Source organism: Rhinoderma darwinii, chromosome 10, assembly GCF_050947455.1.
Source record: "Rhinoderma darwinii isolate aRhiDar2 chromosome 10, aRhiDar2.hap1, whole genome shotgun sequence".
Lineage (NCBI taxonomy): Eukaryota > Metazoa > Chordata > Amphibia > Anura > Rhinodermatidae > Rhinoderma > Rhinoderma darwinii.
Window position 1 is genome coordinate 79,361,078 of NC_134696.1, and position 144,179 is coordinate 79,505,256.

Genomic DNA, 144,179 nt, shown 5'->3' on the forward strand with positions numbered 1-144,179 from the left:
CACTTCACCTCCCAAAAAATGGAATAAAAAGAGATCAAAAAGTCGCATGTCCCTAAAAATGGTACTGTTCGAAACTACAGTTCGTTACGCAAAAAATAAGTCCTCGCACGGCTTTATTGATGGAAAAATAAAACCGTTCTGGCTCTTAGAATAAGGTAACACAAAAAGTGAATGATTGTTTACAAAACTTATTTTATTGTGTAAACGCCATAAGACATAAAAAAACTATAAACATCTGGTATCGCCGTAATCGTATCGCCCCGCAGAATAAAGTGAATATGTCATTTATAGCGCACGGTGAACGCTGTAAAAAAAATAGATTAAAAAAACAATAGTAGGATTGCTGTTTTTTAGTCACCACGCCACCTAAAAATAGAATAAAAACTGATCAAAAAGCCGCATGCACCCCAAGAAAACTACAATGAATTCCTCAAGGTCTCTAGTTTCCAAAATGGGGTCACTTTTGGGGGGTTTCCACTGTTTTGGCACCACAAGACCTCTTCAAACCGGACATGGTGCCTAATAAAAAGGATGCCTCAAAATCCACTAGGCGCTCCTTTGCTTCGGAGGCCGGCGCTTCAGTCCATTACTGCACTAGGGCCACATGTGGGATATTTCTCAAAACTGCAGAATCTGGGCGATACGTATTAAGTTGCGTTTCTCTGGTAAAACCTTTTGTGTTATAAAAAAAAATGGTATAAAGAGGATTTTCTGACAAAAATTTTTTTTTTATTTCACCTCTACTTTGCTCTAAATTCCTGTGAAACACCTAAAGGGTTCATAAACTTTCTAAATGCTGTTGTGAATACTTTGAGGGGTCTAGTTTCTAAAATGGGGTGTTTGATAGGGGTTTCTAATATATAGGTCCATCAAAGCAACTTCAAAACTGAACTGTAACCTAAAAAAAAATAAAAAAATCAGGCAATACTTGGCTTCTTACATCATACTGATAATGAGCCGTGCCCACCCCGAGATGACCCCAGTTTTGACCGTTTGTATAAACGGAGACCCCTATTAGACCGTTTCAGTGCCCGGTTTTCCCAAGCATACACCCCCAAGAAGTGTATTTCTATTGAGGAGTCCTTGGTGGATTTTAAAGGGAGGGTTCAATTCCGCGAGTACCTGCCGGGTAAGAGGGCAAGGTATGGCGTGAAGATGTATGAGCTGTGCGAGAGTGCATCAGGGTATACATACAGGTTTAGGATATATGAAGGGAAGGACACCAGTGCTCAGCCCCCAGAATGCCCCCGCTTACTGGGAGTTAATGCAAAAATTGTGTGGGATTTGGTACACCCACTGCTGGACCAGGGTTACCACCTCTACCTGGATAATTTTTATACCGGCGTCCCACTCTTCAACTGCCTCGCTTCCAGTCCAGTGGCATGCGGCACTGCTAGAAGAAATCTGAGAGGCCTCCCTAAGACTCTGCAGGGCAAACAAGAAGGGGTGAGCGCAGGGCACATTCTAGCAGCAACATATTGTGTGTCAAGTACAAGGACAAGAGAGATGTCACAACAGTACCCATGTACCTGTACGAGGTACCAGTACAGCGACCCCTAAACCAGACTGCATCCTGTACTACAATAGGTACATGGGAGGGGTGGACTTGTCAGATCAAGTCCCGAAGCCCTACAGCGCCATGCGCTGTGGTATAAGAAGCTGGCCGGGCACATCATACAGATGGCATTGTACAATGTGTACGTGCTACGTCGATGTACAGGCCAGAGGGGAACTTTCCTGGAATTTCAAGAGGTGATTATCAAGAACCTAATCTTTAGGGACCAGGAACGGGGGGGGGGGGGCACCCAGTACTTCTGGAAGCGAGGCCACACGCATCGTACCAGGGCAACACTTTCCAGGAGAAGTTCCCCAAACTGGCAAGAAGGGAAAAAGTCAAAAGAGGTGCAAAGTCTGCTATAAGAGGGGTATAAGGGAGGACACAATATATCAATGTAACGCGTGTCCCGAAAAACCAGAGCTCTCTATGAAAAAGTGTTTTAACATTTATCATACATCCCTTGTTTTATAATTTACCCCAATTCTACTTACCCTGATGCACTCCGCACAGCTTATCCCCCCTTATCTTTCCCTTCTGAGCCCTGCTGTGTGCCCAAGCAGCTGATAACAACCACATTGAGGGTATTGCCATACCCGGGAGAACCCACATTACAGTTTATGGGGTGTATCTCTCCGGTCAAAATGCTCACTACACCTCTAGATGAATGCCTTAAGGGTGTAGTTTTTAAAACGGGGTGACTTCTTGCGGGTTTAAACTGTACTGGGGCTTCTGCACACATGACTTTGCACGAGAAAATCCCCAGTAGGCCAAATGGTGGTCCTTTCGTTCTGAGCCCTCCCATGGGCCCAAACGGCAGTTTATCACCACAAATGGGGTATTGCTGCACTCAGGACAAATTGCGCAACAGAATGGGGTATTTTATTTCTTGTGAAAATAAGAAATTTTCAGCCAAAACTACATATTATTGGAAAAAATTAATTTTGTTTTAATTCCAAGCCCAATTCAAATAAGTTCTGTGAAAAAACTATGGGGTCAAAATGGTCACAACACCCATAAATGAATTCCTTGAGGGGTGTAGTTTCCAAAATGGGGTCACTTCTGGTGGGTTTCCATTGCTTTGATACCTATGGGGCTCTGCAAATGCGACATGGCACCTGAAAACCAAACCAGCAAAATCTGTACTCCAACAAACACATAGCGCTCCTTTCCTTCTGAGCCCTCCCATGGGCCCAAACAGCAGTTTATCGTCACAAATGGGGTATTGCCGCACTCAGGACAAATTGGGCAACAAAATGTAGTATTTTATTTATGGAGACAATAAGAATTTTTGAGCTAAAACGACATATTATTGGAAAAAATATTATTTTTTTTAATTCCCAGCCCAATTCAAATAAGTTCTGTGAAGAAACTATGGGGTCTAAATGGTCACAACACCCATAAATGAATTCCTTGAGGGGTGTAGTTTCCAAAATGGGGTCAGTTATAGTGGGTTTCCATTGCTTTGATACCTCTGGGGCTCTGCAAATGCGAGATGGCACCCGAAAACCAAACCAGCAAAATCTGCACTCCAAAGAACACACAGCGCTACTTCACTTCTGAGGCCTCCCATGGGCCCAAACTGCAGTTTATCGCCACAAATGGGGTATTGCTGGACTCAGGAGAAATTGGGCAACAAAATGGGGTATTTTGTTCCCTGTGAAAATAATAAATTTTGATAAAAAATGACATCTTATTGGAAAAAATTTAATTTTTTTCATTTCACAGCCCAATTCAAATAGGTGCTGTGAAAAAATTGTGCGGACAAAATTGTAACAACAACCATATTTGAATTCCTTGAGGGGTGTAGTTTCCAAAATGGGGTCACTTCTGTGGGTTTCCATTGCTTTGATACCTCTGGGGCTCTGCAAATGCAACATGGCACCCGAAAACCAATCCAGCAAAATCTGGACTCCAACAAACACATAGCGCTCCTTTCATTCTGAGCCCTCCCATGGGCCCAAACGGCAGTTTATCACCACAAATGGGGTATTGCCGCACTAAGGACAAATTGGGCAACAAAATGGGGTATTTTGTTCCCTGTGAAAATAATAAATTTTGATCACAAATGACATCTTATTGGAAAAAATTTAATTTTTTTAATTTCACAGCCCAATTCAAATAGGTGCTGTGAAAAAACTGTGCGGTCAAAATGGTAACAACAACCATAAATTAATTCCTTGAGGGGTGTAGTTTCCAAAATGGGGTCACTATTCAGAGATTCCTACTGTTTTGGCACCTCAACACCTCTTCAAACCTGGCATGCTGCCTAAAATATATTCTAATAAAAAAGAGGACTCAAAATGCACTAGGTGCTTCTTTGCTTCTAGGGCTTGTGTTTTAGTCCACGAGCGCAGTAGAGCCACATGTGGGACATTTCTAAAAACTGCAGAATCTGGACAATAAATATTTAGTAGTGTTTCTCTGGTAAAACCTTCTGTGTTACAGAAAAAAAATGAATAAAATTGAAATTCAGCAAGAAAAATGAAATTTGCAAATTTCACCTCCACTTTGCTTTAATTCCTGTGAAATGCCTGAATGGTTAAAAAACTTTCTAAATGCTGTTTTGAATACTTTAAGGGGTCTAGTTTTTAAAATGGGGTGTTTTATCAGGGTTTCTAATACATAGGCCCCTCAAAGCCTCTTCAGAACTCAAGTGGTACCTTAAAAAAAAGGATTTTAAAATTTTCTTAAAAATATGAGAAATTGCGGTTTAGGTTCTAAGCCTTGTAACGTCCAAGAAAAATAAAAGAATGTTCAAAAAACGATGCCAATCTAAAGTAGACATATGGGAAGTGTGAAATAGTAACTATTTTGGGTGGTATAACCGTCTGTTTTACAAGCAGATGCATTAAAATTCTGAAAAATGCTATTTTTTCCAAATTTTCACTAAATTTTGCAATTTTTCACCAATAAACACTGAATATATCGACCAAATTTTACCACGAACATGAAGCCCAATGTGTCACGAGAAAACAATCTCAGAATCGCTTGGATAGGTTTAAGCATTCCGACGTTATTACCACATAAAGTGAAATATGTCAGATTTGAAAAATGGGCTCTGAGCCTTAAGGCCAAAACTAGGCTGCGTCCTTAAGGGGTTAAGACATGGCAGAATTGCTGTTGAATTCTGCTGCGGACAGTCCGCAGTGGAAATCTGCAGCAGCCGTTTTTTTATTTTTTTTGTTGACATTTTTAGGAAACTTAGGTCAGACATTGTGGAAAATAACAGTGCAGAATTTAGGCTGCTGTGCGGAATTTTCACTCCGCAGAATGCACATTCTGTTGCAGAGAAGCGGCGGAACTTCACTGTGAATTTCAGCCAAATTTGCAGCAAGTCTACTGGGATATCCGCAACATTTGAATTACCTGTCAAATATGAAAATTTCGCTGCAGATTCGTTGCGAGTTTGCAGCGGAAAAATTCCACCCCGTCCTTGCAAATGCATTATGTAGTTCTGATTGTTACTACACTTTGATATGGATTTTCTTTATCAACATTAAGGTTATCAATTCTGTATTGCACAAATGTGTTGTGAACTACCATTGGGCAAATTTACCTTAACTGCGATCTTGTGTTTTCTGCTCACTGTGTCGCTTTGTGATTGGTGCGTGGTGACCGGCCTCCGTTTCGTCGCTCATGATGTTTCGGACTCTGGACTCACGTGACCGTGTCTGTTGACGTGTATCCGGCTCCGACCACTCGTGACCGACGCTTCCGGTGGTGCGGCAATATTACTCTCAAGGACGAAGCAACTGGTAACTATACAGTGAGGTAAACATATTAAGAATGGAGTATTTTTCACCTGACGCATGTTCTTGTAATTGGCCAGTTCCCATTTAAATATGGTGAGTTTATAGTTCAACGCCACCCCCAGACTAAGGCATTAGTGCCCAAACGCGTGTTGGGGCAGATGTTCGCTGTGTTTCTTCCTGCATCCATCATGGGTATGATATATCCCTTTGATATGCCTCAGTATTTTTGTTTATAATTGCTTTCCTCCACGTTCATATAGACTTATTTCACTACTATTTGTATTCTTTGTGCTTATGTAGCACATTGTTATATGTATATATCGTCTCTTCATTTCAGTCTATATCAAAACTTATTGGAAGGCGTGTCATTGGTAAAATTTTGTACTCTTTGTTTAGTTGTTAGACACACCACAGCCCAGTGGCATAACTACCGCCGTAGCAGCAGTAGCGGCTGCTACGGGGCCCGCTGCATGAGGGGGCCCGTGTCGCCAGCCGGCACGGGCCCCCACCATGGCCGGAGGCTCCGCTAGCAGCCGCTATGGCTGCTACAGCGGGACGCCACTGAACACTACGGCAGAGCAGGGAGGTATCTCCCCGCTCTGCCATTAACTGGTTCCCGACCGCTGGCTGTATTTTTACGGCCAGCGGTCAGGGACGGGTCCTTAAAACCCGAGCCATAGACTTTCTACATCTCGGGTTTTAACTTGCTGCCCGCGCGATCGGGCAGCTGAATGTCGGGTCTCCGGCTGTCAGTGACTGCCGGGGACCCTGAGGAGAAGATAGAAGCAGCTTTCGCTGCTTCTGTCTTCTCTGATCACTTGTACACAGCGCTGAATTCGCGCTGTGTACAGGAATAGAGACAGCAGCAGCGGCGCTGTCTCTATTCCTCCCGGTGATCATGTGGCTGGTCACATGATTGCCGGGTGCCGTTAGTGGCAGGCTACTGCTGGGTCTTACTAGACCCAGCACAACCCTATTAGTGACAATCGTCACTATGAGAGGGCTGATTTCCCCTGTAACTGGGGCTGCTGTGCAGCTCCAGTTACAGTGGAAAAACATGGTGACTGGCCTCATGCACACGACCGTATTTTTTCCCACCTGTAAATACTGGCGTAAATACGGGTCCGGTGTCACACGTATTCGACCCGTTTTGCACCAGTATTTACGAACCCGTGCCCGTAAATATGGGTCCGGTGTCACCCGTATTCCACCCGTATTTACGGGCACGTTTTTGGCGGCAAAATAGCACTGCACTAATCGGCAGCCCCTTCTCTCTATCAGTGCAGGATAGAGAGAAGGGACAGCCCTTTCTGTAATAAAAGTTAAAGAAATTCATACTTACCCGTCCGTTGTCTTGGTGACGCGTCCCTCTCTTCACATCCAGCCCGACATCCCTGGATGACGCGGCAGTCCATGTGACCGCTGCAGCCTGTGATTGACCTGTGATTGGCTGCAGCGGTCACATGGCCTGAAACGTCATCCAGGACGTCGGGACGGATGTCGAGAGGGACACGTCACCAAGGCAACGGGCGGGAGACCGGACTGGAGGAAGCAGGAAGTTCTCGGTAAGTATGAACGTCTTTTATTTTTTACAGGTTTATACTGATCGGTAGTCACTGTCCAGGGTGCTGAAAGAGTTACTGCCGATCAGTTAACTCTTTCAGTTCCCTGGACAGTGACTATTTACTGACGTCGCTTAGCAACGCTGCCGTAATGACGGGTGCACACATGTAGCCATTACGGGAGCTCCATAGACTTCTATGGACTGTCCGTGCCGTTATTACGGCCTGAAATAGGACATGTTCTATCTTTTTCAACGGCACGGGCACCTTCCCATGAGAAAACGGGAAGGCACCCGTCGCCAATAGAAGTCTATGAGCCCGTTATTACGGGTCGTAATTACGACCCGTAATAACGGGAGTTTTTACGGTCGTGTGCATGAGGCCTAAAAGAAAGAAAAAATATATATAAAGTTCCCCAAAGGTCTTCTTTGACCATTGGGGGACAGACCATAGTAATAAAAAAAGAATAAAGTAAAGTGCAAAAAAATTTTAAATAATAAATACACATAAAATACCCACCCCCCAAAAAAAAACGTTCCCCCCCGCCAATCATTGTTGTAACGCTAGCGCTGACCCAATTACCCTAATATAGACATGTAATATATTCAAATTTACGGTAGACAATGACGATCACAAATAAAAGGTCTATTTTAGGGTAAAACTATGTTATTACCAAAAAAAAAAATAGCTGAAATGTAAAAAAGCTTATTTTTTTACTATTATTTTCAAACTTTATGAATAAAAATTCTAAAATAGCAAAAAAGGTGTGTATAAAAACTATAAAAAATGAAACCTGCATGGTCTACGGAAAAAAACGTCGCTAAATCACGTCGTTAGCCCAACAAATAAAAAAGTTATAGCCATTTAAATAACACGTGCTAAAAATGGCTAAACAGTTTCTGGTCCTGAAGGCGCAAAATAGAGCAAAAGACATGTATCCCCCCCCCTCTCCACAGGATCTCCACAGGACAGGGGATACATGTGTGATCGCTGGCATTGATAGGGAGAACGGGGGTGTAATGGCAGGGGGTAGGGAAACGGACAAGTGTGCCCTAATCTACCCGCCACTCTGACCCTGCCTACTTGCAACGACCCGCCCTAGGCGACGGGGTACAACTGGGCGGCGGTCCCTGCGCTCAGTAAGTGCACGACAAACATACAAAGGAACACAAGCAAGGAAAAGGGGCCGTTGCCCACGGCAACACCGTGAGCAACCAGAGTGGTGAACGAGCCGAGTCAAGCCAGGAGTGTGCGAGGTACAAAACGAAAAGCAGAAGAGTAGTCGGCAAGCCAGGGTCTGTACGGAGCAGGATCAAAAATAGCAGGAGCTGTAGCTGGGCCAGGAAGCCACAAGGAGGGAAACACAAGCAATAACAAGCACCGAGGGACAGGAAGTGCAGGCTTAAATAGACCGAGGGCGGGAGCTAGCTGAGTCTGGCCAGGTTACGATAGGCTCTCCCACTCCTAAGCCTGCCAGCCTGAATGGTGGAAGCAGGAGTCAGTCTCAGGGATGTATTCTCAGGTGCTGACTGATTAGTTCTGGGAGTTAACCCCGAAGCTGTGCCTGGCAGATCCTTTACAGTACCCCCCTTTTATGAGGGGCCACCGGACCCTTTCTAAGTGGACCTGGCTTACTGGGGAAACGCAGGTGGAACCTCCTGACCAATACCCCAGCGTGAACATCCCGGGCGGGTACCCAAGTCCTCTCCTCGGGCCCGTATCCTCTCCAATGGACCAGGTACTGGAGGGAGCCTTGGACCATCTTGCTGTCCACAATCCTGGCCACCTCGAATTCCACCCCCTCCGGGGTGAGGATGGGAACAGGAGGTCTCCTCGAGGGAGCCAAGGACGGGGAGCAGCGTTTAAGGAGGGAGGCATGAAACACGTCGTGTATCCGAAAAGACGGGGGTAACTCCAGCCGGAAGGAGACAGGATTGAGGACCTCAATGACCTTATACGGCCCAATAAACCGGGGAGCAAACTTCTTGGACGGAACCTTGAGAAGCAAGTTCCTAGACGACAACCACACCAGATCCCCGACCATAATCAGGGGTTAGCAGAACGTTTTTTATCAGCCTGAGTTTTTAGTACGCTCTGGGACACCTCTAGGTTTTTCTGAACCTGGGCCCAGACTGTGCACAGTTCCCGATGAACGACCTCTACCTCGGGATTGTTGGAACTACCAGGTGAAACGGAGGAGAACCGTGGATTAAACCCAAAATTACAAAAAAAAGGAGAGACCCCTGACGAGTTACTGACCCGGTTATTAAGGGAAAATTCGGCGAGGGGAATGAAAGAGACCCAATCAAATTGACAGTCAGAGACAAAACACCTTAAGTATTGTTCTAGAGATTGATTAGTCCTCTCCGTTTGGCCATTGGTTTCAGGATGGAAGGCAGAGGAGAAGGACAGATCAATCCCCAACTTCATACAGAAGGCTCTCCAAAACAATGAAACAAATTGTACCCCTCTGTCCGAAACAATATTGACAGGGACCCCATGGAGACGCAGGATGTGTTTGACAAACAAGGTAGCCAACGTTTTGGCGTTGGGTAGTTTCTTGAGGGGCACAAAGTGGCACATCTTACTGAAGCGGTCTACTACAACCCACACCACCGACTTGCCTTGAGATGGAGGCAAATCGGTGATAAAATCCATGGAGATATGTGTCCAAGGTCTCTGGGGAATGGGCAACGAACGCAGTAAGCCCGCTGGTCGGGACCTGGGAGTCTTGGACCTAGCACAAATCTCACAAGCAGCGACGTAGGCCTTAACGTCTTTAGGCAACCCAGGCCACCAATAATTTCTGGTAATGAGGTGTTTGGTACCCAGGGTGCCTGGATGGCCAGATAGTGCGGAGTCATGATTTTCCCTAAGTACCCTTAGCCGGAATTGCAGGGGAACAAACAGCTTGTTCTCAGGAAGGTTCCCGGGAGCTGCACCTTGATCAGCAGCAATATCAGAGACTAAATCAGAATCAATCGAGGAAATGATTATACCTGGAGGCAAAATACAAACAGGATCTTCCTCCGAAGGAGGGCTGGCCATGAAGCTACGCGACAGTGCATCAGCCTTAATATTTTTAGACCCAGCCCTATAGGTAACCAAAAAATTGAATCTGGTAAAAAATAACGCCCATCGAGCTTGTCTCGGGTTTAGCCTCCGGGCAGATTCTAGGAAAACCAGATTCTTGTGGTCGGTAAGGACCGTTACCTGGTGCCTAGCCCCCTCCAGGAAGTGGCGCCACTCTTCAAATGCCCATTTAATGGCTAAGAATTTGCGGTTGCCAATATCATAGTTACTTTCAGTTGGCGAAAACTTCCTTGTAGAAGTAGGCACAGGGGCAGAGATGGGTGAGGGACCTAGTACCCTGGGACAAGACAGCCCCCACTCCCACCTCAGATGCGTCAACTTCCACAATAAATGGCTCCATTTGGTTGGGCTGAACCAGCACCGGGGCCGAGACAAAGCACTTCTTAAGGACCTCAAAAGCCTGGACAGCCTCAGGAGGCCAGTGGAGGAGATCAGCACCTTTGCGAGTGAGGTCCGTAAGGGGCTTAGCGATGACCGAGAAGTTAGCAATAAATCTCCTGTAATAATTAGCGAACCCCAAAAAACACTGTAACGCCTTCAGGGAGGCAGGTTGGACCCATTCCGCCACAGCCTGAACCTTGGCGGGGTCCATGCGAAATTCATGAGGAGTGAGGATTTGACCCAAAAATGGAATCTCCTGTACCCCAAACACACATTTTTCGGTTTTGGCAAACAGTTTATTTTCCCGAAGGACCTGGAGCACCTTCCTGACATGCTCAATGTGGGAGGACCAGTCCTTGGAAAACACCAGTATGTCATCAAGGTACACTACCAGAAAAATCCCCAGGTAATTTCTCAAAATCTCATTTATGAAATTCTGGAAGACCGCAGGGGCATTACACAACCCAAAGGGCATGACGAGGTATTCGAAATGGCCTTCGGGCGTGTTAAACGCAGTCTTCCACTCATCCCCCTCTTTGATGCGAATAAGGTTATACGCCCCCCGTAGATCCAATTTAGAAAACCATTGGGCCCCCTGAACCTGATTAAAGAGATCAGGAATCAAAGGAAGGGGATACTGGTTCCTTACCGTGACCTTATTCAGGCTACGGTAGTCAATGCATGGCCTAAGACCACCATCCTTCTTCCCCACGAAGAAGAAGCCAGCACCTACCGGAGAAGAAGAGGGACGAATGTAACCCTTGGCCAGGGATTCCTGGATATACACTCTCGTGGCTTCACGTTCGGGACAAGAAAGATTAAATATCCTACCCTTAGGAAGCTTAGCTCCTGGTACCAATTCGATAGCGCAATCATATTCTCTATGAGGAGGTAACACTTCGGAGGCCTCCCTAGAGAAAAAATCAGCGAAGTCCTGAACAAACTCGGGTAGCGTATTCGCCTCCTTAGGGGGAGAAATAGAATTAACAGAAAAACATGACGTCAAACATTCATTACCCCATTTGGTAAGCTCCCCAGTATTCCAGTCAAACGTAGGATTATGCAACTGCAACCAGGGAAGACCTAGAACCAAATCGTACGATAATCCCTGCATCAACGGTACAGGGCATTGCTCCAAATGCATGGAGCCAACAAGGAGTTCAAAAACAGGGGTATGCTGTGTAAAATAACCATTAGCAAGAGGAGTGGAGTCGATACCCACTACCGGGACAGGTTTAGGCAAATCAATCAGAGGCATAGCAAGGGACATAGCAAATTCCACAGACATGATATTAGTAGAGGACCCTGAATCCACGAAGGCACTGCCGGTAGCAGACCTACCACCAAAAGAGACCTGAAAGGGAAGCAAGATCTTAGTACGTTTCATATTTACGGGAAATACCTGTGCGCCCAAGTGACCTCCCCGATGATCACTTAGACGCGGAAGTTCTCTGGCTGCAATCTTACGCTTAGGACAGTTGTTCACTTGATGCTTGTCGTCCCCACAGTAGAAGCAGAGACCATTCTTCCTGCGGAATTCTCTACGTTGTTGGGGGGATACGGAGGCCCCGAGTTGCATAGGTATCTCTGAATCTTTCGGGGAGGAATGAAGCAACGTAGCTTCGGGAGGCATCATGGGGGAGTCGGAGGAGAAAACACATAAACGTTCACGTTGTCGTTCCCTGAGACGTCGGTCAAGTCGTATCGCTAAAGCCATAACCTGGTCTAGGGAGTCAGAAGAGGGATAGCTAACTAGCAGGTCTTTCAGGGCATTCGACAGACCCAACCTAAACTGGCAACTTAAGGCAGGGTCATTCCACCGAGAAGCTACGCACCACTTCCGAAAGTCAGAGCAATACTCCTCAACAGGTCTCTTACCCTGACTCAAGGTCACCAGCTGACTCTCGGCAAAGGCAGTCCTGTCAGTCTCGTCATAAATAAGTTCGAGAGCAGAAAATAAACAATCAACGGAGGAAAGTTCAGGGGCGTCAGGAGCCAAGGAGAAGGCCCACTCTTGGGGCCCTTCCTGGAGCCGGGACATAATTATACCCACCCGCTGGCTCTCAGAACCTGAGGAATGAGGCTTTAAACGAAAGTAAAGCCTACAACTCTCCCGAAAGGAGAGAAAAGCCCTCCGGTCCCCTGAGAGCCGGGCAACTTGAGGTGGGGTTCAAGAGGTGCGGTGAGGTGAACTACCAGGGTAGCATCAGGCTGGTTGACCCTCTGAGCCAGGGCTTGGACCTGTAGGGAGAGACCCTGCATTTGCTGAGCCAGGGTCTCACGGGGATCCATAGTGGTGTCAGGGACCAGGGGTAGACTAGGTATGGGCTTGTTATTATGTAATGGCAGGGGGTAGGGAAACGGACAAGTGAGCCCTAATCTACCCGCCACTCTGACCCTGCCTACTTGCAACGACCTTCCCCTATCCTGTGGAGATCCTGTGGAGAGGGGATACATGTATTTTGTAGGACACACTGTAGGTCGCATTTTTTTGGGAGGGGGGACGCTGTATGGCGTTCCCTACAGGGGAGGGTGGCTCTATGGCGTTCCCTACAGGGGGGGGAGCTGTATGGCGTTCCCTACAGGGGGGAGCTGTATGGCGTTCCCTACAGGGGGGAGCTGTATGGCGTTCCTTACAGGGGGGGAGCTGTATGGCTTTCCCTACAGGGGGGGTCTGTATGGCGTTCTCTACAGGGGGGCTGTATGGCGTTCTCTACAGGGGGGCTGTATGGCGTTCTCTACAGGGGGGCTGTATGGCGTTCTCTACAGGGGGGGCTGTATGGCGTTCTCTACAGGGGGGGCTGTATGGTGTTCTCTACAGGGGGGGGGCTGTATGGCGTTCTCTACAGGGGGGGCTGTATGGCGTTCTCTACAGGGGGGGCTGTATGGCGTTCTCTACAGGGGGCTGTATGGCGTTCTCTACAGGGGGATTTATGGCGCTATCTACAGAGGGGGGGCTGTATGGCGTTATCTACCGGGGGGGCTGTAAAAAAGGCACTATCTACAAGGGGGGGGTTATGTGACACCCAGGAGAGGGGGGGCCCCAGTCAAAAGTTTGCTATGGGGCCCAGTCTTTCCTAGTTACGCCCCTTCCACAGCCTATTGTCCTTTTTATATGCTGGTTTATGGATTCCTCATTTTATCTATTGTCTTTTATCATGTAACTCAATAAAATTGCTTATTTTCTGTTTCACTCACTACAGAGTTCCAAACTGCCTATAGAAGTGACATCAGCACGAGCCGAAGCATTATGTCTAAAAACAATTGTCGACTGGAGTAGTGTAAAGCGAGCCACTATACAACTCTGGAGCAGTACAAACGTGTTCTCTGCAGTGAGGAATCACATTTAACTACAGTATCTGAAAGTCTGTGGACAAATCTAGTTTGGCCGATGCCAGGAGAACAATGCCTACTGGAATGCATAGTGCCCGTTATACAATTTGGTGGAGGAGGAATAATGGTCTGGGGCTGTTTTTTCACAGTTTTGGTTTGGCCCCTTATATCCAGTAAAGGGTAATGTTAATACTACAGCATACAAAGACATGTTAGATAATTCTATGCTTTCAACTCTGTGGCAACAGTTTGGAGAAGGTCCTTTTCTGTTTCTGTATGACCGTGCCCCAGTGCAGAAAGTGAAGTCCATAAAGGCATGGTATAATGATGTGTGGAACAGCTTGAGTGGCTGCACAGAGCCCTGACCTCAACCCCATCGAACACCTTCGGGATGAATTAGAATGTCAATTCCCAGAAGAGACTAGGCTGTTATAGCCACAAAAGAGGGACCAACTTTATATTAATGCCCATGGTTTTGGAAGGGGATGCCCAACAAACCTATATAGGTTTGATGTCAGGAGTCCACATACTTTTGGCCATATAGTACATGTAGTGAGTTCTGAAAATCTTACTTTTCATATAATATAAAGTCAACAATCTATATTAGGCCGCATCAACTGACATCAAACCTATTCCCGAACATATAAGAATAAAATGTCACAATCAATCATTGCAGTCAAATCCTGCAGACACAGGAATTCCTTACATGTGAACAAAGAAAACAATACATACAGTTTGAGTATATACTAGTGTATATATATATACTCAAATATTCTCATTCATCCCAATCTCCCCTACAGAGGGAAAAATATATTCTTAATGACCACATTCCTTGGTTGACTGGCAGATATTGGTATGTAACAGAGTATAGCATTAGGTAAATGTTTTTACATTGTATTGTTGGTCGCAATACAGTATACGCCTAAATGGCTTTGGAGAAAAAAAGGCTTTTGATATACATAGTAGAAAAGTATTTCAATGGAATGTTATGGAGATGCTCATGAATAAAATTCTATCCGTGTGTTGGTATATAATAGGCTTTGCAAAGAAATATTCATGTGGCAATACAGATTGGTCCTCTGCCTTTTAAAACATATTCTCTTTAATGCTGTCCAAACATATTTTACTACAGTGATGTGTAAAGTACAACTTCCACTCCATTGAAATGTTCCCTGTCATTGCATATTTGTCACACTGAATGGTTTCTGATCTGCAAGTAAAATTTAATATAAGAAAAGGGAACCTGAGTAGATACATAGAATAGTTTTTAATTATTACTGCATTTAAGGAACACAAAAAACATATACCGTATTTTTTGGACCATAGGGCGCTGAAACGCGGCGGCGTGTCTCGCTCCTGCTGGCGGTCCCTGCCGCCAGGTCTCTTACCTGCCTCACCGGCGGCCTGTTCCTTCTCCCCTCTGTGGCCGCCAGCATCTTCAGCCTGCCTCTCACTCTGCTCATGGTTGGTCTCTCCTTAGGGCGCGTGAGCTATAGACACCTCTTAAACGGCTAGTGCGCAGGATTAAAAATTCCCCTAGCCAATCCCTGATTGCTCCTTGACCTTGTAAGGCACATTCTCAGTTCACCTGGTGACTTTTGTGTAACCTAATTGTATCCTGCAAAGCTTCCCGTTTGCATCCTAATTCTAGTCCGCACCTGCTATCTGTTATCAGTCTGTATTAAAATATGCTCTACAAGGCTGTATCCAGCTATCGGCTACCAGCCTGTATACAGCTATCCACTACCAGTCTGTTTACAGCTATCGGCTAACAGTATGTATCCAGCTATCCGCTACCAGCCTGCATCCAGCAAACCACTGCCAGTCTGCATCTTGCTACCTGCTAACAGTTTGTATCCTTTTATCTGCCATCAGTCTGCATCCCACTGCATACTGCCAATCTGTATCCAATTATCTGTGACGAGCCTGAGGCTTCCTGCCTAATACAAACTGTGTCTTCTGATCCTCACCCATCTGCCAAGGTATCATCTGTCAGTGCTTTTACCCTCGGTGTGTTACACTGTTGTATCCTGGTCCACTGGGATAGCCGCTACTGAAACCGGGACCACTTCAAGAGGTATCGAGCTGGTAGTCTCCTCGCAGCGAAGTCCAGATCCCCATACGTCAGTTAAGTGGGGAAGCTACTTAGGTAACGCCCTCAGAGGTGGCCCTCAGTCAAACTGGTGGAGGAGCACAGTGGCTTCACAATCCATTGGTCATAACGGACGCTCTGGACCATAAGACCATAGATTGAAGCAAAAAAGGAGAAAAAGGTTTTTTTTTTTACTGTTTATTTATTTATGGGTAATATTCAGGTGATATGGTACAGATACAGTACCACAGTGCCCAACCACAGTGACCCACCACAATGCCAGCCACAAAGCCCCAAAACAATGCCAGCCATAGTGCCCCACCACAATGCCAGACACCGTGCCCCAAAATTGCATAATGCCAGAAGTACAACACATGGCCGCTGACCCCCACTTAGTCCTCTGATTGGCTGAAGTGGTCTCATGCTACATGCATGTAAATAATCACTGGGAAATCCCCGGAGCATCACCACTGGATCGCCGTGGAAAGGATAGGTAACAACTGCTTCTTTTGGTAATTTATCTAATTTGCAACAATTACCAACCTGAATAATCACTCTAAGGCTGGATTCACACGAGCGTGGCGTTTTTGTGCACGCAAAAACGCTGAGTTTTGCCTGCGCAAAAGCCACTTAACAGCTCCGTGTGGCAGCAGCATATGATGCACGGCTGCGTGCTTTTCGTGCAGCCACCATCATTATGACACTCCATTTGGATGTTTGTAAACAGAAAAGCACCTGGTGCTTTTCTGTTTTCATTCATCCTTTTGACAGCTGTTGTGCGAATCACGCAGTTCGCACGGAAGTGCTTCCGTGCGGCATGCGTGGTTTTCACACACCCATTGACTTCAATGGGTGCGTGATGCGCGCAAAACGCCCAAAGAACGGACATGTCGTGACTTTTTTTCAGCGGACTCACGCACATGTCCACACGGCCCCATAGACTAATATAGGTCCGTGCGACGCGCGTGAAAATCACGCGCGTTGCACGGACGTAATTCCCATTTGTCTGAATAAAGCCTAATGGTGATGAACCTGCTCAGGTCACTGCATGAGAGCTGCTGCTCCATTTATAGTGGGGAGACATGGCTAGAAGGCTCTTGCAGATCAGTACTTGCAAATATTTACTGTGCTGTGTGTACAAATGTCTGTGTTGTTTGCTCACTCAGTCAGATTTTACAGATGTCTGTGTGTAAAATGTGACTGTTCAGTGAGCAGATAACACAGAGGTTGATGCTGCTTCCATAACACTGCACTGCAGGGACCTTCGATTCACGGAGTCTCCTGTTTCTTCTTACACTGCCTGCATTCGGACTATTAGGCCACGTACACACGTGTCAAAATTTTCCACTGCAAATGTTGGTGCATATTCGGGGGAATTACACAACGAATCTGCACCAGCATTTGCATATTTGACAGGAAATTCAGATGTTGCAGATATCACAGTGGACTTGCCACAGATTTTTGAATTACAAAGGCTGAAATCCGCAGTGAAATTCCGCTTCTTTTCCGCAACATCATGTGCATGCTGCGGAGGGGAAATTCTGCACCAGCCTAAATTCCGCAGTTATTTTCCGCAACGTCTGAACTAAGTTTCCTAAAAATGTATAGAAACAAAATTTAAAAAATATCTGCTGCAGAATTCCACTGTGGACTGTCCGCAGCGGAATTCAACAGCAATTCCACTATGTCTGAATGTGGCCTTATAAGTACCAGAAGATTACAGCACAAGTTTTTAGGACAAAAAGCTGTGAAAAAGTAAAGCCAGAATTGCCATTTTTTTTAGCACCTTCTCCACCCAATTTTTTTTTCATAAAAAGTGATAAACAATTCTTATATAATACAAAATGGTAGCAATAGAAACAACAGTTTTCCCCGCAACTAACAAGCACTCACCTAGTTCCATCACAAAAAAAAAAGTTAATGGTCTCAGAATAATTTTTTGAATAAATAATAATAATAATAATAATATTCACCCACATAATGTTAACATGTCATTGTTACCGCTCGGAGATCACCATAAAACTAATCTGAAAAAACAAGAGTATTTGCTGATTTTTTTAAATTCCATCCCACAAAATAATTTGTAAAAGTTTCCCACTACATTATATGGTACATTAAATAGTGCCCCAAAAAACGAAAACTCATCCCTCAAAAAAAGCCACATACAGCTATGAGGACGGAAAAATAAAAAAGTTATGGCTTTTGGAATGCGGGAAAAAAAAGAAAATGAAAACACAAAATATGTCTACGACGGGAAGTAATTAAACTTATTTATTCCTGATTTTGGGTAAACAAAACTGAATGAAAAACTGAACCAAAAACTACATGTGTGATTTCAGCCTAAATCACTGATTGCAGACCATGCTGTAAATTATAGAAATGATCAAAAGCTTAGATAGAGTGACAAACAGTTCAGTATGAAAGAAGAGACGCTATTATATCTATTTGCTGCCTCACTTGGATTTGTAGAGCTAATCGAATTTCATTTAGATTGTTGATCGGAAAAAAATCCTTGCTGTTGTCTCAGAAAAAATAAAATACCCAATCCTACATACAGCAGCTTAAGCTGCATTAAAAAGAGTCTTCAGTTAAGCAAGATTATTAAAAAAATAACTAGTGATCCATAAAATGAGCTGAGAATGAATCTTTCTATTGTCAGTAGGCGCACACCTGTTATTTTTTTCTTTTTTCTTTTTTTTTTTTACAATATCCATTTTGGACAGAATTAAAATAAAATGAATGCATTTATTATTGTATAATTGAAATGCTCATTTTATTTACTCTGCAGATATTTCCACCAATTTGATATCAAATAGGCACAGCCCATGGCTAAAAGCGCTAAAATGTTATGTATTATTAAGTTGAAGAAACATTTAATAAAAATTGTTTCAATTACCCACATGCAGTATTTAGAACACACATTCTGTTATGGATATCATCTTTCCAAGTCCTACAGTAAGTATTATTTTCCTTTGCGGAACAGCTTGATACTTTTTATTTTTAAGTGGTTTAAAGGAATAGATTGATTTGCTAATAGAAGAACAAAATGTCTGTGTGAAATAATAAAATGAGGCATCTACATCAGAGTTGAAAAATATCATTTTAGTGTAACTATACTGTGTAGTGCTGTTTTATTAATGTGCAAATATTCCATTAAAGTACTTGTCTCATAAAGAGACCAGAACCTGGCTCATCGGTCAGATAATAATAATAATAATAATAATAATAATAATAATAATAATCTTTATTTATATAGCGCCAACATATTACGCAGCACTTTACAATTTAGAGGGAACATGAAACAAACAATATCAGACATTACATAGTGACAAAGTTAATTTACAATTCAAATCTGGGGAGTGAGGACCCTGCTCGCAAGAGCTTACAATCTATGAGGAAATAAGGGAGACACAAAGTGTAACAGTGTTTGTTCTGCACAATAGTCCGGCCATTTTTATACACATGCGGTGGTAACATAAAGCTGCATGAGCCGGTCATCAGCCAGTATCCGTGTATGACGAACATGAAGATCAGTTGATTGCTGGGCGTCCAGATTTAGAAACCTGTGGTCAGCCATACATTTCTTCCGCATCTGGGGACCCCCTCCGTGATGTCTATATATCCTAGTAAGGCACATGGAAAGTGACCATTGAAAATGTTGCTGTTGAGTTAGGATGCACTATGACTAATAGCTATAGGGCCAGTCACAAGTGGAAGCCTGGAAACTTGCTGTATTGAAAGCTGGTTTTCCATCTGCAAAGCACATGTGGTGTAATATGTACTGTGAAGGGATTCAAGCCCTGGGGCTGCAGATGGGCTGCAGATGGGTTGCAGTTAGTTGTGGACTGAGGTTGTCAACTAAGGGAAGATGTCATCTCATTTTAGTCATAGATTTTGTAGGATTATAGTCAGGTGTATGATTAAGCAATTATACCAAACAGGTGATAATGATCATCATCTTCATATGCAGCTGTGTAGGAGGCTTACAACTGGATGAGGAACAGCCAAACTCTGCTACAAAGATGAGGTTGTGGAAGACCGTTTCATGTTACAGGTCAACCATGGCAAGACTGAGCTCAGTAACAAGACAAAAAGTAGTTATACTGCACCAGCACGGTCTCCCCCAGGAAAATATTTCAAAACAATTAATACCTATACCTAATTAGGCCCAAATCTTATAAACATTTATACACATCAATGCATAAATATACAACCTATCAACATGTGTATAAACATGTGCCTCTACTAAACATAATCCAAATTTTTTACATTTTATTAGGACACAATAAAACTCAATTGGCCATCAAGACCTAAAAGTAGATATACACATAAAAACATGTGGTGGTGGTCTGGGACCTACAATATACACAAAAGCAGTCTTATGTCATTGAGCCCCACATACACAAATGGCCACCACCACAGAACCCTGACGTATGTTTCACCGTCAGCTTTTTTAAGGGGTACTGGGTGGTAGGATGAATGAATCATTTATGAGTGTGTTTAGAGGTGGAACCTTTTATTGGTCCAATCATAGGTGACCATACCAATAAGCGTCAACAGATACCGGAGATAGATCATTAACATGATTTATTATTCTAATATGGTCTCTGCTCCCACCTGAATAGATAAGAAGGCGCCATTCACTATATGGCACGTGTATCCAGCCACCATTTAACCATGCACTGGCCAGTCCCAGCAGCCCAGAATCCGGAAGACACAGACAGTGCATGTCAATGCGCGCCTGCGTCATTACGTATTGCTGGCTGGGGGGCCGAAACTGCGCATGCGTCAGACACAAGCGCTCCTCGGCAGCCATATTAGTTTTGGGCAAATGTAAGGGCAAATTTCTCCAAACAGAGAAAAATGCATTGGCATTACTAAAAATCCAATTCAAATGCATATTATCTGCATAAACCTGTAAATAGAGGACAATCAGGATTATGTGCAGACTAATACATATAAGAATAGAGGAAAAGGGAAGAGAAAAAGGGAGGCAAGCGAGGGAAAGGGGATGGGGGGAAAAAAGGGGATGTTTGGGAAACCAAAAGATCTGCATTATCTTAGGCCAAAAAGATACGTATACATCCATATGAATAATTCAACTGGACTGATCACCTATAAATCGCATTTACAATAAGTAGAATAGAATATATATATATATACATACACACAGTATCAGGGGTGAACCTAGCCCCTCTGCTGCCTGAGGCGAACTATAAAAAGGTGCCCACCCCCCAAATCTATCGGAGTTTTCACATTACTAGCTTTACACAAACACGCAATATATAAATTTTTTAAATAGGAAAACATTTGATGTTTATTTGTTAGGCCCTGTTCACATGGAGTATTTTGACAAGTTTTTTGGTGCGGAAACCGCTTCGCAAAACTCGTCAAAAACCAGCCGAAAATGCCTCCCGAGAAAGAAGGGACATGCCCTATCTTCACACGTTTACGCCTCTGACTTCCCATTGACATCAATGGGAGGCAGAGAAAGCGTATTTCGCTGAGTTTTTTGCCCGTAGCACTCAATGGGCCCAAGCGAAAAACGCGGAAAAAAAACGCGGCAAACGACGTGCAGGAAGGGACAAAATCTGCCTCAAAATCTCAAACTGAATTTTGAGGCAGAATTTTCCTCCTGCAAAAAACTCAGTGTGAACACAGCCTTAAAGTGCTGTTTGAAGTATGGAAAATATTTAAAGAATTATTCTTACTGCCAATCAGTGCAGTGCAAATAGTACAGTCTGCCCTGCACTGCCCCATATCTCTCCGTGGCAGCCGGTCTCATTTGCGGCGTCACTCTCTGCAATTACATTCAGGCCAGCCCAGGACGGATCGCACTTAGCACTGTTTTGAAGCGGCACGTCCTGGGCTGGTTTCTTTGCTCTACCTGCTGTATTGTAGTCTGCCTGTGCTGGCTCGATGCCAGTGGTGGATTAATATGATCTTAGGCCCTGGGCTGTGCACAAGTTATGGGCCCACATACCACACGTAAGTCTCACCTACATGTCAAAGTACATCACATGCCACTCTGCAGACTGTCTCTTAGCCTGATCATCTGCTGCCACTCACACTTCCCCACAGCCCCCACCACAGTAATGTACATAGATTGTAAGACCAACATTAACAATAATACCGCCATACTGCTACTGAATAATACCCCATACTGTTACTGAATAATACCCCCATACTGTTACTGAATAATACCCCCATACTGTTACTGAATAATACCCCCATACTGTTACTGAATAATACCACCACACCATAACCATATAGTGACTGAATAATACCCCCATACTGTTACTGAATAATACCCCCATACTGTTACTGAATAATACCCCCATACTGTTACTGAATAATACCTTCCTACTGTTACTGAATAATACCTCCATACTGTTACTGAATAATACCCCCATACTGTTACTGAATAATACCTCCATACTGTTACTGAATAATACCTCCATACTGTTACTGAATAATACCTCCATACTGTTACTGAATAATACCTCCATACTGTTACTGAATAATACCCCCATACTGTTACTGAATAATACCCCCATACTGTTACTGAATAATACCCCCATACTGTTACTGAATAATACCTCCATACTGTTACTGCATAATACCCCCATACTGTTACTGAATAATACCTCCATACTGTTACTGAATAATACCCCATACTGTTACTGAATAATACCACCACACCATAACCATATAGTGACTGAATAATACCTCCATACTGTTACTGAATAATACCACCACACCATAACCATATAGTGACTGAATAATACCCCCATACTGTTACTGAATAATACCCCCATACTGTTACTGAATAATACCCCCATACTGTTACTGAATAATACCCCATACTGTTACTGAATAATACCTCCATACTGTTACTGAATAATACCACCACACCATAACCATATAGTGACTGAATAATACCCCCATACTGTTACTGAATAATACCTTCCTACTGTTACTGAATAATACCTCCATACTGTTACTGAATAATACCCCCATACTGTTACTGAATAATACCTCCATACTGTTACTGAATAATACCTCCATACTGTTACTGAATAATACCTCCATACTGTTACTGAATAATACCCCCATACTGTTACTGAATAATACCCCCATACTGTTACTGAATAATACCCCCATACTGTTACTGAATAATACCCCCATACTGTTACTGAATAATACCTCCATACTGTTACTGCATAATACCCCCATACTGTTACTGAATAATACCCCCATACTGTTACTGAATAATACCTCCATACTGTTACTGAATAATACCCCATACTGTTACTGAATAATACCACCACACCATAACCATATAGTGACTGAATAATACCTCCATACTGTTACTGAATAATACCACCACACCATAACCATATAGTGACTGAATAATACCCCCATACTGTTACTGAATAATACCCCCATACTGTTACTGAATAATACCCCCATACTGTTACTGAATAATACCCCATACTGTTACTGAATAATACCTCCATACTGTTACTGAATAATACCTCCATACTGTTACTGAATAATACCTCCATACTGTTACTGAATAATACCTCCATATTGTTACTGAATAATACCTCCATACTGTTACTGAATAATACCACCACACCATAACCTTATAGTGACTGAATAATACCTCCATACTGTTACTGAATAATACCACCACACCATAACCATATAGTGACTGAATAATACCCCCATACTGTTACTGAATAATACCCCCATACGGTTACTGAATAATACCCCCATACTGTTACTGAATAATACCCCATACTGTTACTGAATAATACCTCCATACTGTTACTGAATAATACCTCCATATTGTTACTGAATAATACCTCCATACTGTTACTGAATAATACCTCCATACTGTTACTGAATAATACCTCCATATTGTTACTGAATAATACCTCCATACTGTTACTGAATAATACCTCCATACTATTACTGAATAATACCTCCATATTGTTACTGAATAATACCTCCATACTGTTACTGAATAATACCTCCATACTGTTACTGAATAATACCACCACACCATAACCATATAGTGACTGAATAATACCATCATACTGTTTCTGAATAATATCACCACACCATAACCACATAGTGACTGAATAATACCCCCATACTGTTACTGAATAATACCCCCATACTGTTACTGAATAATACCCCCATACTGTTACTGAATAATACCTCCATACTGTTACTGCATAATACCCCCATACTGTTACTGAATAATACCTCCATACTGTTACTGAATAATACCCCATACTGTTACTGAATAATACCACCACACCATAACCATATAGTGACTGAATAATACCTCCATACTGTTACTGAATAATACCACCACACCATAACCATATAGTGACTGAATAATACCCCCATACTGTTACTGAATAATACCCCCATACTGTTACTGAATAATACCCCCATACTGTTACTGAATAATACCCCATACTGTTACTGAATAATACCTCCATACTGTTACTGAATAATACCACCACACCATAACCATATAGTGACTGAATAATACCCCCATACTGTTACTGAATAATACCCCCATACTGTTACTGAATAATACCTTCCTACTGTTACTGAATAATACCTCCATACTGTTACTGAATAATACCCCCATACTGTTACTGAATAATACCTCCATACTGTTACTGAATAATACCTCCATACGGTTACTGAATAATACCTCCATACTGTTACTGAATAATACCCCCATACTGTTACTGAATAATACCCCCATACTGTTACTGAATAATACCCCCATACTGTTACTGAATAATACCCCCATACTGTTACTGAATAATACCTCCATACTGTTACTGCATAATACCCCCATACTGTTACTGAATAATACCCCCATACTGTTACTGAATAATACCTCCATACTGTTACTGAATAATACCCCATACTGTTACTGAATAATACCACCACACCATAACCATATAGTGACTGAATAATACCTCCATACTGTTACTGAATAATACCACCACACCATAACCATATAGTGACTGAATAATACCCCCATACTGTTACTGAATAATACCCCCATACTGTTACTGAATAATACCCCCATACTGTTACTGAATAATACCCCATACTGTTACTGAATAATACCTCCATACTGTTACTGAATAATACCTCCATACTGTTACTGAATAATACCTCCATACTGTTACTGAATAATACCTCCATATTGTTACTGAATAATACCTCCATACTGTTACTGAATAATACCTCCATATTGTTACTGAATAATACCTCCATACTGTTACTGAATAATACCACCACACCATAACCTTATAGTGACTGAATAATACCTCCATACTGTTACTGAATAATACCACCACACCATAACCATATAGTGACTGAATAATACCCCCATACTGTTACTGAATAATACCCCCATACGGTTACTGAATAATACCCCCATACTGTTACTGAATAATACCCCATACTGTTACTGAATAATACCTCCATACTGTTACTGAATAATACCTCCATATTGTTACTGAATAATACCTCCATACTGTTACTGAATAATACCTCCATACTGTTACTGAATAATACCTCCATATTGTTACTGAATAATACCTCCATACTGTTACTGAATAATACCTCCATACTATTACTGAATAATACCTCCATACTGTTACTGAATAATACCTCCATACTGTTACTGAATAATACCACCACACCATAACCATATAGTGACTGAATAATACCATCATACTGTTTCTGAATAATATCACCACACCATAACCACATAGTGACTGAATAATACCCCCATACTGTTACTGAATAATACCCCCATACTGTTACTGAATAATACCGCCATACTGATACTGAATAATACCTCCATATTGTTACTGAATAATACCTCCATACTGTTACTGAATACCCCCATACTGTTACTGAATAATACCCCCATACTGTTACTGAATAATATCCCCATACTGTTACTGAATAATACCTCCATACTGTTACTGAATAATACCCCCATACTGTTACTGAATAATACCGCCACACCATAACCACATAGTGACTGAATAATACCCCCATGTACTATATATATATATAATGCTGTCATATATTGTACATGTAGAGTCCAACATATGCTGTAAGAATAATTAATCAAATCACTTTATACTCTGTGCATTATATAGCAGTGTTATAGGTGTGTACACATATAATACCACTACATATTGTTTGTATAAAAAATACTGCTATAACTGTAGACATATAGTACCATTATATTCACTGCACACCTATTATACTGCTATATACTACACTCACATATAATACCGCTATATACTGCATACACCTATAATCAGGGGCATAGGTAAAGGCTCATGGGCCCCGATGCAAAAGTTCTTATTGGGTCCCCCCCACCCACAAACTTCTCGTGACCGACAGTCTGCAGCTTTCAGTTTCATCGCTGGGTCTCCTAAGTGACCCAACAATCCAGCACTAGCAGCCGGGGGCGTCACTAAGGACTTAAAATGTCAGGGGAAATAGCTCCAATACATATGTGTCTGCCCAAAAAATGTGTGTGTGTATAGCACTACGACCCTATAAACTATGGATAGGATACATTGGCTCAGCAGACAGTATCACACATGATAGTATTAGATACAGAGGCCCAGCAGACAGTATCACACATGATAGGATTAGATAGAGTGGCTCAGCAGACAGTATCACACATAATGGGATTAGATACAGAGGCCCAGCAGACAGTATCACACATGATAGGATTAGATAGAGTGGCTCAGCAGACAGTATCACACATAATGGGATTAGATACAGAGGCCCAGCAGACAGTATCACACATGATAGGATTAGATACAATGGCTCAGCAGACAGTATCACACATGATAGGATTAGATATAAGGCCCAGCAGAGTTTCACACATGATGGGATTAGATACACAGCTCAGCAGACAGTATTACACATGATAGGATTAGAGATAGGGCTCAGCAGACAGTGTCACACATGATAGGATTAGATAGAGTGGCTCAGCAGACAGTATCACACATAATGGGATTAGATACAGAGGCCCAGCAGACAGTATCACACATGATAGGATTAGATACAGTGGTTCAGCAGACAGTATCACACAATAGGATTAGATACAGTGGCTCAGCAGACAGTATCACACATGATAGGATTAGATACACAGCTCAGCAGACAGTATCACACATTATAGGATTAGATACACAGCTCAGCAGACAGTATCACACATGATAGGATTAGATACACAGCTTAGCAGACAGTATCACACATTATAGGATTAGATACACAGCTCAGCAGACTGTATCACACATGATAGGATTAGATACAGGACTCAGCTCGCTGACATTGCGGCTCCAGAGCTGGACCCAGGAAAGGTAAGAATAATCATTGTTCTGCTTTTTTATGTGTTTCTAATTATTTTTGTGTGTTTGTGTTTTTTTACAGGTTCGGTTGTTGGACTTCGGATTCGAGGACAATATCAATGACAGCGTTTTTTTGTTCTCAATAAAATGGTTAATGGGGGTTGTGTTTTTTTATTTCAAGAAAATATTTTTTCTATGTGCTTGTACTTTTTTAAACTTTATTATTACCGCCTTAGTAATGGCCGCTGGCTGATTGACAACCTCCATTACTAAGGCGGGGCTAAAAGAGGCTCTGTCACCAGATTCTCAATGGGCGTTTTTTTTTTCGTTATGTCCAACTGGGCTTGTATTGTGTTTTTAACTGGGCGTGTTTATGTGTATGACGCTGACCAATCAGTGACCAGTCAGCGTCATACACTCCTCAACATCTGCACGCTCCTCTCCTGAAATATTCTGTGCTGCTGTGAACTCTGCTCTTACCATTACGTAGCTCTCAGTCTGTTACCTCTCCTCCACTCCTGTCCTCAATAACACCTTGACATGATTGGCAAGTCACCACCCTGTACAAGACCTGCACGCTCATCTCCTGAAATACTCTGTGCTGCCTTAAACTCTGTGGACAGGTCAGGATCCTGTTTTTTTTTAAATGATGCTGGGGAACCCACTCGATCCACTATATAAGGCTGCGTCTCCATCCTCTTCTGCCCCAGTCACTTATTCCCAAGCACTGTAAACTTTCAGGTTGGTTGCGCTGTGAATATTAGGAGAACGTGATTGGTTTATGTGCAGGGTAATGAACATACAGACAAGCAGTAGAAGACTGACTAAGGGCTGAGCATTTCATTGAATTCAGTCTTTTACTGCTTGTCTGTATGTTCATTACCCTGCACATAAACCAATCACGTTCTCTGAATATTCACAACGCAACCAATCTGAAAGTTTACAGTGCTTGGGAATAAGTGACTGGGGCAGAAGAGGATGGAGGCGCAGCCTTATATAGTGGATCGAGCGGGTTCCCCAGCAGCATTTAAAAAAAACAGGTATTTTAGGAGATGAGCGTGCAGATGTTGAGGAGTGTATGACGCTGACTGGTCACTGAGTGGTCAGCGTCATACACATAAACACGCCCAGTTAAAAAACACAATACACGCCCAGTTGGACATAACGGAAAAAAAAACGCCCAGTTGTCCATTTCAAAGCTCATTTGCATAAATATAAAATTGCTCATAACTTGGCCAAAAATGAAGGTTTTTAAAAAAAAAACGTTGCTGTTATCTACATTGCAGCGCCGATCACATGCAATAGGAGATAGGGGTTTGAGAATCTGGTGACAGAGCCTCTTTAATGTTAGCAGGTGCAGAGGCTAACACTAACCCCCATTATTACCCCGGTATCCACCGCCACCAGGGGTACTGGGAAGAGCCGGGTACGAACCAGTACCCGACCATCTGCAGTGACGGCCAGACACCGGGGCGGCCGCAAGCTGGTAGTATTAGGCTGGGGAAGGCCAAAAACAGTGGCCCCTACCACCCTGGTAATGCTGCCTGCTGCTGCTGTGTTGTATCTGGCTGGTTATGAAAATTAGGGGGGACCCCACATCGTTCTTTCCAATTATTTTGTATTTTATTTTTTTTAAATGACGTGGGGTCCCCCACATTTTTCATAACCAGCCAGATACAATAAAGCAGCAGCAGCATAGCATTACCAGGGTGGGAAGGGCCACTGTATAAAGCCTTCCACAGCCTGCGGCCGCCCCATTGCCCGACCATCACTACAGATGGTCAAGTACTGGATGGTACCCGGCTCTTCCCAGCACCCCTGGTGGCGGTGGGTAACAGGGTAATAATGGGGGTTAGTGTTAGCCTCCGCACCGGCTAACACTAAGCCCCGCCTTAGCAATGGACGCTGTCAATAAGCCGGCGGCCATTACTAAGGCGGTAGTAATAAAGTTTAAAAAAAAACACAAAGACATAGAAAAAATATTTTATTGAAATAAAATAAATCACACAACCCTCATTAACCATTTTATTGATAATAAAAAAAGCCGTCATCGAAGTAGTCCTGGAATCTAAAATCTTGTGTAAGAAAACACACAAAAAACGATTAGTAACACGTGTTAGGCTTAGATACAGGGCCCATGTGTGATACTGTCTGTGGGACCCTGTATGTAAGCCTACCACAAGGTAGGCTTAGATACAGGGTCAGGCAGACAGTAATCTTATACAGTAATACAGGGCCCATCAGACAGGATCACACATGGGCCATGTATCTAAGCCTACCATGTGATTGGCTTAGATACAGGGCCCAGCAGACAGCATCACACAATCTGTGATCCTGTCTCATGGGCCCTCTAAACCTGCTACATCGTAGGCTTAAAGGACTTGTCCAGTCCCTAAAGATTGATGGCCTATCCTCAGGATAGGCCATCAATAGCTGATGTGTTGGGGTCCGTCTCCCGGGACCCTCCAATCAGCTGTTTTGAAGTGGCCGCAGCACTCGTACGAGAGCTGCTTCCCCTTCATTTCCCTTACTCGCTCACACTGTGACCGGAATAAAGGGGAAGCAGTTCTCGTACGAACACTGCGGCCCCTTCAAAACAGCTGATTGGCGGGTCCCGGGAGTCGGACCCCGCCAATCAGCTTCAGCAGATGGATATTAATCTTACTCTCCTCTTCAGCCTCTGTCCTAACTCTATCCAGGATCACGATGTTGTGCGCGGCGCATAGCGGTGTGACGTCATGTGCTGCGCACAGCGCTTGACGTCAGGATCTCAACTGCGCTCCGGAACCAGGAGGGTAAGTACTGTCAGTTACTATAGTAACAGGGGCCCGCGGCCCGAGTTACTATAGTAACTTTTTATTGATGTGGTGCGGGGGGCTGCGGGCCCCCCTGGCTTCGGGGCCCTGTCGCAATTGCGACCCCTACAGCTACGCCACTGCCTATTATATTGCAACATACACTACACACAATACTGCTACACTGTCTACACACACAATACCAGTATATACACTATATACTCTACACATCAGTTTTCCCACTATTTACACAAAAGCACAGCAAAAACAGTTTCTAAATTATTGCTGCAAAACTACAATGTGTGAATGTCCTTACAGTATCATATGTACACGAGAATCATATTTCCACATACACACAGATTATATATACATATATATACACACACATATATATATATATATATATATATAACACACACATTTACACACCCATACACACACTTACCTTCTATGTAGGATCTCTAATGCAGACAGTCTCATATATAGACGAGAATCACATATATATATATATATATATATATATGCACACGCACACACAAACATTTACACACTCATACACACACTTACCTTCTATGTAGGATCTCTCATGCAGTCTCTTGAAGCAGCAGGGGCATCCCAGGACAGCAGATATAACCAGCTGCAGAAGTAGCTGGTCTGTTAGACAAATAGGGGGACACAGCACACGAGAGGAGGGGGGGCAGAGGAGAGGGAAGCAAAGGGACACAGGAGAGGAGGGGGATACAGGGGACACAGGAGAGGAGGGGGATACAGGGGACACAGGAGAGGACTAGACACAGAGCTTCCTCTCTGCAGACGCTGAGGCTGTGAACTCTCCCCTCCCCCTCTTCTCTGCACCGACTGCTTCAGACGAAAGGGAGAGAGAGGGAGAGGACGTAGCTTGTATTCAAAGCAGTCCACCGCTCACCTCATTCGTCTGGTCACAGACCTGCTCCTCTCTGGTGGCGCGTGCTTCATACAGCGTCAGAGAGGAGCAGGAGTGTTCTCACAGACGGGCACGTCTGCTAAGCAAAATAATCCCCCTCCCCCGGTCCAGTCCGTCTCCGGCTCAAAATGCCGCCCCCCACTTTCTTGCAACTAAATACATTTAAACTAAAAAATAAACTAAAAAATGGGGTCTGAAAAATAAGATGTGACATTTGTGAATAAATAGAAGATATATATGAAAGGAATCGCATGAGCAACACATAAATGACTTCTCAAACAAATATGCCAGAAAAAAAGATCCAAAATAAATGTTTTAAATATGTGCTGTATAGTGACAACCCCTGTATATGGGGTGTCACAGTACACACCCATACTACATTGAGTGTATTAAATAAAATTAAAAAATAAATAATTTGATTGGATACTCCAGTTATCAAAATCCATGTACAATTGTCTTGATTACACAGCAAACCGTGTACACATAAGTGCTCAAAAATAGACAAAAAAGGGCCAAAAAATAAATGTATAGTGAACTCATGACCCCAATAAAAAAAACTAAAGTAGAATTAAATACTTGTGGCCCCTTATCAATTGATAGGCTGTAAATACCAATACAGATAGCAAGAAAACAATTCTTCCACAACAACCTTATGTAACACTATAGATGAATAGAGTACAATACTGCACTAGTCCCCTCAAAGCTCAACATTTTTTTTTCCATAAGAAATATGATGGAATGCTGAATACTTGTCACATCTCACGGTCTGTTCCAGAACAATACTAACAGTCGAGCCAAACCCATATAGAGCCCCAACGATAAGACAACAACGTTACTCCTAAAACTGGACAGAAAAAAATTATATAAATTAGTACAAAAAGGTTGTTTCCAGCCTCCATGGCTATTACTCACAATAAGTCCTTGTCCCTAAGGTGCCCCACTCAATCATCCTAACCACCCTTCTACTATTGTAAAAATATCAATGATGCCACAGGAACCCACCATTATAGGAACGAAAAAAAGACAAATTATTCTTTTAGACTAAGAGGAAAGCAAGTTCTCACTATCCATTTGCATTCTATTCACTCCAATTTCTGAAGCGTGTCATCTCCACGGGAACCAGTGATGATTTTATCAATACCACAGACTCTCAGATCCTGCCACTTGTTGGTATGATGTTCACAGAAATTTATGGGAATGGACTTTAGTTTGTTAATTTTCTCCCAGTTTTCACATTTAATATTTGCTGCCGCTTTCATGTCCCTTTATATGTTCCTCTATTCTAGCTATCATTTACCTAGAAGTTATTCCTACATAGGATAAACCACACGAGCAAGAGGCCATGTACACCACTCCAGAGGTACTGCAATTGATAAAGTGTACAATTTAAAAAAAAATTGATTCACTGAATCATAAAATGTGTCTGTTTTTGTCACCAAACTGCATATGGAGCAGTGACCACATGGGAATGAACCCCAATATGGTAAATTTGGGACCTAGACCCAAATATATACGGTCTTGGTTTTGGAGCGATATAATGGCTCTTAACCAGAATAACACCAAGGGTTTTGCTCCTTTTCGCAGTCATCAGTCATTAGGTCTGGGTGAGTTAAGGGGATTGGCCAAAATAAGCCTAACATTGCTCTTATCAAAGATTTAAAAGCAGACTGGGGTTACAAGGCAAGTTTCAACATGTGCTGTTCAAGCTCTTTTGAAGAAGCAGGAATAATTGGACAAAATTGAGGATCGTTGACGCAGTGGTCAGCCAAAGAAACTTAGTGCAGCAGATCAAAGACACATCATGCTTACGTCCCTTCGAAATCGGAGGATGTCCAGCAGTGCCATCAGCTCAGAACTGGCAGAAGCCAGTGGGACCCAGGTACACCCATCTACTCTTCTGAGAAATCTGGCCAGAAATGGTCTTCGTGGAAGAATTGCAGCCAAAAATTCATACCTTCGACGTGGAAACAAGGCCAAGTGACTCAACTATGCACGAAAACATAGAAACTGGGGTGGAGAAAAATGGCAGCAGGTGCTCTGGATTTATGAGTCAAAATTTGAAATACTTGGCTGTAACAGATGGCAGTTTATATGCCGAAGGGCTGGAGAGAGGTATAATAAGTGTCTGCAGGCAACAGTGAAGCATGGTAGAGGTTCCTTGCAAGTTTGGGTCTGCATTTCAGCAAAAAGAGTTGGGAATTTGGTCAGGATTAATGGTGTCCTCAATGCTGAGAAATATAGGCAGATACATATCCATCATACAGTACCATCAGGGAGGCGTCTGATTAACTCCAATATTACTCTGCAGCAGAAAAATTACCCCAAATATACAGCCAATGTCATTAAGAACTATCTTCAGCGTAAAGAAGAACAAGGAGCCCGGGAAGTGATGATATGCCCCCCCCCCCAGAGCCGTAATCTCAACATTATCAAGTCTGTCTGAGATTACATGAAGTGGAGCTGAAAGGAAAAAACATAGGGCATTACCCATAAGCAATGTGGAATAGAAGGTGTTGTAGTGATATGCTCACCTGGTGGTATCATGCTCGGAGCACGACACCCCTGTAGATTGGGTCTTTGATATACGGATAATCCATCCAGGGAGCTGCAGGCCACGGGTTGTGCCGGATTCAAAGCTCGTTGTCCGGTTTCCAGAAATGGTAGCAGTTTGGTGGGGAGTCCAAAAATCAGCACTGTTCCCTTTTAAAAGGATGTACAATTGGTTCCTTGGTGCTGCATGGCAAGGAAACAAACAATATGATATCTTGAATGTTCCTTAATGATAAAGATAGACCTAAGCGACGCATTTCGGAGCCGGACAGGCTCCTTCCTCAGGTCACTGTGATACCGCCTGAGGAAGGAGCCGCTTGTATCTATCTTTATCATTAAAGAACTTTCAAGATATCATATTGTTTCCTTGCCAAGCGACACCAATTGTACATCCTTTTAAAAGGGAACAGCGCCGTTTGCAGGGCTGATTTTTAGATTACATGAAGGGGCAGAAGGATTTGAGGAATCCTACATCCACAGAAGATCTGTGGTTAGTTCTCCAAGATGTTTGAAACAACCTCCCTGACGAGTTGTTTCAAAATCTGTGTTCAAGTGTACCTAGAAGAATTGATGCTATTGTGAAGGCAAAGGGTGGTCACACCAAATATCGATTTCACTTAAATTTCTATTCACTTTGCATTTTGTTAATTAATAAAAAAAACTAATAACACTTCTATTTTTGAAAGCATTCTTACTTTGCAGCAGTTTTACACAACTGCCTAAAACGTTTGCACAGTACTGTGTACTCAGACCAGAGCCCCTAAATTAAACAGACCCACGGGAGAAAAAAAAAAAAAAAACAGGCCTCCTCGCTCCCCGGGACTCTTCTGTGCCACTTCTCTTTTTCTACTGTCGCACATTACAAGTTGCCGCCCAGTGCCAGAACGTGGTGTGCATCCTGGCACTGCATGGCGTTGACTGTAATATGCTGCCGAACCCCTGTTCTAGTGTTTCATGGGGGTTCCAGCAGTGGGGCCACTAGCGGGAAGACATTTATAACCTATGTTGTGGATAGATGATAAATGTCCATTGTAGCACAACCCCTTTAAAAGCTAAGTACATGAAAATACCCAACAATGCTGATTTTTGCCTCCCGGTCGGCTGCTTTACTTCTTTTTCTCCCTCCCATTCTCTTATTTCTCCTGTCGCCACAACGAATATGCCCCACCACCTTTCTGGACAGGCTCGCTCCCTCTCTCCTTATAAGAGATTTTCTGGCAACCAGTGGAGAGGACAAGAAAAGGCCCGGTGAGTTAATGTAGCCGTTCTCACCGCTCCCAGGGCCGAATTTTTGTGCAGCCCTAAATGTCTACAGAGGAACCAGCCACTGAGCCCGCCCGTGGAAAGAGGCAACTGCAATTAGACAATACCGTTGTCATAAAGAGGTGCACTTGGTATTCAGCAATATTTAGGTAGGTGGTACATGTCAAGCAACATCCACATGAATATCAAAGGAACCAGGGTTTCCCAGCAGAACATTGCCCAGAGCACCACACTGTCTCCCTGGCTTGCTTTCTTCCCATAATGCATCCCGGTGCCATATCTTTCCCAGTTAAGCGATGCAAATGTACTCAGCCATTGACATGAAGAAAAAAGACAACATGATTCAACATTCTTGATAACAATGCATCAGCATTACAATGAGCGCATTGCGGGAGGGGGAGTCAATGGTGGGACAGAGTGGGGCCTCCCATTTTTGTCTAATTTAGATGCCACGTTCGCTATTGACCACAGAATTGAAGAACAAAACAGATGGAACTGGGTCACATCACCAATCCCGGCCATTGGAGCGAGGTGTCAGCTCGGAATCCACCTCATAAATTGACATGTTTCAGATTCTGTGCAGAGAAACTATGTTTTTTTCTCCCATAGACTTGCATAGTGAGCATAAAATCCGTTGTCAAAATCGCGGGCTGTATTTTGTTGCGTTTTTTACAGCAATTTTGCTGTGATTCCGTATTTAAAACCACAGTAAATCTGCAGCTCCATATAAAGTTTTCAACAATCAATGCTTCACACTAAATCTGCAGGCAAAACCGCTGTGGAAAGCATGCTATTATTTTCGCAGCTACATTATGTCTCTGCAGCAAAATTCCCAGCTAAAACGCACTATTTGCTGTGGATTTCTGTGACTGATTTACCTGTGAATTTACCTGTGAATTTATGAGATTACAGTGTTGCGGAAAATCTACAGCGTATCCAGTCTGTGGGGACTTACCCTTACTTTAAGGTGATAATCTCCTGAATATCTCCTCAAACTAATGTAAATTCCTATCTCATCACATTTTATTCCTGCTGTACCTTGTACAACACGACACCAAATAAAAAACACCACTAAAAACGCCATTAAAAACGTCATAAAAAAACACGTTACTTTTGAACACTGCTACCGTTTTTAGAAGATTTTTTTTATGTCAGTTTAAATGTCAGAAATTTTGTGTGTGTGAAGGAGGCCTAAAGGAGGAGATTATTGTTCATTTCCCTTGAGATTACTCAGAAAATATATTGTCTAGAGATAATCCTAGATACAGCTAGGCCAGGATCACACACACAGTTTTGATTCAGTTTTTGGTGCAATTTCTTGCTCAGTTTTTTTTTTAGCTAAATTCAGAAGTGGATCCAATAGGCAGGACATGTATAAAGAAAAGACTGATGAATCTGCTTTCTTTTGTGTCCACTTCTGTGTTTGTCTTAAAAAACTGAGCTCAAAACTGGCACAAAAACTGCATCAAAATTGCATGCGTGATGCTGGCCTTAAAAGGGTTTTCTGTAAAAAAAAAATACATTGATGGCCATCAATATGTGATCAGTGGGAACCTTTCAGATTTGCAGAATGAAGGTCTTCATCCAAACGTGCAGCTGTGCCTGCCAAGTGTATGGGGCTGATCTGCAGAACCTGGCACCAGCACACTTTGCGCCTGGATACATTTTGAAGCACCGCTTCTCCCTCATACTGCTGATTTATAGATGTCTCGAGGTAGAACTCCCACCGATCACTAATTGATTGCCTGTTTTTTTTTAAAAAAAACCTCTTTAATTGTTTTTGGAGGACAATTAACTGACCACCTGTTTGTGCTTGTGTAAAAAAATAAATGATACTGTATATGTATATAATAAAAAACACTACCCTTTTACAAATAGCTTATGCTTACTTATTCCACTGGAGAGTTTCTGCTCTCTTTGGCTGGATTCACACACAGCGTTTTGCTGTGTTTTCTGTGAGTTTTTCGTGTAGTTTTAATGGCGTTTTTCTGTGTTTTTTTTTGCAGTTCTAACTATGGCTAGATGTTACATTAAAGTCTATAGTAATATCAAATACACTATACACAACTGTGTTTTGGTTTGTGCCGTTTTTGAGGCAATTGTGTGCTCGGTGATGTTTTTTTCCAAACACGGCATGCTCTGGATATATTATTATTTTTTCAGACATTTTTACCATAGACTTCTCTATAGGACTTTAAAATTGCCAGATAAAAGCATGTACTAAATTACAATAAATGGAAAACGTCACTAAAAACATCATTATAATAAGGCTAGCATTTTCTAATCGTTTTTTGATGTGTGTGAAGGAATTCTGTGTGTGAAGGAAGCCTACTCAAAGTAACAAATGACACAAGTATGTTGTGACATGGAACAGGTTGTGCGTTTATTGAAGGAATGTGAAATAGATATGAAAGATTCATACAAAATTATAGAAAGTGTTTGGCTGCAATTATTGCTTCTTCAGGTGGTACTGTCACGCATAAAGATTAAGGGGCAGTTACTTTTAACATGGCCAATATGGGTGTTGGATATATTTGTTCTTAGATAAATGCAGTAATAATTTTAAACTTTGTAATGTGATTACCTGAAGTTGCCTTCCTCTACATTTTTTATTTCAAAATGTTTTTATTAAAGTTTTCACAAGTATGTAAAACATAACAAAGAAGGAAAATAAACATACAATTCAGTACTTTGATGAGAAATGGCAATGAATATCATATTGGGCCATTCGTGGAGCTTGTAACAGTCGGTTAAGTATTTGAATCCACAAACTTTTAACCACTTACCTATGATGTGAAGCCGAAATGGGTAATGAAGGGATGGGAAGGAAGGGGGGAGGTGCCAGGGTGAAGGGGTGGGGAATCACAAATCAAAATGTTAACAAAAAAACTGCAAGTCTAAATTGTACAACCAATCCAGAAAAACAGAACTGTGAGTTTTCTCCATGTCTTCAAATGTGCGACCACCCACTCATCATTGTACATCCCAATACCCCTCAGGGTTTTACATTTGAGACGACCAGGGCCTGTGAACCTGCCAAACCGGGCTCTAGACATTATCCCCCTGGTAGCATCACCTTAAAGAGTTGTCATAACGGTGATGACCCTATCTACACCCTTTCTTGAAACCACATAGTTTTCTGGAAACTGTGTTTTAATGCATCCTTGGTGTGCTGTGGGAGAGTGGAGATAAAACTTTACTATGTGGAAAAAAATGGTCCAGTGAGTTTCTTCTTTCGCAATGAGGCCTCTGCCCAATCCATTTTAGAGAGGAAGGCGAGATTATTCAAAAATATAAATAAGAAAAAAATAAATAAAAAATACATCCTAGGTCATATCCAGCAAACAATGGGGTAGAAAAGAATCGTATAGAAATTTATTTTATGAAAAAAACAATACGATTTCCCATAAGAATATTGCCTAATAAGATAAAAACATTTTAAAACATCACACCACCTGGCCAGGTATCAAGATGTAAAAATATTATTCTACATTTACATGTGTATAGTTAGAAAAACTAAGTTTTGAAATATGATCTAATAGTATCATGAGCAGATCACAACTAACGTTCGATTAACAGAGAGGTGAATGGTGGACGAGTCCACTGCAGATGTTATACAGGGGTTATATCAGAAAAATACACAGCCCTCACAATAGATATTACAAAACATATGAAGGAAAATCCTTATATTTATCAGAACCAAAGCCATACATTAGTGGTACATATAAATGTAGTCTCCCTATATTTCATGTACAATATATACAGCAAAAATTTGGCTGATTTAGTACGTTTAGGTCACAAAGCATCCTCGATAGAGCAGGTCATGCAAAGGGCATCCTATAGTGTCTATACATAATATGCAATAATTCTTATGCATTTTTCAATTGTATAAGTAATTGATATAATTCCAGCAGCAAATCACAGGACAGAGTATGCATTTATACATAGATGTAGATAAATTCTGACCACCAAGCAGCTGTTCATGCAGCTCATGCAATAAGCATAACAAAAGAGCTGTGAATGGTAAACTCATCTGGTTATTTCAATATTTTCGAAGCTCTATGCTATGGCAAAGTGTAACCGCTTCCAGATAAATAGTGGGAATATTTCACTTGTTCAAGGATAGCTTGAGGTATTAAAGAGGCTCTGTCACCAGATTTTGCAACCCCTATCTGCTATTGCAGCAGATCGGTGCTGCAATGTAGATTACAGTAACGTTTTTATTTTAAAAAAAACAAGCATTTTTGGCCAAGTTATGACCATTTTTGTATTTATGCAAATGAGGCTTGCAAAAGTCCAAGTGGGTGTGTTTAAAGTAAAAGTCCAAGTGGGCGTGTATTATGTGCGTACATCGGGGCGTTTTTACTACTTTTACTAGCTGGGCGTTCTGATGAGAAGTATCATCCACTTCTCTTCAGAACGCCCAGCTTCTGGCAGTGCAGACACACAGCGTGTTCTCGAGAGATCACGCTGTGACGTCACTCACAGGTCCTGCATCGTGTCGGACGAGCGAGGACACATCGGCACCAGAGGCTACAGTTGATTCTGCAGCAGCATCGGCGTTTGCAGGTAAGTCGATGCAGCTACTTACCTGCAAACGCTGATGCTGCTGCAGAATCAACTGTAGCCTCTGGTGCCGATGTGGCCGACACGATTCAGGACCTGTGAGTGACGACACAGCGTGATCTCTCGAGAACACGGCTGTGTCTGCACTGCCAGAAGCTGGGCGTTCTGAAGAGAAGTGCATGATACTTCTCGTCAGAACGCCCAGCTAGTAAAAGTAGTAAAAACGCCCCAATGTACGCACATAATACACGCCCACTTGGACTTTTACTTTAAACACACCCACTTGGACTTTTGCAAGACTCATTTACATAAATACAAAAATGGTCATAACTTGGCCAAAAATGCTCGTTTTTTTAAAATAAAAACGTTACTGTAATCTACATTGCAGCGCCTATCTGCTGCAATAGCAGATAGGGGTTGCAAAATCTGGTGACAGAGCCTCTTTAAGTCAGTCCAGTTTGGCATACATTTTGGTATTCCGTGCAGCCGTTTGAACCATGGGGACTTGCCCCTGGAAATAACATGCATGCTGCAGTCAGGTAAGGAGAGTCCAGGCTCAGGTGGCGGGAGGCGGGAGGACCAGCGCGTTGTGGCAAAAAAAACAAGAAAGGCCTGACGCACAGAGTGATGACGTCACTCACAGTCGTACTTGTTGTTAATTAGCTAACGCGTTTCATCCCATCCGGGACTTCCTCAGAGCCACTGAGGTGCATAGTTAATGTCTATGTTTTATATAGTATTAGCAATCAAAGGTAACATACTTCTTACAGTTAAGAAAACAATTATTTTGATCCTAAACAGACAATGTATCCTTAAACCCCGGTTTTTACATAGAACTTTGAAAACTATACATAGTAATTTAACCCTCTCATGACATTGATAAGGTGTCCTCCCCCTGATGCTAGGGGAAAAAACAATAAGGGGGGGGGAGCAAAAGAAGGGGAAAAATGGAAGACCCCCAAATATACCATACATCCAAAGGTTTAGGGTTCATTGCAGGATATTGGTCGAGAGACAGGGAGCAAGTCAAGGACCAGATGGTGGTCCATGACCTGGTCCCCATCCCCCAGGACCAAATATTCCTCATATATATTTCTCTGATTTGCAGAGAAGAGATAAAAAGATGATAGAGGGATTATCAATCCATATGTTGGTGTATCCTTAAAAGAAACAGCATGTATATGTTTTTTGAAAGATGCCTAATAAGCAATAATAAACATTACCTCAGTTATAGAGTATAGTAAGGATATATACATTTTTTTAAATATTGATCCAGATAATCTATATGGTAATATTACTTCTTTAAAGAAGGGTGATAATGGGTGGTTCGAAGCAGCAGGGAGCATGTCATGGACCAATATAGGTGGCCAATGACCTGGTCCCCGCCACTCATTTCAGATATCCACCTTATATATCTCAACAATAAGCTAAAGGGAATGTTGTTGACCCAGGGGAAGAACTTTGTGAAGGAAGCAGGATTTGGGACCAGGGTACTAGCCTACTATGTGAGAACCATGATGGGTGAATGTCAAATATGAGACGCCGGTAATCAGCCAGCCCATCAGAGATCCACCCACCCTGGACCCCCAGATTACACTTAAAGGAACATATTGAACGTAATTTCATTATTTAAGCCCCCTGGGCTCAATGTACCTAAAGTGCAAATCCACATAGTTCCTTTTTATAATAGCAGTCTATTTCTATCCCCACCTCCCTATGCTCAAGCAGTTGGTAAATTCTCATGAATTTCAAACCTGAGGGTGATTGTTGGTGGTGAGTTTTGTAGTGAAATGCCAAAGGATTTTTAGTTTCCACCTTTTTCTATATCTGAGATATACTGTTTTGTGACCTAAGGGTATGTTCACACGCACTGTTTTCAGACGTAATTCAGGCGTTTTACGCCTCGAATTACGCCTGAAAAAACTGATCCATTTCGCCTACAAACATCTGCCCATTGCTTTCAATGGGTTTTACGATGTTCTGTTCCCACAAGGTGTAATTTTACGTGTCGCTGTCAAAAGACGGCACGTAAAAAGACACCCGCGTCAAAGAAGTGCATGTCACTTCTTGGGACGTTCTTGGGGCCGTTTTTCATTGACTCCATTGAAAAACAGCTCCAATAACGTCCGTAAAATATACCGCGAAAAACGCGAGTTGTTAAAAAACTTCTGAAAATCACGAGCTGTTTTCAGGCGCAAACAGCTCCGTAATTTCAGACGAATTTTGCTACTGCATGTGAACATACCATAAAAGTACTAAATTGATCGCATTTTTGCTGTATATATTGTACATGAAATATAGGGAGACTACATTTATATGTACCACTAATGTAGGGTTTTGGTTCTGATAAATATAAGGATGTTCTTTCCTATATATTCTAATATCTATTGTGAGGGCTGTGTATTTTTCTGATATAACCCCTGTATAACATCTGCAGTGGACTCGTCCACCATTCACCTTTCTGTTAATCGAACGTTAGTTGTGATCTGCTCATGATACTATTAGGGCATATTTCAAAGTTTAGCTTACCTAACTATATACATGTAAATGTAGAATAATATTTTTACAGCTTGATACCTGACCAGGTGGTGTGTTGTTTTAAAATATATTTTTATCTTATTAGGCAATAGCCTTATGGCAAATAGTATTGTTTTTTCTCAGTAAATACAGTGGCATAACTATCGCTGCAGCATTCATAGTGGCTGCTATGAAGCTTGCGGCATGAGGGGGTGATGTTGCTAGCATTTGCTATGGCTGCTACAGCGATAGCGATGCCACATTTAATAGTATCTGTCTCCTATGGGGGAAGCGGGGGGCACTGTCTACAAGGAGGAGGTGGGGGGTTGTATGCGATGGCAGAACATCATAGGGCATTTTGGGTGGCCGCACAGGGCACGAGACTCCCAAGTGTCCCATGCCCACCAAAAGTACAATGTAGTTTTGTCGCGTTTTTGCCGCGAGTCGCGAAAAAAACAGTGACGAAACAGCATTGTATATGTCCTGCAAAAGGACCTTTAGACATAAGGTCACATGACCTCATCTCTGAAGTTCGTACTACTGTTTAGAGACCTGCTGGTCACATAACCGCAGGTCCATGAGTAGCAGCAAGACTCCACAGAGAAGACTGCGGTGAGCGGCTATGTAAGTATAAGAGGATGGATTTATTAAGGGGGCCTGGTTTGGGGACTGTATTTAGGGGGTCTGGTCTGTATTTAGGAGGCTTGGTGTCTGTATTAGTTTAAGGGGTCTGGGGTCTGTGTTTAGGGGTCTGAGGTCTGTATCAGTTTAAGGGGTTTAGGGTCTGTATATTTAGAGGCATGTGTTAGTTTAAGGGGTCTGGGGTCTGTATTTAGGGGGTCTGTATTAGTTTGACGTCTGGGGTCTGTATTTAGGGGGCCTGTTCTAGGGTCTGTATTAGTTTAGGGGTCTTTATTTAGGGGTCTGTATTTAGGGGGTCTGTATTAGTTTGACATCTGGGGTCTGTATTTAGGGGGCCTGTTCTAGGGTCTGTATTAGTTTAGGGGTCTTTATTTAGGGGTCTGTATTTAGGGGTCTGGTCTGGGGTCTGTATTAGATTAGGGTTTCTGGTCTGGGGTCTGTATTACTTAAGGGAGTCAGGTCTGGGGTCATTATTAGTGTAGGGAGTCAGGTCTGGGGTCTGTATTTGGGGGGTTTGTATTTAGGGGTATGGGGTCTGTATTAGTTTATGGGGTCTATATTTAGGGGGCCTGGTCTAGGGTCTGTATTAGTTTAGGTGTCTTTATTTAGGTGTCTGTATTAGTTTGGGGGGTCTGGTCTGTGGTCTGTATTAAGGGAGTAAGGTCTAGGGTCATTATTAGTGTAGGGGGTCAGGTCTGGGGTCTGTATTTATTTAGGGTGCTTGTTCTGTGGTCTGTATTTGTTTAGGGGGGTCTGGTCTGGGGACTGCAATAGTTTAGAAGGTCTGGGTCTCTATGTATTCTATGATCTAGTCTGGGGTCCAAATTTATTAGTCTGAGTAAAGGGGGTTGTCCAGGCACATCGATAGGTCATCAGTATAAAAACCAGTCTGTGCCCGGACAACCCCTTTACTGTATGGTTCTGGGCTTTGGTGTCTAAATTTGTGTGTTTATATAGAGGCTGGAAATGGCTGCAGAAGTGATGGGCAAAGATGTCTCATCAGGAGAAGTCGCCATAACGGTCTGCGTCACATGGAGAACAAAATAAAACGACTCCCATCAGAGAAGACGTCACTTGTGAGTCACTGGATCTATAGGGGACCTGTCCCCTCTCCTGACATGTTGTTGTAGGAAATCCTTGTATTCTACATATCTTTGTGTACCCAGGACTAATAGACAAATGCGTGTTACCATTCCCATTGTCAGGAGGAAGTGTCCCTGAACAGTGTGATACTGTCAGCGATGGTTGGAGACTGTCAGTATGTATGGACACAGCCCTTTGACAAGGGGAATCATAACAACCATTTGTCAATGCTCACACAAAAAGGTGGTGTTCCCTATAGACACGGTAGAGCGGTGGTGGGGAAGGGGGACCCAAGTTTGTGGAACAGCCCAAGGCCTATGGTCTACTTAATCCGTCACTGGTTGTATGGTACCATCTACAAGGGGTAGGTTGGGGCACTGTCTGCAAGGGGTAGGAGGGGGCTGTATGGCACTGTCTACAAGGGGGGGTGGGGGCATTAGTGGGAGGCACTATCTACAGAGGGGCTGTATGGCACGATCTTCAAAGGGGAGGTGGGAGTCGCTATCTACAAGGGTGTGCTATTTTCACTGTCTACAAGGGGGGGCTCTATTACACTGTCTACAAGGGGGGTGAGGGGCACTATCGACAGGGGAGGCTGTTTGGCACTATCCACAAAGGGGGCTGTTTGGCACTACCTACAGGGGGGCTGTATCACACAATCTACAGGGGGGGCTGTATGGCGTCATCTACAGGGGGGCACTATCTACATGGGGAGGCTGTGTGTGGCACCCAGGGAAGGGGAGGTGGGGCCCCGTCAAAAGTTTGCTATGGGGCCCAATCTTTCTTAGTTACGCCCTTGATTAAATACATTGACATAATTTTTTCTACCCCATTTTGTGCTGGATATGTCCTACGATGTATTTTTCTTTTCTTTCTTTTTTCTCTAATTAATACTGGGACGGCACCGGTTTAGTACTTATCTGAACCTATTGGGGTTCCTATTGGATATTTATATGTTCTTATCCTAAAATAGCTTGAACGGTGGAACTTGTTTTAGGAGCCATGTTTGTAAAATGGATTTAATTCCTGCTGCTGCCATTAGATGCAAAAACTTGCTTGCCCTTTGAGTACATATGTAGTGTTCTATGTCTAAATATCCAAAAATAGCCCAGAGTGGTCTTGGGGAATAAAGATAGCTTGGTTAGTACTGGTGAAGTTCTGTACCCTTATCCAAAACTGCTGTATCACAGGGCAGGCCCACAGGCAGTGATATAAATTTGCGTTAGTTATATTACATTTGAAGCAATGGAAGACTTATAGATTCCCATTCAATGGCCTCACAAAGGAGTGAGGTAAGCTCTATGGCATACTTTCCGTCTCTTCTCCAAACATCTGACCAATGGTAAATACCTGTGGGCCTGCTCTATTGCTATGGGCATTAAATGATGAGTAATCTCTGGTTGGTCTGATGCCCATTTAGTAAGAGGAATTTTCTAATGTTTTTGCTACACCTATGTCTGTAACAAAGACAAGAGAGAATTCTCTATGTCTAGAGGAAGAACGTTTTCACCATCATCACAGACAGGGATTCTTTACATTGAGACTATGTTGTGATGGTTAATTCTTAAAGTGTAAAAAGGGCTTTGATGCCTTTGTTAACAATATAACATTACAGGTTAATTGTACTAGATTCTGGAGATGGGATGTTGATCCAGGGATTTAATCTGATAGCCAGATTTGGAGTCTTGGAGGATTTTTTCCCCCTAATGAGGATATTGGCATCCACTTCATGGGGGTTTTTGCCTTCCTCAGGATTAATACTTTTTTCAACCTTGTCAACGATGTAACCCCTAAAGTAGCATAAAATGTATTTTTATCTAAAGGTGTTGTCTCATCATAGACCACACCTTTAGTATGAGAGACCAGGCTGCTCATTTTACCAGCAGTAGCAGCAAGAGGGGAGATGTAGTATTATTAGTGGCCATAGCAAAAGTTAAAACCTGTTAGTGGCTCTGTAATATTATTCAAACATGAGGGACCCCCTCTATGATGTCCATGTGCCCTAAAGAGTATGGGAAGAAGTTTTGAAGAAGAGCCAACTTTTTTTTTTAGCTCTCAGCAACCAACCAGTGTGTCAAAGTGCCAATAAAAAGGCAAATCTGACATATATGTCTTTGTGGTTACCAAAATTTAAACTCTTAAAGTTTATCCCAATGCATCCATCAGGTAGTGATATAATAAGGTATTAAGTGCAATTAATATTGCCTAAATCATTGAGAAGATCATCAAAACAAAAAGAGATATTGACAATACATCTGGTAATTTGTAAAAAGGCCTGAAGGCAGTTTCTAGGCAGGCTTAAAAGATTTAGCCATGACAAGACAGGGAAACACTGTCCATTGGTTAATAATAACATTGCAAGTTTATTAAACAGAGTCACATGGCTAAAAAGAAACACAAAGTGAAAAAAAAATAAAAAAATGTAATCTTCAATTTTGTTCGGGATTAGAAAAACATGACTGCTCTCTTTCAACAATAGTGCCACACCTGTCCATGGGTTATCCCTGGTATTGCAGCTCAGAACAATTAAAGTGAATGGAGTTGAGATGCAATACCACACACAACCTGTAGACAGACATGGTGTTGTTTTGGGAAGAAAGCAGCCATGTTTTTCTTATGTTAGAGAACCTCTTTAATGGTAGACAGAATGGTTGTCAAATTTGAATAGACGCAAATTGCAAAGAGAACTAGATACATTTTGGTGGACCTTTTCTGTTAGAGACATACTGTAATAGATACAAAATAGAGTAATGTGCGAGCCTTGTATTATTACACAGTGCTGTCTTATATATTAACAAGGTACCACCTGCTGTAATCTTCAGTGCTTATAAAAATTATTCATTTCCTTGGAGTGTGTCATGTTTTACTTTTTCACAACACTGAATCACAGTGGATTTAATTAGGCTTTTTTGACACTGATCGATAGAAAAAGACTCTTTAGTGTCAGAGGGAAGAAATTGTGTGTCTACATTTATTAAACACAAAATAATGGAATGGAGTGTAATGAAATGATGGAACTCCTTCTCGGTCAGTATTTTCTCTTAATATACAAACACACACAATTCCAATGAAGACACAGACTTGTGATTTTAGTATACTAGCATTATTCTAAGGGTCAGTTCACACACAGTCGTTTTGCGCTGATTTTGACTTGGAAACCACGTTGGAATCAGCGCCAAACAACCTCAGAAACCGCCTCCCAATGATTTCAATGGGAGGCGGAGGCGTTTTTCCTGGAGCGGCTCACAGGAAAAAGAAGCAACATGCTCTTTCCGCCTCCTGCTTCCGATCCAAATCAACGGGAGGCAGAGAAAGCATTTTTCGCTCGCATCGCTCAATGGTCGCAGCCAAAAAATACAGCGAAAAACACTGCAAAAGCCGTGGCAACAATTTGCAGGCAGGTCAAAATTTTGCCATTTTGTGGTAGATTTTTCTGCCTGCAAGAAAACTCAGTGTGAACAGTGCCTACAGAGTCTGCCATTGATTTAATCAAATGTTCCTGTTGCATCCTGGTGGGGTTCCTATTACAAAGCACCTGAGGACTGAAGCATAGAAATAAGCTGATAAAGTTCTGATATATTCATAGTAATTATGAATAACAAAATAAATAGTTTCCTTTCATTAGCCTAAGGCTACGTCTACATCTGTCAGCATGCAGCGCTACTTTGTCCGACAAAATGACGGAAACAATGATAGAATCCCGAAGGAACCCATTTAATTCAATGGGTTCTGTCAGGCGCAATTGGTGTCCATCATTTTATGGGTCCACCCTACAGTCTTTTTCCGTCATTCTGTACCCTTGATGTGAGCAGAGCCTGAGTGAATGTATTCAACATGCTTTGAATATCTACCATTGCCTTTTCGTCAGCATATACTGAAATATGTATGGTCTCTGGCATGTATTTCAATGCCTCACTGCATGTAATGGTTGGTTGGCAACTTTGATTGACTCAGAACAAGTCTGGAATGATTTGCATAAAAGCCAATGAATGTTCTTGCACATTCCCAGGAGTGTCGATCTTGGAACACTATGCTGCATTAACAAATGCTCATGTCCCAGGACAATTCAGTTAAAATAAATCAAATAAAGCACAATGGGTATATAAATCATAAATATGTGCCATGTTTTGGGCAGCTCCTAAACAAAATTAAAGAATAACCTGTTTTCAGCACAAGACATTCATATAATGGCCATTGGCCAGCAATGCAGGAAACATGAAAATCCTTAAATATTTTAGAAGGATTTAAATAATAGCATAGAATAGATATTGAAATACATTGCAGGCCTTTGAAAGTCCCTGACGTCCCGACATGTTTGGACAGTGATGTCAGGGGCTTTTAACTAGGGAGTCCCCCGTTAGAGCATTGGCTGGGGACCCTGGGACTGGAAAAGTCCCTGACATCATAGTACATATGTGTCACTATGTAGTCTCTGGCCATAACATCGGAAACGCTCTGGCCAGGGACTCCAGGACTGGATGAGCCCCTGACGTCACCGTCCATATATGCGCTTGGCGGTAAAAGTAGCATTATGGCTGGGAAGTTCAGTTGATGTATCCCACTGTATGCCTATACAGTGGGATACGTCAGCGCCTTCCGCCAGGGGTATACGTCAGGACTCCTCCCCACGCATACCTCCGAAGCAAGGAAAAAAACAGCACGTGAACAGGCCTGTGCCTTCAATGACATTTAAAATATCATATAATTATTGTATAATGAATACTAATAAATAAAGTGGCAGCAGAAGCGCTAGTAAAGTACCTTATCACTTTGTCTCCTGTCTGCTATTGACTATAACAAGAAAGCTGAGTGGAAAATACAGAAGGTAAAGTCGTATGGCACTCCCCTAGTGCCAGTGACACTTTATTCTAGTGATCACTGGGTGTCAGACATACCGATTTGCCATCAGTGTCTTTCCTGAGATTACAGCTTTAAGACTGTATGTATAGCATGCGAGTGGGTGACCTGAGGAGTGATGGGAAAGGGGAAAGGCGTAGGCCCACAAATTGTCAGCCGGTTCGGCTCTCAGTGTGGATCACGATGGCCAACAGGCCTTCCCTTTCTCTCAGGGCCGCTCACAGCTAGTGCTGAGGGGGTTTGCACTGGTTGATGAGGATGGCAGTCTCTTTATTCCCCCGGGACACTCCCTGTGTCTGCTCCTGTCCTGATGGTGTTTTGGGGTGTCCATGACATTATGGGTGCAAAATAATACAGGAGGCTGGAGAGTGGCAGTATAACAGGCTCAGCTTGCAGCAGACTTTACATAGTTGTGCAATATTAGTCACAAGTCCACACAAAATGGAGGTGCACAGTACTGTGATAATGTCGCTCTATAACACAACGTAGTACAAGTATGGCAGTTTCTTCCCTTCAGTAGTTTGCTACCCGTGGTTGAACCTGGAATATCAGTTGTGTAGGCTTCCTCTCCCAGAGCAGTATCCCTTAATCCTGTCAGGCTTTCTGTCTCTGAATCCAATTCCTGAGGTTCCTCTCTTTCATGGAGTTTGGTAGTCGGAGACTCTTGTGCTGTAATGTCTGTCTCATTCTTTCTCTTTTATCTTTCCTCTACAAGCTGCTCTGCCTGTTATCAGGGGCTTCACTGAAATGTGGTGATCTCCAGCAGAACTGGTCACTACTCACTGCCAACTGACTCCAACTGCCACTCACACTCAAACTCTGACTGAAAACTGACTCTAACTGCCACTGGACCCCCCATGTCCTAAGCTCCTCCCACCTTCCGGAAACTTCCCAGACTAAGCCACTCCTGCATAGGCTGTAACACAGTGCATTGTAACTTCACATTTGTTATTTTAAAGTGACAGTACCTAAAAGTGCAAAAATGTCATAAAAGACATTTACAACACATTATCTCACAAGTAATGTCTTGGGGGACATTACATATGTACATAATATCTAACAATTTTACCATCTTATTCATGGGTCTGACACCTTTGCATTAGATTTAAGGCTACACAAAGTGTAACATTCACTGGGGATGTGGACAGAGTAGCTGCTTTCCAGAAACGTACAGGACAGTCACTGGCAGATGTTACCTTGATGGCAGGCTGGTGCCGGATAACTGGAAGCAGGCTTGTGCTGGATAGCTGGGAGCAGGCTTGTGCTGGATAGTTGGGTGCAAGCTGGTGCCAGATTACTGGAAGCAGGCTTGTGCTGGATTACTGGAAACAGGCTTGAGCCGGATAGCTGGAAACAGGCTTGTGCTGGATAAATGGAAGCAGGACAGGTCACGGACACCGGACTCAGGATGTAGGACTGGACCCAGATACAGGAATGGTCACGGACACTGAACTCAGGACACAGGACTGATCATGGATAAAAGACTGTACACGGACACAGGTTTCAAGGAACAGGATATGGAACATTCGCAGGCTAACACTGGGTTAGTAACAAAATTGCTCAGGCAGAGTTTCTTAAGTAGTCTGGGGTATGCAGGGATAGGCTGGGGACAATATTCCTGGTGTGCGTGCTGGCCTTTTAAGAAATGGGCACAGGCCGAGGGAGGAGGAGAGAGCAGAGTGCGGCGGTGGCCCTGAACAGGGAGATGCCAGCGATGAGGATGAGGATGATCAAGCTGGCCGCAGCTGGAATGAGTGAGTCCCACGGCCCACGGCGCTACACAAAGTACTAAATAAATGGAGATTTTAATTTATAAAATTGCAATACTTGGTCTGCGATCATATTCACTATAAATTTATTTTGTCTTTTAAAAAATATCAGTCAATTCCAAGAATCATTAATGTTTAAAAAATGATTCTAATTAATATGAAAAATCCAAGCTTTTCCTTTTTTCCTTGACTGAAAAAGAATTTTCTGGGTTATGCATGAGATCTTGACACTACAAACGTATCTCTGTCTGATCTGACCACAGGAAACAGAAAGAATATGAGATCTTATCCTTCATCAGATTTTCTATCAAAATAACATCTAAAATCAGAATTATTGAGATCCTCCATATATTCAACAGTTCATTCATCACTTATTCATTCAAGATTCATAATAGAACATTTTAGACTTAGAGACCACATATCAAGCCCTGTGTAAAACAAACTGATAAAAGGTACATTGCGCAAGCATCTGTCAGCTGTTACATTTCACGTTAAATCTCAAAATGATGTTTCTTTCTGCATTTTATGAAACTTTTTACAATTTACCACTGTAAGGAGGGCATTGTAAAAAGATTTAGTAACCCTTATTATAGTAAAGTAAAATAAAACCTAAGACTGGCGTATTTATTTGTTAAAGATTACCACCATACTAATTAAAAATATTGTACACATTTAAGATTTATAAATTGAAAACCTAAATATTTCAATTGTATAAGGTGAAAATAATTTGTTGTCCCACTTAATTGTTGAGAATAGGGTAAATTGTATAATTTCTGGCTTTAAACAAGCACATGGGTATGGCCTCATGCACATGGCAGAGCTGCAAATTCGTAGCCCGCATGGTGGCACAGAGAAATCCCATAGTTCTATACATTGGAGCCATAGGCACTCCATATGTCGATGTATTCTGCCTATGGCGCAAGGTTTTCTCCCAATGATTCTAGAGAAGAATATCTGCATAATATGGCATTTTAGTGAGCACTGCACAAATCTGTTTCTATTGGAGTCCATAAGGATTTGATAGAAAAAACTCTGTATGAAAACGGAGGCATACCGAAATACAGTAGAACTCAAAGACTTTTCAGTGCGTTAGTGTGGCTTTATACAACTCGAAAATTAAGTTGCAATATGGCCATGTGCATGAAGCCTACTCCAGGGGAAAAAATGTCTATGTTGCTAAGGGTACATTCAAATGCGGCGGAATTGCTCTTGCATTGCGCTGCGGACAGTCCGCAGTGGAAATCTGCAGCAGCTGTTTTTTTCATTGGTTTATTTAGATTTCTAGGTAACTTCGGTCAGACGTTGCGGAAAATAACAGTGTGGAATTTAGGCTACGGTGCAGAATTTTCACTGTGGATTTCAGCCTTTGCAAAGCAAAGGCTGAAATCTGTGACAAGTCTGCTGTGATTTCCGCAACGTCTGAATTACCTGTCAAATATGAAATTGTTGCTTCAAATTCACAATGAATCTGCAGCAACATTTGCAGCGGAAAAATTCTTCCATGTCTGAATGTGCCCTAACACTACCCGTTTTTCCATTTACATGCAGTTAGATTTCTTTTGGGTTCAGTATGGATTCAATGTTATCCAATGGGACAGTGCACACCAATGGAGCAGTGCACACATATTTGTGTTTCTATGGCCATATTTCCATTCAGAGACTGCATAATTCAATACATAGCATGCTTTATCATATGCTGTAAATACCACATAGTCTCCCGATTGAAGTCAGCAGGCTAAAAATGATCCATGATTTTCATGCATCATTGCAATATGGGTAAAAATATGAAAATAGATGAAAAAAATTATGAAAACCGCTGACACAAAACAAGCTTAAAAATAGTGACACATAATAAGCTACATTCTGACAAAACAATTAGTATTTTTTTTTTTTATTGTTCAAATGCATCTAAAATGAAAACAATAAATCACCTTTGCAAAAGGCCCTGATTAAAAATGTACTATTATTTTCTGTCTATAGCTCCAATGCAGTCCTATATTTCTCCATAGTTACAGACTACAAACAAAAACTGTGTAGTCTGAAGCTGCAGATAAACTACTTTCCATTTGTCCTCTACTTCTGGATAATATACATTTAGTAGCTTAGCTACAGTTAGGGTATGTTCACACGACCTATTTTCGGCCGTTTTTCTGGGCCGAAAAGCGGCGGAAAATTCGGAAGCAGAACGCCTCCTAACATCTGCCCATTGATTTCAATGGGAAAACGGCGCTCTGTTCTGACGCAGCATTTTTCGCTGCGTTTTTTACGCGTAAATAAATGGCCGCGAAAAAGAAGTGCAGGTCACTTCTTGGGACGTTTTTGGAGCCGTTTTTCATTGACATCGATTTTTTAGGTTGAAAAGGTGAACATTGGCTTGAACTTCAGTCATGTGTATAAAGCCTGATTTTACATAATGGATTCCTTTACATTTTGTGGTAGGTATAAGGAAACCTTTTTAGACCACATCTCCATGATGATCACAAGTCACACTCTAAACACACTTTTGAGTTTCTAGAGCCATATGTTTACTTATACACATATAAATATATGACTAAAGTCACTTTCACACAGCAGTATTTTGGTCAGTATTTTTCAGTCAAAACTGGAAGTTCATTCAAAACATGTAAGAGGTACAAATCTATCCATTATTGTTTTACTCTGTGTCGGTACCACTAGTAGTTTTGGCTTACAAATACTGATATAAAAATACTGACCAAAGTACTGCCATGTGAAGAAGACCTAAGGCTGTATTCACACTGCGTTTAAGCCTTCCGTCTGAGGTATACATTGAAAGTATATCTTTACTGTATGCCTCTGTATTGAATAGCAGTGTCGACTACACTGTTCCATTCAATAAAAAGAGAAGGTATGCCGATGCATAATCCCCCTACCCCCTGAAATTTTTTCAAAACACACCCTAGTGGCATACATTGTATCAATGGATATGTTTAGCATATGAGTCGAACATACATTTCCAACGCAATATGAATAGAGATGAATTAACGTAAATAGTACAAATAGTTTCGATGAATATGAAAGTAACAACTTTAGTCAGAACTTTGCAAATGCAATTTAGTAACAAAAAAGATCTATCTAACCCACAATGAGAAAACCATTATTTCACATTATAAAGTGTGAGAGTAATACGTATAAAATGTATATTTGCTAAGAACATAGCTGCATTTAACCATTGAAGAGATATGTAAAGTTGTATATGTAAGATTACATCCCCATTGTGAAAAAAGCTATTGAAAATACAGGATATAGATGGCTCTCATGAGACATTCCTGATGTATTTTTAAAGTGTAACTGAGAAGCAAAGTGTTACTTTATATGTAGAAATAAATCTGGATGTGAATATCCTATGGTTGTCATTTTCTGATTAATTAATGTGTTAAGGGGGTTTTACACTAGGCAATTATCGGGCAAACGATCGTTCATAGAACGCTTGTTGCCGATAATTGCCCTGTGTAAACAGGGCAGCGATCAGTAGATGAACAAGCAACGGCTCGTTCATCTGCTGATAGTAGAGTTATAAAAAAGTAAAATATTGTCGTTGTCGGCAGCACATCCCCCTGTGTAAACAGGGAGACGTGCTGCCGACATGATAATACTGTATGGGGACAAGCGCTCGGAGAAACGATAGCTCGTCCCCATCTATAGCTCCTTGTGACAGGAGCAAACAAGCGCTGATCAACGAGCTTTCTCGTTGATCGGCACTCGCTGTACGTGCAAAAAATCGGACGGTGTAATAGGGCCTTAACTGAAGGTATTTAAACAAAGGAAGATTCTGAAGCCATTCAGAGTTTTATTTCCAGCAAGTATTGTTGTGTGCACTTTCTCCTGGGCTGCCGATAAATTTGATGATCCTGGATATCTTCTGTTATTGAAAAAGGGACTCAGTTAGGTGTAATCCATGATGACTAATCTATCATTACATGGAGGCCCCAGCGAGATTTCCCTTCACTCTTGCCTGATCCAAAACAAATGTAGAATACCTCTGGAGGTAGGGAGAGACACAAACAGCAGTGAGTAAGCCATTGTCTTGCTATTCTTACTCTATCCCTCCCTATCTGGGGTAAGTCCCTTTCGGGTCTGGTGGGCAGCAGGGAATCTCAATGAATTTTTTATAGGATCTTGTTTTTGTTATATCTGTTTGGTTTATGTAGGCTAAATGTGTGATTAAAGGTGTGATTGAACCATGAGTTATCTACCATAGTGTTTTGAAGCCGCCCCCCCCCCCCGAATATTGAAATCACCTGCAGAATTCTGTAAGAAGTGACAGGAAACCATTCCTGCCCACTGTTTCTGGACAGCTTTTCTTCGGTTCCGATCTGTGACCCATATGAGGCTCAGATGGCCAGAAGTGAGAATAGGAAAATAACTGCAAGTCTGTTTTACTGTCTTAATTGTGCTTTGCAAATCAATGCTACATAGGCATATGAATCTGTGACTGCATGATATAAGCCATATCTGAGTCAGTTGATTGGTCCTCTTCATTCCAGTGTTAAAGGGGTTATCCCACCAGAGCTAGCCACCTGCTAGCGGGTTAACAGTGAATCTTGTTGTGCACAGCTGCCTTATCTCTGTCTGAAGTCTCAATCCCTTTGCTGCTAGATCATGCTTATTAGTCCCTGCAAGTGTTAAATCCAGCCTGAGCAGGAAAGCAGCAGAGTATCTCACAAAGCTCATTCAGTTCTGTCCATTCTTCTCCCACTCCCCTTCTCAAAGCAATGAAATGCTTTTCTTTTTCATTTTTCTAACAGCACCATCTCCGTGTTAAAAAAATATAAAATATAAATATTGAATAGTAAGGTGTAGCTAGTACCAGTATAGGTAGGATGTTAAAGTAGCAGTAGTTTAGGTGAGCTGATTAGGTGTAGCTAGTACCTGTATAAATAGGGCGGAAGTTTAGATTAGCTGACGTCCGTTTTGTAATAAAAAAAAATTACATAGCATTTTAGGAAGTTTCAGCTATACAATTTCTACAGATAGTGTAAATTTACTGTAGTATATTACATACTGTAAATATAGAATAGTTAGATGTCGCTAATACCTGTATAAGTAGGACGTTAGGGTTGCGGTAGTTTAGGTGAGCTGATTAGGTGTAGCTAGTACCTGTATAGGTAGATAGCGGAAGTATAGGTTAAATGACGTCCGTTTTAGGAAGTTTTCGCTATACAGTTTCTACAGGTAGGGTAAATTTACTGTAGAATATTTCTTATACTACAGGTTTTTTTTTGCTAAAATATGTAGCGTTACATTTAGTGTCAGTGGTACCGTGGCTTTACAGACTAAGGGTATGTGCACACGATGAGAGGCTTTTACGTCTGAAAAGACAGACTGTTTTCAGGAGAAAACAGCTTCCTCGTTTCAGACGTAAAAGCTCCTCCTCGTAATATGCGAGGCGTCTTTGACGTTTGTAATCTTGAGCTGCTCTTCATTGACTTCAATGAAGAACGGCTCAAATTACGTTGCAAAGAAGTGTCCTGCACTTCTTTGCCGAGGCAGTCATTTTACGCGTCGTCGTTTGACAGCTGTCAAACGACGACACGAAAATGACAGGTCGTCTGCACAGTACGTCGGCAAACCCATTCAAATGAATGGCCAGATGTTTGCCGACGTATTGTAGCCCTATTTTCAGACGTAAAATATATAGCGCTATAGATTTAGCGTCAGTTAGTGACGGACATTCAATTTTCTTTTTACTGAAGTTCATTCACTAAACTTTAGATAGCGTATCTTTGCAATTTTAGTCTAAATTTACTGTAATATAATTTTTATACAGCATTACTAAATATTAGTTAGTGTCAGGTAGTCAGAAAATTCTGTACAGTTCTATATTGTTCTAATTTTTTACTGAAGTTTGTTTAGTAAATTTTTTATACTACATTTTTTTCTAAACTTCTATTTTCCTTTTTTTTATTTTCTATTTTTTTTTCTTCAGTAATTTTGATATACACGTGTAAAAGCACAACACACACCCCCCTATTAAAAATGTCCCAATCATCCAAAAGGGTCTATTCAGCAAAGGAGACATACGTCTTCCTGGTCTCTGACACTGATTCGGCCAGCGAGGGAGAAAAGGAATTTGCCTCATACTTATTGTCCTCCTCCTTTACCTCATTATCCGGTGATGAGGAACCCCCGCAAAGACAACCCAGGACATCAACTGAGGCAAACCCCCAGATAAGTGTTTCCGAGTGGATCCCACCCCCCCTAGAACTATGAGCCTCAGATCCCTGATTTCATAGGCAGCTCAGGAACTATTTTCAGACTGAAGGCCTCACAGAATTAGATTTTTTTTGTACGTTTTTTTCCTCTGTTATGTCCCTATCCTCTGTCCCCCTGTTCTTCCCATTGTGGAGGTATGACTCCCACTCAAATTTTGTCTTGACTGCTACGATTGGGCAATATTTAGACTTCGCTCTCTGGGATCCAGGTTGTGGAAGCATATTGTACTGCTGTAAATGTATTGCTTGTTTTATTCTGATTTATGATCTTTCTTTCACCTACACTACAATATGTCTTCATTGCAAATAGTGTCATATAATGTGAAGGGCCTTAATTCCCCTTCAAAGACATGTCAAATTTCCTATTCCCTGAAAAGGTCAAATTGTGATGTTCTGATGCTCCAAGAGACGCATTTCAAAAAAGATCATTTTCCGAACCTTTCTTTCTCTCACATTCCTGTTTGGTTACATTGTGGGTGCAATAGTTCTGCCTCCAGAGTGTAGGTTTTCAGAGGTCTGTCCCTTTTGTATATCTCTCTCATACTCAGGATCCAGATGGTCCGTATATTATTTTGAAAAGTAAAATAGGCACTCAAATTCTTACCCTAGTAAATTTGTATGCTCCAAATGTTGGTCAAGTTTCATTACTGTGTAATGTTCTAGAATTGGTTGACTCGACTCTGTGTCTGAGGGTCTGCTTATTGTAGGTGGTAACATCTACCTGGTCATGGACCCTTTGGTGGATTCTTCTGCCAAAAAATTGGCTTTATCTTATAGAGCTTTGAGGAAATTTAAAGCGTCTCTGCGGGACCGCGGCCTGGTTGATGTCTGGAGGTGCTTTTGCCCTGCGGAGGTGGATCACACCTTTCACTCTCCCATGCATGCCTCTTATCAACGTCTAGATTACCTTTTCGTGCATAGGTCCTGCCTCCAGCTCTGTGCGAATACTGCCATAGGTACACATCTACACTCTGATCATGCACCCATTTTCCTTAAAGGGTTATTCCCAAGTTGACTCAAATTTTTTATTTTAGACATTCTAAGCAGGAAATGAATTTTAAAACATTTACTGTTAAAATGTTTTCAAAATTAATTCCCTAAGTACCTTTTTTTTACACTTGATAACTCAGCAAGTGCTGGTTATCTTTTCTAAAAAGGGGCGTGAGCGGCTCAATGTCAATCAAGCCGCTCCGCTCTGCAGTGTGCGCGCTCCCGACGTTGCTAGATACTGTAGTTCTAGCAACATCGGGAGAATGTTCGTCTCAAGCGGGCATGGTAAGCCCGATTGAGACGAATTTACCGTGAATGTCAACTACACTACACTTCACTACACTACACTTCACTACACTACACTACACTACACTACAGTATATTCACCCCGTTGCGGCAACCAACTTTTTGCTCCCCCACCCTGTCACTACATGTAATGTTTGTATCCGCTGCACCAGTGCTGCATCAGCACCCGGCGAACAACAAAAAATATATTAAAAAAATAAACTCACCTAAGATGTTCCTACGGAGCTCTGAAAGGTCCCGTCACTTGCCATCTTCCTTCTTCTTGGCGCCGCTCGCATTCATAGTAACAATGTGTTGTGGCGCAGATGACGTAATCATATCAGGCACACGAGATTACGTCATCTGCGCCCACCGCTCTGTTATTGTGAATGGGAGCATTAGAAGAAAAGTGACGTTACCGTTCAGATCTTGGTGGGAACGTCTTAGGTGAGTCTATTTATGTATGTATGTATGTATGCATGTTGCCATGTATGTATGTTGCCATGTATGTATGTATGTGTGTATGCATGTATGTGTATATGTGCATGTATGTCTGTTGTCATGTATGTATGTTGTTATGTATGTGTATATGTGTATGTATGTATGTATGTATGCATGCTGCCATGTATGTATGTTGTCATGTATGTTGTCATGTATGTATGTATGTATGTGTATAAGTGCATGTATGTATGTATGTATGTTGGCATGTATGTATATATGTGCATGTTAGTATATATGTGCATGTGAGTATGTATGTTTGCATGTATGTATGTTTGCATGTATGTATGTATGTGTATATGTGCATGCATGTATGTTTGCATGTATGTATGTTGTCATGTATGTATGTTGTCATGTATGTGTATATGTGCATGTATGTATGTATGTATGCATGTTGCCATGTATGTATGTATGTATGTATATATGTGTATGTATGTATATATGTATGTTGGCATGTATGTATGTTGGCATGTATGTATATATGTGCATGTTAGTATAAATGTGCATGTTAGTATGTTTACATGCATGTATGTTTGCATGTATGTATGTTGTCATGTATGTATGTGCATATGTGCATGTATGTATGTTTGCATGTATGTATGTTGTCATATATGTATGTGTATATGTGCATGTATGTATGTTTGCATGTATGTTGGCATGTATGTATGTGTGTTGTCATGTATGTATGTATGTTGTCATGTATGTATGTGTATATGTGCATGTATGTTTGCATGTATGTATGTTGGCATGTATGTATATGTGTGCATGTATGTTTGTATGTATGTATGGTTGCTTGTATGTATGTTTGCATGTATGTATGTTTGCATGTATGTACAGTATATATGTGCATGTTAGTATATATGTGCATGTTGGTATGTATGTTTGCATGTATGTATGTATGTATGTATGTATGTATGTATGTATGTATGTATGTATGTTGTCATGTATGTATGTTATCATGTATGTTATCATGTATGTATGTTGTCATGTATGTGCATGTTAGTATGTATGTTTGCATGTATGTATGTTTGCATGTATGTATGTATGTATGTATGTATGTTGTCATGTATGTATGTATGTTGTCATGTATGTATGTATGTATATATGTGCATGTTAGTATGTATGTTTGCATGTATGTATGTATGTATGTATGTTGTCATGTATGTATGTTGTCATGTATGTATGTTGTCATGTATGTATATATGCGCATGTTAGTATGTATGTTTGCATGTATGTATGTTTGCATGTATGTATGTGCATGCTTGTATATATGTATGTATGTTTGTATGTATGTTTGTTTGTATATATGTCTGTATGGCCATGTATGATACTGTCTGCTGGCGCCCTGTATCTAAGTCAACTTGGCGGCAGGCTTTATACATGGTATAACAGTCAGTATCACACATAAAACTGAAACTAATCCTACGACATGTTTTATTTCTTTTTTCTTATATATATTTTTTTACAGGTTTGGTGTTTGGACTATGTCGGTTTCGAGGACTACGTAGATGACGTTTTTTTTTTCTACAATAAAATGGTTAATGAGGGTTGTGTTGGGGGTGCTTTATTTCAATAAAATATTTTATCTATATCTTTGTCTTTTCTTTTCAAGTTTTATTACTACCACTTTAGTAATGGCCGCGGTCTGAGTGACAACGTCCATTACTAAGGGGAGGCTTAGTGTTAGCCGGTGCAGAGGCTAACACTAACCACCATTATTACCCCGGTACCCACCACCACCACCAGGGGTGCCGGGAAGAGCCATCTGTTGTGATGGTCGGGCTCTGGGGCGGCCGCAGGCTGGTATTATGAGGCTGGGAAGGGCCAAAAACAGTGGACCTTCCCACCCTTGTAATGCTAGGCTGCTGCTGCTGTGTTGTATCTGGCTGGTTATAAAAGTGGGGGGGACCCCTTGTCATTTTTTTTATATTATTTATTTATTATTTTTATTAAAAAGACATGGGGTTCCACCCAATTTATCATAACCAGCCACAAACAACACAGTGTTATTAGCCTGGGAATGTACTAAACCAGTGGCCCCTCCCACCCGTGTAATGCCAGGCTGCTGTGGCCTTGTATATGGCTGGTTATTAAAAATGTCGGGGACCCAACGTCTATTGTTAAATTTAAAAAAAAAAAAAGACGTGTGGGTCCCCCCCATTTTTATAACCAGCCCGATACAACACAGCAGCAGCAGCCTAGCATTACAAGGGTGGGAAGGTCCACTGTTTTTGGCCCTTCCCAGCCTCGTAATACCAGCCTGCGGCTGCCCCAGTGCCCGACCATCACAACAGATGGTCGGGTACTGGATCGTACCAAGCTCTTCCCGGCACCCCTGGTGGTGGTGGGTACCGGGGTAATAATGGGTGGTTAGCGCTAGCCTCTGCACCGGCTAACACTAAGTACCGCATTAATAATGGACGCTGTCAATCAGCCAACTGCCATTATCTAGGCACTTATAAAGTTAGAAAAAAAAAACACAAATACAATTTTTTTTTATTGAAATAAGAAATCCCCAACAAAACCCTCGTTAACCATTTTATTAAAATTAGCAAAAAACGTAGATCTACGCAGTAGTCCAACGAATCGAAGATGTAGTCCAATCTGTACATCAAAATCTGCAACAACATAAAAAAAAAGTTAACAATGTGAACAATACCGATACTTATACTCACCTACACACACACAAACAACCACATATAAACACATACACACACACAAACACCCACATATACACAAACACACACAAACACATATACAAAAACACACACAAACATATACATATACACAAACACATCCATACATACACAAACACACCCATACATACACAAACACATCCATATATACACAAACACATCCATATATACACAAACACATCCATATATACACAAACACACCCATATATACACAAACACACATATACACACAAACATATACACAAACACACCCATATATACACAAACACATCCATATATACACAAACACACCCATATATACACAAACACACACACACATAAACATAAAAAACACACATATACACACAAACATATACACAAACACATGTACACAAACACACCCATATATACACAAACACATACACAAACACACAAACACACACATATATACACAAACACACACATATATACAAAAACATACACACACACAAACATATACACACAAACACACACATATACACAAACACACATATACATATACAAAAACACACAAACATATACACATATGCACAAACACACCCACATATACACAAACATATGTACTCAAACACACCCTTATATACACAAACACATACACAAACACACATACACAAACACACCCATATATACACATACACAAACACACACATATATATATATATACACACAAAAACACACACACACACACACACACATATACACACAAACACACACATATACACAAACACACATATACATATACAAAAACACACAAACATATACACATATGCACAAACACACCCACATATACACAAACACATGTACTCAAACACACCCTTATATACACAAACACACATACACAAACACACACATATACAAACACAAACATATACACAAACACACCAATATATATACACAAACACACCCATATATACACAAACACACCCATATACACAAACACACGCATATACAAAAATACACACACATAAACACACCAAAAAAACATACACATATACACACAAACATATACACATATACACACAAACATATGTACACAAACACATACACAAACACATACACAAGCACACACATATACAAAAACACACATATACAAAAACACACACACACAAACATATACACACAAACATATACACAAACACACCCATATATATACACACACACACACACACAAACACACATATACACAAACACACAGATATACACAAACACACAAAAATATACACACAAACATATACACATACACACAAATACACCCATATATACACACACACACAAACACACACACAAACATATACAAACACATATACACAAACACACCCATATATACACAAACACACGCACAAACACACACACACAAACACACAGATATACACACACACACACACACACACACACACACATATATATATATACTTACCTTTAGCGGAGCGCAGACTTCTCCTCGGGATGGGTGCCTTCCACTGCATCTCCTGCGCATGCGCCGAGATGCGCGTTCACGAGTAAATGACATCCTCTGCTCAGGATGCAGAGGATGTCATTACGCATGCGCGGCCACCGCTAAAGGTAAATAGCAGTGGCCGGGAACCTAGGCAACGAGCAAGATACAAAGAGGGACTGACCGCAACTTCAATCAAGGATATCAAGAAAACGACATCGCTGGACGACGGACAGGTAATTAGAAAACTTCTTATTTTTACATGGGGGAGCTTCATAGCTACATTTATCAACTTGGGAATAACCCTTTAATTTGCAATTTTCCAGTCAGACAGGTAGAACGCCTAGATGGAGACTTAATGACTCTATCTTGAGACTATAGGAAGTTAGAGATTCTATTGGTGAGAAACTCGAAGAGTATTTTGAGCTTAATAAAATCCCAGACACTTCTCCTCATGTAGTCTGGGATGCGCACAAGGCCTATGTCCAAGGACAGTTTATTAGCATTTGTTCCCACAGGAAAAAGGATCAGGATAAACTTTCCAATTCTCAACTGTCTAGGATTCAAAAACTGGAGAGCCTTCACAAAAAATCTCTGGCCTGTCAATATCTGACGGAACTCACTAACCTTAGAACCCAGCTTAAAAATTTACTTAATGAATCCTCAGCTAAGTATTATTTACGTTCCCAGCATTGCTTTTATGCCCATGGCAATAAGGCCTCTAAATTTCTATCTAAAAGAATCAAACAAAGGCAGATGAGCAATTATGTTCACATGTTAAAAACATCTGACGGTAGATTTACCTATTTGGCTGTGCATATTGCTGGTCTGTTTAGGGACTTCTATCATAATCTTTATAAGCAGGAATCCTCACTTCCCTCATCATGTCTGGAGGAGAGACCTGGGCTCATAGCTTCCTTTTTAGACTGTCTCTCTCTTCCGGTCATTTCCGATGTTCAAAGTGAGGATTTCGCTAAACCTTTTTCCATCACAGAGCTGGAGTTAGCTGTTAAACATTCTCCATCTGGTAAATGTCCGGGTTCAGATAGCCTTTCTATAGATTACTATTCTACTTTTGGAAACATTTTCCTCCCCCGATTATTGCATATCACAAACCTTGCTACCCAGGGTTTCCCCTTGTCAATGGATATGTCACGTGCCTATATCCACTATATTCAAAAAGAAGGGAAGGATCATACTATGTGTGCTAACTTCAGACCCATTTCACTTCTGAACACTGACCTGAAGCTGATAGCAAAGGTGTTAGGGTATGTGCACACACACTAATTACGTCCGTAATTGACGGACGTATTTCGGCCGCAAGTCCCGGACCGAACACACTGCAGGGAGCCGGGCTCCTAGCATCATACTTATGTACGATGCTAGGAGTCCCTGCCTCGCTGCAGGACAACTGTCCCGTACTGTAATCATGTTTTCAGTTCGGGACAGTTGTCCTGCAGCGAGGCAGGGACTCGCGCTGCATCGGAAAAAATAAACAGAGCAGGGATCCGTTAAATCTCCCTGCCAGAGGCAGCTGAGGGCTGGGGGCATCCCTGCTCGAACGTGTGAGATCGTTATTAGTATCGATCTCACCCGTTTAACCCTTCAGATACCGCGCTCAATAGCGAGCGCCGCATCTGAGTTGTTTTGGAGAGAGAGTGGGAGCTCCCTCTCTCTCCCGCTTACATAAGATCGCCGCGTGTCTGGCTTCTATAGCAGCCGGGGGGCCTAATAAAGGCCCCCAGGTCAGGTCTGCCTGTAGTGTATGCCTGCTAAAAGCGATCGTACGTATAATAGCATAGTGAAGTCCCCTAGTGGGACTAGTAAAAGGTAAAAAAAAAAGTTTAATAAAAAGTGAAAAAAAAAATGTGAAAAAAAAGAAAAAAAAAACACTTTTTCCCCTTACAAACTGCTTTATTATTAACAAACAAAATAAAGTAAAAAAAAGTTACACATATTTTGTATTGCTGCGTCCGTAACAACCCCTACTCTAAAGTTATTACAGAAGTTAACCCGCACGGTTAAAGTCGTAAAAAATAAAATAGTGATCAAAAAGTCGCATCTACTCCAGAATGGTACCGATAAAAACGACAAGTCGTCCTGCAAAAAAAAAGCCCTCATGATCCTGCTCAGTGTCGGGACGGAGAGGGCGGCGAGCAGCGTGTCTGCACTGCACTGCTGCCGGCATGAAGAGGCTGAGGAGAAATCCTGGCATGGACTCACCACCTCTTTTACTGATTTTCTCTGGTAAGTGTAATTCGTATGTGTAGTGTGTACTGTATGTGTGCATATATATATATATATATATATATATATATATATATATACAGAAACAAAAAAAGGATCCAGCAGCACCGGTTGAAGAGTGTGGGTGCAGGCCCCAGGGAGCAGACCAAAGCTCTCAATATCTACAGCAATCAAAAAAGTAGGCAGCACACCATCGGAATTAGTGAAAAAGAGGGTACTTTATTAACCTTAAGTGCACTTAGGGTTAATAAAGTACCCTCTTTTTCACTAATTCCGATGGTGTGCTGCCTACTTTTTTGATTGCTATATATATATATATATATATATATGAGGATGTAATGTATGATTGTACTGTATGTGTATATTTGTGTAATGTATGTATGTATGCATGCATGTACAGTATGGCCTCGCGCACACAACCGTTTTTTTCACGCCCGTTATTTATCCGCATGTTTGAGGATAAATTGCGGATCCATTTATTTCTATGGCCCTATGCACACGACAGTGGTTTACACAGATCCGTTTGGGGGCCAAAAATCCGGACCACAAAAACTCAAAACAAGTAATTTTACAGTCCGGATTTGCGGATTTACCAATAATGGTGAATTGTTGTGGATCCGTGAATCCTAATGATACACGAATGCACAACTAACCAGTGCGGTCGTGTGTATGAGGCCATAGTGTGTGTAATGTACGTGTGTGTGTGTGTGTGTGTGTGTGTGCGCGTGTGCGCGTGTGCGTGTGTATATGTGTATATATATATATATTGTGAGGGTTTAGCATCAGGAGAGGTTGGTACAGCGGTTTCTTTGTAGCCAGAGACAGGGACACCGTGCATTTAAAGTCATAACAGGGCTTTGCCTGTGTTTTTATTCTTGTCAAAGAAACAGCCTCTTGTACAACAAGGCAAAATACAAAATAAATCCTGCTCGTCTGAGCACTAACTAAACAAGATATTATCTAACTATACCAAGTGCCTTCCTACCAGGCACTGGACACAAAGTAACACAGGTCTTTACTCACATAGCATACAGGCTACTCCAGCCTTAGTAGCCTCCAGTCTGAGTCATGGGTGAGACTCCCACACACTGTGTCTGCACCTTTTTATACACAGGCTACAGGTGCAGCTAATTGGGCAGCAGCCTTGTCCTACAAACAGAGATGGACTAGGGATTGGGGAACCCGCCCTGCTCTTCTCCAATCCAAATCCAGACCCTTTTTTCCGGCTTTTCCTTAAGCCGAGATTGGAAAACTAGAGCTTTCTATTGCAAGAACTACTCATTCCCTGGAGCCTAGGATACATATGACAGGATTCTAGGGGAAATATACCTTCCCTCAATGACTTTACCTGTCACTGTTTCACATACCCTCTTCCTCTGTTCGAGCCCGTGGGATCGGACACATTTAGCTACAAGGCAGTGTGTCCTAGACAAAGAGTCAGCATTGCCCTGCAGTATTCCTGCTCTGTGTTCCACAGTATATTTGAAGTTCTGCAAAGTAAGACACCACCGTGTAACTCTTGCATTTCTCTCTTTAGCTTGACACATCCACGTAAGAGGAGAGTGGTCTGTAACCAACCTAAACCGACGACCCAATAAATAATATCTCAGGGACTCAAGTGCCCACTTAATTGCCAAGCACTCCCGTTCAACTATGCTATAGTTTTTCTCAGCCGGGGTAAGTTTTCTGCTCAAATAGGTCACAGGATGCTCCTCACCACCCACCTCTTGTGACAGAACTGCTCCGAGCCCCACATTAGAAGCATCACTTTGGACAACAAACTCCTTTTTGAAGTCAGGAGTGACTAAGACTGGTTGGTTACACAGGGCCAGTTTCAACTCTTGAAAGGCGCTTTCAGCCTTCGTGTCCCACTTGACCATGACAGACTTACTTCCCTTGGTAAGATCTGTCAGGGGCGCTGCTGTGCTGGCAAAGTTTGGAATGAACCTGCGGTAATAACCTACAATTCCTAGAAAAGCTCTGACCTGCTTTTTGGTTGAGGGCTCGGGCCAGTTTTGGATAGCCTCAACTTTGTTGACCTGTGGCTTTATCACCCCTCTCCCAATTATGTACCCCAGATACCGTGCTTCCTCCAAGCCTAAGGAACATTTCTTTGGGTTTGCTGTTAACCCCGCGGCTCTGAGGGAGTTTAGTACTGCTTGTACTTTTGGTAAGTGGCTTTCCCAGTCATCACTAAAGATTATAATGTCGTCCAGATATGCCGAAGCATACCGACGATGGGGTTTGAGGACTATGTCCATTAACCTTTGAAAGGTCGCTGGAACCCCATGTAGCCCAAATGGTAAACAAATACATTGAAACAGACCATCCGGGGTGATGAACGCAGTTTTCTCTTTGGCGCCCTCCGTGAGGGGTACTTGCCAATAGCCTTTGGTTAAATCAAGTGTTGAAAAATATCTTGAATGGCCCAGTCTCTCTATTAACTTGTCAACTCTTGGCATTGGGTATGCGTCAAACTTTGACATCTCATTTAATTTGCGGAAGTCGTTACAGAAACGTAATGACGCATCTGGTTTCGGAATCAATACAATGGGACTTGACCATTCGCTTTTTGACTCTTCAATAATCCCAAGGTCTAGCATTTTCTTGACCTCCTCAGATATGGCTTGTCTACGAGCTTCAGGGACTCTGTAGGGTTTCAAGTGGACCCGAACCTGAGGCTCGGTCACAATGTCATGTTTTATTATACTGGTCTGTCCTGGCAGTTCTGAAAACACGTCTGTGTTTCTCTGCACAAACTCTTTTGCCTCCTGTTTCTGTGGCTTTGCGAGGGATTCTGACACATACACATCTGGGTTAGGACTATAGGGGGTCCTTACTGCCACGAGGGTCTCTCTTTCTTTCCATGGCTTAATTAAGTTTACATGGTATAACTGCACTGTCTTCCTTTTACCTGGTTGGTAAACTTTATAATTTACATCCCCCACCTTTTCAATTATCTCATACGGCCCTTGCCATCTAGCAAGAAATTTGCTTTCTACGGTTGGCACTAAGACCAACACTCGATCACCAGAGTTAAAATTTCTAACTTTAGCCGTTCGGTTATACACCCTGCTCTGAGCATCCTGAGCTTGCTCCAAGTGTTCCTTAACTATTGGCATGACTGCAGCGATTCAGTCTTGCATCAATGTGACATGCTCAATTACACTCCTATAAGGTGTGGACTCTTGCTCCCAGGTTTCCTTGGCTATGTCCAGGAGACCACGGGGTTGTCTGCCGTATACAAGTTCGAAAGGAGAAAACCCTGTGGATGATTGAGGAACTTCACGTACAGCGAACATCAAATAGGGCAGAAGACAGTCCCAATCCTTCCCATCCTTACTAACCACCCTCCTCAACATGCCTTTTAATGTCTTATTGAATCTTTCGACAAGACCATCAGTTTGAGGGTGATATATAGAGGTACGCAGGTGTTTAATTTTCAGCAGTTTACATAATTCCTTGGTGATTTTGGACATAAAGGGAGTTCCCTGATCGGTAAGGATTTCCTTAGGTAAACCAGTACAGGAAAACATGTAAAACAACTCTCTTGCAATGGCTTTTGAAGAGGAATTTCGCAAAGGGACTGCCTCAGGGTAGCGTGTGGCATAGTCCAACACTAGGATATATTGATGTCCTCTAGAGGATTTGACTAAAGGGCCGACCAGATCCATGGCAATTCTTTCAAAAGGGATCCCAATGATAGGCAAAGGCACCAGCGGACTCCTAAAATGTGGCATAGGAGCCGTTATCTGACACTCCGGGCAGGACTCGCAATACCTCTGAACTTCCGTATATTCCCCCGGCCAGAAGAATTGTAAGATACGCTCTCTGGTCTTTTCGCAACCTAGATGTCCACCCAGCACGTGTTTATGAGCCAGGTCCAACACCGTTCTACGATACGGTTGGGGTATCACCAGCTGTTCAACAACCTCCCCACGTACGTTATCTATCCGATACAGCAAATCCTGGTTAACCGCCATGTGTGGAAACACCTTATCAGCCCCTGGATGTTGAGGCACTCCATTTAATACCTTAGTATTTTCCCTGGCTTTTACCAATGTGGGATCGCTAACTTGAGCGGTCCCAAAATTGTTACGTGATACATTTAACTCTGGTATCTCAGAAATTTCCTCCTGCTCATCTGTTTCACCAGCAAAAACAGACAGAGGAAATTTATCAGGCTCAGTGGTCACCCCTACTGCTGACACCTCAGCATCTTCGTTAAAGGGTTCTGGGCTAATCACAGCGCACACATTAATACTATCATTAACATTTACAGTGGAGGTTACATCTTTCTTCCTCCACAAGTCCCAGAACACTGGGAAGTCTCTCCCCAGGATCACACTGTGCATCAGGGACTTGACCACACCCACTTCATGGCAAGCGGTTCCACAGGAAGTCTCTTGAGTGACCAAAGCGGTGGGGTATTCTTTAGTGTCCCCATGTATGCACAGGACCCCTATACTATGTCCGCTGAATGTTCCAGGGTCTATCAGGCTGGCATGCACCAGGGTAACCAGACTCCCAGAATCCAGCAAGGCACTCACAGTACACCCTTCCACTTTTACGACACACATTTGTTGCTCAGTCTCGTAAACAGTCTCAGCAGAACAAACAGGACGTGCAAACAAGAATATTCGCCTTGCTGCATCACAGTCCATTGGCTCAGTAGTCAGGGGACAATTGGCAGCTATATGCCCAGGTCCATAACACCGCCAGCACTGTATGCGGCCCCGGTCCCCAACTTGAGACCCTGGTCTGGCCTTCAGTGTCTCTCTGGGATTTCTTCCCTCCGTCTGCTCCCCTTCTGAGCCACCTCCCTTAAAGACATTTCTCACCCCTCTAGTAAATGGAACAGTCTTACCGGGTGCTCCGCACGATTTGCTGTTCCTGGGGTTAGAACATCCAGGCGGTAGTTCTTGGAGTAGATCCTGAGTAGCTCTGTACCTTTCAATCAGGTTCACCAGCTGTTCCGCATCTGTAGGATCTCCTTGACCGACCCAACGCTGAAACTTCGGTGGTAAGGAGCGGATGTATTTGTCAAGCACCACTCTCTCCACGATCTGCGCAGGGGTTGATTCCTCTGGCTGTAGCCATTTCCTTGCAAGATGGAAAAGATCATACATTTGTGATTGCGCAGGTAGGTGTTCCACGAAAGTCCAGTTGTGCACCCGTCGAGCACGCACATTCATATTAACACCCAGACGGGCAAGGATCTCACCCTTCAGCTTGGAGTAATCCTTGGCATCCTGCTCATTGAGATCAAAGTACGCCTTTTGCGGCTCTCCAGTTAGGAAAGGTGCCACCACTGCTGCCCACTGATCTGAAGGTAACTTCTCTCGTTCTGCCACTCGCTCAAACACCATGAGATAGGCCTCAACGTCGTCGGTGGATGTCATCTTCTGCAGAGATGTCTGTACCGCTGCACGAGTGGTTTGTCACAAACCATGAGGCCCCGCTGACCTCTCCACTGAGGCCTGAATTTGGTCTTGCAAATAGCGATTAATTTGCTGCTGTTCTTTTAAGGCCAGTCTGTGGGCTTCACCCAGCAGAATATTGGTTTCAGCCTGTGCACGCATGGCTTCCTCATGCACCATTCGCTGAGTCGCGCTAGCTTCTGGCAGAGCTGTGCTTATCTTCCCCTGGTTGATATTAGCCTGAATCAGCTGTTTAAGTATTTCATCCATTTTAACAGTCTCTTTTAGCCCTGTTGCCGCCTTCACCCAAGACATACACTTCCAAGCACTCTCGGGGAGAAAAAATTGTGTTGTTGCCCCTAGCAACGATTTTCCATTTGGAGCAGCAAAAGTCCTTTTAAATAGGTGTATGTCTCTTTAAGACCGTGCCCGCATCGGCCACCATATGTGAGGGTTTAGCATCAGGAGAGGTTGGTACAGCGGTTTCTTTGTAGCCAGAGACAGGGACACCGTGCATTAAAAGTCATAACAGGGCTTTGCCTGTGTTTTTATTCTTGTCAAAGAAACAGCCTCTTGTACAACAAGGCAAAATACAAAATAAATCCTGCTCGTCTGAGCACTAACTAAACAAGATATTATCTAACTATACCAAGTGCCTTCCTACCAGGCACTGGACACAAAGTAACACAGGTCTTTACTCACATAGCATACAGGCTACTCCAGCCTTAGTAGTCTCCAGTCTGAGTCATGGGTGAGACTCCCACACACTGTGTCTGCACCTTTTTATACACAGGCTACAGGTGCAGCTAATTGAGCAGCAGCCTTGTCCTACAAACAGAGATGGACTGGGGATTGGGGAACCCGCCCTGCTCTTCTCCAATCCAACTCCAGGCCCTTTTTTCCGGCTTTTCCTTAAGCCGAGATTGGAAAACTAGAGCTTTCTATTGCAACTACTCATTCCCTGGAGCCTAGGATACATATGACAGGATTCTAGGGGAAATAAACCTTCCCTCAATGACTTTACCTGTCACTGTCCCACAATATATATATATATATATATATATATATATATATATACATACACACACACACACACACACACACACACACAGGAAAGCCGATGAGAAAACAAGCGGCACAGCGCTCACCCGAGCACTTCTGCTGTTTCGTTTTAGCGATCAGGGGGTGCTAAGTGCTCAGACCCCATTCATCAAAACTTCTGACATTTTACTATGGCAGTTTTTTTTTTTTTAAAGTTTAATTACACTTTAAAGGAAAGTTATTGTTTTTTTATGTGTTTTAAGTTATGAACTATTTTAATATGTTCCCTAATGTAACTGTATTTATTCATATATTTGTACTAATAAAGATGGGGCAGCCATCTTTATTAGCACCTGCGTACGTGTTTCTGCATGACCCATACACAGGTGCTATATGGCGCACCCAGGGCATAGGGTCAGCTCCCATCCCTACTTTCCTATCTCCTGCTGGAGCCATTCTAGCTTTGAACTGTGCATGCTCTGTGGCATGTACGGTTCACAGGGACAAACAGCGACCCTCGCTTCTAGGGGGAAGACGGGCGCCATTTTATCTAAGAGCGACAGCCACTGCAGTCATCGCAGGAGTTTTCTGTCAATTCAAATTAATTGCCAGGCCCTGACTGCTGTGAATGCAGGACCGCCCATCAATTAATTTGAATTGTCACCTCCTCCTGTCCCACACCCTTAAGGCCTTATTCACACGGCAGTGAAAAACGGCCATTTTTAGAACAATGATGTTATATGGGTGTATTCACACGGCCGTTTTTTTTAACAGCCCGTGAATAATGGCCGTCAAAAAATAGGACATGTCCTATTTTTGGCCGTTTTAACGGCCTAACGGCCCCCATAGAAGTCAATGGATCAGTTTTTATCGGCTGTCAATACATGTAACAACCGTTAAAAACTGATCTGTGATATGGGGATTTGCAAGGGAACTACTAGTTCCCTTGCTGGCTATCGGTGGCGCAATGACATACTCAACGATGCAGACACTCACCGATGCAGCACTGTCTTCTTCTGGTGGGGTCGCTAGTCTCACGGGTTCTGCGAAGGCGACGCGATGACGTCAGTGTCATCACGTCGCCTTCACAGATCCCGTGAAGACAAGAGACCTTACCTGAAGAGGACAGCACAGCATCGGTGAGTATGTACGGCACTGGACACAGTGACGTCAGGCACTTCTGAAGCGGAATCCCCGACCCTGTGACCGGTGTCTCCGCTCCAGGAGAAGTTCCTGACTTCACTGTCCATATATGAACATTGAAGTCAGGGACTTCTCCTGGAACGGTGGCGCTATCTACAGACAGGTGGGGGGGGTGCCATCTATGGGGGTGTGCTGTGTAGCACTACCTATAGGGGGCTGTGTGGCATTACATATGGGGGGGCTGTGTGGCATTACCTACAGGGGGCTGTGTGGCATTACCTACAGGCAGCTGTGTGGCATTACCTACAGGAGGCTGTGTGCTAATTACCTACAGGGGGCTGTGTGGCATTACCTACAGGGGGCTGTGTGGCATTACCTACAAGGGGCTGTGTGCCACTACCTACAGGGGGCTATGTGCCACTACCTACAGGGTGATGTGTGGCATTACAGGGGGCTGTGTGGCATTACAGGGGGTTGTGTGGCACTACCTACAGGGAGCTGTGTGGCACTACCTACAGGGGGCTGTGGCATTATCGACAGAGGGAAGAGTGTGGCAAAAAATGTACAAATTAAATTAATCCAATTTTAAAACGGACTGGGAAAAAAACGGATGCAAAATGGGTCAAAATCACTCTTTAAAGGAACAGTGTCACCACAAAAAAAAATTTCATGTCAGTTTAATGTTAGTGTTTTATTAAAAACGTTTTTATTTATTTGTGTGTTTGTGTGTTACTTTTTTCTATTTTTTAACTTTTTCTTCCCTATGGGGGCTGCCATTTTTTTTTCCATTTCTGTATGTGTCGATTAACGACACATACAGACATGGAATACAGCAGCCACAGTCCCATAGGGACTGCGAACGGGTCCCGTCCCATCCACTTCTGTGTACGCCGTCTGTGTGGGAACTGCGCATGCGCCGCTCCCACACAGTCCAATTTGAAATTCGCGCCGTCCGGCGCCATTTTCCTGTGGACCGGAAGTCGCGGCCGGACAGTAAGATTACTACTTCCGGTCGCGGCTTCCGGACTTGTGCACTTGGACCAGCGGCAGCAGACGGAGCGGACGGGCCGGAGGGAGCCGCGGCGGTGGGAGCAGGTAAGAGATTTCTATGTATGTTCGTGTTTGTGTGTGTTTACTACTGTATGTAAACCTACTACACTGTGTGTTAGCTCAAAAAATGGCGACACACAGTGTAGGAGGTTAGACCGTTTAATCCCCTCGTTTATCCCGGCACTAGCCAGGATAAAGGAGGGGGGGATTCTCAGAGCTCACTAGAGCGAGTGCTTTTTTCCCAATTTTGCAGCAAAAAGCAATGTGGTTGCTTTACCACATGCAATGCTGCAATTTTGGGAATAGCTCCATCTAGTGACCAGCAATGGGAAATATTATAAATTAGAATCTAATTTATAATATTTCCTGACTCGTGAAAAAAATAAAAAAAAATGTGAACAATGTTTAATCACCTATACACTAAATGTTTAATTAAAAAAAAAAAAACATGTTTTGCTGGCAACACATTCCCTTTAAAAACGGTAACACGGCCCGAAACGGAATCGGAGCGGATGCAAAATGGATGTAAAATGGCCCAAAACTGCCATTTTTTATCGGCCGACACTCGGACCCTGTCGTGTGAATAAGGCCTTACCTAACACTTCAATGTAACTGCTAGTAACCCTGGTCGCGTAGCTAATATAGGGACTCTTCTGTCACTTTAGGAGTCCATGCATTAGCATTTTCGGTTGTACGGTACCTCCCAGATGCATCAGAATTATTAATAACGATTAATATTTATGCCAGATCTCTAGTTCCTGTGAGCCACAATAGGAACTATAGTTAATTGACCTTTCGTTTCTATTGCAGCGCAGGGGAGAAGAAAGAAGACAGAAGACTGCAGTAGGTGAGTATAAGTATTTTTGTTCTTCATACTAGTTATGTTTTGTTTTGCAGGTTCCGCTGGACCCTTTGGACAATGTCGTAGATTCGTTGGATTACTTTGATGATCTACATTTTTTTTAATAAAATGGTCAGAGGGTTATGTGGGGGTTTCATTTAAAAAAATTGTTTTTGATGTCTTTTTTTTATACCTTATTACCGTCTTCGTAATAGCCGCTGTCAGACAGCATCCATTACTAAGGCTGGGGCTTAGTGTTAGCCAGTAAAAAGGCTAGCACCAACCTCCCATTATTACCCCAGTACCCACCGCTATCAGGGGTATCAGGAAGAACCGGGTACGATCCAGGACCCGACCATCTGAAGCGATGATGGTGCCCAGACGTCACTTCAGACGATCAGGTATTGGATCATACCCGGATCTTCCCGGTACCCCTGGCGGTGTTGGGTACCGGGGTAATAATGGGAGGTTAGTGCTAGCCTTTTTACTGGTAAATAGTACGCCCCAGCCTTAGTAATGGATGCTGTCAATCAGATAGCGGCCATTACACTAGCGGTAATAATGTATTAAAAAACAGATGGACATAAGAATCATTTTTTAATTGAAATAAAAACTCCCTCACACAACCCACTTTCACCATTTTATTTAAAAAAATAAACAAAAAAACATAGATCGGGAAAGTAGTCCAATAAATCTATGGCGTAGTCCAAACGGTCCATTGGAACCAAGCAAAAAAAAAGTGTATGAAAAATTAAAAAATATACACGTTCCTTCTCCCCTGCAACGCACTAGAAACTAGAGGTAAAAAAATAATAATTCTCCATCATTTAAGTCTGCTACCTGTCAACTGAAAAGTCATTCGCCAGAAGGAAAAATGTTTCCACATGGCGAACTACCAGGTCCCAGGCCCAGGTGAAGCTTTCTTTTAAGACTCCATCATTGGGAAACATGTTTTCCTCTGGTGTAAGATTTTTCCATTGACATGTAGAAGTTCTATTGGGGTGGTGTTAGGGAGGGCAAACACCAAATTTCACAGTGCCCCTAAAATGGGCCGCTACTCTTGGGAAAGTGCTGTGTGCTTGCTTACAGGCTAAAATTTGCTAGCCAGCCCTGGGCCGTTGGCTCCTTGCCCCACCGTTTTCTCTAGTAGACCACAGCCTGGTATAGGCCTGCGGTCTACAACAGTCTAAGACGAAAATATTGATGTCAGCGGCCTAGCGCGATTATGTCACTGCATCATGCCATCCGCACTGGACCAATGAACTCAGCAGAAAGTCAGAACGTTCGACTGCGATTACTCTGATAGATTTGTGGGGGGGGCGCCTTTCTATAGTTCGCCTCAGGAAGCAAAGGGGCTAGGTTCACCCCTGCCCTCCCCACGTACGCGTATACGACAGCCCATTTTGAAAAGCCGCCCAAAACGCCAGGCATACTTTCAGAATGGTATGTTGGAAGCTGTTATGGTATCTATAAACGTGTACAGAAGATAACACTTATTCAGGGAGGGAAAGGAGTAAGGAGTATACACTCCATGCTATTCAGAGGATCGCTTCTCCTAGAAGGGAGACATGCTAATGTTAGAAAGTACACAGATTTTACTGCTCGTAGCCATTTGGCTAGTAGATGAAAGGGAAACTATTGCGCTGGTGCCTCATAGGAATTCAAATAATAGTTTCAGATATCTCATTCGGGCCCTCTCTTTTATTGGGGGTTTCCAATCTATTGCGGATTTTGGAGTGAATAAAATCGATAGGTTTCACTGTGATGGGTTGTGTTTCCATGCTATGCGTCACACTGCAGTGTCTAGACACCATATGGAGGTGACATTTTTTGTTTATGTTAGATTGGTGTTTGTTTAACCTACAGTGTAGTTTCTGTGTTGTTCTCCCGATGTAGTGGAGATGACATGTATACGCTATGAGATAGATTATGAAGTTTGATTGGCAGTTGAGGTTGTATTTGATCGGAAACTCTTCGACCTGTAATATTAGATAAAAATTTTGTGCTGGCATATGTAATTGTTTTACAGCATAGACAGCGTTGATGACCAAATTTGTAGCTTCCTGTGCTTGTTTCCTCTATGTTGTTTAAAGCGGTTGGGAGCTAGAATGTTTTTTTTTAATAGAAGGAGCTCTTCGATAGGTGACAATTGGTCGTTCTGGGATGTTGGGGTTCAGATAGGGATCGTGTTTAAGGATATGCCAGTTGTTCTGGAGGATTTTTGGTATACTGATGTGGGCTTCATTATATGGTGCAATAAAATTTATTTCAACGTTTTCAGTGTTTTTTGAAGGATTATTTGTATTTTTCAATTTGATTTCAAGACAGCATTTCTGGTTGAATTTTTTTGTCTCATTGAACGTGTGTGACGTTAGTTTTTTTGGGTAACCATTCTTATGGAAGTGCTTCTCAAGGATTTTTGCCTGCTTTTTCAATGTGCTGTCTAGAGTGCAGTTTTTACTAATCCTTTTGTACTGGCTAAAAGTAATATTTTGTAACCATTTTCTATAGTGTCCACTGGTGAAATTTAGATAGCTATTAATATCAACTGCTTTGAAATAGGTGTGTGTTATTTTTGTGAAATGGCGAGGTCTAGGAACTCAGTCTTGTATTTAAAGGTTTTGGTTTCGTTTTTCGCAGAATTCTTCCACATTATTAGCTTTTCCTCTCCATATGAAGAAAAGATCAGCGATATAACATCTGTATAAAATTATATTTTCTTTGTAGGGGTGATTGAACCAAATATGTTGGCTCTCAAAACACTCCATTAATAGATTTGTGTATGCCGGTGCCACTTTCAAGCCCATCGCTCTTCCCATTGCTGTTGATATATCGGTTTGTCATATGTAAAAAAGTTGTTTTTAAGGATAAAATCTAGGCATTTTTCAAGGAATGTTTTTTGCTCTGGTGGTAGGGCGGGGTCGTTTTCTAGGTAGTATTTGGTGCACTCTAGCCCAATGTTATGTCTGATGTTCGTGTAGAGTGATATCACATTCATAGTTACAAATAAGTAGTAATTCTGCCACTTTAAAGTTTGGTGTTCCCTTATTAACGCATCTAAATCCTTTTGGTAGCTTGGTAGTTTCACTACATATTGCTATAGGAACAAGTCAAGGTAATGTGAAAGTTGCTACATTTACATTGGAAATGATAGGCCTTCCTGGTGATTTTGTATGTTCTTATTGATTTTGGGAAGGTGATAAAAAACCGGTCTGCATTGGTTTTGGATGGTGACAAAGTTATTTTCGTCTTTGGCTAGTATATTTGTTTCTATGGTCAATTGTTGTAAGTGCTTCTATAAGGCAGGAAAGGGGTTATGGGTAATAAATTTGTAATAGTTAGTGTCATAGATGATATTTAATGCTTCTTTTTGGTATTCAGTATAGTTCTGAATTCAGTTTTCCCTCCTTTATCAGCTGCTCTAAACACTAGTTTACCATGGGTTTTATAACCTATGATGACCCATTTGACACATGGACCAACACATGCGGCCAAGGAAGCAATGATAAGTTTAGTTTCCAAGTTCTGGTTTGCCCCTTGGTACAACAATGCTGCTACCCGATATGTATAGACATGTCTCTGTGCCAGCCATAACACAGGGAGGACAGTTAGTCTATGTTCACACGGTTAACAAAAAACAGCTGTAAAATACAGAGCTGTTTCCTCTGATTTTCAGCCGTTTTTTATGCATCAAGCATTTTTACGCCCATTTTTGGAACTGTTTTTCTATTGATCCAACTAAAAACGGCTCCAAAAACGACTCAAGAAGAGACATGCACTTCTTTTTTTACGTGGCGTTTTTTATGCTCCCGTGGGAATGGAATGCCGTTTTTCCCATTGAAATCAATGGGCAGATGTTTGGAGGCATTCAGCCCCTGTATTTTCAGTCATTTGTTGGGGCGTTTACGAGCAAAAAACAGCTAAAACTAGGCCATGTGAACATACCATAAAAGTTCCCAAGAAGCATACCTAAATGCCACTATGCCCATTCTAGCGACTGCAGACCGATTACATACAACTACCCAAGATTGGTCGGTATGAATATTTATTTGTCTGTGTTAATATTTTCTTTTCAGGATGGCCTGAAGCATGGCCTGTTGCAAAGGCCAATACAAAACCATGGCTAAGAAATTGCGGTATGTAGGTATGGTGTTCCAGAAACCACAGAAAGTGATCGGGGTACACATTTCACAGGAGAAATACTTAGAGAAGTAGTATCAGTGTTAAACATTAAACATGCGTTCCATACACTCTATCACCCCCAGAGTAGTTGAAAGGTAGAAAGAATGAATGGCACTCTGAGTTAAAAATTCAAAAGGCAATGGCCGAGACCAGAAAACCATGGACAGAATGCCTTCCTATAGCATTACGCTATAGCATTAAACACTCCAAACAGAAAGATAGGATTGAGTCCATATAAGATACTGTTTGGATATCCACCAAAAACAGGACTATATTTTCCTTAAAGCTCCAAAAATTTCACTCAGATCTTACTGCATATGTTGGAAAATATAATCAAAATTTATTTGCCTTATCGTTTCTATTTTTCCCTTCCAGATGCAGGTTCTCATTGCGTTAAACGGCTCAGAAATTGACCTGCGGTACAGAATTTGATTCCGCAGCATGTCAATTGTATTTGCGTGAACTCTGTTTATTCTTTGCGGGTTTTCACTATTGAATTCAATGGGAGGTAAATCCCACAAAACAAATAGCAGTTGTTGCATTTTTTGCGGTGGGTTCGCAGCGATTCCGCAGCAAAAAATGCAGCTCAAAAAAAAAAAAAATCTCATACTTACCCAGAAGTCTGTGTTCCTCCCTTCAGCGCTGCCTTTTGCTCGTAGTCCTGCTTACTGTTGCTGTTTTCCGCAGTGGACATTCCAGGTCACAGTTTGGTGCCCTTTTTCGCTTGGAATTCCATGCGGCGCAAAGAGCGGATACGCTGCGTGCTATTACACAGCGTATCTGCGCAGGCGTGAACTCAACCTAATACGTATAAAATGTATATTCATTCAAAATAGCTGCATTTAACCATTTAAGAGATATGTAAAAGTTGTATATGTAAGACTACATCCCTCATTGTTTAAATTCTACATGAAAGAAGCTATTGAAAATACCGGATATAGATGACTTTCATGAGACATTCCTGATGTATTTTTAAAGTGTAACTGAGAAGAAAAGTGTTACTTTATATATAGAAATAAGGCGGGACGTGTGTATCCTATGTTTGTCATTTTCTGATTGATTAATGTGTTACTGAGGGTATTTAAATAAAGGAAGATTCTGAAGCCATTCAGAGTATCTTGTACACCAAGTATTTTTGTGTGCACTTTTTCCTGTCTGCTGGTAAATTTGTTGATCCTGGACAACTTCTGTTATTGAGAAAGGGACCCAGTTAGGTGTAATCCATGTTGACTACTCTAACTAAAGTAATGTGATACCATAAATAAATCATTCATGATCATCTATACATTACCGTAATGATGTACAACAGAGAGATCATCTTTGCTTGGCCCTGCCTTACTAAGTCATCATTTTCTTTATTGATGTCAGGAGCAATGAGAGAATACATTACAACAGCTTATATAACCTGGCCAGCCAAAAGGGTCTATTTATCGTATTCTAGTTAGATTCTAAATAGCTTGCTATACATTAAAATTTAAATGACTGCAGGAAGCACTATACTGAACTCAAAATAATTCCCTGCTATTTAGGTCTATCCAATAAAAGATACAGACACTCAATTTACTTTTATTTTGGGGAAGGGGGTAAGGATAATTTTTTTTTTTTTTAGTAACACCATTTAGAACCATAAATAAAACCAGCAGCCACCACTGGTATCCTATGCTTGGCATGGGTTCCCCAACAGCATGTTGATGTCTGCTAGACTAAACTCTATTACACAGTGTGTTACCAATAACTGTGACTTGTAAAAGCAAAACAGAACAAGATAAAGATCAATTTTTTGGGTAATTTGTATAGAAATATACTGACCTCCACCACAGCGAATCACAGGACGGGCCTCCCTTTATCACCCCAATTAACACCTTACTACCATGGCCCCTGCAGACATGCAGCACCACACCTATACAACACAGTGCCATCAAAGATAATTTTTGCAGAAATAAGCAATTAAGCAACTAAAAAGTATACAATTATGTACCATTTTATACTAGTTTGTAAGGTCGAAAAAAGACATATACACCCAGTTTAGCCCAACATTCTGCAATATTGATCCTGAGTCAGGCAAAATCATAATCTTTCTCATCTTCCAACTCCAATAGAGTAATCAGAATAAATCCTTAGATCAATGACCTATCTACTGTAATCTAGTAAGTAACTACTTATAGTATTGAATTTTGTTATCATAAAGCAGTACAATATTATTATTTTTTTAAGTTTTTGGATGTTTCAAAGGTATCATCAATAAACAAAGAACTTTTGTAGAATCGATTTTTATTTTAATATACAGGCTAATAGACATCTGGCATTACAAACATCTTCTGCAAAACTGTAATATGTGTTATTACCAGAGCAATATGAGTAGTTGATTAAATTTCGTTGCTAAGGAGAATGCACACAGAGTATTCAGCAGGGTCTAAGCTCACGCACAGTTTATGAGCCAGTTGAATGGATTTATACGTACACAGCTGAATCTGAATTTATTTTCAGCAGCCTTACAGCCAACTTGGGTTATCGCTCACAAAACAACGGTCATCTGTCACAAACTCGTCTGGCTACACAAGAAGTGCTATTATTTGCTCTCTCCCCACTAACATGTTTTTCCTTGCTGGTGTTGATGTGAAGCCCTGTGTATCTTGACAAGTTTCCACTTGGGAATTATATCACTTCTCCGCAAGTGTTTAAAAATTGACTTGATTAATTAGTATTTCATTTTAATATAGCAAGCTGAATTGCAATGGCTGCTTGTTTCCTCCAGGATAAAGCTCTCCACAATGCTGCTTCTTCCTTCATCCCTGCTTGCCTCTGCTTACCATCATACTCATGCTCTGTGATCTGCTAATGACCTACAGGACGTCTATTGTCTTTCTTCAACATCTTTCTTCAGTTTTCAAGTCTTCTCCATCATGATGCTCCCAATTAGAGACACTCAATGGGGTTGCTAGGTTTTTAAAAGATCAGAAACACAAGCCCCAAGGCACATGTTTTGTTTTGCTCCCTCAAAAAATGTAATTCTATCTATCTATCTATCTATCTATCTATCTATCTATCTATCTATCTATCTATCTATCTATCTATCTATCTATCTTATCTATCTATCTATCTATCTATCTATCTATCTATCTATCTATCTATCTATCTATCTATCTATCTATCTATCTATCTATCTATCTATCTATCTATCTAGCTATCATCTGTCTTTCTCTCAAAAACATCATAAAGTGGCTACAGTATAAGCCATAACACATGACAGGTTTAGATATTCGACCTCAGCAGTATACTGACCCTGAATATAACTTTATAATAAAACCAGTGCTGTGTGGCAATAATTTGCTACATGATGGATGAAGAATGGTGGGCATCTCCTCAAGATGTATCAAAGCCAATGGAGAGGAGAAAATAATTGTTTGTTTCCTCTAGATCAAATTGATTACTGGAATACTGTTTGGACAGAGGAACAGCAAAAGCCCACAGAGAATTTAAAGGTTGAGGGCCCCCATGGTCTGGAACAAGTGAGGAGTCACAAGCAGGGTTGAATATCATATAAGCAGAGTGTAATTCTGTGGTGCGTTTTAACAGGCCTGATATGGTTAATAACACCACAAATCTGGAATATCTCTAAAGAAGTTATAGACTGTGTGAATTCCAAATCAAGACCGCATGTTTGTTATCATACCGCTATTTCAAGTTGTTTGTAATTTCTGCCTAAGAAAAAGAAAGAATTGTTATATCAGTCCTGCCTTCATTATTACTCATATTACACCAGAACTGAATATTACCTCCATACTGTTACTTAAAAAAAAACACCATACAAAGAGCAATTTTACCAACAATCCCACTATACAAGGGCCAATAACCACTACATAGTGAACAAATAATACCACTATAATGGTAGTGAAGAAAAATAATATTGCCACCATACAGTGACCATATAGTGGTCAGATAATAGTTCTACACGGGCACTCTGCACACCATATAAGTGAATACAGTATATTTAAATCAAATGCACACAACACATGGTTACCTTCTTTCATGCTTAAAAAATGACCAAATTTGTTAAGGATCTGCCAGGCACAGCTTCTGTATCCACGCCCATAGGTAATCAGTCTGCACCTGCTTCTATGTCTGTGAGACTGATTCCCTCTTCTACCACTCAGGATGGCAGGCTTAGGAGTGGGAGAGCCTATCACAGCCTGGCCAGACGGAGCTAGCTCCCGCCCTCTGTCTATTTATACCTGCCTTTCCTGTCCCTCCTTGCTTGTGATTCTTCTAGTTTTGTTTCCTGGCCCTGCTGCAGCTTCTTGTACCATTTGACCCTGCTTCATATTGACCCTGGCTTACTGACTACTCTCCTGCTCTGCGTTTGGTACCTCGTACACTCCTGGTTTGACTCGGCTTGTTCACTACTCTCCTGCTCTGCGTTTGCTACCTCGTACACTCCTGGTTTGGCTCGGCTCGTTCACCTCTCTTGTTGCTCGCGGTGTTGCCAAGGGGCAACTGCCCCTTTTCCCTTGCTTCTGTGTACCCTTGTCTGTTTGTCTGTCGTGCACTTATTGAGCGTAGGGACCGTCGCCCAGTTGTATCCCGTCGCCTAGGGCGGGTCGTTGCAAGTAGGCAGGGACTGAGTGGCGGGTAGATTAGGGCTCACTTGTCTGTTTCCTTACCCCCATCATTACAAAATTGTTCATTGCTTATGTTGATTGCAATTCCCAGAAATACCAGGGTTCTACTGAAAAAGACTTAGACCTCTGTAGTCCTCTATGGTGATTTATATTGGTTAAGTAGAGCTCCAGGGGGCAAGGGACTTGCAGCCATATGAACCCTTTCACATCACCTTTCAGCATCCGGTTCAAAAGGTTGTAGTTTTTTTTTTCCCCCTTTTCAAATGTATTAGCTTTTGGGCTCATAGGTTTTAAAAGAGGCTTCTGACTGTTTGTCTCCGTTTTACAAGTTCCCGGCAAGATCCATTTTATCAACAGCACAGGCAAACCAAGACTATGTCTATGACCATGGCAACCGGATGCTACAGTATAGGCATCCTGTGGCACCATCCTGTTTGACATCATTTTTTTTTTTATATCATAAAAAAAATACATTTTAATAGGATGCTTGAACATAATGTGAACCTAGCTTAATGTGGACATGAAAATGCAGCCATATTACAGTCGTGTAAAACTGGCCTAAATATCATACAGGTCATAACTTATTGATCATTAATTAGTTAAACTATTTTAATCCAAAAAATAAACATATCCTATAATTGGTATCCTGAGACATACTAGAAGTTTAATTTAAATAAAGGAAATAAAGGCATGTTAATAGTTGCTAAATATTATTTATTGCAGAAAAATGTGTAGCACGTCACTGGATGTGAGCCGAACCTCCATGAATTGGAGATTAGGTCAATCTTTTTTGCAATCTATGTGAACTGTGGATATACAATCTGTCCCTGTCAACAAGGAAATATGTTACGTGTTTGTTCATTCTAAAGCTTTTTTTCTCCCAATTTTTTTTCCATAAGTCAGAGTTTCATGGCGGAATGAGATCACATTTTTTTGTATACAATCAGATAAGAATAATTTTTGTCTATTTTTGTATATATTCAGATAAAAATAATTTTATATAAACTTTTAACTTACATTTGCACATACGTCAAATACAATGTTTGTATAAATAAAATGCATCTGTGGAAACTTAAATTTAAACTTAAATTTATTTTAGATAAGTAACTTTGTGTTAAAAAAAACAACAACCATTTTGTACAGATGTAATATCCAAAGAAGAATCTAACGGCTTATAGTTGATAAATGTAAACTTTTATTGAAGCATGGTTAAAATCTATCTGGAATTATCCCTTGCGTGTTTCAGGCGCATTACATTAGTTATAGCATTAGCGTGGCAAAGTACTAATTATGATTCTACACTATTAGTTATATATTTAAGAGATGGGACTGATACTGATCCATGTTAATATCTTTGCACGTATTTTAGGGGGTGAATAATAGTATTGTAAATAATATGGAAAAGGGAATGAGGGTAAAACAGTTCTTCCATTTCTCAGTCATTTGATAGGCCAAGGAGTGCCAGGCTCATGAATTTAATGTACAATTAAGTTTACCGCTCAGACGGCACTGATAGTGCAATATCATTCAGTATGGACACTCTCGCCCAGAAAAATGCAGTCGACAATCCGCAATCCAATGAGGGTGTGGATGGTAATTCTTATCCCTGTAGTCCCACAGAGCTCTGTATCATCTCTTGACATTCAAAGAACTCCTGGTAGGAAAAGGATCTTATGTCTCTAATAGATGGAAAAAGGGAGACACATAGTGCAACACCCTCTGAAAAAAGATTGCTCCACGCCAAGTTTAATTCATACTCACAGAAGTAACAAGAAATGAAAGCATCAAGGTAAGTAAAAATCTTTAAAATTTCTAGACGGCACGCCAAACACTCTCGCCCGACCCTGGGTTTCGCCCTTCCGGCCTCCTATGGGCCATGATGCCAAGAACAAGAAATAAAAGCATCAAGGTAAGTAAAAATCTTTAAAATTTCTAGACAGCACGCCAAACACTCTAGCCCAACCCTGAGTTTCGCCCTTTTGGCTTCATCTGGGGCATGATGCCCCAGAGGAAGCCGGAAAGGCGAAACCCAGGGTCTGACGAGAGTGTTTTGGCGTGCCGTCTAGAAATTTTAAAGAATTTTACATACCTTGTTGCTTTTAGTTCTTGTTACTTCTGTGAGTATGGATTAAACTTGGCGTGGATCAATCTTTTTTCAGAGGGTGTTGCACTATGTGTCTTCCTTTTTCCATCTATTAAAGACATAAAATCCTTTTCCTACCAGGAGTTCTTTGAATGTTGAGAGATGATACAGAGCTCTGTGGGACTACAGTGATAAGCATTACCATCCACACCCTCATTGGATTGCGGATTGTCCACTGCATTTTTCTGGGAGAGAGTGTCCATACTGAATGATATTGGACTGCTGCCAGTGCCATCTGAGCGGTAAACTTAACAGTACTTTATATATGTCATTTAGGGTATTTGTTGGATCATACCTAATTTAGTTTTACCTGCTCCGGTCTGAGAGATATATTGTGGGTATTTGAGCCAGGAGAAACTACCATTATATTTGTATCTTCATGAATTTAATGGACTTCTAACTATCAGTACGGTGTATTGTTTTGTGACTATTATACAAATAACACAATATTTTTTTTTTGTACTGTTTGGTATAATAGTTTATCGGACTTGTCAATATAATATAAAACCCTTAAAGAAGCACTCCAGCAATTATTATTTTATTTTTTTGCTCATATAATGCTAACTCACCTGCAATATTCTAGCAGTGTCTTTTGTTTCTTCCCAGTCCAATTACATCCATGTATTTTGAACCCTTTCATTATGGGCAGCTGTGTCATGTGATCTCAGTCTGACCACCGGAATAGACCATGCTCTCATGTGTAGTCAGGAAGTCAGTCTCTACTGTGTGGCTGACTTCCGGTGAACTACACGATTACATCATCACCTATCAAATCCCTCCTGGCAGCTCTGAGACCCCTCCCCATCTCACCTAGCTCCACCCTCCTTGTTCCTCTGTATGCCCCAATATATATAGTGTTGCCGAAGAGAAAATTTCTGCCCAATATAAGGGAGCAGCAGTGCAGTGATATAATAGGTGAGTCCATACAATGATTAGGTGCCAATTTATAAGGCTCCCCTGACTCACACTGATTGTTTATACTATCTGTCAGTGCTGTGTGCATAGTCCAGTGTACTTCTATGAAATGCTGCTCTACCCTGCATCCTGTTTAAAAACTGTCATGGAGAAATCTATCACAAGCAGGAGGCAGAGGAGACAAGCTGAAGCTACATAGGGATACACTAAGACTTGGCAGCTGGGGACAGAAGTTCTATGTCTCTGATCTATCACTTACTACACTTAGATAGGACTCAGAGCAGAGCAAGCACAGTATGATGAGACTCCACCCTCTCTGCAAAGCCAGAAGCATCATGGGAAATGTAGTCTGCATTAGGGGAACCATATCAGAGGGGAAGCAAGTACCAAGATGGCAGACAACCCATAAATGCCACATCAACTAAAACAAGTATACAAAAGGCATACACAAGAGCCTCTTCATTATTCTTTAATAATAGCCTATGCTGCACTATATAGGTAAAAAAAAATTGCTGGATTGCTTCTATAAAATAGAGTAGTGTATTCTATTGCTGGGACTGAAAGATCTTGTTGGGAGTACACGCTATTCTGTTTACTAGGACTAATTGCATTGTCAATGCTCATTTTCCCTGCAGTACCTCAAAAGAGCAAAACAATTGTACGGTAGGGTGCACAATGGTCTTCAATTATTAATGTGCACCCTGTTATTCTCCAGTGCACTGTACTGAATGTGGATTTCTGCTTTGGCTCATGGAATGGGTCGGTTTTTATGAGACAGCTTCTGCTAGTAAAACATGTCCTTATAGGTTATATAACAATATATGTATTGCAGACATATGTCAATGGTGTAGAGTTTAGAATAAATTGGTGCATTGCACGCATTTAATGTAGATTTATGCAACTAAGCTAAGCCAAAAATATGCCACTTACCTTTTTGTGGGCTACAACTGTGGATCTAAGAAAGAGTTATGAAAAGGATATTGCCTGAAATTGAGATATGTTAGGGAAGCTGATAGCAAGATGATTTACAGGACAAAAGCTAAGAAAATTATTGTTTCATAGAAGAAACATGCCAGCACTGCATCCAATTTATGGAGCTCATGCAACAATGTCCCAGTCAGAACGTTGGCAGGTATCACCCACCACACATTAATACCTCTATTTTTAATGAACAGTTTCTCCTCCTTGAAATAATTTATAGTAGAAGCAAAAACTTCTTATTACAAGATGAAGAGCTTTAAAATCAACTTACAGAAAGATCCTATGCAGAAAATTCTGAACTTTATTTTTTTTTTTTTTACAAACAAAAGATTGTAATTTATAGGTATGTGTGAACTGAATTGCTGTTCGATTTTCGCAGTCCTGCGTACTGGCTTGGAAAGTATAGCAAAAATGATCACCGCCTCTGTGCCTGCATGTTGCAGAACTATATTTATGCTTTCATTTTATTTAATTTTTTTGGCTGTCTAGAAATAAATAGGAGGTAAATAAATAAGTCTAGATGCCAAAATCGGTTTTCACCCAAATTTAAAATTTTCGAACATTAACATCTGAGGACAGTAAATCGTAATAAAAAGAATTAGATAATAATTTATTTTATTGTTCTGTGTGTTGAAAAGCAACAGACTGACAGAAAATACAGCACCATACTGTCCAGTTTTAGTACAAGATGTGAATCAGATGGCTCCTTCATGTTGTTCATTGCTGAAATTCATTGCTATGTGAGTAAGTATGCAATGTCTAGATACAGTGCACTCTGCAAACAGAACATCTGTATCTGTACACTAAAACTTCAGAAACACTGCTACCTTCTTCTCTCTCTACAAATGTATAAATACAGTATATATACACTACCGTTCAAAAGTTTGGGGTCACCCAGACAATTTTGTGTTTTCCATGAAAACTCACACTTATATTTATCAAATGAGCTGCAAAATGACTAGAAAATATAGTCAAGACATTGACAAGGTTAGAAATAATGATTTTTATTTGAAATAATAATTTTCTCCTTCCAACTTTGCTTTCATCAAAGAATGCTCCATTTGCAGCAATTACAGCATTGCAGACCTTTGGCATTCTAGCTGTTAATTTGCTGAGGTAATTGGGAGAAATTTCACCCCATGCTTCCAGAAGGCCCTCTCACAAGTTGGATTGGCTTGATGGGCACTTCTTGCGTACCATACGGTCAAGCTGCTCCCACAACAGCTCTATGGGGTTGAGATCTGGTGACTGCGCTGGCCACTCCATTACAGATAGAATACCAGCTGCCTGCTTCTTCCCTAAATAGTTCTTGCATAATTTGGAGGTGTGCTTTGGGTCATTGTCCTGTTGTAGGATGAAATTGGCTCCAATCAAGCGCTGTCCACAGGGTATGGCATGGCGTTGCAAAATGGAGTGATAGCCTGCCTTATTCAAAATCCCTTTTACCTTGTACAAATCTCCCACTTTACCAGCACCAAAGCAACCCCAGACCATCACGTTACCTCCACCATGCTTGATAGATGGCGTCAGGCACTCTTCCAGCATCTTTTGAGGCGTCTATTTCTCAAACTAGAGACTCTAATGTACTTGTCTTGTTGCTCAGTTGTGCAGCGGGGCCTCCCACTTCTCTTTCTACTCTGGTTAGAACCTGTGTGTGCTGTCCTCTGAAGGGAGTAGTACACACCGTTCTAGGAAATCTTGGGTTTCTTGGCAATTTCTCGTATGGAATAGCCTTAATTTCTAAGAACAAGAATAGACAGTCGAGTTTCACATGAAAGCTCTCTTTTTCTAGCCATTTTGAGAGTTTAATCGAACCCACAAATATAATGCTCCAGATTCTCAACTAGCTCAAAGGAACGTCAGTTTTATAGCTCCTCTAAACAGCAAAACTGTTTACAGCGGTGCTGACATAATTGCACAGGGGTTTTCAAGTGTTTTCTAATCATCCATTAGCCTTCTAACACAGTTAGCAAACACAATATACCTTTAGAACACTCGAGTGATGGTTGCTGGAAATGGGCCTCTATACACCTATGTAGATATTGCATTAAAAACCAGATGTTTGCCGCTAGAATAGTCATTTAGCACATTAACAATGTATAGAGTGTATTTCTGATTAATTTAATGTTATCTTCATTGAAAAAAACTGTGCTTTTCTTTCAAAAACAAGGACATTTCTAAGTGACTCTAAACTTTTGAACGTTAGTGTATATCTTGCCTCTCTACAAATATCTAAAATACAGTGTGTATATATATATATATATATATATATATATATATATATATAAAAATTTATATATATATATATATATATATATATATATATATATATATATATATATATATATATATACATTGTTCAGTCATAACATTAAAACCGCCTGCCAAATATTGTGTAGATCCCTTTAGCACCGCCAACACAGCTCTGACCTATCAAGACATGGACTCCACAAGACCCCTCTGAAGGGGTCCTATGGTATCTTACACCAAAATCTTAGCAGAAGATCCTTTAAGTTGCAATTTGGGGCCTTCATGAATCAGACTTGTTTTTCCAGTACATCCCACAGATCCTTGATCGAATTGAGATCAGGGATTTTGGACCACATGTCAACACCTTAAAGGCAACCTGTCACCCGCATTTCACCTACTAAACCAGCAATACCTGGTGAAAGTGGGGGAAAATTCATTTTTATGTCACCTATAATTATCTTCTAAGTAGGCTCTGTACCTTTAGTATTCAGTTTTATAATGTACCCGCCCCGTATTCTTTATGCTTTGTGAACATAAAAGAGTCATTTCATCGTTTGAAAAGAGTCTTATCTTCATTCCTCAAACCTGTCCGCACAACGTGAGACTATTGTGTCGCATGCACAGTAACTAGACTTGAGGCCCGGACAAAGCAAGTAAGGGTGTTGGACCATACATGACGGGCGCATGCGCGCTGTCTCAGATGAGATTACGGCATTCAGAGTAGGCCAATTTTCGGCGGTGGAGGGCATAAGAAGAGGAACGAATGAGACTGCCGGATTATTACCATAAAAAGTGCAAAATATTTGCAGACCGTTATCTATGGTCGGAGAAGGAGTTTAGGAGAGGGGATAATGGCAATGAACTTTTGACAGCAGCGGCCAGCGAGGGGTGAGTAGAGTTCAATAGGTGAAATCCTGGACAGGTTCCCTTTAAATTATTTGTCATGTTCCTCAAATCATTCCTAAACAATTTTTACAATGTGGCACAGCGCATAATACCATTGCCATGATGGGGTGTACTTGGTCTACAACAATGTTTAGGTAGATGGTAAGCATTAAAGTAACATCCACATGAATGGACCCAAGGTTTACGAGCAGAACATAGTCCAGAGCATCCACATGATGTAAAAGAAAACTTGATTAATCAGACCAGGCACCTTCTGTCACGTAGGGTTCGTGGACCCACTGGGCCGTACCGCCTTGGCGGTATGGCAGCTGGCCAACAGGGCGCAGGTCAGAGTCTATAGTTCATATAGGATACCTGGGCAGCTCGGACAGTAGTATTTTGGAGAGTGCGGTGTGAACATAGCCTTTCAACAATTTGTACTAGAGTTGCTCTTCTTGGGGCTCAAACCAGATGGGCTAGCTTTTGCTCTCCAGCTGCATCAATGACCCTTGGGTGTTTCTGTTTCACTGGTCGGTCTTCGATGAACCACGTTTGGTGTGTACTAACCACTGCACACCGGTTACACCCCACAAGACCTACCATTTTGGAGATTTTTTTTTTAGTCGGCCATCACAATTTGGCCCTTGTCAAAGTTGCTCAAGATTGGCCATTACGCTTGCCCATATTTCCTTGTTCATGAACAAGAACTGACTGTTCACTTGCTGCCTCATATATCTCACCCCCTGACAGGTGCCATGGTAATGAGATAGTCCATTTTATTTACTTCACCTGTCAGTGGTTTTAATGTTTTGACTGAACGTTGCATTTGAGTCACTAATGTGTTTCTGTGTGTGTGTGTGTGTGTGTGTGTGTGTGTGTGCGTGTATGTGTGCGCGCGCGCAAGCTTTCTGGTCATTCTACAGTTTAGTTTTGAATTTCTAATACTTTTTCCTCATCTTTTATTTTCCTTTTTATTTTGTCTTTTTTTTTAGTTTCTAGCACTAATATTGCTGTCATGTTATGCCTTGCCTTTCAAGACATGTCACGTTTCATTTATTATTGTTTGCTCAATAACAAACTCCCTTCAATTTTTAAATTGGTGCTAGAGACGGAGAATGTTTAAAAAAAATAATAAAAAAATGAAATAGAGTGAAGCGTAGTGTTCCGCACTTACAATGTTCCATCTTAAATGTCAGCAAAATTGAGAACATGGCAGGCCTCAGAAAATCCACACAGCGCCTTCATCTTTCTTAGCACTTCAGATGCCGGTGTTTAAATAAATATAGGGGGTTATTGAAGCTGACATTATTTTTCTCTTTCCACTCATTTCTGAGCAACCCAATATCCTAATACCTTGCTTTGTGTGAGCGAGCGAGGAGGGAAGAAGTATATTTTTTTCAGTATTATAATTCAATTTCGTCTTATCAGCAGAACCCTGAGCATACAGAAAAAGAAATATATGTGTGGGGTATATTAAAAGGAAAGCTAATAGAATAAAATGAAGTGAGTGAGAAAAATAAATCAAAGCGCTGGTGGGAAAAAAGAGTGGAGATTGCAGAGGGAAACATTGAATTAGGTAGGAACAACTTATTAAATGTCAAACTAAACAGAGGAAAATAATTAAGAGATAAGAGAATGGAAACAATAATCACAATGAAATATTCTGTAGTAAATAGGAGATAAAAAAGATATACGGAAAAGTGAAATAAACTGCAGTCTTTTCAGCTGATTAGATTTAAAATGACCTCATATTTTCTCCGCACTCCCATTTATGCAATTCATTTCAAATGCGCCATAAGTGGACGTGACCTGTTTTTCAGCACATATAATCACAATCATCCCAGGAATAAAAATAAATGTCTTCTTTTTGGGTAAGAGAATACCACAAAAACATGGAAATATACAAAAGACACATTAAATAAAATATGGAAGTAGTTTGTAATTTAGAAGAAGAGGATAGAAATATATTAGTAGCAGCGGCACTGTACTTAACTTCCCTGAGACACTTTCTTCAATTCTTAAGTTATTCAGTTCATGTCTCATGCGTTCTGTATCCACTTCAGAATTCATCATATCTCAGTTACTGAATTAGTCGCCCAGACAGCAACAGAGTGCATATATATATATATATATATATATATATATATATATATATATACATATATATATATATATATATATATATATATATATATATATATATATATATATATATATATATATACATATATATATATATATATATATATATATATATATATACATATATATATATATATATGTATATACATATATACATATATATATATATACATATATATATATATATATATATATATATGAGTGAGTGAGTGGAATAAACAACCTTGTGTTCATCTATACTGAAGTCCTGGTGCTGTTCCTTCTTCTATGGTTTCGTTTATATTCAAGTTGGAGAACTGATTCATCCTCTGGTAACGTGCACATGGCCTGATATTCAACTTGATTGGAGTGCCGTGTTCATCTCTGGTGGATTGTGTGTGTGTGTGTGTGTGTGTGTGTGTGTATATATATATATATATATATATATATATATATAATAAAATATAGAATGATATTCAATAATGAAATCATTTTCAACAGATGTGTCCTCCCTTAACTTATCTCTAAACCCAACAACTCCCAATATGTGTGGCGCAACATATTAGACACACATGTAAAAAAAAGTATGCCTCTGGCCGAGGCCATGTGTCAGGAATCTGTCGCCCATAAACCCTTATGCAAAAAAAAGTAGACTTTATTGTGTATATTACTTGACGGCTGGGACAGTTTCCATTCGCCTGCCATTCGTTTTCCATAGACTCCCATGTTAAAAAAAATCAAATAAGTTAACGCATACTTGTTTTTACTGGATGGTACGAGATTGTATTGAATTGTTGTCAGAACAATTTGTATAAGTTAATGCAATTCAAAAAAAGTTGAGGTTGTACACATTGGTATCTATCTATCTATCTATCTATCTATCTATCTATCTATCTATCTATCTATCTATCTATCTATCTATCTATCTATCTATCTATCTATCTATCTATCTATCTATCTATCTATCTATCTATCTGTCTTTATAGATGCTCATGTAGATATATATATATATATATATATATATATATATATATATCACTGATAATGGAAATGAAGCGAAGAAAAAAAAATGTATATGTGTTTTTTGTGGCAAGAGTTTCTATTTACATCAAATTTATATGTAAACTTTTAATTAATGGTGAAAATACACTTCAACTCTAGTACTGCAATAGTAGCCCATCATGTACACAACAGAGCCGTGTGCACAGAACCCTATGGTGGCACACATAGTACCTCTGTACTTCAGTTCCAAAAAGAGTCTATACAGTATTCTTCCATGTGTTTCACTGCGGAAGCTGGCAAGCATGCAAGTGCCCATAAATGTACAGAGCTAGGATACACTGTGATTACAAATGGTACATACCACCGGAGAACAGAGTACTACAAATTTTTCTTTCAAATCTCTTTTTATCAAACTTTTTCTGATAGAAAAAGAAAGCATTTCCAGAAAGGTAATGATCAATTACAATTGTTGCAACTGTGAAATGGTATATGAAACATTTCCTAACATGAGGCAAATAGAACAATACAGTCATTTCCCATCATATATATAGAAATACAGTATATAACAAACAAGATAAAAATAAAGAACATAAAATCCCAAGTACGTACTTATGTGAGGAACAGAACATATAGAACTGTAAGTTACAAGGTAACTAGAAGAGGGGAGGAAAAAAGAAAGGGGGAAAAAGAAAGGGAGAGGTAAGAGGGAAGGTGAACCAACAATGTATCCCAAGGATGTAAGAGAATGATAGTTAGCATGACCATAACTTACAATATTAGAAGGAAGAAAAGCCTCTAAAGCTACCCCCGGCACTCCATATGTCTTTGAATTTCATATGATTTCTGGTCTCCCAAAGTGCCAACTCTTCCAAGCGAAATACACTATCAACCTTTGCTTTCCATTCCTCTAATGAGGCAGGGTGTGTCACTTTCCAATATTTGGATAAAAGCAAATAAGCTGCTGACAAAAGATGTCTAGCTAGTTTAAAGTTGCTGGGCTTAGCACCTTGGGGAAACAGATGTAAAAGTAAAACTTCTTTGCCAAATTGCAAATCAATTCTGTAAATATCATTAGTTATTTTTAAGATATCTTTCCAAAAAGGAGTGACTACGTTACAGGACCACCACATGTGTATATACAACCCCGTATTGACACCACACTTCCAACACACATCAGGATAAGTATCATCTATTCTATGTATTTTTTTTGGGGTCATATAACATCTCATCAAGACATAGTAAGCATTTTCCTGTATGCGGACGCATCTTGAGTCTAATTTTGGTGCCATTAGTATGGTTTTAATTTGCGTAACTGTGAGGGCTTGTTCCAGGTCTTTCTCCCGGGCCTTAATGCAAGGTAAAAGATGTGCGTCTATTGATGCGTCAAACAGTAAGTATTTATAAGCAGTGGAGATAACTTTTCTAGGGGTATTGCGTACCAAAGCTAGAGTTTTAAACCATGTCGGTGTTCTTTTCATGTTTGGATGCTTAACCCCTTAGTGACCACCAATACGCCTTTCACAGTGGTCACTAAGGGGCCTTAGGCTAGGCCGCCGCCTTTTCACGTCTAAGTTCTGCGCCGGTGTCCCGTGCAGGCAGGAGCCGGGGCTCGGCTGTCTGATGACAGCTGGGCTCCTGCTCCAATGCCCGCGATTAGAGATGAGCGAACTTATCAAAAGTTCGGTTCGGCTAGTTCGCCGAATTTCCCGAAAAAGTTCGATTCGGACCGAACTAGTTTGGACCGAACCTGTAATTTCCGTGCGCCGAGCATGCTACTGTCCAGGGTGCTGATAGAGTTAATGGGCTGCACTAACTCTTTCAGCAACCTTGACAGTACATGCTCGGCGCGCAGAAAATAAAATTTTAATGTAATAAAAAAAAAATAATAATACGTTCATACTTACTTTCCTCCTGTCCGGCCTCCAGCGATGCCAATCACAGGCTGCAGCGGCGACATGGATGAAACGTCATCGCTGGAGGCCGGACAGGAGGAAAGTAAGTATGAACGTATTATTATTTTTTTTTGGCATGTATGTATGTTGGCATGTATGTATGTTGTCATGTATGTATGTATGTATGTATGTATGTTTGCATGTATGTATGTTTGCATGTATATTTGTTTGTATGTATGTTGGCATGTATGTATGTTGGCATGTATGCATGTATATATGTGCATGTATGTATGTTTGCATGTATGTATGTATGTATGTTTGCATGTATGTATGTTTGCATGTATGTATGTTTGTTTGCATGTATGTATGTTGGCATGTATGTATGTATATATGTGCATGTATTTATGTTTACATGTATGTATGTTTGTATGTATGTATGTTTGCATGTATGTATGTTGGAATGTATGTATGTTTGCATGTATATTTGTTTGTATGTATGTTGGCATGTATGTATGTTGGCATGTATGTATGTATATATGTGCATGTATGTATGTTTGCATGTATGTATGTATGTATGTTTGCATGTATGTATGTTTGCATGTATGTATGTTTGTTTGCATGTATGTATGTTGGCATGTATGTATGTATATATGTGCATGTATGTATGTTTGCATGTATGTATGTTTGTATGTATGTATGTTTGCATGTATGTATGTTGGCATGTATGTATATTGGCATGTATGTATGTATATATGTGTATGTATGTATGTTTGCATGTTATTATTTTTGCATGTATGTTTGCATGTATGTTTATATATATATGTGCATGTATGTAATTATGTTTGCATGTATTTATGTTTGCATGTATATTTGTGCATGCTTGTATATATGTATGTATGTATCTATCTATCTTTGCATGTTTGTTTGTATATATGTATGTATGTTTTCATGTGTGTGTGCATGCATGTATGTATGTATGATAGTTTGCATGTATGTATGTATATATGTGTGTATGTTTGCATGTATGTATATTTGCATGTATATATGTGCATGCTTGTATATATGTATGTATGTATGTATGTTTGTATATATTTATGTATGTATGTTTGCATGTATGTTTGTTTGTTTGTTTGTATATATGTCTGTATGGCCATGTATGATACTGTCTGCTGGCGCCCTGTATCTAAGTCAACTTCGCGGCAGGCTTCTATACATGGTATAACAGTCAGTATCACACATTAAACTGAATCTAAGCCTACGACATGTTTTATTTCATTTTTTTTTAATTTATTTTTTTACAGGTTTGGTGTTTGGACTACGTCGGTTTCGAGGACTACTTAGATGATGTTTTTTTTTTCTACAATAAAATGGTTAATGAGGGTTGTGTTGGGGGTGCTTTATTTCAATAAAATATTTTATCTATATCTTTGTCTTTTCTTTTCAAATTTTATTACTACCACTTTAGTAATGGCCGCTGTCTGAGTGACAACATCCATTACTAAGGCGAGGCTTAGTGTTAGCCGGTGCAGAGGCTAACCACCATTATTACCCCGGTACCCACCACCACCAGGGGTGCCGGGAAGAGCCAGGTACGATCCAGTACCCGACCATCTGTTGTGATGGTCGGGCTCTGGGGCGACCGCAGGCCGGTATTATGAGGCTGCGAAGGGCCAAAAACAGTGTACCTTCCCACCCTTGTAATGCTAGGCTGCTGCTGCTGTGTTGTATCTGGCTGGTTATAAAAGTGGGGGGGACCCCACGTAATTTTTTTAAATTATTTATTTATTCATTTTTAATTTTTTTTAAAAAAGACATGGGGTTCCACACAATTTATCATAACCAGCCACATACAACACAGTGTTATTAGCCTGGGAATGGACAAAACCAGTGGCCCTTCCCACCCATGTAATGTCAGACTGCTGCGGCCTTGTATATGGCTGGTTATTAAAAATGTGGGGGACCCGTCTATTGTTAAATTTGTTAAATTCAAAAAAAAAAATGACGTGGGGGTCCCCCCCATTTTTATAACCAGCCTGATACAACACAGCAGCAGCAGCCTAGCATTACAAGGGTGGGAAGGTCCACTGTTTTTGGCCCTTCCTAGCCTCATAATACCAGCCTACGGCCGCCCCAGTACCCGACTATCACAACAGATGGTCGGGTACTGGATCGTACCAAGCTCTTCCCGGCACCCCTGGTGGTGGTGGGTACCGGGGTAATAATGGGTGGTTAGTGCTAGCCTCTGCACCGGCTAACACTAAGTACCGCCTTAATAATGGACGCTGTCAATCAGCCAACTGCCATTATCTAGGCACTAATAAAGTAAAAAAAAAAACACAAAGACAATTATTTTTTATTGAAATAAGAAATCCCCAACAAAACCCTCGTTAACCATTTTATTAAAATTTTAAAAAACTTAGATCTACGCAGTAGTCCAACGAATCGAAGATGTAGTCCAATCGGTACATCAAAATCTGCAACAACATAAAAAAACAGTTATCAATGTGAACAATACCAATACTTCTACTCACCTACACACATATATACACACACACACACAAACAAACAACCATACACAAACACACACATATATATACACAAACACAACAAGATATACACACATATAAACAGACAAACACACACACATATACACAAACTCACACATATACAAACAAAAACACACATATCCAAACACACACATATACACGAACACACACATATACACAAACACATATACACAAACACATATACACAGTTATACACAAACACAACAAGATATACACAAACACACACACACACACACACACACACACACAAAGAGACAAACACACACACACATATACACACATATACACAAACTAACACATATACACAAACACATATACAAAAAAAAACACACATACCCAAACACACACATATACACAAACACACACATATACACAAACACATGTACACAAACAGACCCATATATACACAAACACACACATATACACACAAACACACACACACAAACATATACACAAACACATATACATAAACACACCCATATATACACAAACACACACCCATAAACACACAAACACACACCCATATACACACATATACACACATATACACAAACACACATATACAAAAACACACACACACACAAACATCTACACACACACACACACACACACACAGACACACACACATAGTTCACAGCAGCACAGAGTATTTCAGGAGATGAGCGTGCGGATCTTGTGCGGGGTGGTGACTTGCCAATCATGTGAAGGTGTTATTGAGGACAGGAGTGGAGGAGAGGTAACAGACTGAGCTACGTAATGGTAAGAGCAGAGTTCACAGCAGCAAAGAGTATTTCAGGAGAGGAGCGTGCAGATTTTGTGATGCTTTGAACTCTGCTCTTACCATTACGTAGCTCAGTCTGTTACCTCTCCTCCACTCCTGTCCTCAATAACACCTTCACATTATTGGCAAGTCACCACAACGCACAAGATCCGCACGCTCATCTCCTGAAATACTCTGTGCTGCTGTGAACTCTGCTCTTACCATTACATAGCTCAGTTGTACCTCTCCTCCACTCCTGTCCTCAATAACACCTTCACATGATTGGCAAGTCACCACCCCGCACAAGATCCGCACGCTCATCTCCTGAAATACTCTGTGCTGCTGTGAACTCTGCTCTTACCATTACGTGGTGACTTGCCAATCATGTGAAGGTGTTATTGAGGATAGGAGTGGAGGAGAGGTACAACTGAGCTACGTAATGGTAAGAGCAGAGTTCACAGCAGCACTGAATCTGCATGCTCATCTCCTGAAATACTCTGTGCTGCTGTGAACTCTGCTCTTACCATTACGTAGCTCCGTCTGTTACCTCTCCTCCACTCCTGTCCTCAATAACACCTTCACATGATTGGCAAGTCACCACCCCACACAAGATCCGCACGCTCATCTCCTGAAATACTCTGTGCTGCTGTGAACTCTGCTCTTACCATTACGTGGTGACTTGCCAATCATGTGAAGGTGTTATTGAGGACAGGAGTGGAGGAGAGGTACAACTGAGCTACGTAATGGTAAGAGCAGAGTTCACAGCAGCACTGAATCTGCACGCTCATCTCCTGAAATACTCTATGCTGCCTTAAACTCTATGGACAGGTCAGGATCCTGTTTCTTTTAAATGCTGCACTGTAGCGCAGCCTTATATAGTGGATCGAGCGGGTTCCCCAGCAGCATTTAAAAGAAACAGGATCCTGACCTGTCCACAGAGTTTAAGGCAGCACAGAGTATTTAAGGAGATGAGCACGGTCGGGCACGGCCGGCCACGGGCAGCCACGGGCAGCCACGGGCAGCCGGTCGTTTTTCCGAGCCGTGCTCCCATTATAAAATATATTACCCGTAATGACGGGTGGCTACATGTGTGCACCCGTCATTATGGCAGCGTTGCTAGGCGACGTCAGTAAATAGTCACTGTCCAGGGTGCTGAAAGAGTTAACTGATCGGCAGTAACTGTTTCAGCACCCTGGACAGTGACTACCGATCACAATATAGAGTAACCTGTAAAAAAAAAAGACGTTCATACTTACCGAGAACTTTCTGCTTCCTCCAGTCCGGCCTCCTGGCCGTTGCCTTGGTGACGCGTCCCTCTCGACATCCGGCCCGACCTTCCTGGATGACGATACAGCCCATGTGACCGCTGCAGCCAATCACAGGCTGCAAAGGCCTCTGCAGCCAATCACAGGCTGCAGAGGCCTCTGCAGCCAATCACAGGCTGCCACGTCAGAAAAGAAGGTCGGACTGGAGGAAGAAGAGGGACTCGTCTCCAAGACAACGACCGGGTACGTATGAAATGCTTTTTATTTTATTTTTAATCAGCAGCCTCTTTTCTCTATCAGTGATTGATAGAGATAAGTGGCTGCCGATTTGTATAATATTTTTGAGCGGGTTCGGTCAAAACGGGTTCGGCCGAACCCGGTGAAGTTCGGATTCGCTGCGAACCGAACTTTTCCGGATGTTCGGACTGAAACCGGGTTCGGTTGTCTCGGTTCGCTCATCTCTAACCGCGATCAAAGTTTACTTTGATCGCTGTTGATTAACCCGTTAAATGCCGCCGTCAATAGTGACCGCGGCATTTAACTTGTTTACAGAGGGAGTGAGCTCACTCTGTCACCCATCGGCGGCCCGCAAGTGCAATCGCGGGTCTCCGATGCAGTGTCATGGCAGCCGGGGGCCTGATAAAAGCCCCCAGGTCTGCCCTGGGCATATGCCTATTAGGACATGCGAGAGGCACATCCTAATAGATTGTCTGTCAGATTTACACTGACAAGCAATAATGCTCTGGTATACGAAGTATACCAAAACATTATAGCAACAATCTGAAGATCACATAGTAAAGTCCCCTAGTGGGACTAAAAAAATAAGTAATTAATGTGAAATAAAAATTATTAATAAAAATGACAGTAAAAAAATAAATAAAACTATTTTTTTCCATAAAAAGTGGTTTTATTTAGTAAAAGTGTAAAAAATAAATAAAAGTAAACATATATGGTATCACCGCGACCGTAATGACTCAATAATTAAAGTTAATATGTCATTTAAACCGCAAGATGAACACCGTATAAAAAATGCAAAAAACAATGGCGAAATTGCTATTTTTTTCCATTGCCCCCCAAAAAAGTCATAATAAAAATTAATCAATAAGTCCCATGTGTCCCAAAACAGTACCAATCAAAACTACGTCTCATCCCGCAAAAAATAAGCCCAAAAAATCTCTACATTGACAGAAAATTAAAAAAAGTACGGCTCTTGGAAAGTGACAATGCAAAAACAAATAATTTAGTTCAAAAGTGTTTTTATTGTGCAAAAGTCGTAAAACATAAAAAACCTCTACATATGTGGCATCGTCGTAATCGTGCCAACCCATAGAATAAAGGTAATGTGTTATTTATGCCGCACAGTGAACAACGCCAATTTAAAACGCATAGAACAATGTTAGAGTTTCAGGGTTTTTTTCTAATTCCCCCCAAAAAAAGTTAATAAAAGTTAATAAAAAAATGATATGTACCTTAAAATTTAGTCATTAATAAGTACAACTAATCCCACAAAAAACAAGTCCTCATACAGCTATGTCGACAGAAAAATAAAAAAGTTATATCTCTATGAATGCAACTATAGAAAAACGGAAAAAAATAGCTTGGTCACTTAGGGGTTAATGATAGCTCCAAACTGATTTCAAATTTTATTGTACATCATAAAATTAAGACTAGGTAGGTACAAAGACACACTTAGTTCCCGGGGAGAAGGCAGGACCCCCGAGTCCAATAGTGTCGTATATGGTCTTACATTTGTCAATATTGAAGTTGGTATTTATTCGTTACTAATTACAGATAAAGTGCTAGGTAGGTCTCTAATTTGAATTAGCGGTGAGGGGAAGGTAACAAGTGAGTGTGAAGTGTTGATGGACCTCCAAGTCCGAAAGGTGGCACTCAATAATACCTTTGTCGACATACCTGGGGTAGGAGGAGTGTTGCAATTTAGCACCAAGTACCTGAGTGGTAAAGAAGAATTTGCCTCCTCTACTTAGACCCAAAGCGTCTGATTGGGTTTTCTCAGCCATTCCAAGACTCTTTCTATCTGCACTGCCCTATAATATAAAAACGGATCTGGAAGTACTATGCCACCAATTCTATCTGATCTAGTAAGAGTCATGAAAGCTATTCTAGGTTTTTTAGATCTCCATTTGAAGGAGGTGAAAATTCTTCTTACTGCTGTGAAAAAGGAGTTGGGGATGTAAACAGGAAGAGTCTGAAACACTTACATTAATTTCGGCATAATAATAGATTTAAGCAAATTTTTCCATCCTATGAAAGAAGTAAAGGGAACATTCCATTGTTCAATAGATTTCAAAATATCTTTCAGCACAGGTGCGTAGTTACGTTTATACAGGGAAGCAATATCTGCCAAAATATACACGCCTAAATAGCGAATTTTATCTTGGGGCCAATCAAAGGGAGAGTAAGTTGCCAAAGATTCCCTTTCTGCCGCAGGAATGGAGATATTCAAAACTTGCAATTTTGTGTCATTAATTTTGAAATTTGATGTGCACCCAAAATGATCAAATAACGTTTTCAGATAGGGAAGGGCTTGAGCCGAATTAGTTATGGTCAAAAGTATGTCGTTAGCAAAAGCTGCTATCTTGTGATTATGGCCTCCACATGTAATACCGTGTATCTGAGTTGACTCACGGATTTTCTGCAATAATGTCTCGTTAGAACAACAAAAAGTAGGGGAGATAAAGAACATCTCTGTCATGTACCGTTTGCAATTTTAAATGACTGGGAAAATCTACCATTGACCGCTATTCTAGCTAAGGGACATTGGTACATGGTAAAGATTGCGTTTACAAATTGTAACAGTATATTAAATTTAAGAAGGGTGACTTTCATAAAGGGCCAAGAGATTCTGTCGAATGCTTTTTCAGCATCTGTCCCAAGCAAAATCGTGTTAATCCCATGGGTTTGTGCAAATTGGATGAGATTAAGAATTTAGTATGTGTTATCCTTCCCTTCTCTCATAGGGAGAAATCCCACCTTGTCTGGGTGAATAAGGGTAGTCAGGAAAGGATTTAAGTGTATGGCTAACAGTTTAGCAAATAACTTTAGATTCGAATTTAGAAGGAATATGGGTCTATAATTATTGCATTTCGAGGAATCTTTACCTTCCTTATGAATAATAGATATGTTCGCTGATAGGGTCAGGGGATCTTGGAAAGTGAGGTAATAATGTGGAGGGAGTCCATCAGGGCCCGGGCATTTACTTTTAGGCATTTGTTTAAGTGTTTTAAGAATTACGCTATTTGTATTTGGCACACATAACTTCTTGGCCTGAGTGTCTGAAATACACGGCATAGAAATCGAATCCAGAAATTCGGTAGTAAGTTTTTCTTTGAGAAGTGAGGTTTCCACATCATCTTTGGAATTAAGATTGTATAAGCTATAATAAAAGTTATGGAATTCTTTAGCTGTTGAATCTGTATCCTGACACAAAGAGCCATCTAACACATTATTTTGGCCTATAAATTCCCTGGCTTTCCGTTTCTTGATTTGTGAGATCATGAACTTTGTAGGTTTATCACCATGTGCATAATGCTTAAATTGGAGGCTAAGTGGCCTTGGCAGATTTTAGATTCAACAGATTTTTAACGTCAAAGAAGATAGTTCCTCTAAGTGTTCAACAGTCAGGTTTCTGTTTAACAGGGTCTCTAGCTGTTTGATGCGATCTAATAAGTCAATAAGTTTTTATTCCCTCTCTTTCACATGGGATCCTAGCGCTATTCTCCTCTAATGAATGCCTTGTTTGCCTCCCACAGTATCCAAGTTCCAATGTCCTCTTGGTCATTTATAGAGAAAAACTCGGTTAGCTTTTGATCTATATAAGATACATGTTTATGGTTTTTAAGGAGAGTTTTGTTTAATCTTCAGTTAGAGTCTCTCCTAGGGAGAATTGATAGGCACAAGGAGAAACCTATCGTGGAATGGTCCGAAAAGATATGCGATCCAATGAAAGGGAATTTACAATATTCTAGAAATGCATGTGTTATGAGTAGGTAATCCAATCTCTGATAAGAGCCATGTGGGTCAGAATAGTGTGTAAAATCTTCCAGATGTGGATGGAATGTTCTCCATATGTCTATCAGACCCACATCATAATAATAATAATAATCTTTATTTATATATCGCCAACATATTACGCAGCACTTTACAATTTAGAGGGAACATGAAACAAACAATATCAGACATTACATAGTGACAAAGTTCATTTACAATTCAAACCTGGGGAGTGAGGACCCTGCTTGAAAGAGCTTACAATCTATGAGGAAGTAAGGGAGACACAAAGTGCAACAGTGTTTGTTCTGTACAATGGTCCGGCCATTTTTATACACATGCGGTGGTAACATAAAGCTGCATGAGCCGGTCATCAGCCAGTATCCGTGTATGACGGACATGAAGAGAAGGAGTGTGAGGGAATCTTATTCTGATGACTAATCTAAAAGGAGGGCCATGGAAAGGAGTCAGATTAGGGAATGTTGTAGGCCTGTATAAATAGATGTGTTTTCAGGGCACGTTTAAAACTGTGGATATTGGGAATTAATCGGACACATCATGAATGCAACATTTTAAATCACTCAGCGCCCTATGAGAGATTGCAGATGTACCCTTAGATGTGTCTAATAAGGGATCTAGAGCTACATTAAAATCACCTCCCATTATAGTAATACCTTCTGCAAAGTCACAAAAAAATTTCATAGTAGATTTTAACCATTTAGTTTGTTCCAAGTTTGGAGCATATATATTTCCCAAGGTCACCGTTTGTGTACCTATTATACATTTCAGAAATATAAATCTATCCTCATTATCTGTTTCCACATATTTAAAAGTGAATGGTATGTGTTTAGAGATCCCAATACTGACCCCTTTTGAGGCACCTGTGGGACATCCGCTATGGAACCAGTTGGCAAAGTAACTGTGATTCATTGTGGGAATTTTGTCCCTTTTGAAATGGGATTCCTGTAACTAACATACATCAATACGTTCTTTTTTGAGGAGGGCAATTATTTGTCCTCTCTTAGCTGAGGCATTCATACCTCTAATATTATATGAAAGAATCTCAATATCTGCCATGGTGTATAACTATTTGTGTAGATCTGAAAGCATTTAGAGTGTGGTCCCTTATTCTTGTACATGACAAAACTATCCCTGAGTATTTATTGGATGAATAGGTTTGGGGAGGATAAAAAAAAATATAAAGAGAAGGGGTAACTGAGAAACAAAAATAAGAACCAGGAGGTATACTTTGTATAACAGAAGAAATTGTGCCTATCTGGCATGATAATTGTGGCAATATGTTTGACATTAGTCATATGACTCCCATAATAAATCTTAACATTGGCCACTATGGGCCTATTGGTTGTATATGCAAAACAACAGTAATACACAATAGCATAGCTAAAAATGATAGATCAAACAGTACACAGTAAGAAGAATAAAAACCAATGGATACATCTAAATGTAGATTAAACAGGAACAGTCCTTTAGTTATCAGCAGCAAGTAGCCTTTTCGGTGTCAATTTGCCTGTACGTCTCTTGGACTTATTGTTGCCATTAGAAGTTACTCTGGTCCATGGCAGAGGAGGTGGAATGAGCGGAAGGCATGACATGTCCTGAACGATGGACCTTTCTTGTATTTGAATGTGCTGTATCTCTAGATGTTCCATTAGACCTTCCAGATCTGTATGGTGACAAATAAGATACCTTTTCCCTTCCACGCTCGTGGTGAGACCAAAAGGAAAAAGACATCTGTACAGGATTTTCCTTGAACGAAGTACATCAGTAAGCGGTTTTAAGAGTCACCTCTTATTCAGTATGATAGGAGCCAAGTCTTTGAAAATGGTGATGGTTTGGTTTTCCCAATGTATGGATCCCTTTTCTATCGCTTTCCTCAGTAGAACTTCTTTGGTCTTATAGTTTAGCATACGGCAGACAACATCTGTAGGTGGATCAGTCGGTTTAGGTCCCGCTCTCAGTGACCTATGCGCATGCTCAATAACAATCAAATTAGGATAAGAATCTCCTAAACGTTCCATAGCTAATTGTTTGACAGTGGAAGGAAGCGATTCTGGAGGTATCTCCGTGACACCTCTCAGCCGAATATTATTACGGCGCCCTAGATTATCCTGCTCTTCCAGATAATCAAAAAGTGAATTTAAGTGTTTTTGGCAAGATTTGAAATTGTCAGAGGTAGCTGATGTATGTTCACTGACGTAGGCTGTAATGACAGGGATAGGGAAACAGACAAGTGAGCCCTAATCTACCCGCCACTCAGTTCCTGCCTACTTGCAACGACCCGCCCTAGGCGACGGGGTACAACTGGGCGACGGTCCCTACACTCAATAAGTGCACGACAGACCACAGACAAGGAAACACAGAACAAAGGGAAACGGGGCAGTTGCCCACGGCAACACCGTGAGCAACAAGAGTAGTAAACGAGCCGAGTCAAATCAGGAGAGTACGAGGTGCCAAACGCAGAGCAGGAGAGTAGTGAACAAGCCGAGTCAAACCAGGAGTGTACGAGGTACCAAACGAAGAGCAGAAGAGTAGTCAGTAAGCCAGGGTCAATACGAAGCAGGGACAAGTAGTTCAAGAAGCTGCAGCAGGGCCAGGAAACCAACAGAGAAGAATCACAAGCAAGGAGGAACAGGAAAGGCAGGTATAAATAGACAGAGGGCGGGAGCTAGCTCCGTCTGGCCAGGCTGTGATAGGCTCTCCCACTCCTAAGCCTGCCATCCTGAGTGGTGGAAGATGGAGTCAGTCTCACAGACATAGAAGCAGGTGCAGACTGATTACCTATGGGCGTGGATACAGAAGCTGTGCCTGGCAGATTCTTAACAGTACCCCCCCTTTTATGAGGGGCCACCGGACCCTTTCTAGATGGACCTGGTTTATTGGGGAAACGAAGGTGGAACCTCCTGACCAATACCCCAGCGTGAACATCCCGGGCGGGTGCCCAAGTCCTCTCCACAGGCCTATATCCTCTCCAATGGACCAGGTACTGGAGGGAGCCGTGGACCAACTTGCTGTCCACAATCTTGGCCACCTCGAATACTACCCCCTCAGGGGTGAGAACGGGGACAGGAGGTTTCCTCGAGGGAGCCAAGGACGGGGAGCAGCGTTTAAGGAGAGAGACATGAAACACGTCGTGTACTCGAAAAGATGGGGGCAACTCCAGTCGGAAGGAGACAGGATTGAGGACTTCAATGACCTTGTACGGCCCTATAAACCGGGGAGCAAACTTCTTGGACGGGACTTTAAGGCGCAAGTTCTTTGACGATAGCCACACCAGATCCCCGACCATAAACAAGGGGTTAGCAGAACGTCTTCTATCTGCCTGAGTTTTTTTATGCTCTGGGACGCCTCTAGGTTCTTCTGAACCTGGGCCCAGACTGTGCACAGTTCCCGATGAACGACCTCTACCTCGGGATTGTTGGAACTACCAAGTGAAACGGAGGAGAACCGTGGATTAAACCCAAAATTACAGAAAAAGGGGGAGACCCCTGACGAGTTACTGACCCGGTTATTAAGGCAAAATTCGGCGAGGGGAATGAATGAGACCCAATCATTTTGACAGTCAGAGATAAAATACCTTAAATATTGTTCTAGAGACTGATTAGTCCTCTCGGTTTGGCCATTAGTTGAAACTGAAAATTGTTGGAAGGCATAGTTGAATAGTTGAAATTGATGGAAGGCAGAGGAGAAGGACAGATCAATCTCCAACTTTTTACAGAAGGCTCTCCAAAACAAAGAAACAAATTGTACCCATCTGTCAGAAACAATATTGACAGGGACCCCATGGAGACGCAGGATGTGTTTGACAAACAAGGTAGCTAACGTCTTAGCATTGGGTAGTTTTTTGAGGGGCACAATGTGGCACATCTTACTGAAGCGGTCTACTACAACCCACACCACCGACTTGCCTTGAGATGGAGGCAAATCGGTGATAAAATCAATGGAGATATGGGTCCAAGGTCTCTGGGGAATGGGCAAAGAACGTAGTAAGCCCGCTGGTTGGGACCTGGGAGTCTTGGACCTAGCACAAACCTCACAAGCGGCGACGTAGGCCTTAACGTCTTTAGGCAACCCAGGCCACCAATAGTTTCTGGCAATGAGGTGCTTGGTACCCAGAATGCCTGGATGACCAGATAGTGCGGAGTCATGATTTTCCCTAAGTACCCTTAGCCAGAATAGCAGGGGAACAAACAGCTTGTTCTCAGGAAGGTTCCCGGGAGCTGAACCTTGATCAGCAGCAATTTCAGAGACTAAATCAGACTCAATAGAGGAAATGATTATACCTGGAGGCAAAATACAAGCAGGATCTTCCTCCGAAGGAGGGCTGGCCATGAAGCTATGCGACAGTGCATCAGCCTTAATATTTTTAGACCCAGCCCTATAGGTAACCCAAAAATTGAATCTGGTAAAAAATAACGCCCAACGAGCTTGTCTCGGGTTTAGCCTCCGGGCCGATTCTAGGAAAACCAGAGTCTTGTGGTCGGTAAGGACCGTTACCTGGTGCCTAGCCCCCTCCAGGAAGTGGTGCCACTCTTCAAATGCCCATTTAATGGCTAAGAGTTTGCGGTTGCCAATATCATAGTTACTCTCAGTGGGCGAAAACTTCCTGGAGAAGTAGGCACAGGGACGGAGATGGGTGAGGGACCTGGTACCCTGGGACAAGACAGCCCCCACTCCCACCTCGGACGCGTCAACCTCCACGATAAATGGCTCCATTTGGTTGGGCTGAACCAGCACTGGGGCCGAGATAAAGCACTTCTTAAGGACCTCAAAAGCCTGGACAGTCTCAGGAGGCCAGTGGAGGAGATCAGCACCTTTGCGAGTGAGGTCCGTAAGAGGCTTAGCGATGACCGAGAAGTTAGCAATAAATCTCCTGTAATAATTAGTGAACCCCAAGAAACACTGTAACACCTTTAGGGAGGCAGGTTGAACCCATTCCGCCACAGCCTGGACCTTGGCGGGGTCCATGCGGAATTCATGAGGAGTGAGGATTTGACCCAAAAATGGTATCTCCTGCACCCCAAACACACATTTTTCGGTCTTCGCAAACAGTTTGTTTTCCCGAAGGACCTGGAGCACCTTCCTGACATGCTCAACGTGGGAGGACCAGTCCTTGGAAAACACAAGTATGTCATCAAGTTACACTACAAGAAATACCCCCAGGTAATCTCTTAAAATCTCATTTATGAAATTCTGGAAGACCGCGGGAGCATTACACAACATAAAGGGCATGACGAGGTATTCGAAATGACCTTCGGGCGTGTTAAACGCAGGTCTTCCACTCATCCCCCTCTTTGATGCGGATAAGGTTATACGCCCCCCGTAGGTCAAACTTAGAGAACCATTGGGCCCCCTGAACCAGATTAAAGAGATCAGGAATCTAAGGAAGGGGATACTGGTTCCTTACAGTGACCTTACTCAAGTTGCGGTAGTCAATGCATGGCCTAAGACCACCATCCTTCTTCCCTACGAAGAAGAAGCCAGCACCTACCGGAGAAGTAGAGGGGCAAATGTAACCCTTGGCCAGGCATTCCTGGATATACTCTCTCATGGCTTCACGTTCGGGACAAGAGAGATTAAATATCCTACCCTTAGGGAGCTTAGCTCCTGGTACCAAATCGATAGCGCAATCATATTCTCTATGAGGAGGTAACACTTCGGAGGCCTCCTTAGAGAAAACATCAGCGAAATCCTGAACAAACTCAGGTAGCGTGTTCACCTCCTCAGGGGGAGAAATAGAATTAACAGAAAAACATGACGTCAAGCATTCATTACCCCATTTGGTAAGATCCCCAGTATTCCAGTCAAACGTGGGATTATGCAACTGCAACCAGGGAAGGCCTAAAACCAAATCGGACGATAATCCCTGCATCAACAGTACAGAGCACTGCTCCAAATGCATGGAGCCAACAAGGAGTTCAAAAACAGGGGTATGCTGTGTAAAATAACCATTAGCAAGAGGAGTGGAGTCAATACCCACTACCGGGACAGGTTTAGGCAAATCAATCAATCAAAGGCATAGCTAGAGACATAGCAAATTCCACAGACATGATATTAGCAGACGACCCTGAATCCACGAAGGCACTGCCAGTAGCAGACCTACCACCAAAAGAGTCCTGAAAGGGAAGCAAGATTTTATTACGTTTCATATTTATGGGAAATACATGTGCGCCCAAGTGACCTCCCCGATGATCACTTAGGCGCGGAAGTTTTCCTGCTGCTTATTCTTACGCCTAGGACAGGTGTTCACTTGATTCTTGTCATCCCCACAATAGAAGCAGAGACCATTCTTCCTGCGGAACTCTCTACGTTGTTGGGGGGACACGGAGGCCCCGAGTTGCATAGGTACCTCCGAGTCTTCCGTGGAAGAACGAAGCAACGGAACCTCGGGAGGCATCATGGGGGAGTCAGAGGAGAAAACACATAAACGTTCAAGTTGTCGTTCCCTGAGACGTCGGTCAAGTCGTACCGCTAAAGCCATAACCTGGTCTAGGGAGTCAGAAGAGGGATAGCTAACTAGCAGGTCTTTCAGGGCGTTCGACAGACCCAACCTAAACTGGCACCTTAAGGCAGGGTCATTCCACTGAGAAGCTACGCACCACTTCCTAAAGTCAGAGCAATACTCCTCAACAGGTCTCTTACCCTGACGTAAGGTCACCAGCTGACTCTCGGCAAAGGCAGTCCTGTCAGTCTCGTCATAAATGAGTCCGAGAGCAGAAAAGAAAAGATCAACGGAGGAAAGTTCAGGGGCGTCAGGAGCCAAGGAGAAGGCCCATTCTTGGGGCCCTTCCTGGAGCCGGGACATAATTATACCCACCCGCTGGCTCTCAGAACCTGAGGAGTGGGGCTTTAAACGAAAATAGAGCCTAAAACTTTCCCGAAAGGAGAGAAAAGTCTTCCGGTCCCCTGAGAACCAGTCAGGCAACTTGAGGTGGGGTTCAAGAGGTGAGGTGAGGGGTACTACCATGGTAGCATCAGGCTGGTTGACTCTCTGAGCCAGGGCCTGTACCTGTAGGGAGAGACCCTGCATTTGCTGAACCAGGGTCTCAAGGGGGCCCATAGTGGTGTGAGGGACCAGGGTAGAGTAGGTATATGGGCTTGTGATTAAGTAATGACAGGGATAGGGAAACAGACAAGTGAGTCCTAATCTACCCGCCACTCAGTCCCTGCCTACTTGCAACGACCCGCCCTAGGCGACGGGGTACAACTGGGCGACGGTCCCTACACTCAATAAGTGCACGACAGACTACAGACAAGGAAACACAGAACAAAGGGAAACGGAGCAGTTGCCCACGGCAACACCGTGAGCAACAAGAGTAGTAAACGAGCCGAGTCAAATCAGGAGAGTACGAGGTGCCAAACGTAGAGCAGGAGAGTAGTGAACAAGCCGAGTCAAACCAGGAGTGTACGAGGTACCAAGCGCAGAGCAGATGAGTAGTCAGTAAGCCAGGGTCAATACGAAGCAGGGACAAGTGGTTCAAGAAGCTGCAGCAGGGCCAGGAAACCAACAGAGAAGAATCACAAGCAAGGAGGAACAGGAAAGGCAGGTATAAATAGACAGAGGGCGGGAGCTAGCTCCGTCTGGCCAGGCTGTGATAGGCTCTCCCACTCCTAAGCCTGCCATCCTGAGTGGTGGAAGATGGAGTCAGTCTCACAGACATAGAAGCAGGTGCAGACTGATTACCTATGGGCGTGGATACAGAAGCTGTGCCTGGCAGATCCTTAACATAGGCTTGAGCTGTTTCCAATGCCTCTACTCTAGATCCAATTTGTTTGAAATCTGTCTTTATGTCTTGGAGATCTCTAGCTATGGGATCTAGTGCTTTATGTAGAACTTGTTGTAGAAATGAGCAAGAAATGGGTAGGATATTGTAATCCTGAGTTTCCACATTGTCACTGTGTTCCCCACTGTTCCCCATCAGACTCTTCCGTATCTTAGATTGGGTTGTTGTAGAGGAATGAGGTTTGCTCACAGCACCTAACATAGTAGAGCTTTTGTGTACGAATATGTCAATGTTGCCTTTTGGAGCTGGAGCTTTAGAGTTTGAGCTGTGATCCCTAGGGATGCTTCTGTCGTATTTAACCATTATGAATTATCTGCATTGACTGTAATGTACGGGAGTCATAGAAACAGTGAACTCAATTTACATCATGGTTTGTGCCAGTTCAGGTGCATGCTCAATAATCAGCGTCTGAAATTCCAAAGCCAAAATTACATTCAGATGTTTTATCAGACACCTATAGATTCTGCTATTGGCTGATGCAAGAATGTGTAGCCTCTCCCACGTTAGCTGGCGTGCAATATGGGTTTGTGATATCAAACTTGTCCCGTGGTATTGAAATAGCTACAGTTGTAGCGGACAAAGTTCCCAGTCTGATGAAGCTTGTATGGGGAGTACCAGTAAAGTTAAAGCTCCAGTATAAAGTATCAATCCCCTATAGTGTGAGAGGGGAAGGGGGGTAAGGGCGTTTATGGAGCCAGTCCAAAATCAAGTCTGGGGATCCAGCCCTCTTTTGAGGCCTCACTCCCTGGGTATTCTCTATCACGGTTGGGGGATATCACACAGGTCTCCAGAAAATCTTAGAAAAACCGCTTATCAGGGAGAGAAGACCCTTGATGGGATCGGATCAGTAATAGACCTCAGCCGCTGGATATCCTTTGTTAATCAAGTTAGTGGGGACACAACTATGGAGATGAGTAGAGACAGAGTTAACCCACCACTGTCTCCCTGATGACAATTTCTCCCTGTAGTCTTCACAGGGTGTAGTACAGGAATGCTAACCTATCTAAAATGGCGGCCGCGTCTTCAGGTGCCCCTCTTGTAATGGCACGAGGGGTGATGTTGTCTTCCACATCTGGCTAGAAGCAGCCTCAGAAGGGGCCAGGGATCCAGGAGGCCGGTAACAGTCCCCGGAACTCCAAAGAACGAGACGCAAGGTTCGCGCGTGCGTCAGTGGACACAAATCTAGGCCGCGGCTTTAGTTCTGGAGGTAGGCCGAAAATTCAAAATGAACAAAATGAGCCGATGCTAGGCTCAAAATGATCAGAAAATATCTCTGATGGCAGGTGGGGCCTCTAAATGCTCCAAACAGCAGCTTGAAGTGCGTACTACAAGTTTTCCAATACAACAATTTTAAATTTATATTCTCCACCACTCTACCAAAGCACAGAGCAAGGATACAATGTGCACACAAAAAGGAGTTGTAGAACATACCACCAGAGATCAGAGTACTAACACATTTTCCACACCGGATTCAAGATTAATTGAAATTCCCCACACCTGCTGGATAACCTTGCAGCAATTTAGTACCTCTACTGTCTGTGTTTAGTAGTTTTTCTTGATAACTAGCAAGCACAGCAAACAGGGAAGGACTGGGACATAAAATTATCCCGGGCATTTTAAAGCACAGAGGCCCACCTACTGTACATGCAATATGTTTGTCCGGTTGCGGGTCCACCTTCCAGATATACAAAAACATTGTAAATTTTTGCTGATGCTTCCTGGAGTGCTGCCTTCCTTTTGTGATAGTCAGATATTTCATAAATCAGTAAATCCTACAAAACTGCTAAATGGGAGCATTATGTGAGGGGCTGAATGTACACAATGGTTACTACGCTCATACAGGAACGGTGTCTGATTATCTGTTATTAAATGTTTCAGCAGCACAGAAGAAAGACAGCAGAATTAGAGACCCACTGGAGATGATCACAATACCCAGAAATAGAAAGAACAAATAGGAGACCCTTAGCAGTTGGCAGGGATATAATTATTCAATACAACATCTAATATGCCTAAGCATAATGGTCCCAAATTTCCCAACTGCTAATAGTGATGTATAGCGATTAAAATATAACCTTTAATAATGCAGTTTAAACAAAAGATGTACAACATTAAAGAAGTTAAAATTTATACAGTCGGCCAGCACATCATTGGGAATGAGATGTGTATATATAGCGTATCATTTAGATGCAGTGTGACTGACTCGGTCAGCAGCTGCAGACTGCTGTTTTAACCATTAGGTCACACTGAGGTTACATAGACTGCTAGGCCGTCAGTGAACATTAAAATTGCGATAGCCCCCGACATGTTTCATTGCAGAAGCAGCGTCCTCAGGGGATAAATCAGGGCTAATGTCCTTTTTGTATTTTATATTTCTCTATATGCAGGCTTTACATAGATGCAGTAGTCAAGCGGTACCTGTGGGTGGTTGTACTGTACAACACTTGGCATTTTTTCAAGACAGTGCTTCATAGAATTACAAAGATGACAGACCTGGAGGCTATGTCAACCAACAGTACCCCCTGATCTTGCCACGGGGGGGGGGGGTCGTTGGAACGTTACAGGGGGTCGCCCCCATGTTTTTAGTGATTTAAATGCCACGGTCGCTATTAACCGTGACGGGTTAAATGAGCAGGATCGCGCTTGAGTGGGATCCCGCTCATTACCTGGAAGTTTTGGCTGTAACACACAGCTGACAAACTTGTCCTATGGAGCCGGCTCAGCCCGTGAGCCTGCTCCATACTCCCCCACCCGACGTGCACCATATATATACATTGGATGTCAGGCAGGGGTTAAAATAGCAATCAAATGATTGTATAGTAAATTACCATAGTGGGACTAAAAAAAAATTTACAAATAGTTTTAGAAAGTTTATAATAGATCTAAAATACCAAGTAAAAAAAAATATTAAAAACATACGTTTCACTTATAAAATGCTTTATTATGAAAAAAATAAAAAACTGCACATGATTGGTATTTTTGCTTCCACAACGACCCAAACTATTAAACTATTACGTTATTCAACCTGCCTGGTAAAGGCCCTAAAGAAATCGAATAAAAACAATGCTAAAATTTCTGTTTTCTGTTTATCCTGTTTTCCAAAAAATGCAATAAAAAGCAATAAAAAAGTTGTATGTGATAGGGAAAAATTGATTAATTAAACTTTTTGCTAATGTATCAATATGGAGAATGGTCAACGTATCTTTCAAGGAAACAGAAACTAACAATTTATTGATTCTATTGTGTCAGTTAACAGACAGGAAGTGACAGTAAGTCCATCTGTTCAACTGTCCACTTTGTATATGATAAATTAACCTTATCTTGAACATATTGTGTAGTTTAGATATGTACTATTGTATACTAATTATTTTGGTTTCCTGGTGCACATGTCACACATACGTCATATTGGCTATATAAAATTCTGTAATTAATAATGAGGTCAGTTCTGAATAGGAATTAAGAGCTCTGTGTGCACACAATAAATCTTCTTTAACCTAAAGAAATCGGCATCCATGTGAGTACTTACTGAAGATTGAGAAGTTACTACATTGCCCTAAAATGTGGTGTTTCTGTCCGATTCTTCAAGATGTCCAGACATGAACCGGGAGTGGTGCTGACTGAGACAATGGATTCATTCTTGGGCACAAGCAGGTGGGCACTTATTGCTTGTGACGCCACTCTGTCAGCCAGTATACACAGTCCCTGTCTTTGAGTCATCTGAAGGTACCATTTTACTTAATGATTTGATGTCCAATCTCCATAGGAAGATTTTAGTTATATTATAAATTGTAGAATATGTGTAATATTGTTATGTTAAAAGTTTGTTTGCTGTTTGAATGAAAATAATTATGTGGCATAGTCTCTCTTTGTTTTATAGACTCATCCACTAGAAGGTGGGTCTAAGTTAAAGGCACTCTATTGTAAACTCTGTGTGTGAAGAGTTGGGTGACCACTCCCGTCCGCGAGTCTGGACAGCACTCTTGTACGTCCACGTTGTTACTATTATTGCGCACATGGTCAGAAGTGAGTTAGCGAGTTAAAATTGAGCAAAGAAATATAGAAGTATATGTATAATTTGTTTTTATACATAAGTTCTTTATCTTTTCGGTTGGGGTTAGAAGCGTTTACACTATACTTCTGTGTTTTATTCTCTTGTGATGTGGATGTACGGTCTGTTTTCTCACTAACAATAAAGTGAATCGGTAACAGAAGGACCTTTGAAAGGTGTGTGAATGTATTGTTGTGGATAATTCAAAGTCAAACAGTTGCTCCAGATTCATTCAAATTTATTTTCTCAAGAGGTTTCACAGAAGTGTCATAATGATATCACTTAGCAAGTGATGACAGACTGCCCTTTCCATACATCATGAGTGGGTTTATATACAGTTTTTTTAGAGTGAACATTTACTACATCAGCTATAATATTTTCTCTTGAGTTTGCACAAAACAAATTACATTCACAATATTTTCTTAGCATTGCAATATTTTCCTATCAATTCATTGAATGTTAAGTCCTTATCTTCTGTATTCTGTAAGGAGGGCGTAGAGGGTGGGGTCTTGAGTCATCAGTTTTCCCTCAGTCTTTATTTTTGCTGATTCAATTGTTTCGATACTTTTTTTTCTAGTAAATATTTTCCTAAACACAGCAAAACCAGTTAATACATGCTCTCAAAACGTCATTCTTAGGGTATGTTCACACGCAGTGACCAAAAACATCTGAAAACAGCTCCTGATTTTCAGAAGTTTTTGTAGCAACTCGCGTTTTTACGGACGTTATTGGAGATGTTTTTCAATGGAGTCAATGAAAAACGGCTCCAAAAACATCCCAAGAAGTGACATGCACTTCTTTTTCGTGGGCGTCTTTTAACACGCCGTATTTTGACAGCAACGCATAAAATAACACCTCATGGAAACAGAACATCGTAAACCCATTGAAAGCAATGGGCAGATGTTTGTAGGCGTATTGGAGCCATTTTTTCAGGTGTAATTCGAGGAGTAAAATGCCCGAATTACGTCTGAAAACAGTGCGTGTGAACATACCCTTATATTGACGTTAAAATGGAAGTATAGAATACAAGACAAAATGGTGGAATTAGTTAATTTCTTTCACATTTCACCCTTTTGATAATAACATTATCACACATATATATTATTATTATTTTCACTAACTAACTATTATCCTTCCTATCCTGGAAACCACCCCCAAGACAGTCCGTTCTTCTCAGAGTATACAGATAAGCTGCATAGACCATGAGATGTCAGACATCTATTCTTGACTGTTTCTTGGTAGCAATTTCCACTAAATCATCCATACATTGTATTGATAGCAAAACACACACAAACGCTTTTCTAACTATTGTAGATGACAACAGCCGGCCAGAGATGCATCACATCACAAGGACCACCTCAGAGAAATCCCCGGTGAAATCACTCTCAGAGCATTAACTCTTCTTTAAGGGTGGTGTTCAAACTGCTGGGGTGCATCTGTGGGACGTTCTTCTCAGAGATGACATCCTCCACCCTACTCTCAAACAGCTGAGGGGTCTTCAGGAGAGGCTGGTAGTTGAGCTGGGCTGTTAGACGATTGACTCTGTAGCTGTTTTGTCATCATGCTTAGAGAATAGATGTATCCACATATTTACTGCAATCAGAAACACAACACATTAATAATTTCCAGGAAATTAATAGAGTTAAAATCAGTCCTATCACTACCATTATGGGTTTCAGCAATCCAGAAAGCATGTTGTTAAACCAAACACCAATAGAAAAGGGATTCCATCCCTCCTTAGATATATCTCTAGCTTTTTTCTGCAATTCCTTTACCTTATTCATGTGTGCCTCTATGGGGTCATGTGAGTCTTCAATCCAGGTGCAACATTCTTCACCTATAACAGCACAAGTTCCACCTTCTATTGCTAACAGATAATCAAGAGCCATTCTATTTTGGAGGGCAACTTTCCTAACTTGGACCAACTCCTCATTGATAGCATGGATAGAACTGGAGGTCTCATTAATTATCCCATCCATAATACTAGCATATTTGTTTAACTTATTCGCTAGTTCGATTACCCAGCCTGCCCAAGAGGGGAACCACATTCAAGCTTTATCTGCTTTTGTAAACAACTCTCGTTTATATCTAGTCTCCTTACAATACATTTTTATAAATGTCAGTAATTGAGATGTTTGGACGTTGTCTGATGGCTGGAACGATTCTTCCTATAGTGCAATTACCCCATGCTCCCATTGGAAGCCAATAGAATAGGCTCTGTTACCATAAATATAATATAGCCCTAGTGTTATCAGCCTAGGAACTATTTTACCATAATTCCCCAACCAACTTTGAAACCATCTCATATTGTCATGCCCTTTAGTCTTACAGTCCCATTCGTCATCATCTCCTTGATCAGGACAGGAACACCTGGGGGCACAAGACACTGTCATAGTTGCACACCAATATTGGTTATTACAATTACTGTGTACCTCATCACATTTTACATCATACTTCATATTGAACAGTAATGTGGCATTTTTACAATCTGTTTCTCCAACGTGTACCTTAGGTAAATTGACTTTGTGCCCTTTAATTCTGGCATTGTGATCAGCATACATAGGCCCTATGCACATAGTGGGTGTATTTAGTAGGCCAGCAATGTCTAAATATGTTCCTTGGTCTGAGAGAGCATTGTGAGCAGTGTGATTTACGTCTATTTCAACATCATAGCTATAGTCTGTGAGATTGAGGTCATTCATTGATATTGGCACACCAATTAAAGGGATTCCTTTATGATTTGATGGAACATGAGAACAGATCCAACACTCAGTTATGTTCAGCTGTTTGTTGATGTAGAAGCCAAATAGAGATCTTCCGCCGTTCTCCACTCACCTGTGTACAATAGCATAAGATACAAAAGAACAGGCAAGACAGCAAATGCATTTTCCTATAGTCAGTCCTCTTTTCTATGAGTGGCCTCACCCTTTATACACAGATCTGCATCACCTGACCTGAAAGTTCACCCTTTTACGGTGAGAAGCGTGAATCCAGTTGGGTTTCCCCTCTACTTTCACTGAGGTAGAAGTGGTCAGTAGTACTTGGTATGGGCCATCAAGTCTGGGTTCCAGATGTTTCCTCACGTACCTTCTTATATCGACCCAATCTCCAGGTTGTAGGTGGCGAGTTCCAGTTTTGTTTTCTGGGTCTGGTAAAGTAGAAAAGACTTAGCCATGCAAATAAGTCAGCTGCTTATGGAGCTGGACAACATAGTCAGTTAGAGAAGCACATTGTCCATGTAATTCCTGTGGAAGGAAAAGTCCTGACAGCGGTTGGTTGCTAAACAGTACTTCGAACTGTGAAAGTCCATGCATTGCCTTTGCTGTATGCCTCATTGCAAATAGAGCTAACGATAGGGCTTGTACCAAAGTAAGTTTTCTTTCCTCACAGATTTTAGCTATCTTATTTTTTAAGATGCCATTTGCTCTCCCAACCTTCCCTGATGACTGTGGGTGATATGGAGTATGTAGCTGTTAATTAATTTGCAACCCTTTCAACATTTCTGCAAATACCTGCCCCGTGAAATGTGTCCCACGGTCAGACTCTACCGTCTCAGGTAGGCCATATCTGCACACAATCTCAGATATTATTTTCTTAGCTGTCACTACAGCTGTTGCCTTAGCAACAGGCTATGCTTCTACCCAAGAGGAGAACATATCCACACATACTAAGACATACTCATAGACACCACATTTAGGTAGTTGAATGTAGTCTATCTGCAGTCTATGGAATGGGTAGTCCGGTTTTACAAGGTGTTTCATCTGTACCCTAGTCATTTTGCCTGGATTGTGCTTGGCACAAATCATGCTTTTCTTGCACCATTATGTTGCAAATTGTGGGAAGACGGGTGCAACCCAAAATTTACTTACAATAGCAACCATTCCTCCTTTGGAAACATGAGATGGAAAATGAGATAAGTTTGTTAAAAACTGATATATAGCTGGAGGGGCACACAATCGACCATCCTCATGTTTCCAAACACCATTATCTGGCTTTAACTATAAGGTAATTTGCAACTTTAAAACAACTACTACTTCTGTAACTTTCTTTGCTTTAAACTTTACTTTATAAAATTATCAATTTCCGCTGACAACCTCATGCATTTAACTTCAGTGTATTAACTTTACATACGTTTGTCACCAAAAGACGCTAAACAGTTCAATGCAGATAATAATACACACAATAACTGAAATTTATTTTAATTAGTTTAATGCTGGTTTCTACCATCCCCAGATATATATGTAGGCTTACTCCCAGTTCTGGGTGTATGTGCAGAGTAGGTCCCCACCTTACAGAGGTCGCCTTGTTGTGGCAGGTGGGCAAACACTTTTTGATGAAGATGCACACTAAGAACCTCCCTATTATAAGTAGATTTAGCAGTAATGCATATGTAGGGCATAGAGGGTGGGGTCTTGAGTCATCAGTTTTCCCTCAGTCTTTATTCTTGCTGATTCAATTCTTTCGACACTTTTTTATCTAGTAAATATTTTCCTAAACACAGCAAAACCAGTTAATACATTCTCTCAAAACTTCATTCTTATATTGAAGTTAAAATGGAAGTATAGAATACAAGACAAAATGGTGGAATTAGTTAATTTCTTTCACAGTATGAGACAAGTGAAGGGTAACTCCTGAACTGTCTACATGCTGTAAGAGATGGTAAAAGTCTCTGAATCCCATAAAAAGTCTGCTGTCTAGTTTTAATACTCTGTGTTACACTCAGTAGCAGGAGTTAGAGTAGAGAGTAAAGCAGGGAATGTATGTGTACCGAGTGATAGTTTGATCCTTTGTATCTATAAGAATGCTTCTCTGTTGTATATTTCTGTGCCTGTGCTTGAGCCACTAATCTTTGACTGCTATGCTATACAAAGTGAAGTGTGACATGTAGTAGTAACACTTAGTATGGTGATATTGCCTGCCTATTAAAGGTGGTCTAACGAGATCCATATTGTGTCCCTGTAGTTTGTGACTTCCGAAGAAGATAGTGAAATTTGGGGTTATGGTAAAAATCCACTGCAGGGGACACAGTGTGTAGCATATCCAGAAGGAAGTCTTATGATCATAATGATCAACGCACATGGAATGAATGTATAGAAAATTTGGAAGAGATGGAGAACTGTGCTTCCAGCTGTACCCGAGGCGGGTACTCTAGATACTCAAGTGTTGAACGATTGCTCAGTATCGTAAGAATGATGTAGAACAGAAAATTTATTATGAATGTAAGAATGATGTAGAAAAGAACATGTTGGTCGGATTTAGCTAACACAGATATTAGAGGAGATGGTCTTACAGCAACTAAAACCCCACAGGCTCCACCAATATACCGTATGTCACCTAACATGACGACGATGACAATCTACTAACCATGATAAGAAGAATGTCAAACAATGCCTAAAACAAGGGGAATATATCCAAGCAGTTAGTTAGTTAGTTAGTTAGTTAGTTACTTAGTTAGTTAGTTAGTTACAAGAAGTAAAAGACAGTATGATTACTAATGGTTTCATGAATGTAGATGCCTCCAATGTGATTGAGTCCAGGAAATTATATAAAGCCTTGGTCTTGTACTGAATTGTTGGAGTTGAAGAAATAAGTAGGCACCCAGGAATGGCATGGGAAATTCTCAATACAATGTTTTCCACTCATGACCTGTTTGGTTAAGATATTCTGCAGATGTTGAAGTCTATCTTCACGCCTGCTGAAGTGGAAGGGTTGTTGGAGAAAACTGGATATAGCCGTAATTTCCAGATTTTTAAAGGTGCAGTAGAGGATGAATGGAATTTAATACATGAAAATTGTGTTCACATGTTCAAAGAACACGTAGATTGGAGTGATATACACCATTCATCAAGAGGTGAATGAAACAGCTAGAAAATACGACGACAAGTTTCATAAGTTGATTAAAGATAAAGGTGGAGTTGGAGATTTGTATGAGATTCCTGATGTTACTGTTATATTGGTACAGACCTTTGTAAATGGATTTGCTCTTAGAACTAGATTTGTGACTCATATGCCTTAGTGAAAAGTTAGACAGATGTCAGACATATTGTTGCATTGTTGTATAAACATGAGATTAATCTTGAAAATAAAACCGAAACAGACAGCTGATGCAATTAAAAAATTAGCCCAAAAAAAAAAAGACAATCTTACAGAAAGCTAATGAAGGAAATAGTAGTTAGTAGGTTCAGAAAAGGAAAGACATCAGGTGTTACAATTGCAATGGTCAAGGTCACATGGCTAGTTACTGCAAAAAACCCAAGAAACAAATAAATGATGTCCCTAATAACTTAGTATCTGATAAGTGACTAAACGAAATGCAAGAAGAGGATTTTATGTTTTCACAATCTCTTTATATTCGCAGGAACCTATACTGAATTGTAATGTCGCAAGATATAATATACCTTTCCTTGTTAACACAGGAGCCTCTGTATCATCAATAATGAAATTATTTCCTTATCTGATCAGCAAGTAAAAACAGTGGGAATCAAAGGAAATTCAAAATATCTTCCTATTTCTGACCCCACCAGTGTTTCTGTAGGTCCCATAACTACTGAACATTCTTTTTTGTTGTTAGCAGATGCCCCGAAAAGCCCACTGGGACAGAACTCGCTGTATAAGTTGGAACGTAGCATTTACTGTACACCAGATGGTGTACATCTCCAAGTGCCATTAGAAAACAAGGAGGATACTGTTAATCTTTTATATCTTACCCCATGGTTACTCTCATTACAGATCTTGCAGTGGAGGCCATGATACAAAACATACCTACCCATTTATGGAACTCTAATTCCACTGAAGTAGGTACAATGAGCCAAGTTCAGCCAGCGCAAATTTCACTGACACCACACTGTGTTTTGCGTAGAAAGCCCCAATATCCTCTTAAATCAGAGGCAGAGATGGGAATTGGCCCTACAGTCAACTCATTGTTAAAGCAAGGCGTCCTTTAGACAACTAATAATCCTTGTAATAGCCCTATTTACCCCATTAAGAAGCATGGCAATAGTCAAGCACGGAGAATGATGCAGGATCTGAAAACTATTAATGAAGTAGTGGTTCCCCTGCACCCAGTAGTCCCTTATCCAGCAACTATATTGATGACAGTTCTCATTTTTCAGTCATTTATTTGTGCTCTGAATTCTCCATCCCCTTACACCCTGACTCACAATATTTGTTTGCATTCACTTACAGAGGACTCTGCCACCATTTTCAGTCAAGCCCTCCGCAATAATCTTGCTGATCTTCATCTACCTGGAGGACCTATATTGATTCAATATGTAGATAACCTTTTGCTCTGCTCTCCTTCTAAAGAGGGGTGTCTTCAAGATACTGAAACTCTTTTACATCTTTTGCTAGAGAATGGACACAAAGCAACAAAGGCCAAAATGCAGTTGTATCAGACCAAGGTGACATACATTGGGCATTGCCTAACACAGGGGTACAGAAATCTGCTCCCAGATAGAGTTGCTGCTTACAACATAAAATCCCACAAAATAAAAAACAGATGAGAACATGTCTGAGGATGGTAGAATAGTGTAGACACTGGATCCCTTTGTTCCAGATTCAGTATATGCATTACTCAATTGTGATAGGACAAAACACGTTACACTGACACGACTGACAAGTTGGGAGTTAACACTCTTACAGCCCAGCCACATCATTGTCCTACGGTGTTCACATTTGAAACCCTGCTACATTGCTTCCTTATGAGACAAATTTGTCTCAGAGAGAGGAAGGGGAGGATGATGAAGGGGGATGAAGGGGGTTACTTTTTTTTATTCTGACACGGATCATGACTGTCTTGAACATATGAGAGGATCCACTGCAAAACCCAGATGCTGTGTTTTATGTAGATGGAAGTTGTCAGAGATGACGGGCTCATTACACTCGGGATATGCAGTAGTTGATGAAGATTCTGTCATACATGCAGAATCTCTAAACCCTCTTCATTCTGCACAACAAGCTGAACTGAGAGCTCTGACAAAAGCTCGTCAATTAGCAGACAAAAAGACTGTTAACATATACACAGACTCAAGGTATGCTTTTGGTGTCGCACATGATTTTGGTACAATTTGGAAGATGAGAAACTTTCTCACTGCAAACGAGCCTCCTGTGAGTCATGCATGGGAAATCACACTGCTACTCAAAGCTATACAAATCCTAAAGAAGTAGCAAGTGCCAAGCTCACACTTCAGGGCAGGTCCCAGTAACTAAGGCATCGAGCGGATATAGTTCCAAAGCAAGCAGCCAGTAAAAATGTCACACATGAACTAATGACTGTAAAAATAGATGTTATGACAAATTTACCAGACTTTCAGAAATGTATAACTATGCAAAACAGTTGTTCTCAACAGGAAAAGGCCAGATGAATGACAAGGAATGCACCCAGAATGCTGCCAACATAAAAAATAACCCAGTTGTGTTGCAAGTATCATAGTGGCTAAACAGTTTGCTCATCTCCTGTGGATTCAGTTGGCTGCTATTTAGATTTAGAGGTACTTGTCATGCACTGTATTATATTGGATCTGTATCTCAGTATGAGAAGTCACTGTATGACATTGTTATTATGGTTCTTTAGGATGGTTGTACATGAGTAGAGATGAGCGAACTTATCAAAAGTTCGGTTCGGCTAGTTCGCCGAATTTCACAAAAAAGTTCGGTTCGGACCGAACTAGTTCTGACCGAACCTGTCACTTACGTGCGCCGAGCATGCTACTGTCCAGGGTGCTGATAGAGTTAATGGGCTGCACTAACTCTTTCAGCAACCTTCACAGTACATGCTCGGCGCGCGGAAAATACCATTTAAATGTAATAAAAAAATAAAAATTATACGTTCGTACTTACTTTCCTCCTGTCCGGCCTCCAGCGATGACGTTTCATCCCTTTCGCCGCTGCAGCCAATCACAGGCTGTAGTGGCGGTCACGCACGTCAGGATGACGCTTCATCCCACGTGACCGCCTCTGCAGCCAATCACAGGCTGCAGCGGCGACATGAATGAAACGTCATCGCTGGAGGCCGGACAGGAGGAAAGTAAGTATGAACGTATTATTATTATTTTTTGGCATGTATGTATGTTGGCATGTATGTATGTATGTATGTATGTATGTATGTATGTATGTATGTATGTTGGCATGTATGTATGTTGTCATGTATGTATGTATGTATGTATATCTGTGCATGTATGTTGGCATGTATGTATATATGTGCATGTTTGTATGTATATTTGCATGTATATATTTGCATGTATGTATGTATGTTTGCATGTATGTATTTTTGCATGTATGTTGTCATGTATGTATGTATGTATGTATGTATGTTGTCATGTATGTATATATGTGCATGTGTGTATGTATATTTGTATGTATGTATGTATGTTTGCATGTATGTGTGTTTGCATGAATGTATGTTTGCATGTATGTATGCATGTTTGTATGTATATTTGCATGTGTGTGTATATATATATATATATATGTATGTATGTATGTTGTCATGTATGTATATATGTGCATGTATGTTGGCATGTATGTATATATGTGCATGTGTGTATGTATGTATATTTGCATGTATGTATGTTGTCATGTATGTATGTATATATGTGCATGTATGTTTGCATGTATGTTGGCATGTATGTATACATGTGCATGTTTGTATGTATATTTGCATGTATATATGTTTGCATGTGTGTATGTATGTTTGCATGTATGTATGTTTGCATGTATGTATGTTTGCATGTATGTATGTTGTCATGTATGTTTGTATGTATGTTGTCATGTATGTATGTATATATGTGATTGTATGTATGTTTGCATGTTTTTATTTTTGCATGTATGTTTGCATGTATGTTTATATATATGTGCATGTATGTAATTATGTTTGCATGTATTTATGTTTGCATGTATATTTGTGCATGCTTGTATATATGTATGTATGTATCTTTGCATGTTTGTTTGTTTGTATGTATGTATGTTTTCATGTGTGTGTGTGTGTGTGTGTGTGTATGCATGTATGTATGATAGTTTGCATGTATATATGTGTGTATGTTTGCATGTATGTATATTTGCATGTATATATGTGCATGCTTGTATATATGTATGTATGTTTGTATATATGTATGTATGTATATTTGTATATATGTATGTATGGCCATGTATGATACTGTCTGCTGGCGCCCTGTATCTAAGTCAACTTCACGGGAGGCTTCTATACATGGTATAACAGTCAGTATCACACATTAAACTGAATCTAAGCCTACGACATGTTTTATTTCATTATTTTATTTTTTTACAGGTTTGGTGTTTGGACTACGTCGGTTTCGAGGACTACTTCGATGACGTTTTTTTTTCTACAATAAAATGGTTAATGAGGATTGTGTTGGGGGTGCTTTATTTCAATAAAATATTTTATCTATATCTTTGTCTTTTTCTTTTCAAATTTTATTATTACCACTTTAGTAATGGCCGCTGTCTGAGTGACAACATCCATTACTAATGCGAGGCTTAGTGTTAGCCGGTGCAGAGGCTAACACTAACCACCATTATTACCCCGGTACCCAAAACCACCAGGGGTGCCGGGAAGAGCCAGGTACGATCCAGTACCCGACCATCTGTTGTGATGGTCGGGCTCTGGGGCGGCTGCAGGCTGGTATTATGAGGCTGGGAAGGGCCAAAAACAGTGGACCTTCCCACCCTTGTAATGCTAGGCTGCTGCTGCTGTGTTGTATCTAGCTGGTTATAAAAGTGGGGGGGACCCCACGTCATTTTTTTAAATTATTTATTTATTTACATTTTTTTTTTTTTAAAAAGACATGGGGTTCCACCCAATTTATCATAACCAGCCACATACAACACAGTGTTATTAGCCTGGGAATGGACAAAACCAGTGGCCCTTCCCACCCATGTAATGCCAGACTGCTGCGGCCTTGTATATGGCTGGTTATTAAAAATGTGGGGGACCCGTCTATTGCTAAATTTTTTAAATTCCAAAAAAAAAACGACGTGGGGGTTCCCCCCATTTTTATAACCAGCCCGATACAACACAGCAGCAGCAGCCTAGCATTACAAGGGTGGGAAGGTCCACTGATTTTGGCCCTTCCCAGCCTCATAATACCAGCCTACGGCCGCCCCAGTACCCGACCATCACAACAGATGGTCGGGTACTGGATCGTACCAAGCTCTTCCCGGCACCCCTGGTGGTGGTGGGTACCGGGGTAATAATGGGTGGTTAGTGCTAGCCTCTGCATCGGCTAACACTAAGTACCGCCTTAATAATGGACGCTGTCAATCAGCCAACTGCCATTATCTAGGCACTAATAAAGTTTGAAAAAAAACACAAAGACAATTCTTTTTTATTGAAATAAGAAATCCCCAACAAAACCCTCGTTAACCATTTTATTAAAATTTGAAAAAACGCAGATCTACGCAGTAGTCCAACGAATCGAAGATGTAGTCCAATCGGTACATCAAAATCTGCAACAACATAAAAAAACAGTTATCAATGTGAACAATACCAATACTTCTACTCACCTACACACATATATACACGCACACACAAACAAACAACCATACACAAACACACACATATACACAAATACACACATATATACACGCACACACAAACAAACAACCATACACAGACACACACATATATACACAAACACAACAAGATATACACACACACATAAACAGACAAACACACACATATACACGAACTCACACATATACAAACAAAAACACACATATCCAAACACACACACACACAGTTATACACACATACACGAACACATATACACAAACACATATACAAACAAAAACACACATACCCAAACACACATATACACAAACACATATACACAAACACACCCATATATACACACAAACACACACTCATATACACACATATACACATATACAAAAACACACACAAACATCTACACACAAACATATACACAAATACACCCATATATACACAAACATATACACAAAACACATATACACAAACACACCCATATATACACACACACATATAAAAACAAAAACAGACAAAGTCACATACCCAAACACACATATATACACAAACACACACATACACAAACACGGTTTCTTTTAAATGCTGCTGGGGAACCCGCTCGATCCACTATATAAGGCTGCGCTACAGTGCAGCATTTAAAAGAAACAGGATCCTGACCTGTCCATAGAGTTTAAGGCAGCACAGAGTATTTCAGGAGATGAGCGTGCAGATTCAGTGCTGCTGCGAACTCTGCTCTTACCATTACGTAGCTCTCAGTCTGTTACCTCTCCTCCACTCCTGTCCTCCAGAACACCTTCACATGATTGGCAAGTCACCACGTAATGGTAAGAGCAGAGTTCACAGCAGCACAGAGTATTTCAGGAGATGAGCGTGCGGATCTTGTGCGGGGTGGTGACTTGCCAATCATGTGAAGGTGTTATTGAGGACAGGAGTGGAGGAGAGGTAACAGACTGAGCTACGTAATGGTAAGAGCAGAGTTCACAGCAGCACTGAATCTGCACGCTCCTCTCCTGAAATACTCTGTGCTGCTGTGAACTCTGTTCTTACCATTACGTAGCTCAGTCTGTTACATCTCCTCCACTCCTGTCCTCTATAACACCTTCACATGATTGGCAAGTCACCACGTAATGGTAAGAGCAGAGTTCACAGCAGCACAGAGTATTTCAGGAGATGAGCGTGCGGATCTTGTGCGGGGTGGTGACTTGCCAATCATGTGAAGGTGTTATTGAGGACAGGAGTGGAGGAGAGGTAACAGACTGAGCTACGTAATGGTAAGAGCAGAGTTCACAGCAGCACTGAATCTGCACGCTCCTCTCCTGAAATACTCTGTGCTGCTGTGAACTCTTCTCTTACCATTACGTGGTGACTTGCCAATCATGTGAAGGTGTTCTTGAGGACAGGAGTGGAGGAGAGATAACAGACTGAGAGCTACGTAATGGTAAGAGCAGAGTTCACAACAGCACTGAATCTGCACGCTCATCTCCTGAAATACTCTGTGCTGCCTTAAACTCTGTGGACAGGTCAGGATCCTGTTTCTTTTAAATGCTGCACTGTAGCGTAGCCTTATATAGTGGATCGAGCGGGTTCCCTAGCAGCATTTAAAAGAAACAGGATCCTGACCTGTCCACAGAGTTTAAGGCAGCACAGATTATTTCAGGAGATGAGCACGGGCAGCCGTTCGTTTTTCCGAGCCGTGCTCCCATCATGCACACGACCGTAAAAACACCCGTTATTGCGGGTCGTAATTACGACCCGCAATAACGGGCTCATAGACTTCTGTTACCCACGGGTACCTTTCCGTATTCTCACGGGAAGGTGCCCGTGCCGTTAAAAAAATAGAACATGTTCTATTTTTCTATTTTACGGGCCGTGCTGCTATAATTATAATGACAGCACGGTTCGCAAAAGCGGCCGGCTGCCCGTGGCCGGCCGTGCTCGTAGTTACGAGTCGTAATTACGAGCACGGCCCGTAAAATAAAAAAATAGAACATGTTCTATCTTTTTAACGGCACGGGCACCTTCCCGTGAGAAAACGGGAAGGTACCCGTGGCTAACAGAAGTCTATGGGCCCGCTATTTCGGGTCGTAATTACGACCCGTGATAACGGGTGTTTTTATGGTCGTGTGCATGAGGCTCCGTAATGACGGGTGGCTACATGTGTGCACCCGTCATTACGGCAGCGTTGCTAGGCGACGTCAGTAAGGGTATGTGCACACACACTAATTACGTCCGTAATTGACGGACGTATTTCGGCCGCAAGTACCGGACCGAACACCCTGCAGGGAGCTGGGCTCCTAGCATCATATTTATGTACGATGCTAGGAGTCCCTGCCTCTCCGTGGAACTACTGTCCCGTACTGAAAACATGATTACAGTACGGGACAGTTGTCCTGCAGAGAGGCAGGGACTCCTAGCATCGTACATAACTATGATGCTAGGAGCCAGGCTCCCTGCACTGTGTTCGGTCCGGTACTTGCGGCCGAAATACGTCCGTCATTTACGGACGTAATTAGTGTGTGTGCACATACCCTAAATAGTCACTGTCCAGGGTGTTGAAAGAGTTAACTGATCGGCAGTAACTGTTTCAGTACCCTGGACAGTGACTACCGATCACAGTACCTGTAAAAAAAAAGACGTTCATACTTACCGAGAACTTTCTGCTTCCTCCAGTCCGGTCTCCTGGCCGTTGCCTTGGTGACGCGTCCCTCTCGACATCCGGCCCGACATTCCTTGATGACGATGCAGCCCATGTGAGCGCTGCAGCCAATCACAGGCTGCCGCGGCCTCTGCAGCCAATCACAGGCTGCAGAGGCCTCTGCAGCCAATCACAGGCTGCCGCGTCAGAAAAGGTCGGACTGGAGGAAGAAGAGGGACTCGTCAACAAGACAACGACCGGGTACGTATGAAATGCTTTTTATTTTATTTTTAATCAGCAGCCTCTTTTCTCTATCAGTGATTGATAGAGATAAGTGGCTGCCGATTTGTATAATGTTTTTGACCGGGTTCGGTCAAAACGGGTTCGGCCGAACCCGGTGAAGTTCGGATTCGCTGCGAACCGAACTTTACCGGAAGTTCGGACCAAAACCGGGTTCGGTTGTCCCGGTTCGCTCATCTCTATACATGAGCACTGTCTGATTTGAGCATGGTATGCCATAATTTGTGCACTGTATGATAAGATAACTTTATTAATCCCTGGAGGGAAATTCCAGTATTCCAGCAGCCCCTAGGTTAGCATAGACAAAAACAAAAACAGAACAATAGCAGTTCAACATCAATACACAAATAAACATATTCACAATCATAAATAAACAAAAGAATAACACAACATATACACAGAATACATATTATTTACAAATTATCCACTTAAATAAATAATACTAATATTAAAATGATAAGTTAATAACTTCTAACACAAAACCGCACCTCATTAGAATTACACAATTATTAAAAATACTCCTCTGTTTTATAAAGAGTTCATGCAGTGGGTGTGAAGTGTTTGATAAAATCGCCATACACTTTTCAAGAACTCTTTACTCCCTTATCATCTCAAAACTATCCAATGGACATCCCACTACAGAGCCTGCTTTCCTAATCGGCTTGTTGAGTTTATTCACATCCGCACTCCTAACACTACTTCCCCAGCATATTAACGCAAAATAAAGTACACTTGCTACTACGGTTTGGTAAAACATTGTTAACATTTTGCTAGATACATCATCCCCTTTTGTAAACTTACTCTGAGTGGCAGCACCAGTCCAATTTGTTGGCTAGATAAAAACAGAGATATTTATAGCAGTCTACCTGTTAAACATCCTGACCAGCAATAACGACCGAAAATACATCATTCTTTTTCCTCCCAAAATCCACCACAATCTCCTTGGTTTTTGTCACATTCAATTGTAATCAGTTATCACTACACAAGCTACAAACCCTATACTCCTCATCCCCACATCCTTCCCTTATACAACCGACCACCACGGAATCATCCGAAAGTTTGTATAGATGACAACAATCTGAATTATGCTGAAAATCTGATGTATGCAATGTAAACAAAAACGGAGACAATACAGTTCCATGGGGGTGCACCAATACTACTCAGTAAGGTGCCCAATATAGTGGTACCACACTGTACAAACAATTGCCTGTATAATAAGTAATCAGTTATCCACTCACAATAAGCCAAGTCTTCACGGGCATAGCCGACAATTTTCTACTCAAGACATGCCCCAGAGGAAGCCCCAAGGGTGAAACCCAGGGGTCGGGTGAGAATGTTTTGGTGTGCTGCTTATGCATTACTGATTTTATCAGTTTTTATATATCTATGAAATCATGTTTTTTCTTGTGTGTATGGAATAAAAACAATCGTGGACTGCACAGTGTCGAAGGGTGTGGCACTGTCCCGTTTTCTTTCCACCTGGAGTTATAGGTTTACATTCTGCCAGGATTGTCGATGTTGGGAGACCAGCAGCAACTCTGTAAAACAGAAAAACTACCTCCACCTACACTGGATCTAGGATTATCTATTTGCTGAAAGATTGGGACACATTATGATTGACTACACGTTGGACATTCGTTTTCTGTGCCATCTGAGCGGTAAAACATTTGTTGTATTTCATTCATTAGGGTGTTTATGGGATCTCACCCTGTTATTATATTTTTACCTGCTCTGGTCCGAAATTGTATATTGTGAGTTATAGAGTACAAACTGTGGCCTGTCTAATAAGTAATTAGCTATCCACTCAATAAGCCAAGTCTTAAACTGCATAGCCAACAATTTTCTACTCAATAACATCTGTATTGTATTGAATGCACTCGAAAAATCAAACAAAATAGTGCGCACAATAGTGTTGTTGCAGTCCAAATAAGCATGTACCTTCTGCAACAAATACATAACTGCGTCATCCACCCCAATCTTGGGCTGATAAGCAAACTGGAGGGGATCCACAAAAGATTTAACCATAGAACTCATAAACAGTAAGCTAACACTAATCTCTAATGGCACAATTTAAAGTACCATATAATGTACTGGGAAACTGACAAATAAAATATTTCCGGGCTGAAATTGGAAAAAACTGCATTTTCTACATTGTTTTTTGTTTTTACGGCTTTCATTGTGCGGTAAAAACGAAAACGTGATTTTATTCTTCGGCTCAATATAATTGTGGTGATGAAAAAAAAAAAAGAAAAGATTTGATATCCAATAACCCAAGAAATAATTGTGGTGATACCAAATTTATATAGTTTTTTTTATATTTTATTACTTTAACAAAAAAAAACTTTTTGTTAAAAAAATGAAATTGTTTTGTTTCACCACATTCTGAGAGCCATAACCTTTTCATTTTTCCGTGCGTTGAGCAGTGTGAGGGCTTATTTTTTGCAGGACGAGCTGTTATTTTTATTAATACAATTTTTTGGTACATTGAACTTTTTGATCACTTTTTATTAAAAAAAAACATTTGCGAGCTGAGGTGACCAAAAAACAGCAATTTTGGGGTTTTAAATGTGTTGTTTTTTACAGTGTTCACCATGCGACTTACATAAGGATATATTTTAATAGTTCAGACTTTTATGGACGCAGCAATACTAATTTTGTTTATTTTTTTATTTTTTGCATTACCTTAGAGGAAAAATGCGAAAAGGTTTTCTTCTTTACCTTTTATTATTATTTTTTTTCAGCACTAATAACTTTATTTAACTTTGTTTTTACACATTTTATTAGTACTAATGTATTTCAGTATATTGTAATTTCCACAGGCTTCTGTTAAGCCGTGCCAGAGACACGGCTCAATAGAGGCAGACAAAAGGCAGACCTGGGGGCCTTAATTAGGCCACTGGGCTGCCATGACAACCACTAGCACCCCCTGATTGTGGTGTGGGGGCGCCGATGAGCTGTCGGAGGGGGTCGCCCTCCTCTTTTCAACGCCTCAGATGCTGTGGTTGCGATAGACAGTAGCATTTGAGGGGTTAAATGGCCAGGAATAGTGCAATCGCTGTTCCCGGCTGTTAGTCCCAGGTGTCCATACTTCCCTATGACGCTTATCACATATATGCACGTGATAATGGGTCAAGGGGTTAACACCCGAGGACTAATTCCATCTGGCTCTGCTACTTTTCCTACTTTCATCTTTATAAACTGCCCCCTCATGGCACTTTCTGAAACCACATAATCTATTATTCCGCTACCAAAATCTAGCGGTGGCAATTGTTGTGGTGAGGCACCATCCTCATCTGTAGGCACAATACCTATCCTGCTAAATCTATTAATATTCTCATTTAGATCATTAGCCCTGTCTACACTGCCACCATCATGTTCCACCTTCCCCTAAACCCGGTTAGTAATTTCATTCCTGACCATAGCTCCTTGGAGTTGTTCTGTGACAGCTGATTTTTCTGGATATATATGGACAGTGATGTCAGGGGCAACCCCAGAGCCGGAAACCCGAGCAGAGTGCTACTGCTGCCTGGGACTACAGCTCTACTCCTGACATCACTGTAGGGGGTTTCCCCAAAGTTGAGTGTTAGTATAGGCTCTGCTCCGGGACGCTGGCTCTGGTAAAGCCCCTGACATTATTGTCCATATGTGGACAGTGATGTCAATGGCAACCCCAGAGCTGGAGTACCCAGCAGAACGCTATTAGTGCTCTGCCTTGGACTCCAGCTCTGCTCCTGACATCATTGTCCATATATGTTAGTATGTGCTGTGCTCCGGGACTCTGGCTCTGGGAAAGCCTCTGACATCACTGTCCATATATGGACAGTGATATCAGGGGCAAACCCCAGAGCTAAATTCCAAAGCAGAGCGCTATTAGCCTTATATGGACATGATTTCAGGGGCAACCTTGGAGCCGGAGTCCTGGCAGAGGGACTAGCTCCCTGCCCGGGACTCCAGCTCTGCTCCTGACCTCACTGTCCATATATGGACACTGATGTCAGGGGTTGTCCTAAAGCCGGAGTCCCAGAGCAGAACACTAGTATAGTGTAAAGGATCTGCCAGACACAGCTTCTGTGTTGACGCCCGTGGTTACTCAGTCTGCACCTGCTCCTAAGTCTGATAGAGTGACTCCTTCTTCCACCACTCAGGCTGGGAGGCTGAGGAGTGGGAGAGCCTATCACAGCCTGGCCAGACGGAGCTAGCTCCCGCCCTCTCTCTATTTATACCTTCGTTTCCTGCTTCTCCTTTGCCTGTGATTCTGCTTGTTTCCTGGCTCTGCTGCTGCTGCTTGTACTATTTGTCCTCTGCTTCATATTGACCCTGGCTTTACTGACTACTCTCTTGCTCTGTGTTTGGTACCTCGTACACTCCTGGTTTGACTCGGCCCGTTCACTACTCTTGTAGCTCACGGTGTTGCCGTGGGCATCTGCCCCTTTTCCCTTAGCTTCTTTGTACCCTTGTCTGTCAGTCTGTCGTGCACATAGTGAGAGTAGGGACCGTCGCCCAGTTGTACGCCGTTGCCTAGGACGGGCCGTTGCAAGTAGGCAGGGACTGAGTGGCGGGTAGATTAGGGCTCACCTGTCTGTCTCCCTACCCTGTCATTACATATAGGCTCTGCTCCGGGACTCTGGCTCAGCCTCTGACATCACTGTCCATATATGGACAGTTATGTGAGGGGCTTCCCTAGAGCCAGAGTCAAAGAGCAGAGCGCTAGTATATGCTCTGCTCTGTGACTCTTGCTCTGGGAAATTGTCTATATAAGGACAGTTATGTCAGGTGCTTCTTCAGAGCCAGAGTCCCGGAGCAGAGCCTATGCTAGCTATCTACTCTGGGACTCCGGCTCTGGGGAAGCCGATGACATCACTCTCCATAAGACAATACTTTAAGGGATAGCCAGTCATATTAACAGCAAACCTGTATTCCACTGCAGTGGTATAGACTTTGTATATATATATATATATATATATATATATATATATATATATATATATATATATATATATACATATATATATCTTCTATCTGTAGAAACAGAAGAAAAAAACAAGTCTGGCTAATGTCTCCAGAGGACTTATATAGGGAGACTGCTTGCCAATTTAATTGCTAATTAATCTGTTGTCTTCTGTCCAATAGGGGTCAAGTGAAACATAACCCTTCTGTGCTGCCTGAGGACGACCAGGAAATTTATATATACACACACACACACACACACACACACACACACACACACACACACACGCGCGCGCGCTCGCACGCACACACCCACACACACACATATATGTGTGTGTATGTGTATGTGTGTGTACAAATATATATATATGTGTGTGTGTCTGAGTGTGTGTGTGTGTGTGAGTGTATATATGTGTATATGTGTATATATGTGTCTATATATGTGCGTGCGTGTTTGTGTGCATGTGTATATATATATATATATATATATGTGTATACAGCGCACAAGAAAATGGTGACAGCACACTGCGAACACCAATGTCACCTAAGCCGCTAAATATACATAAAAATGCATTACTGCTGAATCTACTTACAATAGGGAGGTGCTTAGAGCACATTTTGATCAAATTGCGTGGGCCTACCTGCCACGACAAGGTGTCCTCTATAGGTGGGAACCTACTCCACACATTCACCCAGAACTGGGACTAAGCCTACATATATCTGGGGATGTTAGGATGGTAGGAACCAGCGTTAAACTAATTAAAGTCACCCAGGGCAGAATGGATGCAAGATCAAAAAATTTATATATATATATATATATATATATATATATATATATATATATATATATATATATATATATATATATATATATATGTGTGTGTGTGGCCATAACTTTTACATTTTTCCGTTGATATAGTCCTATGAGGGCTTGATTTTTGCGGGATGAGTTGTAGTTTTTTTGTAGCACCATTTATTGTGCCATATAATGTACTAGGAAATGGGAAAGAAATTATTTGTGGGGTAGAAAATAAAAAAAACAGTGATTCTTCCTTTTGTTTTTTGCACGTCGTTTTTATGGAATTCACTGTGCAATTAAAACATGTTAACTTTATTCTGTGGGATAAGTTGTTGTTTTTTATTATATCATTTTGGGGTACATGCGATGTTTTGATCACTTTTTATTTTATTTTTTGTGGGAGATGAGGTGACAAAAAAATAGAGATTCTGGCGGGTTAATTAATGATATATTCTAATAGTTCAGACTTTTATGGACGCGGTGATACCAATTATGTTTATTTGTTTCTTTTTTTACTATGCTCTAGGGGGAAAAATTTCTTTTAACTTTTAATTAAAAAAAAAAATTTATAACAAAAAACCCCCTTTATTTGACTAATTTTTACTTTTTTTATTAGTCCCCCTAGGGGACTTCAACCAGCGATCGTTAGATTGCTTGCATGATATACTGCAATACTAATGTATTGCAGTATATCGTGATTCCGACAGGCTTCTATTAAGACCAACCGGAGGCAGGGTTTAATAGGTGCACAAAGATAGCGGACCTGGGGGCCTTCATTAGGCCCCCAGGCAGCCATAGCAACCAGCGCCCCCCCATGATTGCATTGCGGGTGGCACGATGAGCTGTTAGAGGGGGTCATCCCATCTTTCTAATGATTTAATTGTTGCGGTCGCTATTGACCGCGGCATTTAACGAGTTAAATGAGCGGGATCCCGCTCGTTACTCTGAAGTGTCGGATGTAACATACAGCTGACACCGGCATCGTATGGAGCGGGTTCACTCCGTGATCCCATTCCATACTTTCCTTCCCCGACTTTGGCATATGTATACGTCAAATGTTGGGAAGGGGTTAAGGCACTTGATTTCATTGTCTGCTGCACTGTGTGTGTGTCTACAATTTAGTATGTGAACTCACTTTTGGCCAAGACTTTTGTTTGGGACCCTCCCACTACCGTACTTAGCCTCATTTCGTTTGACTTATGTCAACATTATTCGTAGCTGGATGCTGGAAAAATAAGTCCCTGCAACATTGAAAACAATGATAATTGTGTAGGCCAGGGAGGGGGCAGGCTCAAGGTATCCTGCTAAAGTGCCGCTGATGGTGGGTCATGTGACCCGTCCTGTTCATCAGTAGCCATCAGAGACTATGGGTTTAGCTCAGGGGGTTAAACACATCTGAGTGGACCCCAACACAGTGGACCCCCCACACAGTATAATGATGCCATAGTGGCTCCCACACAGTATAATCCCCTTATAACTGCCCCCACAGAGTGTAATGCATCTATAGTCCCTACACAGTATATTGTCCCTAAAGCTGCCCCATGAATCTCTACTCAATATAATGCACCTAAAGCTGCCCCTTCACAGTGTAATGCACCTATAGTTCTACCCTACACAGTATATTGTCCCTAAAGCTGCCCCAAATAGTATAATGGCCATATAGCGCTCTATACAGTATGCATTAAAGTTTAAAAAATAAAGTAAAAACATAAAGTAATGTTAAATTTAAAAAAAAAATACACATACACCTTTTTTACAAAACACATTAAAATAAGTCTCAATACATAAAATATACACATTCAGTATTGGCGCGGCCGTAATAATCTGCACAACAATTTTTTTGCGTCATTTATGATGTGTACGCTGTAAAAAATAAAAGAAAAACTTCTTTCACTTAATAATGTGGGGCACAAGGTGTGATGAATTTAACCTCCAAGTGCCTCACATTAATAGTAATTAACCCCATCATGTACCTTACACATTAACCCATTATAATTGAGGAACATGATGGGGTTAATTACTATTAATGTGAGGCACATGGAGGTTAAATTTACCATCACACCTCGCGCCTCACATAAGAAATGGAAGAACTGTTTTTTTTTTTTATTACAGTTGGCAAAGTATCGCTTTGTTATCGAAATCGCAATACTACACAAAGCATCTGTACCGAAGTCCAAATTCTGGTATCGTGACATCCCTCCACTGGAGGAGGCATTATACAATGGGGGGGGGTAATAATTGGGTGAAAAGTGATGATATCTGAAGGGAGGGGAGAAATTATACATGGGGAGGGGTAGAGGAAGGAGAGATTATACCTGGGTAGGGGGAGAAAGCTTATACCGGAGGCATAGTTAGCAACAGTCCTGAATCTACAGAGGCAGTCCCGGCAAATTACTTTCCCAGTCGTGTCTCAGCCACTGCCATATTCAATTGTATCTGCGTCCACAGGACATGTTTGTACATGTAAATGCTGATCCAGTTAGAGATGTGTTTTAGATTCTCATTTTTTGTTATTTAATAAAGATATTTTCTGATACTTGATAGTTATGGACTACTTTTTTCTCATACGGCAATATTGATGGGAAAAAATAAAAGTTATGGCTTTTGGGAGGTGGAGAGGAAAGAACTAAAGTGAAAATCCCAAAATAGCTGCGCCGGGAAAGGGTTAAGTTACTAACAATCTGTAAAGTGATAATGTTACTTAATTCCTGCTACTAATATCTCTACCTATACAGCCTGCTGATTTTCTGTACCCCATCCCCTGCACTGCTTATTATATTTCATATCATCTGAAATTAGGACACCTAGGACCCTGTCTTCTATTACCATTAAATGTATATCTTTGTATTCTCATGTCAATTTCTGCATGTTTTCTTGCTTTACTTATTCTGAGATACCTATTAAAAATTATACATCCTTTGCATGCAGACTAATGGTTATAGGTCATGCTCTGGTTAGGCTCTTTTCACACTTGCGTTGTTATGTCTGTTTATAATGGAAACCACCATACATAGCCAGATCCATTGCGCGATGGATACCACTGGCGGCCGACGTGCCCCATTATAGAGCGAATGTAACCCCATTGTTGGTCAAATTCAAGGAAAGCTGAAACACAGATGTGAACATCGCCTTAAACGAAATAGATGAAAATATATGAAACAATACTGATCCATAATACTGATCCATAGGGTACCTGCTGCTTATTTTCCCTTTCTTTTGAGTGTTTATTACTATCCTTCACTTCCTATCCATATGGCTTAGTCTTATTCATTTTATAAATCTTTAGCTGTCTAAACTTAGCAGTTTTTAAATCAGTTTGTTACTGTATAAAGGGACTTGGTAAGGTCTCAGCACATTTTATTCACTATTTCGTGAAGATCATAATTTTGAATCATTTTGCACAGAGCAATTTTTTTTATGAGTTATCTCATATGCAGTGAAAATTATTTCAATACCTCATCCAATATTCTCCAAATTCTGTCACTTGTTTCCAACACAGAACTTAAAAGTACTCTAAAACATTTTCAAAACGAGAGACAGAAGACTGAACAGACATAACCAGTTAGAATACTAACTAATTGAAAAAAAAAAAAGTGATATCAGATTTTGTATCAGGGTATGTGCACACGATGAGAGGCTATTATGTATGAAAAGACAGACTGTTTTCAGGAGAAAACAGCTGCCTCGTTTCAGACGTAAATGCTCCTCCTTGCATTTTGCGAGGCTTCTCTGACAGCTGTAAATTTTGAGCTGTGCTTCATTGAATTCAATGAAGAACGGCTCAAATTACGTCTGAAAGAAGTGTCCTGCACTTCTTTTGACGAGGCTGTATTTTTACGCGTCGTCGTTTGACGCGTAAATGACAGGTTGTCTGCACAGTACGTCGGCAAACCCATTCAAATGAATGGGCAGATGTTTGCCGACGTATTGTAGCCCTATTTTCAGACGTAAAACGAGGCATAATACGCCTCGTTTACGTCTGAAAATAGGTCGTGTGAACCCAGCCTTAGAGTTTCTCCAATTATTCAGAGTATCTGATAATTCTGTACTCATTGGGTCCTGTTAACAAGGAATCATTTTTTTGGGCTTGGCTTAAGCTATTTGGTATGGAAATTAAGTAGATTCTCTTATAACGTAGCAGATTTTTTTGAATACATAAAAAAGCATTTTTTTTCCCGCTGATTACAGGTTACAGGAAGAAAATACAGATCATTACATCAGTAAACTATCCCCCAATTATCTTTTTGCATTAAAAAAAACCATCCAATATAAATATAGTTTCCAGAATTTAAATGTAATTGTATGTTTTAGCTGTAAACAATATAATGAAAAATATAACGTATATGTAGAAAGTTTATAGTGGAGGCAGAGTGAAACTCTAATCAGGCTAAACTAGTGGTAATCTATATATGTTTGTGTGTATGTGGGCCTGTATTGATGGATCTACACTTCTAAGTGATCTAATGAAAATTCTGTCAGTAAGCCATGATTCCCAGTCCTGAGTTTCATTGATTGACAGACAGACATAAAAGAAAGGGACAAAACTAATCAATATTGTAATCAACAGTTCACAAATCATGTCAGATTCATCATTCAATGTGAACAGAAAATGAATAAGCAATGGATTAACTGAAGTCCCAAGAACTGTTACTTCATTAACAATTAATTGAGAAACAGTTTTGGAATTGACAAGTATTTTCTGATACAAAATAATCATTTCAATAGTACATTTATCAAGCAGGGTAAATACTTCTATAGATGAAGTGCGACTTCAACTAGGAACAAATATAATATTGCACAATATGAACTATGTTTCCCACAGGTTACCACGCGAGGTCCTTTATTAGAGGCTTGGAGGACTTGTCAAAATCCTGTTACATATTTCGCTAAGCCAACTTATAATAAGGATACACTCCAACAAGGAAGCACAGAAAAATGGGGATTTCCAGAAAAAAGCTGCTGATATCCAGAGGGTTTAAGATCAAAGTGATCTAGTATTAATTGAATAAATAAATAAATAAAATCCGTAAATGTTGTGGCTAAGCGGTTCAACACCGGTCTGGTGTCTTCATCAGGCCATTACAAACAGGGAAATGAGCACACTCGTATATACACATAAAAAAACGCTTTAAAAAATAAAAACACTTAAAAAAAAGTGATGAGTCATGGGCACTCTGATGTCATACAGGTTCAAAGGTTTCAACTTTGACAGGCAGCTAAGGGTATGTTCACACGGCAACGCAAAATACGTCAGAAATTACGGAGCTGTTTTCAGGAGAAAACAGCTCCCGAATTTCAGACGTTTTTGCATGTACTCACGTTTTTTGCGGCGTCCATTACGGACGTAATTGGAGCTGTTCTTCATTGGAGTCAATGGAAAAACGACTCAAAAACGTCCTAAGAAGTGCCCTGTCTTTTGACAGCAAAGCGTAAAATGACAGCTCGTCTGCACAGAACATCGTAAGACCCATTGCAAGCAATAGGCAGATGTTTGCAGACGTATTTGAGCCGTCTTTTCAGGCGTAATTCGAGGTGTAAAACGCCTCCATTATGTCTGAAAATAGGTCGTATGCACATACCCTAAGAGGGACCAATAGTCAGGCTGACTGTCAGGAGGTGAAAGTGCAATACATATACTTATATAACATAACACCAATCCTAAGTGTTTACAAAAGAAATAAGGTAATAATTTGTTGCCAAGAGCGCTCCCTGTGCCGTGATGTAATGGTGTATAGCGCACTATACATCGATTCATAGGAGGCAGTATTAGGTCAAAAATGTTGGAGGATAATTAAAACACTCTAGAGGAATTTATTGCTCCACGGATATTAGCATTATAGTGCTCAAGCAGGACTCATAATTTCCTGCTAAACAAAAGACACAGAAAAAAAACAAAAAACACAGACAGCAAAAAAACATAAAAACAAAACAAACCAAAACAGGAAAAATACAGAAGAATGAACATACGGTAAAGAGGGGAAAAACGAAAACTGAGGGATAATGTAATAGCGTAGAGGCCAATCCTACCAAAGGATTTCAAAGGGTAGTCTCTCAGACCATTCGATTGTAACGTGGATAGTTTTAAATCCAATTGTTCTCTTTGTCGCAACTTTTGCCATCTATTAGGCACAGTATTGGCGATTTGTTCTATGACAGTAATTGTCAGCCCATCGCTTTTACAATTAGGGCACGTTCAGACGTGGCAGAGTTTTTCCGCTGCAAATGTTGGTGTAGATTTGGAGCAATTACACAACGAATCTGCACCAACATTTTCATATTTGGCAGGTAATTCAGACGTTGCAGAAAATACAGCGGACTTGCCACATATTTCAGTTTTTGCATTGGAAAGGCTGAAATACGCAGTGAAATTCTGTTTCTTCTCCGCAACAGACAGTGCATGCTGCGGAGGGAAAATTCTGCACTGCAGCCTATGGTCCGCAGTGTAGTTTTCCACAACGTCTGAACTAACTTGCCTAAAATTGTATTGAAACAAATGTAAAAAACGGCCGCTGGGGAATTCCACAGCAATTCCGCCACGTCTGAACCTGCCCTTATGGTGCATGGCAAAATGGTGAGACACTCCATGTTTCAAGTAACCACAAATAATTTTAGGGCTATGCTTTTTGGTACATATCCGTAGGGTCTGTATTGTGCGGCCTACGTATTGGAGGTCACCAGGGCACTGAATAATATAGATCACAAAATCACTGCTACAGTAAAGGAATGTATTAATTTTAAATATCACCCTAGTTGCTTTTGACAAAAAAGCATGTGTTTTGTGGGAGATGTTATTGCAATAGAGGCATTTATGTTTTCTGCACCTATTTGAACCTGTTAGAGTTGGGGAACATGTTTCTCAATGCAGATTTATTGGCACCAAGCCTACTCGGGGCCAGAGCGTTATGTAGTGCCATGGCTCTTCTATACGTCATCTGTGGTTTTTTTGGGAGGATGTCCTTGAGTAATGGATGGCTATGAATGATGTGACAATATCTAGCCAGTATGTTAGTTTTTTATATATATATAAAAATAAATCTTGCCGCACTCCTATGAAGTAAATAAAAAAAAATTGGTTTTACTCAAGCCAACATAATAAAGTGCGCCGTTTCAGTCCAACATTAGGACTTTTTTCAAGCATGGTGATACATACACAAGTCAAGGTTTATAAAGCATGTGTGAAAAGCAAAGCAATCAATCATTAGAATAATTTAAATAATTAAAAAAAAGTATAAAGCATATAGCTAAGTGAAAAATCATGTTTAACCCGTTAGTGACCGGCCCATAGTGTTTCTACGTCGGTCACTAACTGGCCTTATTCCGATGCCATGGACTTTTTACGTCGCGGCATCGGAATAAGTAAACAGAGCAGGGAGCTGTCAAATCTCACTGCTCTCAGCTGCCAGACACAGCTGAGGGCTGGGGGCGTCCCTGTAAAGGTATTGATCTCACCCGTTTAACCCCTCAGATGCGGTGCTGAATAGCGTGCACCGCATCTGAGTGGTTTTGGAGAGAGGGAGGGAGCTCCCTCTCATCCAACTGACACCCGGCGATAAGATCGCCGAGTGTCTGTTTCTCCGATGGCAGCCGGGGGCCTAATAAAGGCCCCCAGGTCTGCCTGTGGTGAATGCCTGCTAGGTCATGCCAGAGGCATGTCCTAGCAGATGCCAGTCCGTTTTACACAGACAGGTATAAGACACTGCAATACAGAAGTATTGCAGTGTATTATAAATGCGATCGGAGGATCACATAGTGAAGTTCCCTAGTGGGACTAGTAAAAAAGTGAAAAAAAAAAGTTGAATAAAAAGTGAAAAACAAAAAATTAAAAACCCACTTTTCCCCTTACAAACTGCTTTATTATTAACAAACAAAATAAAGTAAAAAAGTTACACATATTTGGTATCGCCGCGTCCATAACGACCCCAACTATAAACTTATTACATCATTTAACCCGCACGGTGAACGTCGTAAAAAATAAAATAAAAAAAACATGCAAAAATTGCTGTTTTCTTTAAATCCAGCCTTAAAAAAAATGTGATAAAAAGTGATCAAAAAGATGTATCTACTCCAAAATGGTACCGATAAAAAGTCGTCCCGCAAAAAAAAAGCCCTCCTATAATTGCATCGGCGAAAAAAATAAAAACGTTACGGCTCTTCAAATATGGAGACACAAAAACAAATAATTTTGAAAAAAAAGTGTTTTCACTGTGTAAAAGTAGTAAAACTTACAAAAACGATACAAATTTGGTATCGTTGCAATCGCAACAACCCGCTGAATAAAGTTATTGTGTTATTTATACCACACGGTAAACGGCGTAAATTTAGGACGCAAAAAAGTGTGGTGAAGTTGCTGTTTTTTTTCTATTCCCCCCCCCCAAAAAAAAGTTAATAAAAGTTAATCAATAAATTCTATGTACCCCAAAATGGTGCTATTAAAAATTACAACTTGTCCCGCAAAAAACAA